At 36.3% G+C, this 144,179-nt stretch overlaps 4 protein-coding genes and 1 long non-coding RNA gene across 19 annotated transcripts; 3 read left to right on the top strand and 2 right to left on the bottom strand.

Annotated features, from left to right (window-relative positions):
* The first annotated feature begins 34,528 nt into the window (after positions 1 to 34,528).
* Positions 34,529 to 71,996, top strand: LOC131162444 (uncharacterized). 12 transcript variants are annotated; one of them, XM_058118916.1, is made up of 14 exons: positions 34,529 to 34,703; positions 34,783 to 34,881; positions 34,957 to 35,011; positions 35,124 to 35,193; positions 35,425 to 35,507; positions 36,301 to 37,400; positions 42,814 to 42,993; positions 43,095 to 43,270; positions 47,786 to 47,899; positions 49,743 to 49,974; positions 69,183 to 69,318; positions 70,864 to 70,955; positions 71,051 to 71,174; positions 71,614 to 71,996. In XM_058118916.1, exons 2-14 carry the CDS (start codon positions 34,799 to 34,801, stop codon positions 71,680 to 71,682), a joined length of 2,514 nt encoding a protein of 837 aa, XP_057974899.1. In that variant the 5' UTR covers positions 34,529 to 34,703; positions 34,783 to 34,798; the 3' UTR covers positions 71,683 to 71,996. The 12 variants fall into 12 exon arrangements, 11 of the variants coding, with proteins under 11 accessions (XP_057974899.1, XP_057974905.1, XP_057974900.1 ...); XR_009138808.1 differs by having other exon boundaries at positions 34,529 to 34,881; positions 70,864 to 70,974; positions 71,589 to 71,654; XM_058118922.1 differs by lacking the exon at positions 47,786 to 47,899.
* On the top strand, positions 51,789 to 56,110 carry LOC131162445 (uncharacterized). Its single transcript, XR_009138809.1, has 3 exons — positions 51,789 to 55,677; positions 55,780 to 55,916; positions 56,035 to 56,110. It is a non-coding gene; the product is annotated as an uncharacterized LOC131162445 (long non-coding RNA).
* A 23,274-nt stretch (positions 71,997 to 95,270) lies between the features above and the next one.
* LOC131162790 (uncharacterized) lies at positions 95,271 to 95,987 on the bottom strand. Its single transcript, XM_058119389.1, has 2 exons — positions 95,843 to 95,987; positions 95,271 to 95,713 (listed from the first exon to the last, which is right to left on the bottom strand). Exons 1-2 carry the CDS (start codon positions 95,985 to 95,987, stop codon positions 95,271 to 95,273), a joined length of 588 nt encoding a protein of 195 aa, XP_057975372.1.
* Positions 95,988 to 99,007: 3,020 nt separating this feature from the next.
* LOC131161890 (uncharacterized) lies at positions 99,008 to 106,381 on the top strand. Of its 4 annotated transcripts, none has more exons than XM_058117908.1 (8): positions 99,008 to 99,497; positions 100,045 to 100,156; positions 100,287 to 100,361; positions 100,449 to 101,114; positions 102,540 to 102,894; positions 103,659 to 103,740; positions 104,714 to 104,968; positions 105,961 to 106,381. In XM_058117908.1, exons 1-7 carry the CDS (start codon positions 99,300 to 99,302, stop codon positions 104,918 to 104,920), a joined length of 1,695 nt encoding a protein of 564 aa, XP_057973891.1. In that variant the 5' UTR covers positions 99,008 to 99,299; the 3' UTR covers positions 104,921 to 104,968; positions 105,961 to 106,381. The 4 variants fall into 4 exon arrangements, with proteins under 4 accessions (XP_057973891.1, XP_057973890.1, XP_057973888.1 ...); XM_058117907.1 differs by having other exon boundaries at positions 99,066 to 99,497; positions 106,024 to 106,381; XM_058117905.1 differs by having other exon boundaries at positions 99,066 to 99,497; positions 105,745 to 106,381.
* Positions 106,382 to 110,386, bottom strand: LOC131161891 (triacylglycerol lipase OBL1-like). Its single transcript, XM_058117909.1, has 5 exons — positions 109,908 to 110,386; positions 109,496 to 109,701; positions 109,046 to 109,079; positions 106,878 to 107,488; positions 106,382 to 106,811 (listed from the first exon to the last, which is right to left on the bottom strand). Exons 1-5 carry the CDS (start codon positions 110,242 to 110,244, stop codon positions 106,566 to 106,568), a joined length of 1,434 nt encoding a protein of 477 aa, XP_057973892.1. The 5' UTR covers positions 110,245 to 110,386; the 3' UTR covers positions 106,382 to 106,565.
* Positions 110,387 to 144,179: the final 33,793 nt, after the last annotated feature.

The raw sequence follows: 144,179 nt of genomic DNA, 5'->3' as shown, positions 1-144,179 counted from the left end.
ACAAAATTCAGAGTCGCCTAAAACAACCTCTTGGTATCTTCTCGTCGACGAGCCTATACTGCCACGTCGTCGACGAACGCTTCCCATTTTACCATTTTATTTATTATTTAAAATACCATTATTCCTCGGATCATTATAGAGGATAATGAGGTGTATTTCTTTGGAGTAAAAATCAAAAAACACATGGTACGGAGCTAAGTCCAAGGGTCCTAAAATTTTTTCTTTGTAATTTATTAAAACACATGGTAATTTCTTTGTATCAATTTTTCCTTTCAATACCAATTACACAAACACAATACACTAGAATTTTTTTTTTCCCAATACCAATTGCACAGACGATTTACATATGCATGAAATAAATGGCAGGAAATACAATACCAAATTCAAATAAATCAACAAAAAAATCATAATAACCCTAACCTCAATATTGGGGGTTTCCAACAAATGCTTGCAATCAACAACGAATATGTTAAACACTTGAATCAAACTAATAGATTGTTCACAAAATCAATAACGTGAGCAAAAGTTGAGGAAGTTACATACCTCATCTTCCCTTTTTATAGATTATCCCCAACGTCAGACGTGCAACAGTCGGCGAGTCCTCTGCAACGGTAACCTACTCTCCCGTCCAATCACTCGGCCATCTTTGCCCTTTTCTAGGTCTTCTGCTCTACAAAGCCCCTCGCTGGTCTCTCTGCAATTCATTCTCGAGCAAAGGAAGGAGGAAATTCAAAATTCAAGCAAAACTCATTGGATGGTCCAGCGAGTTTTGCCACGCGTCCAATGATAGATGGACTAGCGAAACCCAATTCCGAAGCAAATCTCGCTGGATGGACCAACGAGATTTTCCATGCGTCCAACGTTGCATCACTTTCCCAAGCAAATCTCGTTGATTGATCCAGCGAGATTTGTTTAAATCTTGTTGCACCAAGCGGTGAGATTATGTTAGCATCAAACTGGGAATAATTTTCCCGAACAAAGTATTACTTAATATATTATTACATATTAATAATAAACCGGGAAAAAACTCATTGCCTATCCATGAGCTTGTGTGTCTATTTCCTAAATTCTAAACATATTAAAAATGAATTTTCTGTTTATATGTGTAATATTATTGAATATAAGGTCAATTTGTCAAATATTTAAAATTTAGGAAACCGACACATGAATACATGGGCGAGAAAGCTTTTGTATAATTTACCCCTTTCAAAGAATAGGATTAATTTGTCATATGTTTAACATTTAAAGCATATGCACATTGACTCATGTAGAGCGGGTTGTTGTCTATTTTCTTCCTTTCAAAGGAGTAGATGCTCACTTGTTGTGATATGGATAGGATAACTAGGATTCCAAGCAGAATAAAAATGTAACAAGCAAATGAAATACAATCAGAAAATGATAAATAATAAAAACAACAACAAGATTTATGTGGTTCGGCAAAACCTAAATCCACGGAAGCAATGATACAAAAATTTCACTAAGAAAATCTCAAAAATACACAATATACTTCTTAAATGATCACACACACTGTCAATACACGCCCAGAATGACATATATAATAGTCTCTCGAAGGTTTCCCTCCAATTACCCAACCAACCCAACGTTCAAAATTTAAAATTTAAAAACTTCTCGTTGCCCAGGCGCACTCATTGATGAGTACAGGGGATTTGTCGACGATCCAAAGAAGGACACTCATCGATGAGAGCAGGGCATTCGTCGAAGAGTTCATTTTCTACTCTCGGCATCTTTAGAACTCTGAGATTTTTCTGCTCTCGAGATCTACTCATTGACGAGCACAGGGCACTCGTCGACAAGTCCCTGCTATGCTGCCCCTTTATGTTTTTGTTCCCTTTTTGTTTATAAAATCCAAAGTATAAGAGTCGCATCATAAACAAAAATCTCTACCTTGGCAATTATACGTCCCTTAGGAGAATCCCGAAAAACATGTTAAACTACTCCAACTTGAACTTGAAATGCTTGGTTGGGTTTGTCTCCCTTCTATCAATTTGAGACATAGAGTAAGTTCAAGCAATGCTTGAACTTTTCAAAAGTAACTGATTTCGTCATAATATCTGCTGCATTTTTAGACGTGTGAACTTTTTCTAACACAAACTCACCCGAAGCAATCAATTCCCAAACCCTGTGGAACCTCACATCAATGTGCTTGGATCTAGCATGGTATATCTGATTCTTTGCCAAGTAAATGACACTCTGACTATCACAATGTAACACCACTCCATCTTCCTGTAACCCCAACTCTCTGACTAAATCGATAAGCCATAAGGCTTTCTTTGTAGCTTCGGCAACTACCATATATTCCGCCTCAGTCATGGATAATGCTACTAGAAGCTGTACCATGGATCTCCAACATACCGGTCCTCCTATAAAGGTAAATACATATCCCATTGTAAACCTTATGTCATCCATATCTCCATCATAATCAGCATCTACAAATCCCATAACTAAAGGACAACCTTGTTGCTTGCCGAACATGATGTTATATCTCAATGTACCCTATAAGTATTTGAGTATCCATTTGAAGGCTTCCCAATGCTATCTTCCTAGATTAGAGAGAAACTTACTTACCACGCTCACAGCATGAGCCAAATCTAACCTCCTACACACCATGGCATACATTAAACTCCCCACAACACTAGCATAGGGGACCTTTGACATGTCCAAGATTTCCTCATCCGTACTTGGGCAACCTGTAATAGACAACTTAAAATGATTCGCTAAAGGAGTACACACCAATTTTGCATCAGTCATGCTAAACCTATCGAACACTTTATGCACATAACTGCCCTGAGATAGCCATAATTTCCTTGTAGTTCTGTCATGGCGAATCTCCATCCCAAGTATTTTCTTGGCCGAGCCAAGATCCTTCATGACAAATTCCTTATACAACTGGTCCTTTAATTAATTCACCTCAGTTAAATCTTTTGCAGCTATCAACATGTCATCAACATACAATAACAAGAAAATAAGAGAACCATCCTCAAGCTTGTTCACATATATGCAACAGTCATACTCAGACCTTTTGTAGCCAATTTTGATCATGTAATAATCAAACCATTTATACCATTGCCTTGGAGACTATTTCAACCCATAAAGAGATTTCTTTAACCTGCAAACTAAATTTTCTTTTTGGTTCAATGAATCCCTCCGGTTATACCATGTAGATTTGTTTCTCTAAGTCACCGTGAAGAAATGTCATCTTCACATCCATTTGTTCCAAATGAAAATCATAATGGGCTGCCAACCCCAACACAATTCTGGTAGAAGTATGTCAGATCACTGGAGAAAAGATCTCATCATAATTTATCCCCTTCTTCTATTAGTATCCTTTTGCCACCAACTATGCCTTGAATTTCTCTCCTTTTTTTTTTTCTTGAAATTGCCTCCTTCTTCCTATATACCCATTTGCAGCCTATCAGTCTCTTCCCATGTGGAAGCTCCACCAATTCCCAAGTTTGGTTTTTATGTAGTGATTTTATCTCCTTAATCATCGCACTCATCAACCTATCTTTCTTCTGGTCGTGCATTACCTCTTGAAATGTAGTTGGATCGTTGCAACTAGTAAGGAAAGCATAAAATACTAACTCTTCAAATCCATACCTTGGTGGAGGTCTAATAGTGTGTCTGGATCTTTGTATAGGAATATCGTTGGTTTGCTGGTTTCCCGAATTATAGCTCCCTATAACCATAGGACCATGATCATTGTCGTTGCCCTAAGCTTCCAACTCCACCTGCACAACATGTTCATCACTGCCCCAACTTTTTGGCTCCTATTTTTTATCATCACACTATTAAGTACGCTTCACCATAACCTTCTCATCAAAGACTACATCCCTGTTGATCACCACCTTGTTTGCCACTGAGTTCCATAGCTTGTACCCCTTTACACCAGCTGGATATCTCAAAAAAATGCAACAACAAACTTTGGGTCAAGCTTAGACCTCTCCTCACTAGATGCGTGAACCAAGGTTGGACATTCGAATACCTTCAATCTGGAGTAGTCTACTACATTATTCGTCCAAACCTCTTCTGCCACTTTACCCTCTAATGATGCCCTTGGTGATCGGTTTATTAGAAAACAAGTCATACTCACTGTCTCGGCCTAGAAGTTCTTCGATAGCCCTGCATTTAATCTGAGACACCGAGCCTTTTCAAAAATAGTCCGGTTCATCAGTACTGCCACACCATTTTACAAAGGTTTTCGACGAATTGTAAAGTGTCTCTTGATGCCCTGCTCCACACAAAACTCCATAAATCGAGAATCAGCATACTCGGTCCCATTATCCGACCTTAAGTATTTGATTCTCCTCACTTTCAAGTTTTCCACTTCAACCTTCCAAATCTTAAACTTGAATAATGTATCTGATTTGTGACGTATGAAGTAAACCCATACCTTTTGTGAGTAATCATAAATAAAACTCACATAATACACATGTCCACCCTTTGATGCAACTCTAACCGAGCCCCAAACATTTGAGTGCACATAATCAAGAATACTTTTTGTCTTTGTGTATAACTGATATGAACTTTGCCTTATTCTATTTTCCAAGAACACAAATCCTGAAAAATTCCAGGTGACATGATTTCAAGCCCTTCAAAAGTTTCCTCTTGTGTAGTTCATTTATGTCGTGTTCCCCTATATGCCCAAGACGCATATGCCACAAGACGGTCTCATCTGATTCAGTATCTATGGCTGCAGCTCCACCTACAATGGTAGTTCCCTGCAATGTGTAGATATTCCCATCTAGTTTCTGCCATTTCATTACAGTTAGATTACCTTTCCATACCGTCAGAAATCCACCTTTGGACTTGTAATTAAAGCCATTACAATCCAAAGCACCGAGTGATATCAAGCTCTTCCTTAACTCTGGTATATGTCTTACATTACACAACGTTCTTACAACACCATCAAATAATTTTATCTTTACATTTCCTATGCCAATAATCTTGTAAGAAGCATCATTACCCATAAGAACTGATCTAGAATTCACTAACCTATAAGTGTTGAATCACTCCTTATTCGGAGTCATGTGATAAGAACATATCGAGTCAAGTATCCAAGAGTCCATTAGATTATCCGAACCCGCTGAAACTGATAAAACATCACCATCACTACACGCTAAACCTTCTTCTTGAATAACATTCACAAATTTTGAAGTACCCTTATGTTTCTCATAATTTTCCTTCTTCCAATTCAGACATTCCGATTTCATATGCCCCTTTGTACCGCATTTATAACACTAGATTTCTTTCTTCTTATTGGATTGATTTTGAAATTTCTAACTTGATCCATGTTTGGATTTTCCTTTACCTCGCTCATTATTACCCTTTACCACAAGTCCTTCTTCTTCATCACATATTTTCAATATTTGATAAAAATTTAGTAAAACACTTGTTACCTCTTCAAGATCAAGAGTTCCTTTTCCCCATGTAAGAGTGGTCACAAGATTTTCATAGGTATGAGTCGAGGGCAAAGAGTTTAACAACATTAAAGCTTTGTCATCCTCATCAAACTTAACATCAACTTTCGTCAAATCACTAATAATTTGATTGAAGGCATTAATATGTTAATCTAAGTTTGATCTTTCAACCATCTTAAGCCAATACAAACGTTGCTTAAGAAAAAGTTTATTATTAAGAGATTTTGACATGTACTGGCTCTCTAACTTTTGTCATATAGCCGCTGGAGAATCCTCCTCCATCACCCAATAAAGTACTTCATCGGCCAAACACAAGCGTATTGTGGAAGTGGCCTTTGCTTACAATTCTCCCCTATGTTGCTTCATCCATTCCATCTGGTTCAACACCAAGTAATGCCTTTTCCATTCATTGTTGCATAAGAATGTCCTTCACTCTCCTTTTCCATTAACCAAATTTCCCGATTCCATCAAATTTGATGATGTCAAATCTTGTAAAAGACGATCCCGATGTCATAACAACAATCACTCTGATACCAATTTGTTGTGATATGAATAGGATAACTAGGATGCACAGTGGAATAAAAATGAAACAAGCAAATGAAACACAACCCAAAAATGGAAAACAACAATAACAACAACAAGATTTACGTGGTTCAGTAAAGCCTACATCCATAGAAGTAATGGAACAAGAATTTTACTAAGGAAATCTCAAAAATACACAATACACATCTCAAATGATCACACACACTATCAATACATGCCTAGAATGACATATATAACAGTCTCTTGGAGGTTTCCCTCCAATTACCCAACCACCCCAACGTTCAAAATTCAAAATTTAAAAACTGCTCGTAGCCCAGGCACACTCGTCGATGAGTACAGGGGATTCGTTGACGATTTAGAGGACTCGTCAACGAGAACAGGGCATTCGTCAACGAACCCATTTTTTGCTCTCAGTATCTCCAAAACTCTAAGATTTTTCTACTCTCACGATCTACTCGTTGACGAGCATAGGACACTCATTGACAAGTCTCTGCTATGCTACTCCTTTATGTTTTTCTTCCTTCTTTGTTTATGAAATCCAAAGTATAAGAGCCACATCATAAACAACATCACTTGCAATTGTATGCTACAAACATGTCGTATTTTCTAATGTACATACATATAAAAAATTACATTTAAAATTTAAATAATTGCGATTATTACTCTTTGTTGTGCCCTTAAATTTATTATTAATATTTTCATTTACTAGTCAATTACTTTGTTTTGTAATTGGATATTTGTATTTGTTATATACAAATGTCAAATTTTTTTATTTTAAGAACAACGCATGTAACTTAACTATTTTTTGAAGGAATTATTTGCATTCTCCAATTGTATCAAATGTTATATTATTCTTTTTTTTAAATGATAGTGTCTAAGACCTTTCGAAAACTCGACTAATCCACTAGGACAATGGATTTGCCCTCTACTCTTCTTCACTTAAATACCAAAATATTGCCTCAAATGGAAAGTCGTAACCCTTAAGACTTAAACCCTAATATTTTAACTAGGAAACTTTTGAATTTAACATCTAAACCATCTTAAAGGGGACAAATGTTATACCATTTTTGTCACACGCAAAAAAACAAACTTGTTATTTATCTTTATCTTTGTTTATCTAGTACAAAACGGAAAATATAATGAAGATGTCATCAAAGTGGAGTGCAAAGGCCTTGTTTTGAAAAAAATTAACAAAAATGCTCGTAGTATGCATCGGGACATAGGTGTTCAATATAAGAAAATTGTATGAATAAATCATTAATATTGAATAAGTAAATGGAAAATAAAAGGTGAATTTATATTTGAGTGATAAGTAGTGGAACATTTTCAAAAGTTGTAGAGTAATTTTATCCTTGCATAAATGAAATGTCAATGTAAAAGTTGGGAAGGTGAACTTTAGTTAAAAGTTTAAACATTTAGTCCATAATTATTTGTATAATGTAGTGTATCATTGCCCAGCCACAATCGCTTTCTGTCTTGAGTTGCTCATTCAAGTTGTTGGAGATTTCATGAAAGAGATAGAGAGAGAGAGAGAGAGAGAGAGAGAGAGAGAGAGAGAGCCAAAAAATAATTTTGGATAATTGAAGAAGCACAAGGGACAAGCCAAAAAGCAAGGTATGCATTGAACATATTACATTTGTTTTCAAAATAGTTACAACACAAACAATAGTCATTAGTTGTAATGACCTGCTTAATTTACTACAATATAATCAACCACATTAAATACCCTGATACCATTAACTTATAATATAACAAAGTCAACTCGAACCCATAGGTAACGGGGACACACTTGTTGTACACAGCGGACACCTACGCAGCAGTAAATATAAATTTCATCCACCCAACCATAAAATACAATACCAGAGCTACTTACATTCCACTGTATTATTGTAGATGTATATATACAATCCTCAAATACACCAAAAGATAAAACTAGGATCTTACATCAAAAACCTACTAACCCTAGTTCAAAACTCACCCTTGTAGCAGGGTAGAACAACTGCCTCAACGGCGTGGAGCTCAGTCCGCCTGTCTTTCTAGGTTCCCTGAAATGGTTTAGAGTTAGGGTGAGATACCTCTCAATAAGGAAAATAAACTAAATAAAATTGTGTGGCAACATAAATATTTTCATGCTATAATAGGTATACAGTACATATCACATGCTTGAAAACATTGATAATATCATAACTGAATAAACATACAATTCCATAGTTATACTAAATCATACTGTATTTCAATGTCCATAAAATCATCTGCTATAACTAGTAGTACTGAATTTTACCCCGGATGAATAGCTAGCTGGTGTCATGTATTACTCCCATAACGGGTTGTGCAACCCAAAGGCGAGACCCGACAATGGCTGGCTGACTATTGCCAGGTCAAAAATGTCTATAAGTATGATAAACCCGCCACACCTTGGTCCAGACTGCCAAGTGGATGTCTACAACTTTACACTGAAAGTCACATGGACTATTCATCTCTCACCCCTTCTACTGGTAAGGGTAGTTAGCACAAGTCTAAACTGAACTAAGCTGTATAGCTACGATACCGTGCTCCTGAAAATTGATCTGAACTATTATCCTGGCTTTGATAACATATAGTACATGATCATATATTGTTTTAATGTAAATAGATTGATAGCATTTTCTAAATTTTGTCATAGCAAAAATAATCACGGCCTTGCACTGGATAACATACATAAATGCGGCCTTGCACCGGCTATCAATCACGGCCTTGCACCGAACATATCATAGATACTGAACTGAGCATATGTACTGTTTATCATATATTTTGAAACCATAATTTCCTGTATTATCCATGTTATTCCTTAAAATAACTATAAACATGTTTTTTTTTGTAAATCTGACTTAACATAATATAATATACATGAAATAATATTCATGCCACATAAACTGAATCAAATCATGAATTATGTTCAGAAATCACATTTCTTGACATTTTACACTTAAAAATATATTCCTGTGCACCAGTAGTATTTTCCCAAATATACTCATATATAATACATACTTTCTGAAAATTAATTTGCTATTAAATAATAATAATTTTCATGGAAAATTACTACTTTAGTTTACTCCCTTACTTAACTACTGGAAGCCCCTAAAACAACTAGTTTTGCACCCGTAGGGTTCCCCGCTCAACACCTTGAAAACAACATTGCCCCAAACAAAACTTCAGTATTTCTTCAAATGCTACCTTTTTTACAATTGTAGAAATGTCAAATACTCAATAAAAAGCCTTACCCTAAACCTGGGATGGAGTCCAAGTTACCTCATCAACGATCTACTCCAGTAAACTTGAAGAGAACTTCCCCAGGAGTAGTGTGGCGGCTTCAGATCGTCAATCCAGCAAAGAACGGACCCAAAATCTTAGAGAGAAGGAAGGAGAACTGAAGAGGAGAGAGAAACTTCGTTCTGCATGCCAGTTCTACGCTGAAACTCGAGTTTAGGGCTATTTATACACCTGTGCTCGTCGACGAGACACGTCGCCTCGTCGGTGAGGCCACGAAGAGAGTTCGTCGACAAACGCTTATTCCTCGTCTACGAAATTCATAACTGAAAATAGCCCCTTCGTAACTTCTCATCAATAAGACGTGTCTCCGTTGACGATCCCATCGAGCATGTTCATCGATGAACGGAGACTATTGAATTCCAAATTACAATTTCCTTTTTCTCTCCTTCTCCTATTATTTAAATAATATAATTCACCAGGTCTTTACATTCTCCCCTCCTTATAAAAATTTCGTCCTCAAAATTTACTATTCATATGGTTCACCATCCCCTAAAGACAAATAGTCTACTTATTTTATTGCGTACCCTCACTTGTAGCAGAGGAATACCGTGGTTACATTCACAGTTCTGGGAGATTACATATATAAAATAAAAGTCTCCCAAAACTAAAATACTACTTACTAACTAAGCTACTACATGTACTAACTAACCTGCAAAAGAAACATTTCATAACCGCTTACACTTTTCTGATTATAACTGAATCTCACTAAATAAATGCGGATATTTCTACCTTATCTGTTCCTTGAGCTCCCAAGAAGCTTCTTCTATTGCGTGATTTCTCCACAGGACTTTTACTAGAGGAATCTTCTTATTACGTAATTCCTTTCTTTTCCTGTTTAGAATTTGTATTGGTACCTCCTCATAAACTAGTAACTCATTGAACTCTAATTTTACCATAACTGATTACGTGAGAAGGGTCCAGGACGTATTTCCTCAACATGGAGACATGGAATACGTCCATATCTTGGACAACACAGGTGGTAAAACTAGCCTGTAGGCAATCGACCCTACCTTTTCTAGAATCTCGAACGGGCCAATGAACCTAGGGCTAAGTTTACCTTTCCTTACAAATCTCCTAACCTCTTTTAATGGAACTATTTTCAAAAACACATGATCACCGATATCAAACTTCAATTTCCTGCGATGGTTATCGGCGTTACTCTTCTGTCGGCTCTGAGCTGCACTGATTCTATCTCTAATGAGCTGAACCTTATCATATGCTTGCTATACTAACTTTGGTCCCACAACTCGCCGTTCTCCCATTTCATCCCAATATAGAGGAGTACAACACTTTCTACCATAGAGCGTCTCAAACGGTGTCATGCCAATGCTGGTCTGACAACTGTTATTATATGCAAATTCCACCAGCCTCATAAATTAAGTCCAACTACCCCCAAAATATAGCACGCATGCTCGCAGCATATCTTCTATTATTTGAATCATCCTCTCAGTCTGCCCATCTGACTGAGGATGGAACGTCATGCTAAAAGATAACTAAGGCCCTAGAACTTCCTACAAGCTCCTCCAAAATAGTGACGTGAATCGCGGGTCTCGATCTGACACTATAGACACTGACACACCATGAGAATGGACTATCTCCTGAATATAAATCTCTGCTAGTCTGTTAATGGAGTAGCTTATCTTGATGGGAAGGAAATGGGCGGTATTGGTCAAACGATCTATAATCACCCAGATTGCATTCTAGCCATGCAATGCGGACGGCAGCCCTGAAACAAAATCCGAAGATATGTGATCCAATTTCCACTCTGGGATAAAAAGTGGCTACAATTGGCCTGTCAACCTCTGGTGCTTAACCTTTACCTACCAGCACGTCAAACATTGTGCTACATACTCAACTATCTCCTTCTTCATACAACTCCATCAATAAGACTCTCGCAGATCCCTATACATTTTCGTGCGCCAGGATGAACTATGCATAAAGACCTGTGAGCCTCTTCAAGGATGGTCCTTCTGATATCAGCATCAATAGGAACATATAATCTAGAACAAAACTGCAAAGCCCCATCATCTGTAATACAAAACTCCTCTCACTGACCACCCTGCACTCTAACCATTACCTCTGCTAATTCTTGATCCTCTTTCTGAGTAGCTTTAATCATTTCCTGCAGAGTAGGTTGTACCACTAAATTGGCGATACATACCTGAGGATCACTCTTGACCAATTCTATGCCGAGTCTTTCCAAATTTATCAGGATCGAATTCTAAATCTCCATAGTTGCCAACACTGGTCCTAGAGACTTCCGGCTCAGCGCATCAGCTACCACGTTTGCTTTCCCTAGGTGGTAACTGATAGTGTAGTCAAAATCTTTAATAAGATCCAACCCCCTTCTCTGCCTCATGTTTAGTTCCTTTTGAGTGAAAAATTACTTTAAACTCTTATGGTCGGAGAAGATTTCGCATCGCTCGCCATATAGGTAATGCCTCCAAATCTTCAATGCATGTACTATTGTAACCAATTCAAGATCTTGGGTAGGGTAGTTCTTTTCATATTCTTTCAACTATATGAAAGCATAAGCTACAACCCTACCATGCTGTATTAATACACAATTGAGCCCTTTCAAGGACGCATCATTGTAGATAACATAACCCTTACCCCCTGATGGGATGATCAACATCGGTGTCGTGACAAGCCTTTACTTCAATTCCTGGAAGCTCTGGTCATAGTTGTCGTCTCATTCAAATCTGACGTTCTTCCTAGTCAGTTGCGTCAGAGGCTTTGATAACACTGAGAATCTTTCAACAAAATAACGGTAATAACCAGCCAACCCCAAGAAACTCCTGATCTCCTGGACGTTTCTCGGTCTAGCCCAATTCACTATCGCATCAATTTTACTAGGATCCACAAAAATTTCATCCCCTAAGATAACATGCCCCAAAAACGCAACCTTCTCGAGCCATAATTCACATTTGTTGAACTAGGCGTACAACTTCTTTTCTTTGAACATCTGTAAGACTTGCCTCAAATGTGTCTCATGCTCCTCATAGCTCCTCGAATAGATCATTATGTCATCAATAAAAACAACAACAAACTGGTCTAAATATTGGTAGAGGATTCTATTCATCAAATCCATGAATATTGCAGGAGCATTTGTCATATCAAAAAACATAACTAGAAACTCATAATGCCCATACCTAGTTCTAAAGGTTGTCTTCGATGCATCTTCTGCCTTTACCTTTACTTGATGATAACCTGATTTGAGGTCAATCTTAGAATAAACCTGTGTACCTTGGAGCTAATCAAATAAATCGTCTATATGAGGTAGAAGATACTTATTCTTGATTGTCACTTTATTAATTTCCCTATGATCTATACAAATTCTCATGGTCCCGTCTTTCTTCTTTACAAATAATATCGTAGCTCCCCACGGAGAAACATTGGGTCGTATAAAACCCTTATCAAGCAAATCTTGCAACTGATTCTTTAATTCTACCAACTCTATGGGCGCCATTCGGAAAGGTGCCTTAGAGATCGGCGCTGTACTTGGAAGTAGATCAATAGGAAAATCTACCTCACGATCAGGTGGCAAGCTTGGTAGTTCATCTGGAAAAACATCTGTAAACTCCTTTACCATTGGCGTACTAGTGAGCTTAAACTTATTCCCTGACATTTCCTTCACAAAGGCCACGAATCCCTAACAACCACTTAGGAGCAGTCTCCTCGCCTAAATAGCTGAAACTAACTGAGGCGGGGATTGCACTCGCAACCCTATGAATCTGAATTTTAGTTTTCCTGGAGGTCTGAATATTACTTCTCTTGAACGACAGTCTATACTGGCAAAGTTAGCTACTAGCCAATCCCTATCGAATATTACATCGAACTCGTGCATGCCCAGAACTATCAAATCAACAAGCAAGATTTTCCCCTGAATATCCACTAGATGGCCTAGGAGCACCCTACTACACCTCACTACTAACCCAATCAATGTAGATACTAACAGTTCGGTATCTAATAATTGCATTTCTGCCCCATATAATCTAATGCAGTCCATAGACATGAACGAGTGCGTGGCTCCTAAATCAAACAATACAACAACTTTAAATGAAAATATGTTAACCATACCTATCACCACGTCACTGAATGTCTCAGCATCACCCGGCGTCATGGCAAAAACCCTTGCTGGAGTTGTATTCCTTGGCTAACCTCCATGAGGCGCTTGATAGCCTCCCCAAGTAGGTCTAGGAGCGGGAGCAACACCAATCTAAGCCTGGCAATCTCTCATCATGTGCCCTGACTCCCCACATCAGTAGCAAATACCTCGCCCAACACGACACTCACCCGGGTGTCTCTTCCCACAAATCAGACAAGCTGGAAAAGACCGCATACCCTAAAACTCACGATTTCCTGATTCCTGCCTCCAATCCCTGTAGTAGCCACCTCTCTTCCAAGAACCTTAACTGAACCCCTGTTGGAAACCAGAAGGCATGGATCTCTTCCTCTATCTCTGCTCCTCAACCTCAAAACGCTCCCCGGCTTCTGCTATAGCTGCTTTGTCTACCAGCTTGGCAAAATCTTGCAATTTCAGTATCGACACTTGCTTATATAATTCTCTCCTTAGACCCCTTTCAAATTATCTTGCCTTCTTCGTTTTGTCTGGAATAATGTACGGAGCGAAGCGAGATATCTCAATAAACCTCGCCGCATACTGTTGCATTGTCAACTATCCTTGCTTCAAGTTCAAGATCTCCTCTATCTTGGCTTCTCTAGACAAGGCTGGAAAGTATCTATTGAAAAATACTTCCTTAAACTGATCCCATGTCATCTCTATAGGCACTTTCCTCTGCTTCTCCAAGAGTTTCACTATCGTCCACCATTCTCGGCCTCTTCTATTAATTTATACATAGCAAATAACACCCTCTGCCCTTCAGTACACTTCAGCACTGCGAACACTTTTTCAATCTCCTGCATCCAGTTTTCAGCGACTGCATGATTAGTTCCTTCTAAGAAAGTCGAAGGATTCATCTTAACAAACTTCTCAATCGAACTACTATGACCTGCAGACAGCCCACCCTGCACTTTGGAGTTTCTAACAATTTCAGCCATGACTTGCTGAGCCACGCTACGTAGTACTGCGTCTGAGTCGCCACTAGCTGCACCTGAGGGCACAGCACCCTCATTTCCACTAGCATGGGCGCTACTAGCTCCAGGGTCCATCCTGAAAAGACAATAAACTTAGCTTAGGACTTTATTACCATAACATATCCCACACAAATCATCTAATTAGTATATCATACCCTTAACTGATTTCTTATCTCTGTTCTAAATTCAAGGTTCAATCCTGCAACCTAGATACTCAACCCGTCAATAGTTTACTATGGCTTTCCTAAAATTGTCACCCCAGGAAAGACACACAAACCATCACGGAAGTCCTGCATCTAAACTACAAAACAAGACCTTAAATTCCTTTATCCTATACCATGGTACCGCTGCATTCTACAGTCTACAAAACCTAGCATCCTAGGCTTTGATACCAAACTGTAATGACTTGCTTAATTTACTACAATATAATCAACCACATTAAATATTCTGATACCATTAACTTATAACATAACAAAGTCAACCCGAACCCATGGGTAACGAGGACACACCTATTGTACACAGTGGACACCTACGCAACAGTAAATATAAATTTCATCCACCCAACCATAAAATACAAAACCAGAGCTACTTACTTTCCACTATATGTAGATGTATATATACAATCCTCAAATACACCAAAAGATAGAACTAGGATCTTACATCAAAAACCTACTAACCCTAGTTCAAAACTCACCCTTCTAGTAGGGTAGAACAACTGCCTCAATGGCACGGAGCTCGGCCCACCTGTCTTTATGAGTTCCCTGAAATGGTTTAGAGTTAGGGTGAGACACCTCTCAGTAAGGGAAATAAACTAAATATAGTTGTGTGACAACATGAATATTTGCGTGCTATAATAGGTATACAGTACATATGTCACGCCCCGAACCCACATATGGGTCCTAAGTGTGAAAATAGTAACCAAACCTATCTCTATATCAATTAAACATACATGATACAATATTGGAAGACGGTCCGACCCCATGGGGTATGCGGAAGCCCTAAAAGAAAACATACATATACACATTCGTACTCATCAGATACACAGCAGAAGTTATTCAGTCTATTCATATAACATACCATACCAGAGTCTATACAACACTAGGATATACGTTCCCATAATTACAAAACAAACTATAAGAGTCTACAAAAACCATCACGACAACTTGGTTACAAAACTCATAGCTAGTCAAGCACTAACTGTAGCGAAACAACACCCCCGCTTCCGGATGTTAGTTTCGACTACACGAAGGACCTGAAAACATTTGTATATACATTCGGGGTAAGACACCTCTTAGTAAGGAAGAAAGCAGGTTATATCAGTGTGTGGCATATTAGTGTTATTTTACGTAAAACATAACACCATACAATATAATATAGTTTCGAAACATTTCCATACAGTTCCAGTATTTTTACAAATCCATTCTAGTACATACAATACCCAAACATACTGTCAGTGTCCTCACACTCAAGTAATAGAAACCCTGTGATAACTGAAGCCTCACAACAAGCGCCGTTTGTCAATACGACGGTGTTCTCACCACCCATCGGTGACAGTCGGAAACCAACTGCTGATATTCACACCCACGAATATATAGTCTGACAAAGACTCTCCTCGCATTGTCCTTAACGTGTACCATGGCATGGCGAACGTACGGTAATTAGCTGCCACACTAGCTGTTTCACACAGCGTACAATATTTGTTGCCACGACTGAATTTCACAAAATCAAGGTCAAATTTTGGAAATATAGTGTTCCTCTACTCACCAGCGTACGATATTAGCCGCCAATAGCTGTTTTAAACAAAAATACCTGGAACACACTTTACAAATACAACCATACATCCACACTTATTTGGTATAAACTGTTTTAAACAAATTTTTTCCATCTTTTGTTTTCCAATCAAGCATACAGTTTTATACAAATATGAATACAGTCACCTCAATAATACAATTTAAATACAACATACCATTTTCCAAACAAAGTAGAGATGATACCCAATATTCCTGATTTTTCCAAAAACAGTAACCCGAAAATCCCTCATTTTACCTGATAGATTTTCCCAAATAAGTAGTCAAAACATACATACGATCATAACCTACAAGTTTACCGATCTCGATTTAAAAAATAAGCTAATATAAACAGAATCCCCTTACCTTAACCCGAAATTGAACCACAAACTCTATGGCTCTCACACTACGACCCAAGACACACCAAAACCTAAACACGCAGAACAAACCATACTTCTTTCAATTCGTACACTACACATATTTCGAAACAGAAATGGAAACCGAGCCTTACCTCGATTTTGGACCAAAACTCAAAATCGCTCGAAACATGATTTTGATCCTCTATTTGAGAAGAGAATCTTGCCCTGATCTACGCGGTAATGTCATATTTACGAATCAGCCGACAAACGGCGAAGAAATTTAGAGAGAGAGAGTGGTCTACAAGTTCTAAAGAGAGAGGGAGAGGATTTTTTAGATTACTTAGCTTGGAAGTAAGGAAACTGATATTTATAACCCCTTTGACTCGATCGCCCTCATCGAGGAATGGAGTCCTCGTCAACGAGGCCATATAGGTAGCTCGTCGACGAGATAATGGCCTCGTCGACGAACCTGATATTACCGGTTTCCCAAAATCCCTTGGCTTCTCCTCGTCAACGAGCCCCTGAATTTCGTTGACAAGTAGCACATAAACTTCATCGATGAACTCTGCTTAAATACCACTTTACCCTTTTTTATATAATTAATCCATACATCACGGTTTGGGTTCTTACAATGTCCCCTCCTTACAAAAATTTTGTCCTCGAAATTTGCAATCTCTCATTACGAACTCATTTATACTATTGAATACATACACACTCTAAGAAGAACTGGTGGTCATTTATATGCAGCTCCGTCACAATACATACATTCCCTCACTTATGGCGGAGGAATACCGTGGTTACATACATACATGGCCTCGGGAGCTCACAATACAACAGGACTATCCCAAAGACTAACCACACAACACTAACACGATAACAGAGTACTACATACCTACATACATACATACATACATACCCATACTAACCCTGCTATCTAACTACTACTCAAAAAAATTGCGGATACTTCCAGCGTATTTCCACTTCTAATTCCCAAGAACCTTCTTCAACCGCATGATTCCGCCACAAAACTTTCACTAACGGTATCTTCTTGTACCCAACTTCCTAAACTTTTTGGTCCAAATCTAATTGGTACTTCTCATATGCAACGCATCCCCAAGTGCCAGGACTTCTCATCCTAATAACATATCGAAACGGATCATGGCACTTACCCCAGAGAGAATGCCTCAACATGGATACGTGAATTAATCATGGAGGTCTTGAAGAGCGCAAGGGGTAGTGCATCCAAGTAGGGGGCCACACACCGAATCCCATCTCGTTCTAGATCTCGAATGTCCCCGCTACGCATCGGGCGTCACGTCCATTCTTCTTGAATCTCATCACGGTCAGTTCATCAAAGCGATTTCTCAGAAATATCTTACCCCCCACCTCGAACTTTAATTCACAGTGGCGAACAATTCTGCCGTATTCTCTTTTTTGTCAACTTTGAGCCGATTTGGAAGCCTATCACTCGAAGTCAAAAACCCACCTTCGCAGACGCCTGCTGTACAAGTTCAGGTCCTACCACCTGACGTTCACTGCAATTTCATCACATATAAAGGAGATTGACACACCCTCCGACCATATAAAGAGCCTCGACGGTGTCATCCCGATACTAGCCTGGCAGTTTATTGTTGTAGCAACTCCACTAGTGCGCAGAAACTAAATCCAACTACCACGAAGTCTCATACGTAAGCTCGTACCATAAGTCGTCCAAGATCTGATAGTGTCCCTCTTCGACTGTCCATCAATCTGGGGGTGGAACGTTGTACTGAAAGTAAACTTTGTCCTCAGTGCTTCTACCAAGCTCTTCCAAAATCAAAAAGTAAATCTCAGGTCTCGATCTGAAACAATGGACACTGGTACCCCATGCATTCTTACTATCTTATGCACATAGAAATCTACTAGCCTACTTAAAGGGTAGCTAACCTTCATCGGAACAAAGTGAGCAGATTTCATCAACCTGTCCACAATTACCCAGATAACATTTTGCCCATCAAGCGCTGGCAGTAATCCAGTAACAAAGTCCATGGAAATGTGCTCCCATTTTCACACCGGAATAACTAAGGGCTGTAACGGCCCTGTCGGCCTCTGATGCTCAGCTTTCACCTGCTGACACGTCAGACACTGCTCCACGAACTAGGCAATATCCCGTCATACCACTCTCTATTAGGAGACTCGCGCAATCCCGATACATCTTCGTGCTACCCGATGTACCGGTGTTCGCAAGGAATGTGCAGCTCCTCCATATTGGCGTCCTTCTGATCTCGGTTTGTCATGTGGGAACACACACTGCCTGGAGTATCCCCAAAACCTCAACACAGCACCGTCTCTCAAAGATTTAAAATCCGCAGCCAATCCCTACGGTACTTTTCCACAGTCTCACCACTCCGCACCCTAGCCGCGTGGCTTAAATTACGCTCAAGACAAAGTCACGATGGATCGCCAAACTACAATGAAACCTGATGATCACCACCACACCAACTCTTACTACGCCAGGCTGTTCCAGATCGCTTCTGATATGATTGTCGAGCTATACTGCAAGACACTGCCACGCATGCTCTGACTTCCAGCTCAACCGCGTCCAGCTACCACATTAGCTTTCCCCGGGTGAAACTGATTGTGCATCGTAGTCTTGATCAACTCCGTCCCCACCTTTGCCTTCATATCACTCCTCGACGAAAAAGTACGTGAGACGTTTGTGGTAGTGAAAATCTCAACTCTGAACACCGTACAGTAGTGTCCGCAATCTTCCACGCGATAAACTACAAGCGGCCCAATTAGATCATGCGTAGGGTAATTCTTCTCGTATTCCTTAAGTTTTCGAGAAGCATAAGCAATTACCTTACCCTGTTGCATAAGCACAGATCCCAAACCTTTTAGAGACGCGTCGCTATAAATCACAAAACTGTCCTTACCCAAAGGAATGGTCAAGATCGGAGTAGTAACCAGTCGCTGTTTTAGCTCCTGGAAACACTGCTCACAATCCTCGGTCTAATCAAACTTCACACCCTTCCTGGTCAATTGTGTCAGAGGCCCAGACAACTTAGAGAAACCTTCCACAAACTGACGATAATAACTCGCCAGTCCAAGAAAACTTCGAACATCCTGCGCACTCTTCGGTCTCGTCCAATCAACCACAACTTCAATCTTGCTAGGATTAATTGAGATACCGCCCTTAGACACCATATGGTAATTCAACTAGAACTCACACTTCTTCAGCTTGGCATACAACTTCCTCTCTCGTAGAATCTGTAGCACCAACCTCAGATGATTTTCATGCTCTTCCGGATTTCTCAAGTAAACTAAAATGTCATCAATAAATACCACTACGAACTGGTCCAGGTACTCATGGAAAACCCTGTTCATCTCATCATCCACACGAACATATCGGAGCATTCGTTCAATCCCAAACGTGGCAGGCTAAGAACTCGTAAGTGGGCCATATCTAATTTCGGAAAGTAGTCTTCAAACATCCTAGAGTCGAACCCCTCACCTGATGATGCCCTGACCGTAGCGAGTTTTGAAAGACTTGGCATTCCCTGCAGCTGATCAAAGAGATCATCAATACGAGGGCAATGGGTAATGGGTCTCATAGTCACTTTGTTAATGCTCATGTAATCAAGCCCATATGCATCGACTCGTCTTTCTTCTTCAGCAAATACAACTAGAGCTCCAAGGGTGATCACTAGGTCAGATTAAAACCGGGGTCCTGGTATTTCTCACTGCTCTGTCCTCCCGAAGTTTTGTGGAGCCATTCGGTAATGAAGCTTAGAGATTGGTGTCCAATTGTACCATTGCAAGCACTCTATCGCAAACTCCCACCCTTCACGATCTGAGGTATAACTGGGAAATCTTTCGAACACACATCCCCCCCCCCTGGAAACTCATTGACCACATCGAATAGTCTCGAGCCTCAACTCCTTTCATTTCGGGTTCCTTCACACAAGGTAGGTACCCTTGACATCTGTCCAAGAGTAGCCTCCTCACCTGTAATGCTGATAGAATCTATGGCATCGAACGTACACACGATCCTATGAACTCATACTCCTGCTTCCCAGGAGGTCTAAACACTACTACCTTCCTACGACAATCAATCACCGCGTAACTAAAGAATAGCCAATCCATCACCAGTATAACGTCGAAACCAAACATGTCGTATAACATAAGATTCGCCAATAGTACCGCCTTCCCTGACTTAATCACTGACAGCTTCCTAAATCTTTACTAAAGATCGTCACACTTTCCCATGGCATGCCACGGACAACCTCTCATCCATCCTCGGGTTTCAAAACCCCACAAAACTTCAACAAAACTAGTAAGATGTAAACGAATGGGTTGCTCCCAAATCAAATAAACTAACACTTTATTCAAAAGCAGTTAACTGGTACCCTGTCACCAACTTCTCAGCGTGTTCCTCATCTGCAAGGATGATAGTGAATAGACCTTCACTGGAGCTGTGGTCATGGTAAGTTCCCCAAGGCATTTGATAACCCCCACACTTCGTAACCTTTGTGGGCAGGCGTAATTCTCCCCCTCGTGCTTGACAGCTCCGTGATTGTGGCCTGGCTGCCCAGAAAAAAAAAAAAAAAAAAAAAAAAAAAAGAAAAAAAAAAAAAAAAAAAACAAAAAAAAAAAAAAGAAAAAAAAAAAAAAAAAGTAAAAACAGTTGTGCATTTACCCCAAAACGACTTACATTCACCATCTGCCGATTTACGGCACTTTGCGCACGTTCAGAGGATAGATCCCCCTGAAAAATTCTGCCACTCGGTGTTCTGCCAATAACCTGAACTGTAGTTCTTTTTCTTCTTCCACTGTCCCTGCCGAGGACCAGTCTGAGACCCAGAAGATATTCAGGCTTATAGGAAGGATATTTATGAATTAATGTATGCTTTTGGAAAATCTTATGTTTGAACTGAGTAAATCCTAGAAGCAGATTTAATATTATATCTTTTTAGGGAAAAATCTTTCCCTAGATGTTTGGTATAAGATATAGTGTAAACACTCACCGTCAGTGTGACTGAGACGGGTCGAATATTTTACAGTATGATATACAGACTAGATTTTTTATGATTATACGAACAAGTACATTTATTTGATAATGATTTTTAAAATGATATAAACATACGAAAATACGATATTATATTTATATTATGAACAATCATCCGGCTATAGTGCCGTGAACAAGTTCAGTTGACCCCCAGTGCCCCATACATGCCTCGGGAGCTCACAATACCACAGGACTATCCCAAAGACAACCACACACACTAACACTATAACATAGTACTACATCCTACATACATTACGATACATACATACCCAACCAACCCTGCTCATCTAACACGACTCAAAAATTGCGGATACTTCCAGCGTATTTCCACTTCTAATTCCCAAGAACCTTCTTCAACCGCATGATTCCGCCACAAAACTTTCACTAACGGTATCTTGTTGGTACGCAACTTCTAAACTTTTTGGTCCAGAATCTAAATTGGTACTTCCTCATATGCCAAAGCATCCCCAAGTGCCAAGGACTCGTAAGTAATAACATACGACGGATCAGGCACGTACCTCCTCAACATGGATACGTGAAATACATCATGGGTTCTTGAGAGCGCAAGGGGTAGTGCAATCCAGTAGGCCACCGAACCCACTCGTTCTAGAATCTCGAATGGTCCGATACGCATCGGGCTCAGCTTTCCATTCTTCTTGAATCTCATCACTCATTTCATCAAAGCGATTCTCAGAAATATCTTACCCCCCACCTCGAACTTTAATTCACAGTGGCGAACATCTGCGTAGCTCTTTTGTCAACTGTGAGCCGATTTAATCCTATCTCGAATCAAACCCACCTTCTCAGACGCCTGCTGTACAAGTTCAGGTCCTAACACCTGACGTTCACCAATTTCATCACAATATAAAGGAGATTGACACCTCCGACCATATAAAGCCTCGAACGGTGTCATCCCGATACTAGCCTGGAAGTTATTGTTGTAGGCAAACTCCACTAGTGGCAGAAACTAAATCCAACTACCACCGAAGTCTAATACGTAAGCTCGTAACATATCGTCCAAGATCTGTATTGTCCTTTTTGACTGTCCATCAATCTGGGGGTGGAACGTTGTACTGAAAGTAAACTTTGTCCTCAGTGCTTCCACCAAGCTCTTCCAAAATCGAGAAGTAAACCTCAGGTCTCGATCTGAAACAATGGACACTGGTACCCCATGCATTCTTACTATCTTATGCACATACAAATCTGCTAGCCTACTCAAAGGGTAGCTAACCTTTCATCGGACCAAGTGAGTAGATTCATCACCTTTCCATAATTACCCAGATACATTCTGCCCATCAAGCGCTGGCAGTAATCCAGTAACAAAGTCCATGGAAATGTGCTCCCATTTTCACACCGGAATAACTAAGGGCTGTAACGGCCCTGTCGGCCTCTGATGCTCAGCTTTCACCTGCTGACACGTCAGACACTGCTCCACGAACTAGGCAATATCCCTCTTCATACCACTCCACTAGGAGGACTCGCGCAAATCCCGATACATCTTCGTGCTACCCGGATGTACCGTATACAAGGAATGATGCGCCTCCTCCAGATTCGTCCTTCTGATCTCGTTGTCATTTGGAACACACTGCCTGGTCCCAAACCTCAACACACCTCTCTTAAAGATGTTAAAATCCGCAGCCAATCCCTACTGTACTTTTTCCACAGTCTCAACCAACTCCGCATCCCTAGCCTGCGTGGCTTTAATACGCTCAAACAAAGTCAGATGGATCGCCAAACTAGCAATGAAAGCCTGATGATCACCAACCACCAACTCTACGCCAAGGCTTTCCAGATCTCTTCTGATATGATGTTGAGCTATAACTGCAGACACTGCCGCATGCTCTGACTTCCAGCTCAACGCGTCAGCTACCACATTAGCTTTCCCCGGGTGATAACTGATCGTGCAATCGTAGTCCTTGATCAACTCCAGTCACCACCTTTGCCTCATATTCAACTCCTTCTACGTGAAAAAGTACGTGAGACTTTTGTGGTTAGTGAAAATCTCACGCTGAACACCATACAGGTAGTGTCGCCAGATCTTCAACGCATAAACTACAGCGGCCAATTCCAGATCATGCGTAGGGTAATTCTTCTCGTATTCCTTAAGTTTTCGAGAAGTATAAGCAATTACCTTACCCTGTTGCATAAGCACAGATCCCAAACCTTTTAGAGATGCGTCGCTATAAATCACAAACTGTCCTTACCCACAGGAATGGTCAAGATCGTAGAGTACACCAGTCGCTGTTTTAGCTCCTGGAAACACTGCTCACAATCTCGTCTATCAAACTTCACACCCTTCCTTCCATTGTGTCAAGGGGGGAAGGGGAAAAAAGGGCCCAGACAACTTAGAGAAACCTTCCATAAACTAACGATAATAACTCGCCAGTCCAAGAAAACTTCGAACATCCTGCGCACTCTTCGGTCTCGTCCAATCAACCACAACTTCAATCTTGCTAGGATTAATTGAGATACCGCCCTTAAACACCATATGGTAATTCAACTAGAACTCACACTTCTTCAGCTTGGCATACACTTCCCTCTCTAGAACTGTAGCACCACCTCAGATGATTTTCATGCTCTTCCGGATTTCAAGTAAACTAAATGTCATCAATAAATAACACTACGAACTGGTCCGGTACTCATGGAACCTGTTTCATCAGATACCACGAACATTATCGGAGTCATTCGTCCGCCGCAAAAGGCATATATAACTCGTATTGACCCACCCCCCCCCCACCCGCCATATCTAGTTCGGAAAGTAGTCTTCACAACATCCTCAGATCGAACCCTCACCTGATGATACCCTGACCGTAGGTCGATTTTTGAAAAGACTTGCATTCCCTGCAGCTGATCAAAGAGATCATCAATACGAGGCAATGGGTAATGGTTCTTCATAGTCACCTTGTTAATCTCATGGTAATCAATGCACATATGCATCGACTCGTCTTTCTTCTTCACAAATAAAACTAGAGCTCCCAAGGGTGATACACTAGGTCAGATAAAACCTTGGTCCAGTAATTCTTGCAACTGCTTCTTCAACTCCTGAAGTTTTGTTGGGGCCATTCGGTATGAAGCTTTAGAGATTGGTGCCTTGCCTGGCAGCAACTCTATCGCAAACTCCACCTCACGATCTGGAGGTAAACTGGGTAAATCTTCCGGAAACACATCTGGAAACTCATTGACCACTCGAATATCCTCGAGCCTCAACTCCTTTCATGGCGGTTCCTTCACACAAGGTAGGTACCCTTGACATCTGTCCAAGAGTAGCCTCCTCACCTGTAATGCTGATAGAATCTATGGCATCGAACGTACACACGATCCCATGAACTCATACTCCTGCTTCCCAGTAGGTCTAAACACTACTACCTTCCTACGACAATTAATCACTGCGTAACTAAAGAATAGCCAATCCATCACCAGTATAACGTCAAAACCAAACATGTCGTATAACACAAGATTCGCCAATAGTAGCCTTCCCTGAATTATCACTGGACAGCTTCCTAACATCTTACTACAGATCGTCACACTCCCAGTCGGCATAGCCACGGACAACCTCTCATCCATCACTCGGGTTTCAACCCCACAAAACTTCACAAAACTAGTAGATATAAACGAATGGGTTGCTTCCAAATCAAATAAAACATCAACTTTATTCAAAAGCAGTAGCATGGTACCTGTCACCACCTTCCCAGCGTGTTCCGCATCTACTGAAGTAAGTGAATATACCTTCACTGGAGCTGTGGTTGCCTGGTAGTTTCCCCGAGGCATTTGATAACCCCCACAATTCTAGCTTTGTGCAGGCGTATCTCTCCTCGGTGCTTGACAACTCCATGATATAGGGCCCGGCTTGCCACAGTTGTAGCATTTACCCCAAAATGACTTACATTCACCATCGTGCGATTTACGGCACTTGGCGCACGGTGCAGAGGATAGATCCCCCTGAAAATTCTGCCCCTCGGTGTTCTGCCAATAACCTGAACTGTAGTTCTTTTTCTTCTTCCACTATCCCTGCCGAGGACCAGTCTGAGACCCAGAAGATATTCAGGCTTATAGGAAGATTTTATGATTATGTAGCTTTTTGGAAAATCTTATGTTTGAACTGAGTAAATCCTAGAAGCAAATTTAATATTATTTCTTTTTAGGAAAAATATGTTTTCCCTAGATAGTTGGTATATATATAGTGTAACACTCATTCGTGTGACATGAGTATGAATATTTTACAGTATGTATATACAGACTAGATTATTTTATGATTATACAGAACAAGTACAATTTGATAATGATTTTTAAAAATGATATAAACAGTACGAAAAATACGATATTATACTGTATATTATGACAATTCAGTCGGTCTAGTGCCGTGACAGTTCAGTTGACCCAGTGCCATGACATTTTAGCCAGCCCAATGCCGTGATAGTTCAACCGACCCAGTGTCATGATAGTGATTAGTTATGATATAACAGTTTTATTCAAAAATTATGTTATGATAGATTTTACGCAGAAATATAAAAATGAGTTATGTTACAATTATATTATGAAATGTATTATATGATAACAGGACCTTGATGGATTAGTTTAGATTCAGAAGACGGTACCGTAGCTATTATGTCATAATAGTGCCACCACACGTCTTAGATAGATCGAGTGTTGGTGATTGGATAGTTGATTGAGCCCAGAGAAGAGTAGTGTGCGCCCCTGGCAGTCCAAACCAGGCTGGGCAAGCTAATCGTACTTACAGACGAGTCAGTTTTGACTTAGCGTGGTAGGCCAACCATTGCTAGGTCCCGCCTATGAGCTGCACAACCCAATGATATAGGAGTAATACATGATATCAGTTAGTTATCCATTTAGGGAAAAAAATTTAGTATTATACAGATATAACAGATGATTTACATGTATATAGAAATTTATTATGACATAGTATGCTTATGTTGAGAAATTGAATATGATTTTACCAGACTTATATAAGTATAAGTACAGATTTACCTGATTTATTGGATACAATTAATTATGTTACAGTTAATTATGTACAGTATATACTTATAACACAATAGAACTCATGTTGTTACACACTGATGATAATTTATCTCGACTTACTGAGAAGTGTCTCATCCAGGAATTCAAACATTTTAGGAAATCCAGAGAGGCGAGCGGAGCGAGCTCCGAGGTAGAGGAGGTTTTGGTACTATCATAGTTTCAGGGCAAGTGTTTGAGTTGGGAGATATGTTTTGTGTAATCCCTAGGATTTTTAGGGACGTACATGTATATTTATGGAGATAGTAGAACTGTGGTATTGTATATGAGGTCCAGGGACACTATGTTTCCCGCTGCATAGAAAATATGTATTTATGGACAGGTATATCCTCGGTACCCCACGTTGGGTCCGAGTTGACTTTGTGGATATTACTATTAGTATCAGAGCTTTTTATATTTTTGGCAATATAATTTTTGGGTCGCTACAATTTGACTATTAGGTAATCACATCTCCATGGTCTAACAACAATATTAAACTGCCACATGATCAAAATGGCAAAAAGAAGCTTAAAAAATGGAAACCCATAAAGTAGGGATGTCCATTGTTTCAATTCTCTATGCCTTAAGTTTTCCTTATATGTTGCTAAAAATGCATAAAATAGCATATTTAAAATGTAATGATCATACATAGATCCGTGCATATATGAGAACATAAATTTAAGTGTATTTATAGAGGGGAAATGAGAATATTGCATTAAAAGTGGACGTACCTAAGGTAGCGTTTTTTGGAAGGTGATTCATCAAAAAATAAGCTTTCTTTAAACCAAAGTTGGTGGGTGAGTCTGATGGTTAAGTTTAAGATTCATTGTTAATTGAAGATAATGTGTCCATGATTGTACTAAGTAGAATAGGTTCTTTGTGATTGGTTGTGAGTCCATCATTATCAAACACATTTATAACTTTAAAGCTTAGGTTTTGTGTTTCAAAAGTTTTTGAATTGACAACAATATGAAAGACACGTGTTTGACCAATGATTTGTGCAACCAATGTTGAGACAACTACTTGCTCTGTTTTTGGCTTTATTGTGACTTGAAGGGCAGCAATATCAACCAACTATTCAACTTGCCTCCTAAAGCTTATGAAATTTGTCATCCCAGTGTTATCCTCACCTATTGTGTTCATTTTGTACCCTTTGTTAAAAATAAGAAAGAAAAAATAGATATTGTGTATTGTTTTTGAAAATTAATCACAACAACTAAGTAGATTTTAATCAATGTGTAAAAAGTATATTATGGAATAGGATTATGATCATGAAGTTTGCATTATTGGCACCATAACTTTGGAGCAAAGTATTACAAAGTCTTTCTACAATTGGAGCAAGCTTTGTAAAACCACCTGATTGATACATCAATGTCCTTAATTTAGCTTGACATGTGTAGTTAATGTGATACCTTGTGGAAGAAAGGCTTTAAAAGGATTATATGTTACTACCTATATCAACTAGGTGCACCTTTCTTTTCGGGAGCCTTCCCATAAGAACTCCATGGTTAAACGTGCTTGGTTTGGAGTAATCTTGGGATGGGTGACCTTCTTGGAAGTTTTCTTAGGAAGTGTGTGAGTGAGGACAAAACACGATGAAAATGAGACGTGTTGGTTTGTGAGGCCAATCAATAGTCCGATAAGGCCTACCCCCTGTTGTCTGATCCAGGTGGAGGAGGAGAGACGCAATACTTCCTGGTAGACCTAGGTTAGGGCGCTACAAAATGGTATCAGAGCAATTACTCAGCCGGAAGTGTGATGAGATTCACATCACCTGAGTTTGGAAATGTGGGTTCGCAACGAGGACGTTGCATTCAGTAAGTGGGGGAGAATGTGATACTCTGTGGAAGAAAGGCTTAAAAAGGACTATATGTTACTACCTATATCAACAAGGTGCACCTTTCTTTTTGGGAGCTTTCCCATAAGAACTCCACGGTTAAGCGTGTTTGGCTTGGAGTAATCTTGGGATGGGTGACTTTCTGGGAAGTTTTCTTAAGAAGTGTGTGAGTGAGGACAAAACACACTGAAAAAGACACGTGTTGGTCTATGGGGCCAGTCACTAGTCCAATAATGCCCGTCCCCCTATTGTCTAATCTAGGTGGAAGAGGTGAGATGCAGTGCTCCCTGGTAGACCCAGGTTGGGGCGTTACAAAATGGTATTAGAGTTATTACCTAATTGGAAGTGTGATGAGATTCACATCGCCGAAGTTTGGAAATGTGGGTTCACAACGAGGACATTGCATTCTATAAGTGTGGGAGAATGTGATGTCCTGTGGAAGAAAGACTTAAAAAGGATTAGATATTACTACCCATATCAATAAGGTGCACTTTTCTTTTTGGGAGCCTTCCCATAAGAACCCCACGGTTAAACATGCTTGACTTGGAGTAATCTTATGATGGGTGACCTTTTGGGAAATTTTCTCAATAAGTGTGTGAATGAGGACAAAACACACTGAAAATGACACGTGTTGGTCTGTGGGGTCAGTAATTAATCCGATAAGGCCTGCCCTTTTGTTGTCTGGTCCAGGTGTGGGAGGAGAGATGTAGTGCTCCTTGGCAGACCCAGGTTGGGGCGTTACAGTTAATGCCCTACAATCAAATTTTAATCATATTTTATAATTGCTTATATTGTAATGAACAATAGTGTTGTAGAATTTACCGCATCATGAATAGTGGTAACATCTAACAATTTAGCTATTGTTTTCCTATTCTTTGTGCTTTCTTTTGTTAGATTTTATTGCTATTGTATGGTCAGGACTTTCAACTGATGTTCACATTCAACCCTAATAAAAAGAGAATGCATTTTAGTGCTTAATTTGTAATTTAGTAGATGTTTTTTTTTTTCATTTTGAAGGTTTAGATTTGGCAAAAATAAATTTAATTACCTTGCCAAAAAATCAACAACACATAGAATTTTAAAATTGACATAAATTTTGGTTGCAGGTGTGCTATAAATTACACTTGTCCTGAAAAATATGAATTTAGGATGGATTCTTTGTCAATTTAATATGCATAATATATTAGTTGTAAAAAAACTTACAATAAATGTAAGTAAGAAGGATATTATTAAATAGGATTAAGTTACATCTATTTAAACCTGCATATCAAAGTATGTCTTCACTTTTATTCGAGTGCTTTTTCCATAAGATATTGATCATCCAAATAGAAGGCAAAATTACCACAAAGAGTGATAGTCAATTTTCTTTACGAATAAAGTGAAATATTTAGAAGAAAAGAAAATAAGTAAATATTATTTGAGAAATAAAGGAATTAATGTATTTGTATATATTTAAACAATAATTTTGAGGTTACCTTGAATCATTGATTTGCAAATTTATTTTTCTTATTTCTCGACCACTAACAAACGCAATTGCCAAAGGGCGCATTGTAGCTAATAGGCCAATAACATTTTTATATGCAACAATAAAAAAGAGTTAAAAAACTATATAATGAAAACATAACTAACAATTTAAATTTTTTCTATTTGTTAGTATATACCATATATATAAGATATTGTTCTTATATTTTTATTTCAACAATATCTTGGAAGCTTGCAAAGTTAAAGCCATGAAGTGGTAATGAGTCATTTGCTTCCTAAATTTGAAACACCAATGTATGAGGAAAAAATAGTAGCATCAAATCATTCAACATAGCTTGATACTTCTCTTTACTTGGGATAACCTTGAACTTTGAGACCATATAAAATTTTCTTTTAATCAAATGAGGTCTAAGTAATTAGCATGGTGTCTTCATACCAAAGCATGCATAGAATTGCCCTATAATAGATGTATATAGAATAATGAATCATATTTGATGTAATTAAATCAAAAAAATTGAAATAAAATGTAATTAATAAAAAAAACTGTAGAGAACCTTCTAATCAGCAATGATGAAATCTAAGCTAATAAACTCATTATCTTTCAAAGGAATTGTTGTTATCATATATTCTAGAGATTGTGATTTTGATTCGGGCACCTTCACTTTCAGTAGACAAATCTAATAACAATGTTGATTCCATTTGTTTGCTATTGTGGGCACGGGTGAATATGCATGAAATGAAGTAAAACTATTAATAAATTAATAATGAACGAGAAGAAGCATAGCTTTGGAGAAAGAAATGAAAGATTATAAATAATTACGAATAAACAATTAGCATATAACCTGCGGCAAATTTTCAAAGATTTCTTTGAACACAATATTTTTTGTATAGCTAAGTAATTCTCCATGTTCTTTGCCAAGGAAAATCTTTAGACCGTTTTGACTCGTGACTCTAGATATTACTATGTAAAGATGCCTATGGCTGAATACTAGTTTTGGGAGTATAATCCAACTTCCTTTAGAGTTTGTCATTGATTTCTATTAATTGTCATTGCATAATAAAGTCTAATAGGTAATTGTCGTCTTTTAATAAAGAAAGGTAATTTTGAATCTTTTAATTCTTGGAATTAAAAGTTGCTTACCAATATTACTTCTGTTACTAATTTTTGCCCTGATGATCTTGATACCTATTTTGATTATAATTAATCTCGTACCATTGCAAACCCCTGAAGTTTGATGTTTCTTAATAACATTATATGAGCACCAACCTTTAAACTCAAATTATGGTTTGGGATACGATTAAATTTCAATGAATTTAGGAATTCAATTGGATACATAATGTCCTCATAAAGAAAATGTCTCCTAATGCTTTGCAAATGGAATCATAACTAAAGAAAGTTTTCTCTTCAGTTGGGACAAGGGAGAGTGCATAATCATTAATCATATCTACAACTTCACTTGTTGGAGTTACAATTGCTCCATCCTTTAGGTACAAACTATCATTAAATTGAAGGAGGAAATGATCATAAACAATGGATATCGTCCTATTTATTGGATCTTCATCAATGTTAATTAATAAATCATATAGAATCTTTTATCCAAGTTGCCTCATCTTCTCCTTTACATTTATTGGCCTCAACATCACCGTTTCCAACATCTAATACCCATTTACTAAATGTTTTAATTTCATCGAGGGATTCAATGATTAATGTTGAATTTAATAGTCCCGTGTTTGTCTTTAGAATAAATATTTGACAATAATCCCATAATTTTGATTTACATAGGACATTACAAGACATTCTACCACCAAATGATCAAAGAATCAACAATGGTTTCCATTCTATTTTCAAATGGAAAAATTGGCAAAAATCTCCCCGAAAAAAGTTGTAATTCACCCGAAAAAAGTGTTGATTCTTTGATCATTTGGTGGTAGAATGTCTTGTAGTGTCCCATCAAGAGTCTCAACATAATGTCTATGCATCATTGGAGCTTCATCCCAAACTATTAAAGCTGGTTTTTTGCAATAATTTTACAATTTGACTCCCCTTTTTTTTATGTCATAAGTTGTATATTAATTAATATCGAAAGGTATTTTAAATCTAGAGTACGTTGTTCTTCCTCCTGGAAGTAGAAGTGATGTTATGCCTGAGGGAGGACGCAATAGTCAAGACAATTTTCTTCTCAGAACGAATCCAAAAAATAATTGTTTTCTATAAATATGTTTTACCAGTTCCTCTATGTCCATACATGAAAAAAAAAATTGTCCTTTTTCCTTATTTACTGATTCTGACACTGCATTATAAAAAAAAGGACAGGAGATTAGTAGGAGGTGTGCGGATAATGCAGGAGCTTTGATTTTTTTTATTTTTTTCCGCATAGTGTTTACAATGACTTTGATACTATAAATAAAAAGTGAAATAAAGAGAACCAATAGTATTTTTATTGCAATAACTGAAACGTAAACACTAAGTGCATAAGGAGGATACTAGGTGCGGTATTTAAACAAGTTTACAAGATATAGTTAAACAATAAAGGAGATATTATAAATTCCATGAAATTTGAGATAAAATATGCGTTGTTGACATATATGCTCCTTCAAAATTTTTGAATCAATAGGCTCTGATTTGTTAGCATATATGATTCTTAAAAAATATAATTTTGATCTTTGACGCTCCTTAGACTTTAATTTGATGATTTGTCTCAAATCTTTGACATTTAAATCTGCAGTGGATAAAACCGTCGACGGTTTGATGAAACCGTCGATAGTTTGATGAAACAGTTGATATTTTCCTTTTGAATCAAATCGTTGACAGTCGACGGTTTCTTTCTGAATTTGTTTTTGCCTAAAACCGTCGATGTAACCGTCGACGACATCACTCTCATTAAGTGTGTTGAGCCATGATGTATTGCTAACATGCAACAGACCTCTTTTTTGGAATTCAATTGCATATATAGCAGGATTCATTATGTTTATTTAAGACCTATGGCTAGAATAGCTTCCTCTTAAGAGACAAACTCAATAACTTTTTCAAAGTGTTCATTCTTCATGAGGTCGTCCATTAAATGTTGTAAATTAATTTTGAAAACTCTGCTTTCAAAATGTGGTATATCTTTCTTTTTTTTTGCGTCCACTTATCAAGTTCAAGGCAATTTTGATTTCTAACCATTTAACATTGTAAGTTAAAGTTAAAAAAAAAAGGTTAGGATAGTCGTGGTATCTACCATTGCATTTCAATAATTTTGAATCATGTATTGAGCGCTTGCTGTAATGCTTGAGGGCAAAATTATATGTTTTCTTATAGCCGCACCGTGTGCATCTCCTTTTGTGACAAAATCTCTTATACCAATAAGCAATTCATATCCTAGCTTCTTTTGATTTTTTCTAGTCCATTAATATCTCATTGCTTCAATACTAGTGAAAGCATCAACTACAAACTGTTGGAAAAGCCTCCCACCTTTGATCACTGTTTGTCCTTCACATTCACGGCGTTGGATTCTATAAACATAAAATTCTCTCATAGTTAAGCAATGTATTTTTGTCCGCCTTTGATGAACACTATCTCGGTAAGGTATATCAATTATGTACCCATTTTTGCCATAAGGAAATAATCTTGGGTATTGCATTGCCAAGAGTGCAATTCACTAATACACTTTAATCCTTAAATCACGTGCTCAACAATTATAGCATGCCCACTATAAAATTCATTTGTATCACCTACTATTGACTTTGCAATCTTTGAACATTTAAGGGGTGACGTAAGTCAAAGTCATTCCCTTGTCCAATCACACTGGAATAAAACTTAATTCTAAGAATCTATCCTTTGTCATTATAAAAGTTTTAACAATTTTATTTTCACAGTTAAACATTTCAAATGAGTGATTGACAGATGGACCTATCAATTATTGAAGAACTTTCATCATGAACAAAAATTTGCATTCAATTCAAGACTTCATTCTTAATATCATAAATATAAAGTAGTGCAAATTTTGGACATTCATTTGGTGTAGGTAACAATGAACCAATCTTATGTTGATTTTTTTCGCTCAACCTAAATACATAGGGACCTAAGTGATTTATTTATTTCAGTGTCAATTTTACTCATTATTGATGTGAACTGAAACATTGAATTATAAAAGCGAATATTCTTTGTAGTTACTCCGTTGCCTCAATAATCTAATAAAGAAGCTAAAAAATTAGCCGAACATGGTAAAGAAGACAACCTAATTTTTCCTTCTCTGCAACACATTAAGAATATTGGAGCAACTCTTGTTATAGACTTTCTAATATTTTTTAATACTTTCATAAACTAATTTGATTAATAATATTATTTAAATATAAATTAATATGATAATATAAATATACATTAAAAATAAGATTATTTTTAATCAAAAATTGATATTTATTTTTTTATTAATAAAAATACTTAGATGTTAATTAAAAATAATAATTAACATAATTTTTATTAAAAATATTATATTTTATAAAAGGAGGTCCCATTTTAAAAATTTGACAGGAGTTCCTTTTATTTTTAGTTTTTTACCGAAGCCGAGGAGGTCAGCGTCCTTCACAATTTTCAATTGCGTAAATATGAAACTTGGTAAAGTGTAACCCACCAATTTTCCTCCTCCTTCGTTTTTGAATCCGGTCTGGGGGAGGAAACCGAAGGGCACACTCGAACGGCGACTGCTCCTCGATCCTCCATCCTCTGCGACGCGCACAGAGAACAGCAGTAGTCGTCTTCTTGCGGCCTCACCGCTGCTGGTGATATGGAAGCAGAAAAAGCAAATTAAGGTAGAGTCTCATTGGAGTGTCACCCTAATCCTGAAAATCTCTTCATACTTCGTTCTTGGCTTCTTCGAAAAATTTTCAGCTTTTGAGAGAATCACATGGATGCCATCCATCTCCAAAGTGCAGCCCCGGCTATCAGAGCTCTCGGCTCACTCTTCAAGCTGACCGAAGTCTTTCTCTGGTACTGCGGCACACCTCCCCTCTCTCTCCCGCTCGCTTGAAATTTCGTACAGTTATTGACTTGTTTCCTTGGCAGGGACGATGGTTCAACTCAGACTCAACGAGGGTCGTCTGTTCTTCCTCAGCATATTGTAAGTTATAGTTGTTTGTATCGTGTCATCTCCTCCTCCCACCCGGAAAAGAATTGTCTGCATTCTGACATTATATGTTTTTATTTATTCTTATTTTTACCCCTAAATGCAGAGATTTTCTTATGAGGACGACGGAGACGATGATGAAGATATTAGCTCGAACTTCCCATCTACCGCTGGTGGTAAGTGTTTCAGTTTTCAGTCATTTTTCGCACATTATTTAGCTTGTATAATCTTCTTGGGCAGGCTGTCTTATGAATCTCGTCCGCTGTAGACATTGGGGTCATTGAAATTAGTTGGGAAATTTGGGATTGTTTAAATTTAATTCAATTAAATGCCCATCGCATACTCTGCAATTTACTTGATTTTTTATACAACAAATTTACTGTCTAAATTTCTTTTTGCCCTTGCAGACCACAATCCATCAGAAGACCTGGAACTCACCAGACAGATGAGTGCCTTGGGGCTCCCTATTTCATTCAACACAAACAAGGAGGTAAATTTGCGTTTGTTGTCATGTAATTTTCTTTGCAGCTATGCATTATCCAAGGTTTTGCAATACCCTGTAGTTGTACACTGTAATAAGCACTTCTCTAATTTGTTAGTTTTATTTAGTGTTTTTTTTTTTCAAACTTTTTTTTGGTTAAAGTATTTCCTATCAATAGCACTCTTTGACAGATATAATGCTGGATAATGGATCCATATGGCTAGAAGGGTTGGGTTATGGCAGTAAATGTTGGGATTAAGGAATGATTGAGCTGAGTTAAATAGCCTAACTATATATACATGAGCTAGAAAGGGGGTTCATTAATGATATATACATGGAGGACTTTTGTTGTTATGTGCAATAGCTGAATGTTGAGATGAGATGCCTGAAGAACAGCACTCAGAAATCATTACCTACTAGCTAAAAATGGGACCATGTGCCATGTGGATGTTAAAGATATATGACATAATTTAGAATGGAATCATTACAAAATAAAATTTAATTCCTTCCATAAAATTATGTCAAAAATCTGAACGAGTATTTTATTTTTTCAAGGCCCTCAAAAAATAAATCTAATATTTTCATTATGAATTGCATGGAAAAAGCAAATTCAAATGCTATGCAAACCGTGCTGGAATGATTTCATTTTAACACAAGACTAAACATTCTGTCTTCATATCATACCCAATCTTCATTGTTGTCTCCTTTGTTGTTACCATCGTCGTTCTTATTATTATTATTATTATTTTAAATTATTTTTTGTTATATTTATGATGTTGACATTATAGTGATTATATTGCAGAAGAGGAATGGAGTGATTAAAGGGAAAAGAAAGAGTATACAACTGAAGCATTTAGATAATCATAAAGATGGAGTGCTAGAATTTTCCGAAGTGAGTGAGGGAGAGGTTGCACCTCCTACAGTTTTTCATGATAAATCTAGCAATTCTTTATGTTGCATGCCATTGATGGGCCAAAGTAAATCATCTTACTCTGATGTTGCAATGGATGTTAGTGAATCTCAATGCCTTTTTGATGAAGGAGACTATTCAGAAGGCTTGATTGCGAGTATCACTTGTGCTGCACGTGAGGAACAGAATCATGAGGGGATTTTGGATGTTGTTCAAGATGGTGACTCTGTCTTTTTATACAGCGATGGTGTATCAAAGGATGATATCGAAGTTGTGGCAAGTCCATTTGATTGTGATGTTGGAACTTCCACCACAAGCTCCTCGACAGATGTTGGAAGTGACCATATTAAAAAAGGCTTAGGTGGAAAAGTATTGGAATGTGAGTGTTTGGAAGGTTTTTCTGTGGCTCACAATGATAGAGAAGTTCAGAAGGTTAGCAGTGGTATCTGCACTGAGCGGTCACAGTTTCTTGATTCGGCTTCATATTCCTACTCTCTAGAAATGTCCGACCACAATGAAATTGGAAACTCTAACTGCAATGTTGAATTTGGAGTTTGGAGGGCTTATTGGGACTCCTACTATATGAGAAGCTACTTTTATAATATTGAAACACAGGAGTCTACATGGCTCCCACCTCCAGGTATGGAGCATTTGGCTTTTTGTGAGACTGCTAATGAGTCAAGTGAAATGATCGTTGATGTGGCTGAAATGGATGTTACAACTTTGGGTTCCTGTCATGACATTAATTCTTGTAATTTGCAAGACAAAACAAAGCTACCAGAATCTAGGAATGGTAATAGATTATCTGGTGAGCTACCCAATGAGGTTTCAGAAGGGATTGACCTTGCTTTGGACAAATTTGTGTCTGGTGTGACTATACCTACTGTTGGTAGCAAATTTTATCATTACGATGATATCTATGAGATCAGTAAATGCTGTGATAATGAACTTGCGTTATCTTCATTGTTAGACACCCACAAGCATATTGGCAGGTATTTTATCTTTCATCTTTCTAGAAGTGGAGAAGAATTGAAATAGTATTTCTTATTATTTTAAAATAAGGTACAATCTGAATGTCTTATAGTCTATAAGGATGATCTAAAAGGAAAGAATAACAAAAGGAAAGAATGACAATTGCTAACAAATCTACTAGAATATCTCCTAAGAATATTTACATAATTACATAAATTTCTCCTATAATCTAGGAGAGTTGTCTGGATAAATTTGGAAACTTTCCAACACTCCCCTTCAAGCTAGTTTAAAGATGTTTTCCATAGGCAGTTTGCCGTTCAAATTTTCAAATTGCTTCTTTGTAGTCCTTTTGTAAGTATATCTGCTACTTGTTCAATAGTAGAGATATAGGGTAAGCAAATCAGTCCACTGTGCAACTTCTCCTTTATAAAATGCTTGTCGACCTCAACATGTTTTGTTCTATCATGAAGCATTGGATTGTGAGCAATGGCTATGGCAGATTTGCCATTTCAATATTGTCTCATAGGTAGTGGATTAGTGACTTTCAATTCTCCCAATAATTTTTTAATTCACAACACTAAACAAATTCCATGAGCAATTGCTCTAAATTCTGCCTTTGCACTACTCCTAGCTACTACATTTTGTTTTTTGCTTCGCCATATAACCAAATTGTCACCAACAAAATAACCAGAAGTTGATCTTCTATCGGTCATACTCCTAGCCCAATCTACATCTGTGTATACATTAACTTGTAGATGTCTATGGTCTTCAAACAATAGACCTTTTCCTGGAGTTCCCTTTAAATATCTCAGGATTCTATAAACTGCATCAAAGTGGTCAGGCCCTAGTGAGTGCATGAATTGGCTTACCATACTGACAGCAAAGGCTATGTTAGGACATGTATGTGATAGATAAAGTAGCCTTCCAACCAATCTTTGGTATTGGTCTCTATTGGTTACTTCTTCAGGCATGGCAGGTTGTAGTTTAAGATTAGATTCTATAGGTGTCTCAGGTCCTTTAGACCCTAGTAAACCTGTTTCTCCAAGCAAGTTGAGCACATATTTTCTCTGTGAAACAAAAATACCTTTTCTTGACCTTGCAAATTCCATAATTAGAAAATACTTCAAATCACCCAATTCTTTAATCTCAAATTCATTAGCAAGCATCTTTTTTAATTTCTCAAGTTTCTTGCTGTCATTACCTGTCAAAATAATATTGTCAACAGAGACAAAGACAATTAGAATAGCAACCTTCCCTTCACTTGAGTGCTTATAGAACATGGTGTGATCAACTTGACCTTGGCTGTAACCATGACCCTTTACAGCCTTCCCAGAGCGTTCAAACCAAGCTCTCGGAGATTGCTTGAGCCCATACAATGATTTTTTCAATTTACACACCTTATCTCTACCAAAATTACCTTCAAAACCTGGTGGTAATTCCATAAACGCTTCATCCTCAAGATCTCCATTTAAAAAAGCATTCTTTACGTCCAACTGGTGCAAGGGCCACTTAGAATGTACAGCTAAGGAGAGTAACACTCGGATTGAGTTTATCTTGGTCACTGGAGCAAAAGTTTCTTGATAGTCAATTCCGTATGTTTGTGTAAACCCTTTTGCAATGAGTCTCGCCTTATATCTCTCTATATTGCCATCAACCTTGCATTTAACTGTAAACACCCACTTGCAACCTACAATTTTCTTTTCCTTTGGTAAATCAACAATTTCCCAAGTACTGTTGTTTTGTAGTGCATTCATCTCTTCAAGAACTACTAACTTTCAGTTCGGATGATCTATAGCTTCCTGAATGGTCCTTGGAACAAATAGGTGAGAAATATTGGATGTAAGGCCTTATGATTATGAGAGAGTCTATGGTAAGATAAATATTTGGCAATGGGGTGTGTGGTACAGGTTCTAACTCCTTTCCTAATGGCTATAGGTACATCAAGGTCAATAGATTGATCAACTAGAAGTGTAGTAGAAGAATTACTTAGGATTTCCAAATGACCAGTTTTTGGAGGTGATGATTGATTCTGCTTTGAAATTGTGGGATGATCCTTAGTATTAGAATGATACCTGCCTCTAGTATAAACACGGAGCTCAGAAAAGGGATTATTCTGTAGCAATTCTCCCCTTGTTTGTGATTCCCTTATGCTTTGTATAGGCAGATTGGTATTTCCATTTTTTTCACTTTTTAAAATTTCAGTTCCTTGAATGTTTTGTAGAGGGATGTCAATGTCAAGGAAAACATTGGGCATTGGTATAATAGTTTTCCAAAACTGATCTTCACGACTCTCTTTCTCCCCCTGAAGATAAGTTTGGTTAAAGTAAGACTGATTTTCAACAAAAACGACATCCATACTGATGTGAATTTTTTTGTTTGTTTTTGGATTTAAACATTTGTACCCTCTCTTATTGGGAGCATATCCAAGAAACACACTTTTTTCAGCCCTATGATCAAGTTTAGATCTAAGATGAGCTGGAATATGAACAAAAACAGTGCATCCAAATACTTTTAGAGGCAGATAAGAAATTATCCTATTATCAGGAAAAGATTTTTTAGGCATGCCAAAGGAGTGATATACTGTAGCACATGGGTAGGCATTCTATTAATAAGGTAATAAGCAGTTAGAATAGCATCCCCCACAAATATTTTGGAATATGGATAGAAAATATTATAGTTTGTGCAACCTCAAGTAAATGATGATTTTTTCTTTCAGCGATGCCATTTTATTGTGGGGTGTCACGACACGTGGATTTATGTTGAATCCCTCTTTCTTTCAAAAAATTTCCCAAAACTTGGTTGAAATATTCTATACCATTATCCATACGAAGTATGCTTATTTTTGTGATTGATTTTCGATCATACTATAAAAATTCTTGAATAAATTTCAACTTTAGATTTTCCATTCATCAAATATACCCAACAAATCTGAGTATGATCATCTATAAAAGTCACAAACCATTTTTTTCCCAGACAAGGTTGTTACCTTAGAGGGACCCCAAACATAACTGTGAATCAAATAAAAAGGTTTTGATGCACTTTAGCCTTTTGAATTATAAGGAATTTGATGACTTTTTGATAAATGACAAACATCACAATGAAGAGAAGTACAATCCAAATTTTTAAAATGACTAGGCAACAAATATTTTAAATAAGAAAAACTAGGATGCCCTAATCTAAGCTGCTAAAGCATTATTTGATCTCGCTTATGGATTGAACTAGTACTACCACTCAAGCCCGAGCTTGTTTATTGCTAAATTGGGTATCATCAAAATAATGAAGGCCATAGATCATCCTAGCACTACCAACAATCGCCCCGAGTTTTGGTCCTGAAATTCATAGTGAGAATCAAAGAATATGATACGACAATTAGAATCATGGAATAATCTACTAACAGACTGAAGATTGCAAGTAAGTTTAGGAACATGAAGGACATATTTTAATTCTATTTTCCTAGAAATTCTAATTGAACCTACTTTTGCAATGGATGAAAGACTCCCATCTGCAATCCTCACCTTTTTATTACCCGGACAAGGATGATAAGATTGAAATAATTGAGATACATTGGTCGTATGGTCGGATGCACTTGAATCAATAATCCATGGTACAAAGGCTGAAGAACTGGAATAGGCACTCGACATATTACCAGTTTGGGCCAAGGAACTAATAAAGTATCAGATGCTGGATTGGATTTCAGCAGTTGAAGAAGTTGATCCATTTGCTAGAACATTGGTATGGGCTTCATTTTCTAGGAATCACTTGGTTGTTTCTAGGTCTAGGTTTGTTGCTCTTCCAATTTGCTGGTTTTCCATATAGTTTCCAGCAGGTTTCTCGAGTATGGCGTGGCTTATTACACTGGTCGTATGGTCGGATGCACTTGAATCAATAATCCATGGTGCAAAGGCTAAAGAACTGGAATAGGCACTCGACATTTTACCAGTTTGGGCCAAGGAACCAATAAAAGTATCAGATGTTGGATTGGATTTCAGCAGTTGAAGAAGTTGATGAACTTAGAACATTGTTATGGGCTTCATTTTCTAGGAATCACTTGGTTGTTTCCAGGTCTAGGTTTGTTGCTCTTCCAATTTGCTGGTTTTCCATGTAGTTTCTTGCAGGTTTCTCGAGCATGGCGGGGCTTATTACAATAGTCGCGCCATACTCGAGATTTTTGATTGGAATATGACCGCTGTACAGAGGCATTAGCAGCAGCCAAAATAGTAGCAGCAACCAAAGCCGAGTTCTCCACTGTTCCATCAACCCCTTTTTTCTTTAGCAAAACATTCCGATGACAATCTTCACGTCTCACTTCGGAAAATACCTCTCCGATTGGAGGCAGAGCCGAGGCGTTCTACCAAGAATCCTCCCCCTGACTTCATCAAACTCATCATTGAGTTCAGCCAATAATTTAAAAATTCTTGCATTTTCCACCATCTTCTTGTTGTAGTTGCAATCATTAGGGCTCTTCCATTCATAATCATTGAATAGATTCAAGTCCTCCCACAGTCCCTTAAGGACATTAAAATACTTTAGTCACACTGTCTTCCCCTTGTTGGGTTTTGCCAATTTTTTGCTGCAATTCATAAATCTGAGATTAATTTCCAAAGTTAGAATACATCTGACTAACATTATCCCAGAGTTCTTTTGCAATAGGATAACACATGTAATTAGCACTAATATCTTTATCCATTGCATTCGCAAGCCAAGCCATAATCATGGAATTTCAGCATCCCATATAGCATATGATGGATCTGCTCTGTCAGGGGCCTTGGTTTCACCAGTAAGGTACCCAATCTTACCTCTCCTGCAGATATATATTCGAACTGACTGAGAGCATCTCAAGAAGTTGGCTTCATTGAGACAAATATTTGTGATTAGGACTGAATGGGGTTCGGTATGGGCTACTTTGGTTTCAGTTTTGGTGTTGACCACAGGTCCAGGTCTGGCCATTGTGGAAGTTTTGGAAATTTCAAACATAATGGAGGCTGAACAGGGTTAAGGCAATAAGGCCTAGGTTTTAGAGGCTATGACTACCAAGAGGAAAAGAAAACTAGGTTCTGATACCATCTAGAAGTGGAGAAGACTTGAAATAGTATTTCTTATTATTTTAAAATAAGGTACAATCTGAATATCTTATAGACTACAAGGATAATCTAAAAGGAAAGAATAATAAAGGAAAGAATAACAAAAGGAAAGAATGACAATTGCTAACAAATCTCCTAGAATATCTCCTAAGAATATATCCTAGAATATCTCCTAAGAATATTTTCATGATTACAGAAATTTCTCCTATAATCAAGGAGAGTTGATTGGATAAATTTGGAAACTTTCCAACAATCTTTCTTTTGTTTGATATTCATTTAACTGTATAATGCTTTATATTATAATGTTATTATTCTGTGATCGTGAATCTTCTATTTCTATTGACTTTGGCAGTCAGGAAAGCAAAATTATGCCACTAGATTGCAGTAATGATTTGCAACTCACACCTACATGTCCAACCAATAGATTGGATTGTTTTGGCCATATAGATAAATTTGGTGGGATGGTCTCTTGTGAGAAAACTTATGAAGGTTGTGACAATGATGTGGTTTTCGAAGCATCGGATGCTGGCAGGTAGAATATTGTTACATGACCTTGTTAAGTTCTGTAACTGATGTTCCTACTATGAGAAGATGTCATCCGCTTGAGCGCCTAACATCTGTTTTCTGTTGCAGCTTGTCCAACACAGTTGCTAAACTAGTATCTGAGGATGACTTGAATTCTAACATGCATCTGGATTTAACTTCTGCCGCAGATAAGTTAGATTTCCAGTATAATCCTGTTGCTGTAAAGCAGAAAAAGAAAGTGAGAAGAAAGCGGCAACAAAAGAGACTATCCAGCAAAAGCCGAGGTTAATGGCTTAGTCATGCCTTTTGTCTTTCTGTGTGTTTAGTGTTTTCCATTATTAACTTTACTTACATATATAGGCTCTAAAAATATTTTCATAATTGATTACATTTTTTTGGGGATTAATTGCATTGAGGGTGTTGTATTTATGCGCTAGTTTGGTCAGTATTGGTAAAAATTTAAAATTGAGTAGTTCAAATCCTTTAATTATGTTAAAGGCGCCTTTTCTTTCACTTGAGGGTTACTTTTATTTTATGTTCAAATATCTTTTCACATGAAGTTTTCTTGGAGATTGTTGACGTTAGATAATCTTTGGACCCGTTTCTTAAAAGGCTAAATATGTTAAATTAGGTCACATGGCTTCTATCAATTATACTCCTATGGGCTCTTGATTTCGGAAGACAATCTTAAAGATCTTTCCAAAAGTCTATGAGAATGTTTATGTGAAGGTTAGAGAAGGAAAAACTTCTTTTTGGTTTTTTAAGTGGTTGAGCAGTGATTGTTCTTGCACGGTCCAGCATCCTGAGTTTAAGATTCAAGATTGCTGGGAATTGGAGAATTGGGATACTGCTATGTTGAAATATTTGGTAGGGGTCCCTAAAACGGATGAGATTTTGTTGTCGTCTATAAAGTACAAATTGGGGCCTGATGTGTTTATTTGGAAGCCTTCCATAGATGGAAAATTTTCAACTGCCTCGGCTTGGGAGGTGATAAGAATTAAAGGGGAGCAGTAACCATGGATGGAGTGGGTCTGGCATAAACTTCTACCTAAGAGAGTATCGATGTGTATGTGGAAAGCCATGTTCCAATGTCTTCTTGTAGATGAGAGAGTGAGGAAACTGGGAGTTGATATGGTCTCTTGTTGCAACTGCTGCATGGAAAAAAAGGAGGAATCTCTCAATCATGTTCTGAGTACGGGTTCCATCGCAAGTATGGTTTGGAAGAGAGCAGCGTTTGTCTTGGGAATTCTAAACTTTGATGATGAACCTTGGAGGGTAAAAATTAGTAGATGGTTCAGATTGGCCAAAAAATCAACCCAAAAAGGTACGATCATCGGTTTGTTACTTACTATAATTTCTTGGAGACTTTGGATCAAATGTTGTAAAGCCCGCGTCGAAGATAGGTATGAGTCGGGGAATGCAGTCTGGTTATTGATGAGGTCTTGACTTGCTAAAATTGTAGAAGGCGTGAAGGGTTCTCAGCCTTCTATTGATAAGAATTTATTGGAAGAGTTCCAAGTGAAAATGATAACTTTGAAGGTTAGAATTCCTCGAAAAGTAGTCTGGGAAAAGCCTCCTAGGTTGGTTGAAGCTAAATATTGACGACTTTTGTAGAGGAAATCTGGGTTCTTGTGGTGGTGGTGGTAACATTCGCGATTCATTAGGTAATAATAAGACCGCTTTCTTTGAAAAATTTGAGTCAGGTACTAATATGGAGTGGAGTTATAAGCTCTTACTAGTGGTTGTCGGCTCTGTAAAGAGTTGGGATATCAGAATATTTATATTGAAAGCGACTCGGAATTGGTGGTGGGTTGGTTCACATCTGGAATTTGCTCTTCCTGGTACTTATGAGATTTTTGGGAATTGTTAGAGGAGGAGCTACAAGGCCTTTAGTTCTCTATAAAGCACCATTTTAGAGGAGGTAATCAGGTGGCGTATTACTTGGCTCGTCAAGGCGAGGGAGGCAATACGAGGAGATATTTTGTAGGTGATGTGCTGCCGAGTAAAATGAGAGTTCTAATTCGTATGGATAAGATGAGTATTAGAAACCTTCGTTTTTTAATTGTCATCATTTGGTTCTCCTATCCTCAAGTTTTTGTTTTGCAGGTAATTGACATTAGTTTGCAGGTCCTTTGTTTTTGTTTGTGTTTGTTTTGTTTTGATTCATATGGTTTTGTTTAGTTTGATTTAGTTGGTTATTCGTACGGGTTTCGTTAGGCTTGTGTTGGGTTTGTGGCATAAGATGGTTTTGCTAGTTTATTTGTAAATCCCTTGTGGCATGTTTGTAACCACGGTTTTCCTCCGCCATAAGTGAGGGCAATTGATAAATTTGGGGTGTTTTTTTTTTTTTTTAAAAAGAAAATAAAAATTTAATCACTTTACTCAGAGTACATTTTCTTTAATCAAATAGTTATATTTCCCCCTTTCGCCACTGTCTGTATGATGTATTGAGGTTCTTCTCACTGGACTGACTACCAAGATTCTTTCTCACATGAGCCTTTTACTCGTGGAATCAATTCTGATGGTTTAAAGATCTGGACCTGTGACCAACCTTGTGAAGCCACTGGGTTGGTTGGACAGATCAAACCGGCAGGTCAAACTGGTTGTCAAACTAGTGATATTGGTATTATATATAAAATCAAAGATCCTGCTTGTATTTATTTTTGAGTCAATTAAAGCCAAAAACAATTAATATTAACTCCTATGATGGTATTTGTACTACTCTTCCGGTTTTCCTATTATTTCTAAGGTATTGTTGAAACTTATATTTGTTATAGTAATGTTATTATTAGCAATTGTACAAATATTAAACAGTAGTTAGAAGAACTGTTTAAATCAATTAAAAGTTGACTTAAGGATAAATGAGCTAGTAATATGAATTGTTTGCGTGTATGTATGTTTTTTAGGTTTTTATATTAAACAGTATGTTAGGTTAATGAATTATTTGTTCAGTAAAGGTTCCGAGCTCATGAATGGGGGTAGGTGTAGCACCCTACACCTGCTCTCAAGATGTCTTGGGTTTGTGTCTCCTTGGTGACACTACTTATGCATTTTTTGGTGGGGCCAGGCAGACCGAGCTGGTCCACTGGGTCCAGCCAAGTCAGACTGAGTTGCCTGATTTTGGGCGGGTTGACCCTGGTTTGCTACTGGCCCTGTTCTCTGGCATACCTGGACTGTAAACTGACCGGTCCTGGATTTTTTGTCAGGCGGGCGTGGTAAACTGTCCCAATACCCATCAACTCTTGGCTTCCTAATGAAGCCTGAAATGTAACCCGCTGTACACAATTACTGCTGCCATCTATTCTAGAATTCTAGTTTTTAATGATGAAGCTATGAAAGGCAGTTCATAATCATCTAGACTAAAATATGTACAAATGCAGGTTATTGGATGTGGATGGGCAGCAGTGTCGCATACAAGTAATTGGACGTAGTAGATGTTGCCAAGAGAGGAGAACTGGGCACTCCTTAGGAGCTTAAGTGTCAAGTGGCATAAAGATGCTGATGGTTTTAGACAGAGGAGTTTTGGTTTAGAGAGAGAAGGTCTCTAATGAGAAATGAGGGCCAAAAGCTGAAAAATCCACCAAATGAGCGAGAGGGTTGGAGTTTATAATGCTAATTAGGGTTATGGCTATTATCCAATGAGCGAGGATCATGGCTGTGTACGAGATTTCTGCCAATTGGAAACTATAATTTGAGTATTTCAATGGTATAATGACACGTGGCTATAAAGAAAAATGAGAAAATGCCCTGTGGCATGGGTAACACTTGAATTAACTACGGAAGGGTCAAGGAGCGTGGGCCACCCTTAATGAATCCTGTTTCAAGCTTGTCAAGCCAAATCTCTCTATAATGCCTCAGAACCTGAGATTGATCAGGAGACCCACCGTGTGTCTCATGATCAATCTTGAGCACGTGCTAAGGGTCTGGCCTTGCAAAAATTATGAGATCAAAAGTTAGTGAAGTAAGCAGATAATGCGTGATTGCAGACCATTATTAATATTATAACTAGACTAAGGTAAAAAGAGGTATTTACAATATGTTTGTCATCCATCCTGCCTGACGAAATTGAGTCCGCCTTTGGAGGTGAAAGTCAATATTACATGGTTCAGAATTCTGTACCATTTGCTTAGAGATTGGAGTTATTTTGAGTATATGTAAACTGTTCGGTTGAATAGTGAACGCCATTAATGGTGTGAACTTGTTATGTCAAACATTTGGATAAGTTAGCTGATATTTGTTGTTGTTCTTTCAGATATCAGCCAATGCAAACAAGCTGTACTTCACAATTTCTGTCACATTCTCTTTGATTTATTGTGCATACACTTTGCTACATTGTTTGCATTGTGGGCACTTGAATATCATTTATGGCATGAATATTGAGCTTTTCATGATGTAAAAGATCTTGTGGAAATCTTTTGCTCTATTGTTTTGATGTTGATAAATGGGCAATATTTATCTTGAGACTTCTGTTTTTTTTTTGGGTGGGTGAAATGTTCTTCTTCTTCTTCTTCTTATTTTTTTTTTTTTTGGGGGGGGGGGGGGGGGTGTGTGTGTGTGTGTGTGTGTGAAGGGATGTGCTGTTTTATCTTTGGGTTTCAGGTTCCCTTTTCTCATCTAGGCTCCATGCCAATGCTCTTTATCACTTTAGAATTCAAACTCTTAAAAATATCATTAAAGTTTTCACATGCTTTCAAAGAATTGAACCATGTTGCAATATTTTTGGTTGGTTCTTGTGTATATGGAGGGTATTTTTTTTTCCTTTTTATGTAGGGAGTTCTTTCCCACTTTGCATGCTTCAGGACTAGGTCATTTAGCTTTTGGTTGCTTGCTGCTGGGAGGAAAACAGAAAAGAAGTTATCCACTGTTGGACATTAATCAACTGGAGAATGAAAGTATGATTTCATCGACAAAAGGTTAAATTGCGAGCATTGTGTTTCCTGCTGTAATGATGCATAAAAGCACTGTATGTTTCTTGGCCTCTTCTTGAGGGGAGAAAGTTCCTCTACTTTTCCAATTCATTACTTAAGTATACATATTTATTTATTTATTTATTAATAAAATATGAAGATATATTAAGTGTGAGAGAAATTGCGACTTATGCGAGGATGCAGAATCCTCAAAAACACACAAACAGAAAAGCAAAGTTAAAAAAAAAACAAATTTAAGTAGAAAACTCCTCTTTAGGCCCTTTCCATCATAATCCACTGAACACTTCAAAGTTGCTAATTCTCTTTGATCCTTCTCCACATTAGTTTTGCTATCATCAAGCTGAATTTTGTTTCCTCCACAATGTAAACCCAGTTTATCCATCAAAAGCTGATCTTGATTATCCTTTCCAGAAATCTCCTCTACAGGGGTGGGAAAAATTCCATCACTACCCATTTGCTTTTTATGCATGCCATCATTTTAAAAAAAATACCCCTCACAATCCTTCCATTGGAGGTGGCATACATTAAATCCTGGAGAAGATCAAATGAGTCAGAAGCATAGCCATGTTCCTGAGTCTCAAGTCTTGTCCAATACAAAACCCCATCACTTTCAAAATCCCTAATGCCTTCACTGTCATTGTCTGCAACATCCGCCCACTTCTGTTTTTTTTCTTGCAAATGCTAACCCTCTTGCCAGTAACTCTCTTCTGAACAATTGGCTTCCACTATACCAACATTGAATTGGCAATGCCTTTGTGCAACTCTCTCTCTCTCTCTCTCACACACACACACACACACATGAGCGCAGACAGACACACATGAGCACACGCATGTGCACACACACATACAGAGGATATGGTACACTTCAAATTTTCTGAAGAATGCAATGTGCAACTAACTATTGAAAGAAATGTTTAAAAAACTTATGCAGAGTTCAAATTAGCATAATTTCATTATGGCCGGAGGCAAACATTCCAAAATTTTCGCTAGGGCTTAGTTAATTTGTCAGTTCCCAATGTCTATCTGTAGGTCAGCCTTTGTTTTGTGACTGTCCTCACTTGCTGTTGTCTATTTTAGTCTCACACTGATTTTTGTTATTGACAGGCAGAGAGAGATTTTTTAGTCAATTTACCTGGAGACAACTCTCTGATTCTGCATATGGATGAAACATGCTGTAATAAAAAGGGAGAAAGAAATCATAACTTTCCTATCTCATTGGTATATACATGTCAACTGGTTTATCAAATTGGATGAGGTTCCTATTTCATGTATCCCTTTAGAGTTCATGCTTCGAGCTGACAATAAGGCAGTGAAGAAGAGGGTATTTACTGATCATTTTGTTTACTTGCCAACTTGAGATGGCTCCTTGACTCCCTTCTCTATTGAACTTTTTTCCGAGTGAAATTTAATGGTAAATTTAAGTGGCTTATGATTCTGACTTGTGATTGGTGGTAATGCCAATTCAATGTTGGTAAATGGATTTGTAGTATATTTCTTCTGTAAGTTAAGCAACTTGGAAGTACTTTTATCTTAGGTTGTATTTGTTTCTTATATGGTTAAATATTGTAGTTGAGTTCAGAATTTTGTGGAATATCTCCATTTTAACATGCACATGTCTCTTGAACAGTCAAACCTGATGAAAATGGGTCGGAGTTGCTCATTTTCTTGATGTACCGTATTTGAGCAGATATTTTTTCTTTGTTATCAGGTTACTTGTGTGAATTAATGAATGTTCTTCATGTTGTTTTATTGCCATTGAATTTCTGCTAAGATGTTGTGGAAGTGGTTAAATTTCTGCTCCATTTTGATAAGTCTATCCCTTCTGCAGAACTTCTGTCATTGGTGACATGGGATGAGGTTCCTGCCAATATCAGCAAATATTGGCACCAAAGGTATCTTCTATTTTCTAGATTTGACGATGGCATTAAAATGGACGAAGAAGGATGGTTTTCTGTCACTCCGGAGCCTATAGCAAGGCATCATGCAGTCCGTTGTGGCAGTGGCATCATACTTGACTCTTTCACTGGTGTTGGTGGGAATGCAATCCAATTTGCACTGAGGTAAGCACCATCTCACTCCATTTCGTGATTGTACTACCACCCCCCTGCCCTCTACAACACACATGCACAACATGCCTGCTTGTTGCACATATCTCAGGGGTAAACCTGATGGATTTTACATTGTCATGTGAGTCAATTCACTTCGAAGGGAATGGAATTGTGGATATTGTGTTTAAGCTTGGATATCCACAGGCCAGAAACTATTGTTGCTGAATGATCCTTGCTAACTATAATCGGAATACAGGATCTCTCTCTTTCTTGAAGATGTGATTTCTATATCTGGAGGATCAATGGTTTAAAATCTGCTCAAATTAATTCAAAGATGTGGGTGAACAGCATCAGTATTTTCAAACACCAAGCAGTCTGGGTGGTGAATATCTGCCCATTCAAAGTCCTATTAAACTGCAGCAATTGCAAAATGGCCAAGAACCAAAGTCTTGACAGGACACAACAAAATTGTTTCTGTATAGATAGATATATCAAATAAGGTGGTGGTTGACCTCAAAAAAGCTCTTGTTGACAGCTACAGAGAGGGATGGTGTCCAATGGAGGTGTAATCAGTTTGGTTCGGTTCGGTTCAGTTATGGGCCAAAATGAAAACCGAAACGAACCATGCGGTTTTTGAACTTCCAGAACCGAAACCAAACTGACTTTATCATCCCGCGGAGAACCGAACAATGGTGGTTCGGTTACAGTTTTTTCAGTTTTATCCGATTTTCTCAGTTGCTTGAGAGTTGAGATTTGAGAGGACAGGGGAGGGAGGCAGAGCCGTAGAGGCAGCCAGCCATTGACGGCAGTGGTGCAGAACAGCTGCGCTGCCTGACGTCGACTTTGACTCTTCGAGTGTCTGAGAGACTGAGACTGAGAGTAGGGGTGTAATCGGTTCGGTTCGGTTATGGGTCAAACTGAAAATCGAACTGAAAATTTCGGTCTTGGAACATTCCGAACCAAAGACGAAACCGAAACCGAACCGAATGTGTTATCCCATGGAGAACCAAACATTTGGCTGTTCGGTTTCGGTTTTTTTGGTTTTTAACCAATTTTCAAAGGTAGTGGTGCAGCACAGCTGCGCTGCCTGCGCAGAGGGCAGAGGTGAGGCGAGAAGACTGAGAGAGTTTGAGAGAGAGGCAGATCGGCTTCGCAGAGAGACAGAGTCTGAGAGATGGAGAGAGACTGAGAATCTGAGAGACGGAGAGAGACCAAACCGATTAGTCCTCTGCACAGCAGCTGCCACCGACCTCCTGCATTTTCCGCAATTTCTTCTAGCTGTAGCCCCCCTCTGCGATGCCCCTTCGCTGTCCCATCTTTTCCTGCTCCTTCAAGCCTTGGGCTCTCCTTTCCTCCCTCATTTTGTAATTTTGGAAATTCTTTTCTTTGTAGTAATTTTCTAGGCTTCTCGGGGATTGTATACCGACAGTCTCTTCCCAGGGATTGTGTCCCGGAAATCTGCGGAAGACATAAGCAGTGAGACCTACTTGTAGTGGACATCACCGAAATGTCTAGAATTTTCCTTTTTGTTAATCCTTTACATCTACGATCTGTTTGGTTGCGGAGAAATGTAGGAGTGAAATCTGAAGACTGAAATGAAAGAGTATGAAACATTGAAACCCTAGTCCCCATTTCAGCCTAAATTTATATATATTAAGTAATTATATTGATTTATATATATATATTTATTTAAGTCGGTTTTTTGATTTTTTCGGTTCGGTTATATTTTGAAACCCAAACCCAGAATATAACTTTTTAAAAACTGAAACCGAAACCAGAAACCGAAAAACTAAACCTGTGGTTTTAAATAACGGCCGTTACGTAACGTAACGGCTGATATGTAACGGAAATCGGAGGCTCCGAAACCGATACGGGCCGATAATGCGGTTCGGAAAAAATTAACAAACGTAACGGCCGTTACGGAGACGTAGCGGCACATAACGGCCGATGCCCCAGTGTTACACATCGTAACGGTTCGTTACGGACCGTTACATGGCCGACAGCTCGCAGATTCCTTGAAGGCTTTCTGCTGCAGGCAGCAGTGCTGCTTTCCTCCTCTCCCTAGTCCCCACACCCATCTGCCATTCAAAGGGTAAAATAGAAACTAAAAAACTGACCTTGAAAATTTGTTGGCCGAAGCAATAAGAAGGCTTCACTTCTTCGAAGCCTGAGAGTGAGCACACCGAGCAGATCTACTCATCTTCGCACTTTGTAGCCTTCCAGGACTCGGGAATTGCAAACTTGCAATTGCAGCAACTTGGCGAGTCACCGGCGACAGGTCTGCAGCAGCTTCGCCGCCTCTGCGAGTCGCCGATAGCCCGTCGGCACCTTCCTCCGCCAGTTGTCGCAGTCGCTACCAGCCAGCCTCTCGATTTCAGCTTTGGAGCTTGGAGTCATCGCTGCCGATTGTGCTTCGCAGCCTTCGCTCCTTCGAGGCTCCTCCGACTCTCCGAGTTTCCTCCCCTCTCTCGGTCTCACTCGACTCCCCAGCGTATGAGACACTCAACACTAAACGCCCACAGCACTTATCTTATCATTATGTTTTTTTTTTTTTAAATTATATTTTGTTGTAAAATATGTTTGTTAAATTGAATTAAAAAAATAAGTAATTTAAAAGAGTAAAAAATTAGAAATCATTAATAATTATGTAAAATAAAATTTTCTTAATTTATAAATATTTTAATTGTCTTATATTTTTTGAAAGATAATTATGAAAATCTAATTCCATAACATAGCAAGAAATTATTAATAGTAAATAATTAATATTTTTTAAGGTTAGTAAATAATTAATATTTACCAATAATAATTGAAGCCTTTTTTATAATAATATTTGAAAATCCACTACTGCATTCACCATCGGTAAACAAAGCATTAAAATTATGTATGTACACAAGACATCCATGTGATGGCATTTTATATTATCTAGGCTTAATTGAGCTCTATTTTTCACCATTCTTAAAGAATTCCAAGGAATACTCTGCACAATTATTATAATATTTAGTCTTAGGATTTGCCAAACTTATAGAAATAAAATTAATTCATGGCACCAATTGGCTAACATACTATTTATGTCAGCAGGACAAAGTGGTCATTTTGATAAAGAAGATATCATATTCACTCCCATCTATTGAAAAAATATTAAATAATATTCATATTATAAAAGAAAAAAAAATTAAATAACATCTGTCACCCATTTTATGTTACATGTGTATCTACTTGCCATTTCTTGAGTAGGGTGACCCTATTTATTAATATTTTTTAATTTTTAAAACATCATTTTGACCTTAAATTTAAAATTAGGTAAAATAAATGTTTACATCTATTTTTTGTTTTTAGTTATCAAATAAAGTAAAAATTGATAACTTAATAAAAAAAAAATTTAACCTAATAGTTAATACATTACTAAATCTGATTTTTACTAATTACTACCGGAATTTGTAGAAAAATTTTATTTTAATCCATATACTGAGAAAATGCTTAAAAAGTTAAATAGTCAATTTGTAATGTATGGATTTCTATTAATGATGCTGTGATGTATATGAAAGTAGAGCAAAAGTTTTTTTTACCTTTAAAATTACAATGTTAATTTCTTATAGTTATAAATGAAAATAAAATCAAATTATAAAAAATAATGAAAATATCTTTTTAACGATAAAGGAATATATTTTTTTTGTAATAAAATATCTAATATTTTATAATTTTGTTTATTTAAATATAAAAATAATAAACATTACTTATTATTTTTAATCAAATATTATATTTTATTTTTACATAATAAGTATTTAAAATTAGGACTATTTAGTACTTATTATTTAATATTTACTAAATTACTAATTATATTATTCCTGTCATTGTAGAAGGGTTATAACTTTGTATTTTCTTTATGTTTTGTGTAGAGATCATCAAATTAAGTTTATCAATATGTCACGTGATAGAGGAAATGAAAACTTACCTAGTGAGGATATTGGATGGCATTTTGGTACTGCGGTGGATGGTAATAGACATGTTATTATGTGTAAGTTATGTGGGAAGATAATCAAAGGGGGCATTACACGCTTGAAACAACACTTGGCACATAAAAAGGGTCAAGTAGCTGGATGCTCAAATGTGACCACACAAGTAAGATAACAAATGATGAAACATCTACAACAGTATGCTACGAAGAAAAGAGATAAATAAAAAAGGTAAGAAGAAGCAGAAGCCCAAATTAGAGGAGATTTTGAGAATTTGAGCGATAAAGAAGACTTGGAAGAAGAAAGTATGAGATTTGCTTGATAAGAAAGCATACGATCACAACAACAATGGGAAGAGAGATAAAGATTTCGAGTAAGAACAATTGGAAGGGGTAATATTTATGAAGAGGGAGGTGACTCTGGCAGTGGTGCTATCAGTGATTTCAATAGAGTAGGAGCTCGATCTTATAGTGGTCGAGAAGCTGGAAGTAGTGGACGACAATGGATCAATCGTGATGCCCCTGAAGCTAGACTAAAGGCAATGGATCCTATTTTAGAAAGAAGTAAGAGTGCGAAATAACCAAAAATCAACACAAAGTTACTGAAAGGTTTAAGAAGTAAATTAGGAAAAGCAGTTGGAAAATTCCTAATTTATAATCGGATTCCAGCGAATGTAGCTGACTCTCCATTCATGCAGCCTATGCTTGATATTGCTGCGGAGGTTGGAAAGGTGGTGAAGGGTCCATCACCCTATGAGATATCTGAAATTTATTTGGAGCAAGAGTATCAAGAAATGAAAAATTATATAGCTTCTTTTGCTGGAATTTGGAAGGAGAGAGGTGTAACACTTATGTGTGATGGTTGGTCAGGACCAACTAGAAAATACATTATAAACTTTTTAGTTTATTGCGATAGAGGCACCATGTTTCATAAATTAGTTGATGCCTCTGATGTGTCAAGCAGAACAGCTGAATATTATTTCAGGTAATTTTCTAATTTTAATTGTATATGCAAATAGTATTATGGACTTGCATGTCTTTAATTAAATAGTAGTAATTATTGAATCTATAATTTCATTTCAGATTAATGGACGAGGTGGTTGAAGAAATTGGAGAGGAGAATGTTGTCCAAGTAGTGACTGATAATGAAGCTGCAATGAAGGCAGACGGAAAATTATTAATGCAGAAGAGGCCCAATCTCTATTGGACAGCATGTGTAGCTCATTGCATAGACCTTATTCTTGAAGATATTGGTAAGAAAAGTAACGTGAAGAAGGTCTTAGAAGATGCAAGAACAATAACCTCATTTATTTACAACCACACATGGACAGTGAATTTCATGAAGAAATTCACAAATAATAAAGAGTTACTTCGCCCTGCCATTACTCGATTTGTCACAAATTTCATTGTTTTGGAGACTATTGTCAGGCATAAACAAGCACTAAGGGAAATGTTTACATCTGATGTTTGGAAAAACTCAAGGTTTGGAATAGCAAAATCAGGCCCAGCATATGATTCAAAGAAAATTATCTTAGGCAAAGAGTTTTGCTAAAAGGCCTCTGATATAATTAAAGTGCAAGAACCCTTGGTAAAAGTTCTTAAATTAGTTGATGGTGATGAAAAACCAACTATGGGCTTCATATACGAGGCAATTGATAGGGCGAAGTTGGCCATTCAAAAAGATTGTTGGTTTTACAAAGACTATTGGAAAATTATTGACAACCGGTGGAGTTTTCAGTTGCACCAAGATTTGCACGCTGCTGGTAAGTGTAAATCAAATACAATTTCTTATTATTTTAACTTTTAAATTATGCATAGTTGCATTAGAAAACTATTGATTAATATGTTTCTAAATTTAATTGTAGGGCATTTTTTGAACCCACAATTTCTTTATGGTGTCCCACCCTCTCCTGAAGTTGCTAGAGAAGTCATGGATGGAGTTAAAAAAGTGATAACCAAGTTGGTACCTGATATAGATACTCAAATTCGGGCTATTAATTAAGTAAGTATTGATTCCATTAAATTGAATAATGAATTGTTCTAGTATTCTGTAATACTTTCAAAAATAATTATTAATACATTTAATTAATTAATTATATTTCACAATCATCCTTTTTTAGTTGTTGCTATATCGAGATAGGCAGGAGACTTTTGGAAGCCCGTTGGTTCAAAGGGCAGTGAAACAAACAAATCCTGGTAAATATGGCTATATAGCTAAATAATAGAGAATGACTCTATTTTCTCTCTTTATGTTCAAATTTGACTTTTGAAATATACGCTATACTAACATAAAACTCTTTTTAATTATTCATGCAGCTGAATGGTGGATTCATTATGACTTGTGTGCTCCTGAGCTCCAAAGAGTAGCAATTAGAGTTTTTAGCCAGACCACATCAGCTTCGAACTGTGAGCGTAATTGGAGCACCTTTAGCCTCATCCATACGAAAACAAGAAATAGATTAAAGTACATGAGACTACAAAAACTTGTTTTCGTACATTACAACATGAGGTTAAAGTTAAGACGTACAATGAGAAGAAGTCATTGAGAAATTGAAGAGGGTTTCAATCCTATCAATTTGGACTACATTTTCGAAGAAGATGATCCTTTAAGTCAATGATTAGAGGAGAGAGACACCACTACTTGACGGTTAGGACAATTCAAATTGGTTAAATGAAGAAGTTGGTGCTACTACAGAAGGAGGTGATCAACTACCAATAAATGCGCATGATGATTCAAGTTCAAGCCCTGAACGTACACAAAGTGATGACAATCTTGGTTTGAGCCCACCAAGTGATGATGATGGTAATAGTTGTGCTGGAGCTGGGGTTGGGGGGGGGGGGTGGCAATGGTGGTGGTGGAGGTGGTGGTGTAAAATATAATTATGGATATGACACAGGAACATCATTTGCAAGGGATATATATCTTTCTGATCCTTATGGATTACATGACATGCCTGAAAATTATGACTTGGGTATTCCTCCAGGGAACCAATCTTCACAACCAAGGAGAAGGAGTGCTCGTGGTGACCCTAGTGATTCTACTGAAGATTCATATGGTGTGGTTCGTAGTTTTGGCGATTTTGGTTTAGATGGTTCATCATCACAATCATATGGATCTCATCCAGATTCCACATTATGCATCTCGTGACTCACATTTTTATCCTAGTGGATCAGGAATCTCAGGATCTAGTGAGTCTTCTTCTACACACTACCCAGAGCCAGTCCCTGCCCCAACTTATAGACATTATTCAGGAGAATTTTCATCACCAGTACATTTTCAAGAGTAACAACGAAATGACGCAAACTTGGGTTTATTCAACTATGTATTTTCACAAGGATTGGGAGATAATTCCCATCCCAATCTCAAGATACAGATGCAAATTATGAAGACCCTCCACGTCATTCTTTTTGGTGGTGACATGTGTTATGTTATAAATTTGTAATATTGTATTAATGTATTTTCACTATTTATTGATATTTGATATTAATCACTTTTTAAATTCATGTATGTGTAATGTGTATATTGAATATTGAGTCTATTGAGTATTGATTCATTTTTAGTAACTTTATGACTTTAATTAATTGATTCTTACATTTCTACATCTTTTTACTCATTAAAATAATGTAAACTATAAAAAAATATGATTTTTTTTGTAAACAGCGCACTAAAATTAATATAAAAATCATAATGCCTATTAAAAAGCATTTGTGGGTTGAATGAAAGCTTTCAAAATTCATTAAAAATCATGTATTAATGGATTTCATGGTTATTTTTCAATTTTGGCATGGTTGTGCATGCGTGAAAAAAATTCATGACCGTTACGCCCGCTTCCCGTTACGTAACACCCACGTCTCCCGCTACCTGTGACACCTGCGACCGTTACGCGACGTTACCCGCGACCGCGATTTCGAACCATGACTGAACCGTTTGTGATTTCGGTAATTTTTGTACACCCCTAACTGAGAGACTGAGATTCCGAGATGGACTGACAGAGAGAGACTAAGAGTCCGAGAGAGAGGCAGTCAGGCAGAGTTGCAGAGAGCACTCAGATTCAGAGCTGTGTGAGTCTACTGAAAGTGAAACACTAGCCCCCGACGACTCCGCAGCCCAAATTTAAATATTTAAGTATTATGTAATTATATTAATTTATATATATATTTAATTTAACTAGGTTTTTCGGGTTTTTCGGTTCGATTATGTTTTGAAACTGAAACCGAAAATTTATAATTTCAAAAACCGACACCGAAACCGAATACCAAAAAACCGAACTGCTTGTGGTTTCAATCCGGTTTTCGGTAATTTTTGTACACCCCTAGTGTCCAGTAAAGGATAGGCACTGGGTGGAGAGCAATTGGGGCTGAATGACGGGTGAAGGTTTTTAACTTGACCAGCTCACTATTTCTGTTAATGTTTCAGTCAATGAAGGAAGCAATGAAGGAAGCAAAACTCATCTTGAGCAGGTGCTAGCAGTATGAAGGAAGTGATGGTACTAGACTCTTGGCACCCTGTAGCTGGAACACACAAAGAAGTTCTCAAGCTGAAAGAGAGATCTGGGTTCTCTTACTGGGGTTTCTGATCCCACCTTTGGGACATCTTCATGAAGGTTGGAGAGTTGTGTGGAGGTTTTGTTAGGATGCAATCTTAAGCAGGACAGAGTCAGATGGGCAGTGTGCTAGACTGAAAGTTAAACAGACCTATTTGGGTGGAGGGTGAGATTAGTTTGAGGGAATGGATCTACACAATCCCAATTTGGCCAGAGGCAAGTCAACCCTCCCGGTCAAGATTGGGGCCATTGGAATGCAGCATGAGACGAAAAAGCAGTTGGGCTCAATTTCTAGTTTGAGCAATGTAATGGTCTTGGTCCATCTCCTTGAGGTATTGACTGCTATTGCCTAACCTTATGGTTTTTGCCCCTAGAAACAATTGCTTTACAAGGTTGAGACACCATAATTTTAAAACCCAGACTGGACTGGAAGGTCTGAATGGGGTCTGTTAAAACTTGATATACTTTGTTGGCCCACAACCAAACAGCTTAAGATTTTAGGTAAATTGGTAATCTAACATGGTGTCAAATCTGGTTATCAGGAAATCCTGGGTTCTAGTCTTGTTGCCTGCATTTACTGTGCAGTGTTTAAAAAAATTATTGTGTTCCCTATAATGAGTGCTATTTATCGTGTGTTTATCTCTTCACGGGCTGTCGGGCTGCATGTGTGGGGAAGTGTTAAAACATGATATACATTATTGGCCTATAACCTAACAGTTTAACCTTTTAGGTAAAGTGGTAATCTAACAAGTTCAATTGGGACCAATCACTTAACTGGTCTGGTCAGTTCCCCAGAACCTAAAATGGTGTGAACTGGTGTGACCCCAGCTGATCCAGTCACAATCAGCTTGAACAGGTTAGTTGCGGGTCAACCCAGTTCCTAAAACCTTAGTCATTACCTTTAAAAAAAAATTAGATTTAGAACTTGCAGCCAACATAACTTGAACACAAGACCTCATATAATCCAATCCATGCCCTCATCATTGTGCTAAATCTGGTGGTTGTTGTTTTGTTTTCCAGTAAGCACTAAATATACTAGTAATTAATATACATACAAAGTTATAAACTCACACCAAATAAAGTAGCTTTATTAATTAAATCAGTCTCTTCTTTTAAAATTTGCTTCAAAATTTGATGGACTCCAATAATTAATATACATACTCTCATGCACACACCAAATTAATTTAATTTAGTACTTTTACCTTTCCATTGTTTCAAAATTTGTTTGACTGCGAAATTAATATACATACAAACTCACACCCAAATAAAGTAACATATTAATCGAATCAAATATTATTTTCTCTTCCTACTATTTTTTTTAAGGAGGCATTTGTTTCATTTGAATGGCCTTTGAATAGAGGCTATGTTTGAATTGATTAGACATCAGAGCATTTGGTGACAACTTTGAATTTTCTTAAAATTCCTTTGATAGAACCATACAAGGAAACATGTCTGATTCAAGTTAGGTCTCTTTTCCAATTTTATCCCTTATAAAAATGAGAATGACCAAAATCTCAATGCCAAAGTGATTAAAACTAAAATAATAATATTTTTTTTTACAACAATAAATTATATTATTTTTATTTATAAATATTAATTAAATGTATGACTAGGAAATATTATTATGTTAAATTATATACTTTAGGTTGTGTCATTGTTTAATAATTCTATCAAATATTTATGCTCCTAAGCATTAAGAAGGTTATTAAAAAACAACATATATACATATATTAGATACCAAATAGTTAAAATAATTCAAATTTTAGATTCAGTGACCAGTTCAAGTTCAATTTAGAATTTGTTCAAAAAATCTGATTTAAATTTTGTTTTCAGTGCTTAACACTTAATTTTACCAAACACTCCCTTAATAATAATAAAATTAGGATTTTTTTTATAAAAAAAAATAATTTTATCTAGAATGCCTTAGTTGTTATTTTTGAGTCTAAATAGTAAATACTAATAAATGTTTATGGTCACCATTTTTATAATATTATTGTTGCAATGCACACACACACACACACACACACACACACTAGTAGGGACCCTGTGCTATGCATGGGATAAATTCATAAATATGTTTAAAATAGTTATTAATTTATAGCTCTTGTTTCAAAAACTAAAAATTTCTAGCTTTGCGTTAACATGAAATTTAAATGTCACTAACCATATGCTTTTGAAATTTCATCTATGTATTCCCTATATTTAATTGGGACATTTCACATATTTTTTTAACCTGTGAAAAAATCCATACATCTAATTCAAAACAAACATTTTATATAAATTACAAAAAAAATTGTGTAAATAAAAAGGCAGTCGAATCAAAGCTTGTTTTGTTCTGTCCAACCTGACATAGGAGAAGAATAGACATTCTGGTAAAATTTAATATATATTCCTTACCATAAATCAATTAAAAGAGTTTTGTTATTATTCACTTTATAATGATAACGAATTCTCTTTTCCTTATAAGTTTTAATATAATATATTAGAATGCAGGAAGTTCCAAATCATTATTTAATTTTATTGGACACAGGAATAACTAAAAAGATGGCTGTACCAAAGCATGAAGAAGGCAATCACAAAAGTTCACAATCGCATTACAACTCTGCAAAACTTGCCTCCATTCTAGCATGCTATCAAGAAATGAAAAATACAATTTTCATTACTTCTCAACAGTGAACAGTACAGTAATTATATATACAAATACCTAGGGACAAAGCAGTAATTTACTGAACCTAAATACAAACTAATATAACAGAAAATAAGAACAGAAAAACAATAAAACTTATGACTCCCCCTCAAGATGGACTATATATATTCACTAGTCCCATCTTGCCAATAAAATGATTAAATTGATACAACCCGAGAGCCTTGGTTAGAGTATCTGCGATCTGATAATTTGTTTTTACATGAAATTGCTTGATAACTCCATCTTGCAATTCTCCCTTACAATGTGACAATCCAATTCGATATGTTTAGTCCTTTCATGATACACTGGATTGGAAGAAATATGAATCGCAGCTTAACTATCGCAATACATCAAAGACGGATGATGAGACGTAATACCAAAATCGGAAAGCAAATTTTTCAACCAAATAACTTCACAAACAGCAGCTGCCATAGCCCTATATTCTGATTCAGCTGAAGTTCTGGGAATAGTATGTTGTTTCTTGGACTTCCAACTAATCAAATTATCACCCAGAAAAACCGCAAAACCAGTAACATGTCTCTAGTGTCTGGACAAGATGCCCAATCAGAATCTGTATAAACTTTCAGCTGAAAACTATCTGAAACAGCAGAGAAAAACAAACCCAATCTCACTGTATCTTTGATATATTGCACTACTCTATGAGCTGCAGCCATATGAGGTGTTCTAGGTTTACTCATAAATTGACTTAACCTTTGAACAGAAAAAGTAATCTCTGGCCTTGTTATAGTCAAGTATATCAACCTTCCAACTAACTGTCTATATTGAGGGGGATCTTCTAGTTCATCACCATCACTAGAATTAAGAGCCATATTCTGATTCATTGGTGTATTAGCTGGTTTACAGCCAAGCAAGCCACAATCCTCAATAATTTCTAATGAATACTTCCTTTGACACAAGTGAATCCCTTTAGAAGGCCTAGCAGCTTCGAGTCCCAAGAAATATTTCAAAAGACCTAAAACTTTCAACTTAAAATGAGTATTCAAATAAGTTTTCAAAGAATCCATAGCATTAATATCATTGCTAGCAATTAAAATATCATCAACATATACTAAAAGCATGATGATAGATGCTCCTTCAATCTTAGAGAAAAGGGAATAATCTGATTTTGATTGAGTAAAACCAGCAGCTGTCAAAGTAGTAGAAAATTTAGCAAACCATTGTCGTGAGGCTTGTTTTAAACCATGCAATGACTTTTTAAGCTTACAAACCATATTAGTCTCCCCCTTGCTGTCAAAACTAGGTGGCAATGCCATATAAACCTCTTCATGAAGGTCACCATGCAGAAAAACATTATTCACATCCATTTGAATAATGTGCCAGTTCTTGATAGCAGCAATGGAAAGAAAAAGATGAACTGTTGTAAGTTTGGCTACAGGACTAAAGGTCTCATGATAATCAAAACCCTCTAATTGAGTGTACGCTTTAGCAACCAGGCGAGCCTTACATCTCTCAACACTGCCATCTGAATTTAACTTCAGTTTATAGACCCATCTACAGCCTACAGGATGTTTGCCAGCAGGTAAAGGAACTAAGTCCCATGTATGATTTTGTTCCAAGGCTAAAATTTCCTCTTGCATAGCAGTCCTCCATTCAGGATAAGAAATGGCTTGAGAAAAAATCTTTGGCTCAAAAAGAATAGAAGTGGCTAGAACAAAATGCTTATGAGAAGCAGATAATTTCTCATAAGAAAGATAAGAATTGAGAGGATGAGAAGTTTTATGAAAAGAGAGCCCAGCATCCTGTGAATGAGAGGAATCAGGAAAATGTAACATGGCCTGTTGACAGTGATAAGACTGAAGATATGTTGGAGGATGCCTTACACGAGTTGATCTTCTAGGAGGATCAACCTGAGGAAGGGAAGCTGAATGTAAAACTGAATTAGATGTAGATGAAGTAGCAGGAAAGTCAGAAGCTGGAGCAGATGAAGAAGCAGAAAATTCAGAATCTGGAGCTATTGTGGGTAAAGAAACAGAAGAAAAATATGGAGAAAAAGAAATATCTGAAGAAGGAAAAGACATGGAGGAAGACTTGTCAAAAGGAAACACATTTTCATGAAATACCACATCTCTAGAAATGTAGCAAACCTGAGTTTCTAAATTTAATTATTTATAGCCTTTAACACCAGAGGGATATCCAAGAAAAACTGATTTCACAGCTCTAGGAGAGAACTTGGTTTGATTATGAGAAAGTGTAGAACCCAAACACAAGCATCCAAATACTCTTAGATGAGAATAAGAAGGAGGCTTATTATATAAGAGTTCAAAAGGACTCTTATTAAGAAGAACAGGACTTGGAGTTCTGTTAATGAGGTAAACAACTGTAAGAACATTGTCCCCCCAAAAACATATAGGAACCTTATCATGAAAAATCAAAGATCGTGCCACATTAAAAATATGTTGGTGTTTTCTTTCCACAATAGAATTTTGTTGTGGAGTAGCAACACAACTCAACTGATGAAGGACCCCTTTGGAAGCAAAGAATGATTTTAAAGCAAATTCAGGTCCATTATCAGACTTGACAATCCTAATTTTTGTAGAAAATTGTGTTTCTATATGAACAAAAAAAGATTGTAACAAAGTACCAGCTTCTGATTTTAATATCATCAAAAAAATCCAAGTAGCTCTAGAAAAATCATCCACTATAGAAAGAAAATACCTAAATTCTTCCTTTGTAGGAATTGACATAGGTCCCCATATATCACAATGAACTAAATGAAAAGGAATAGTAGATTCATTATTGCTAACAGGAAAGGGCAATCGTTTTTGTTTAGCAATAGGACACGTAGTACATGTGACATATTCAAAAGACAAATGAGGAATATGTTGATTCAAAAGCTGTAACCTAGAAAAACAAGGATGTCCTAATCTAAAATGCCACAAGGCTTCATTTGACTGAGCAGAAACACAAGTAATAGAAGATTTATTGTGCAAAGCAGAAGAGAAGTTTGAAGAAGTCAATCTATACAGGCCATCTTGCAATTCACCAGTCCCAATCATCTTCCAAGTTTCCACGTCCTGCAGAAAACACTTGTCAGCTTGAACAATTAAGCGACAATTTAAAGTAGAAGTAATCTTGCTGACTGAAATCAAATTGAAAGAAAAAGTAGGAACACAAAGCTAATTTTTCAGGAGAATAGTAGGACTGAGAACAATGTCACCAATATGTGTGACATTAGCACAAGTACCATTTGGTAATTTTACTGAATATGACACTGATGTTGGTGGATTAGTATATAAACTTGGAGAATGAACCATGTGATTTGAACCACCACTGTCAATTATCCAAGTATATGGAGTCAAAGAATGTGCAGCAAGACAAAATTAAGTGATATTACCTGAAAAATTTGGTAGCAAAGCCATATTGGTTGAAGGAATAGGAGTGGAGGATGATTGTGGCTTGAGGAGAGCCAGCATATGTTGATACTGATCTGTAGTAAGAGATGACTTATCATCAGCAACAGAAGCTTGTTGAACTGAATTTACAAAAGCAGATCCAGCCTTGGTTCTGTCTTTAAACTTATAGTTAGGAGGATAACCATGCAACTTGTAACACTTATCAACAATATGTCCAGCAATGCCACAATGACTACAAAGTAATCTTGAACGAGCATTTACTTTAAAATTCTTAAAAGAAGTCTCAGATTTTGTTGCTAAGGCAATTGATTCAACAAAAACAGAAGCATTGCGATGACTAATGCCTCGTTGTCTCTCTTCTTGTATAACAAGGGAAAAAGCCTTATCAATAGAAGGCAACGGATTCATCATCAAAATTCATTTTTGAGTTTGTTTTCTTTGACATTTTAGTATGTATTGCTTTAATGACTAACATTCAAATTAAACAACTTTTTCTCATTAAAATTACATATTTGCATGTTATATGTTCATTCGATTTTATTTTACTTTATTTATTTATTTATTTTTACACCTACCTTGGAGAGAAAAATAAGTTCTATTGCTATGCAGTTTTGTTCTTGTTTAATATATGAACATTCTATGTTTTATATTTCTTTATGCCTATAGTTTCTTAGTTCAAACTTTTATTATAATCAATAAAGTAGTGAAAAGAAGCAAATGCATGCATCTTCTCCCCAATAGCAACTAAAGCAACGAAGATCACTCCAATGCTTGCAGTATATCCTATATTTAAATTGATTAAAACTTACTAAAAATCATTTAAAGCATAAGTATTGAGGATTTTGGGATCAAAATATGTTCTTAACAAGTTTGCTAATGCAAAAAATGAATTCATGGGTGTGGCATTTTTCACCTGTTATGTAATGCCTGCAATGGCTACAACTTTTGGCACCACTGCTGTCGCTATTATGTAGACAGCAACCTTTTTTTTTCCCCCCCTTTTAAAACCATGCTTACAATGTTTGGAAGACAAGGGCACTATATTTAGAAAACTAAATAAGCTGCAATGCTTCTAAACAGTAATACCCCTAGAATCTATATTCAGCTTGTCTTGTTTGCGCGTGTCATCATCGTCCCTTAGAAAGAATTCAACCTCGAATTTTAAAGATCTGAAGGATGAAGAACCTAGATTGGGATGGCTTGAAGGAGAGCAATTCCATGTGATGTATTCAAACAAAATGAGCGTATGATGAAAAAGGAATTGGATATTCAAAGTGGCAGATGGAATCATGAATTCAGCTGGTTGGAGCTTGGGCTCTAATTTTAGGGCATCTATTATTTCCTGCTATGCTTGTCCAATCTCAATGGTAGCTTCTTCAAATGCCTTTTTTTTCTGGACTGCCTATGGGCTGCAAGGAAGGCCTCTTCTAATTCACGATGTTTAGGATCAAAGAATGGTATGGCGGTGTGAAGCATAGAATGAAGTTTGTTCAGTCTCATTCTGGCATCAAACTTGTCTAATGCTTAGGTGAAAGGTTACCACCATTCTTTTGGTATGCTGTCTGACTGGTATGGTTACCAGTTACCACCATTTTTTTTTTTTTGGTCTGCTGACTGATATGGTCCAGTCTGGCCTCAGTGAACAGGTTTTGCTTTGGCATGTTTCAGTTTTACTGAACCTTTTCTGCTGACTTCGCTGAACCAGCTGGGCTGGGTCTTTTAAGCTTCCTCATCTTCAATCAAAACCAAAATGGGTAGGGCCATGTGTGAAGCTGACTTGGCGACATTCGAGGAGGGGTGCTGTTCTAGATTCCTTGACAATGACAGGCCACGGCGGTGACAACTGACCTGCTGGAGGCACTAGTGTTGAGGATAAGGATGTATCAGTGATCATGTGGGTTGCTAGCTTGTGAGAACCATCAGTACTGAGACTCAATAATAGAATTGATGAAGTGATTTGATTTGACGAAGTGTTGACATTCGGATTGTCATCATTGCGCCATGCGGTGACATGCAGTAATATGCGTTGGCATGCGTTGACATGTGTCACGGTCCGCCTATTTTCACACCCTTGTGAAGGGCCGTGCGGCTTTATCTAAAGCACTCTTGTTTAACTAGTCAGCCTATCATTTACCAACATTCATCCACAAAGCACTTTCATTAACATTCATTCAGATAGCAGCGGAAACAGTAATCAATTCCTGAAAGCCGTGGTAAGCAAGTAGTAAACATTGAAGCAAACGTAATTCATTAACAAATCCTCCGTTGACTTGGTGTACTTAGCGAGGGAGGCAAGTGGGCTAAGCACGTTGACAATTGCTAGTGAGTTTTACAATGACTGATGAACACTCACCCTCCCCTAAAGAGGTTTTTATGTAATTATCATCCTGGCATTAGGAAATATCAAAGTGACCGAGGAGTCATACTGCCTTATTTGGCTTACAAAGACTCTACTAGTAGAAAATAACCCTACACTAGTATTTACATGATGGAAACCCATCTCAAGCACACGAGATAAGTGGTCACAGGCAAGCATAATGCCTTAAACAAGCTTAGCTCGTGACAACATGCGTTGATGTGCTATGTGCAGTGTCGACATTTGGATTGTCATCGTTGGGCATAGTGCACGGTGCAATTTGGTGATGAAAGGAGCCTAAATTAACAGTGTTTGTGTGGATTATGGGGCAAACTGTGATGACCAATGGGCCAAAGTGGACAATACCTCTCCGAATTTGGGTTGAGGCTATGGTTTGAAAACCTGGACTGAACTGCTAGTCAATCCGCGTCAACTGGAATCGGCCACTTGGCTAGTCCAGTCAACTCACTAGAACAAGAAATCTTGTGGACCGGGATTATCTCAGAAAAACTAGGCCGAATGTGTTGGAACAGTTCTGAACCTAGGTTGAAGGAGGGTCAACCTGGTCCTTTGCTTTTAAAAAAATATAATGCTTTGATGAAAGTGCAGGGCACCGACTTGAGTCCTGGACACATGGGAAGAAAATTAGAACCAATTTTAGGCCTACATTCCTTAGCTAATAAATTCATCTTATATTCTTGCAAAAAGATTGAAAAAAGAATAATAATAAAATAGACAGACTAAGACAACAATACACAAGCTTCAAAGAATATTTTTTTAGACAAAAAAATAAAATAATAAATTATACAGAATGTTCTATGAAAATAAGAAAGTAGTTCAAATTTTATTAAAGGTGCTGCTAGTGACTGTTTTTGGCTTTTGTTGGACCAATGTATGTGATTTTAATTAACATCTTTATAATATTTATATGTAATAGTGTAATATTATTTTTATTAATATTGTTACATGTAACATTGCATGTACATATATATACACGTGTTGTATGTTATATCATGCTGACTTCACCGGTGCAGGTTTTAAAATAATGACTGAGACCTTTGCACATAGCTTTTGAAATTGGTGAGAACTCTGTAGATTTCTTGAATGATCTGTGGCGCGTGAAATTGAATGTATCTCTTAAACACAAGCTCCCTGGTCTTCTAGGATTGGCTGCAGGTAAGGATGTCCTTATGAGAAGCTGCTATTTATGCGAGGAGAACCATATCAAATGTGTTTGCCCTTGAGAAATTTTGGGTGGAAGAATTCTTCTCTCTTTTGAGAATTCTGGAAACTAGTGGAGTGAAACGAAGGGCGAAGGCAGAATCAGATGGATACATGTTAGAGAAGGGATATTTTCTCTCAAAGCTCTGTGCTCTTTTATGAGTGAAAAAGGTGAAGCAGGGACAGCAAACTTCCCTTGGAGAGCCATATGGAAAAGTAAGGTTCCCAAGTATTTTGCTTTGCAGAGGAAGCATCGTGGGACAGGATTCTTACTGTTTACAACTTGATGAAAAGGGATTCTGCCGAGCTAACAAATACTACATGTGTAACAGGAACAGATGGTCAATCACCTTCCCTTGCACTGCAAATAGGTGAAGGTGCTGTGGGGCTTACAATGTTTTTCTGGGTTTACAGTGGGTAACAGCAGAAAAAGTTGAGCAGGAATTGAAGGCTTGGAGATGAGCAGACTGCTGGGTAAAAGATGAAGAGCCATTCTTTCCCAGTGGTCTGGATTACCCAGTGGAAAAGCAATTTCAGAGCCTTCAAAACCCAAAGGGGAGTGTATTCCCTGGGAAGACTAAAAGGCAGATGCTTTTTAGTCTTCCATTTATCAACTAGGAGTTTTTTCCTGTAATTGCTTCAACTCCTTCGTGGACTTTGTAGGGAGCCCATTCTTGTGGTTTGACTACTGGTTGATTTTATCTGATTCAGGATGACTCCATCAAGTCAACTTGAAGTCCCCTTCACTCTCTTTGAATTTAATTCAATTTAATTACTCTCGACTCCCCCCCCCCCCCCAAACCAACAAAAATGAGGAAAAAGTAAAAGGGGGAAAGAAAAAGGGAAAAAACTATAACAGGACATGCTACAGTGTAGTGCGTGGATGTGTATCACCCACGCCACCACATTTGATCATATATTGATACAAGAAAAAATGACTTATTCTACATTTCATGAATCATTCACCTTGCATGTGGTACTTGTTTGTTCTAGATTATATTTGTTAAACATACTTCCTTTTGCCCGTGCAATTTCAATGATCTCAATTCCAATATCGGCATTTGATTTGTATTGTTTGCTATTTCAGAAGCAAGCATGTTATTGCGATTGATATTGACCCAAAGAAGATTGGTTATGCTGGTCATAATGCAGCCATCTATGAAGTTGCCGACTGCATAGATTTCATAAATGGGGACTATTTCCCTTTAGCGCCAAAATTGAAGGTATGAACAGTGTCTTGTTTCAGATGGGCACAATTAAGCATTATAATCGTAATATGGAGTCCGGGAAAAAAAATCTGGACCGTAGTTGTCAAATCATACAATTCTCAATTCGAGCAGGTATGAACACTGTATTGTTTGACATGGACACAATTAAGCATTATAATTGTAAGATGGGATTACAAAGAAAACATCTGAACCATAGTTGTCAAATCATACAATTCTCAATTTGAATTGTACAGTTGATTCAATTCACTAGCCTATCAATTTGAATCTAGTTGGTGCATTGAAACAAGCAAGAATTGACTATGAATCTTGCTTGCAATTCACAATTCTATAAGTATTCACATCTGACCTATCCTATAAATCGAATTGGTTATGAACTAAATCCGACAATTTTAAAATCCAAAATTCACTCTTTTTAGTGCAAAAAATCTTGAAATTTTTTTCAAGGGCCTCTAGAATCAAGATGAACAAAATCTTTCCACTTTTATCTTTCTTGAATTGTTTTCAAAATTTTGGCTTCCTAAAATTTTTCTGGAGTTTGACAATCCCATATATCTCTGGTTTAACATTTTGACATTTCAACAATGAGCTTTTTTAACTTTTTCAACTTTGTAATAAATAGTATACTTCATTTGTATTATGTACAATGGGGCAAGTGATAAAAAAAAGTTCGACAATTCCATAAAGTTTCTATTTTAACATTTTGGCATTTCAGCGATGAGCTATGTTTACTTTTTCAACTTTATAATAAGTTAATAACTGGTATACTTCATACATGGATGTGTATGTATGTATATTGGGGCAAATGATCATTTAATTTTCATCAATATATTTCATTTTTAATGTACTTTGTTTAGGTATATGTTATTATCATACAATATATTTTTAGAATTTGCGTTGAATCTTATGATTTGATATTTCGATTTGATTCTGTATTCTTGATTCACAAAATTAAGATTTCAATTCACAAATCACAATTTGAATCCAATTTGACAACTATGGGTTGAGCAACTCTCAGAAAAAAAAAAAAAAAAAAAAAGGAGGGAAAAATTAGAGATTTGAATGCTATTCGTGATGCGCATGTATCATACTGGCACAGGAGTTGCAGTAGAGGAATTTTCTATTTTCAATTTGTCAAAAGTTAATTTGCTGCTTTGCAATGTGTTCTCAAGGATCAGCTTCCTTCCCCATTGCTTTTGACATAAAGGTCATGATGGGGGTTAACACCCTCTTAAACTTGAAGTGCATGTTCACGTGGACTCAACTAAGTCTTGATCCTTTATCTTCAATTTTATTTATTTGTTCTCTATTCCACTCTCTGTAGGGTGTATCCTCCATTAAATCCTTGACAATATATTATCCACTATATCCTTGTCAATTGTATCTTTCCCACTGCGTTATTCTGTGTTTTTTGCCTTTCTTGCTTGTCTTCAACTTTACTTTCGATTAATGTGAAAAACTGTGCATATTGGAATTTTTTTTTCTGTGCATTTTGAAAGTTTCCTTTGCTCTAATTTCTATATTTGCATATATTGCTGGCAGGCTGACACAGTCTTCTTGTCCCCACCTTGGGGAGGTCCTGATTATGCTAAACTAGCGACATATGATATCAAGATGCTTAAGCCACAGGATGGGTGTGTCTTAAATTTTCCTGTATGTAAACAATTTTCTTCCTCTTCTAAAGGTTTCCTTCTAACTCTATTCTTCTCTGATATTGTATTTATACTAGGCATTTTCTCTTCCACACTGCAAAGGACATAGCTTCCAAAATTGTTATGTTCCTCCCGAGAAATGTTGATATCAACCAGTTGGCGGAGTTGTCTCTATCTGTCCATCCTCCATGGTCACTAGAGGTATCCTCATGAATTTTCTTTACCAGCCTTATTTGTACGAGTTTCTCTTGCCCATTTAGATAGAGTAAATGACTGCCTTTTCCCCTCCCGGGTGCTATAATCTTTTAGAAGACACTAAGCCCCCATTTGGGATGTCGTAAAAATTAAGTATTTATTATGGAAGAACTTAGTTGAAGTACTTGTGTCAATAATGTATCAATTTTAAGACATGCATGATCATACGATATGTAATGGACTATGGTTCTCATCGAAATGGAGTTCATTTTGCTTTACGAATCATGTTTGATGTGCCCATTTCCACTGAACTTCTTATCTAATCTGGAGAAAGTCCAGTTTTTGTTTATAGATTTTTCTATTATTCCCATGCCGAGAACTCATTTGGTAATATGTGAAGGTAGTTAACATTTTAATTAGCAAGGAGAATTTTCCTTGTCCTCAGGTTGAGAAGAACTACTTGAACGGCAAGTTGAAGGCAATCACTGCATACTTCAGTAACACCTCAGTGTAGAAGACGAGACACCTTTACTACATGTATTGTGGGAGAGTAAGAGGACCGAGGCTGAGTTTTCGTGGATGCTGACGGGCTCTTGAAGGAAATTTACAAGTGGGGAGGTACCACTGCTCCATTTAATGTACAGTTTTGTAGGCAAATTTACGGATTGTCATGCGCTTAGAAGGTCATAATTGTTGTATTTATGTCGAATATATCGGTGCTACAAAAATCACTAGGAGTTCACATGGACGATGCCCAGCTAGGGTTGTTGAGATATGTGGGTGTTTGGGTTAACTTAATGTCAATATACAAGAAGACTGGTTAAATTGTGAGTGTTGGGCTAAAATCCAAATCCATTGTTTGGCTCTGCAACAGTGCTACAGTTGTGTTTGTGGGATAGAACTTTTTAGGCGTATCTTTTAGTATTTTGCTGCTCTGAATCTCTGATGGAAAAGGAAAGGTGCAGTTGGATCTCAGGGCCAGACAATGGGCTGCCGATGTATCCAAAGAGAAAGGGAAAAGGGTTTAGCAAAGGTGGTTGGGTGATAGGGATGGCATCAGCAAGCACAAATCTCGCAGGGGAAAACCAGTAGGATGGCTTTTGCTGGTGTGACCAGCAGAAGGATTTCGTGTTCAAACTATAAAAACCCTTGATAGGAAAAAGAAGCCAACCTATAACACTACGGGAAATAGTAAGAGATGAGAAATCGTGCAGTTTGTTCAACACGTGGTGGTGGGGGTGTCTTAAATTTTTCCCGTTTTAAGAATCTTTTACCTGTTTCATGAATCATAATCGAGTAGGCATAAGAAAAGTAATTTAAAATATACCTTATACCTTAAGACACTTTTATTTAGACAGTCAAATTTTGAAGTAATTAACTTTTTATTTTTTTCATTCTTATTGATCAAGTCTTTTATATAATGGAAAATTTATCAAGTTTGGTTGAGTGGTGAGTGTGACCAAGAAACCTTACTATAAAATTCTGCAAGTAACTCAATTCATCAAAAAGTCATAAATATGTGCATATGACAATTTCCTTCTGCTGAGGTGAATGTACCTTCATACTTTCCGTGACGATAGTCATTGTATTCCCAGTCTTCCAATGTATCATAAAATTTTTTTCGTCAACCATTATGGATAGGTGACTTTGATCATTATATCTTGCACAATAACTATGACCCTCGACTTTGGTAAATGTACTTGATACCTGTTAATGAACTGAAATTATTGATTAATTATTTATATATGTACATATGCATCTTACTTGATCATGAAGATCACACATGTACAGATCCAAAACTCCAACATTTTTCCACATGATCGAATGATCAGATTGAAAAACATATACCTTTTATTTCAATTAATATTCATTATACACATAACTAAACAAATAATTAATATGAATCACAAAGGTTTTATGTCCATTATCTAACATAATTCTTTCCATTAATCACATGATTGATATTTATTTAGATGAGACATAATGAGAAAGAATGTGAACTATTCAGTTATTTTCGTATCATAAATTGGTCTCACAATAATATTAAAATATTGCAATTATTTTCTATCATTTTCATTTTCAATAATGTGAACAAACAAAAATTGCAAAATATAGCAAAGCCCATTGATTTATATGCTTATTATGCATTTGGTTGCAAAAATAAGTTTTAGTCTTATAGTTCTGATACTATTTATTAGAAAATTTTGATTTTCAACTTATTTTATGAACACAATCAAGTATGAATAAGTAAAGTAATTTAAAATATATCTTATGACATGGCCATGGAGACCATCAAATTTTAAAACAATTAGCTCTTTTTTTTTTTTCCTTCTACTACTATAGATCAAGTCTTTGTTCTGCGAAAAACTACTTAATCTTCTCCCCTTACTCATTTTTATGTTTGACTTTGTGATGGAAATTTTACCGAACTTGGTTGAGTTATGAGAGTGACAAGGAGCCTTTAATATAGAACTTCGTACCTAACCCAATTCATCAAAGAGTCATAAATGTATAAATATGACATTTTCCTTCCTCCGGGGAATGTACCTTGATTAAATGTGTTACATTCCGGCCTTGACGATACATTAGCTTTTGGAAATTTTTTAAGATGTTAATATAATGTTTGAATCAATAATTTTATTTGAAAAAGGAAAGGAAAGGAAAGGAAAATAAAAAAAAAAATAAAAAAGTAAAAAAAAATCAAAATCTCATCATATATTTTCCTTTATATCAAAATTTATTCATAATTAAATTTTTGGGTACAAGAAACTCACCTATTCTGTCCCTATGGTTTGGCAAAAAGATAAGAACCGTCCTTAAGGTTTCAAAAATTCTATTGATCTCCCTCGAGACTTTAAAAATGCCATATATCTCCCTAAAATTTGTCAAAAAGACTCAAGCGTGCCCTCAAAAGACTTGTTTTTTTTTACAAAATATAAGAACAAGTTTGGATCTTTTTGACAAATCTTAGCGGTGGTTTTTGAAATTCTCGAAACCTTAAGGGAGATCCTTACAATTTTTGAAACCCTAGGGGAAGTCTCTAATATTATATGGAAAACTAAAATTTTGTTAATTGATCCGTTATATATTTTATATTTTTATTTTCTTTCTTATTTTTCTCGATAACCAAATAAAAAAAGTAGATTCTTAAAGTAAATTTATTTTTTACATTCTTCTGTCCTTGATAGTTCTAAAACCCTCCTATAGTTGGGGATCTTAAGTTTCGATTCGAGTGGATTTAGATAAATTTCAATACAACTTCATAATATATTTTATTTAAATTCAATACAAATTCAAATCCAATACCTTTCCAAACATGGGATAAATGCTTTTTTTTTTTACAAGTATCTTTAATTGTTTAAACAATAATACAAGACTTCTAAATCCCTAAATCCAAGCCCTTATTTGGCTAATAAAGAAATTTATTTTCCATTTGGAAGCTAGAAGTTCAAACCGTAAATTTAAATTTGTCTAAATTTAAATAAAATATAATATAAAATTTTATTAACGTTTTTTTACATCCACCCAAATTCAAATTCAATGCTTAAAATTCACAATTCCCAACATAAGTTCATAAGTTTGATTGTGAATATAATCTAGTTTAATTTTATTAGCCTGTCATCTTTGAATTTTAATTTTGGCAGTCCAAAAAAATAGTTATTTTATTTTTTTCGCAACATTGAGCTTAAACTCCTATCCACCATTCCAAACCGTAGACTTTGAAATTGTTTAAAATTAAATAAAACGTGTATAAAATAATATCAAATTGTGTTAAATTTAAAAATACAAAATTCATATTTTCTCAAGTGGGACCCACCTGAGGTTTCGTGGTGGTATTGACGGTTGGCCTGGCTAGGGTTGTCAGTTTTTAATTATCATCAATATAGAGTCGGTGAGAGCAGAGCATTCACTGCTCTGCCTTCCAGCCAGCACCAGGGCAGAGCCAGGCCTCTCTCTGACAGACACGTGTCCATGTCTACATTTTGAAGTTTGCCTCCCAGATATTCACTCAAGTGGTATTAAAGTACAAATATTAATTAAAATTTATTTCATATAAATATCAATACTCCTAAGACACACTTTAAACATTGTCTAATTAATAAATTAATCACATTTTTTGATTAATATTTGTAATTAATATTCTAATATTTATAATTGAAAAAGTAACTAAAATTTTTGTTAATTAATAGTTGTTTAAATATTTTCTCTTAAATTTTAATTAATTTCTAATTAAAATTTTAATGAAACTTTATAATTAATATTTTTAATTAACATTATATATATATAATTCTAATTAAAATTATTTATGTTTGTACTAATTTAATATTTTCACTTTTTGTTTACTATTAGTTTATTATTTTAAATCTAATAATGTAGCATTATTATATTATATTATATTATATTATATTATAGAGGTATATAGTTTAAAAATAAAAATTTTGAGAATAATTGGGTCCAAACAGTTTCTACAAAACTTACTCACCAAAGGGGTGAGAATATGATTGTACTATGGGAATACTTACTTGTGAATATGTCTGTCATGTTTGATTCTTGCCTAGAGGCAAGAAAATTAATATTAATTATGCATAAAATTAAAATTTTTATTTATTAATTTAAAATATATTTTATTTTTCTTTCTTTCTTTCATAATTAGATATGAAAAAATAGATTCTTTATTTTATTTTCTTTTTCCAAACTTTTTTAAGTTTTAGGATGGAATTAATTAGGCTAAATTAATTGAAACTTTTTCCCATTTTCAAAATTTTAAAATAATTATAAAATTTTCGACTGAATTTTTTATTTTTTTTAGTTTTCTAAGATTTACATTGAAGAGTTAAATGATAAAGAGTTTATCTAATTATTACAAAACATTTTTTTTTAATTTTTAATTTTTAGATTTTAAATTAATTACAAAAAAAGGTAACTTATTTTAAATTTTTTTAAAATTATGTAAGCTGGTATTTTGGATAATGGATTTTGAAATTTGGATAGGCTACCTCTTATTGTGTGATTTATGCCTAGTAGATCTTTAATAGAAAAAAAAAATTCAAAATTGTGGGGAGATTGTCTATGGTGCTAGTTAATGATCATAAGATTAAAATATACATAGTTATCATATGTAGAATTTCTATAATTTATAATGCAAAATACATAAAAAATAAATATTTAAAAAGTAAAAATATTTAAGCTTATCTTATTTCACATTCAAAGGAATAACATGAATTTTTTTATAAATAATTTTTTTTTTGTAAATTATTAAACTTTTGTAAGTTTTCAATTTAAAGAAAATTATATCTTGCTCGGAATAGGGGGTGTAAGTAAGTCAAACATACTTGTCATCTACTCAGACCAAACTCATCCCTTAACTCGATTCGATTCGATTTCACTTAAATTTGAATTGAGTTTAAGTTACTCAAATATTTTATAAGTCGAGTTTAAGTTTAATAATAATACTTGAATCGATTTTCGAGCCTAATTGAGTTTTTTTAATTTATTAATTTTTATATTATATATATATCATGTAATATATATTTTATGAATATATTTAACATTATATGTATATCATATATATTTATATATGTAATTAATGTTAATTTATAATAAAGTTGAGTCGGTTCGAGTTTTATGAACTTAAAATCGAGTCGATTCAAATTTAACAATTATGAAATCAAACGATTTCGAGTCAAATTTTGAGCTTAATATTTTCAAGTCAAGTCGAGTTTCAATATTTTATTGTATCGACTCGACTTGAGTTGAATACACCCTAAATTCAGAGATTGTCCATCATAATAATAAAACGATCATAATATTTCATGACTTAAAATATTTATAGTGGAAATAAAGAATTTCTATTAATTTATAAAATAAAATAATTAAAGAATAAGTATTATAAAATTTTATGCAAGAATATTTATTCTTGTTTTATTCCATAGTCAAAGAACCAACATGAACTTTTTGTAAATGATTTTTTCATATATTATTATATATTTTTTGTGTTTTTTATTTTATTTGCAGTTTATTTCCTTTAATAAACCAAACTAGTTTGAGAATATTTAAATAGTAATATTTTAAAATACGTTGATAGGATTTGTTTGTGAGAGCTTAATTTATTTGTTTACTTCCCCTGTGAAGCATGTGGGTGACCCATTTTTATATAACTGGTTTGACCCGGATGGAGTCCAGGCTGTACACATGGCAAACCAAAGCATATCAATAAAAATGAAATTAATTCAACCTCACAAAAATTAAAAATACACGAATTTAATATATATTTATTTTACTCTCCTATGGTCCATTTGGAACTTAAAAAATATTCAAAAAAATAAAAATAAAAGTAGGAAGAATTTCATATTTTTAATGTTTGGCTATCAAGAAAAGTGAGAAAGAAAATAAAAAAATATACCAAATCAATAAACAAAATTTTAACTTTACACATCCTTAATATTTATTTTTTAAAATTTTTAATCATATCAGAATAATTTTTAATTTTAAATGGTATTTGAAATAAATAGAAAATATAGTGGAAAATAAATTTTTTTTTCCTTCCCTTTTTTTAAGTAAAATTTTTTATCAAAACCGACCCTTATTGTTACATAAATCTGTAACACTATGGATTTGTGATGAAAACGTTTTCGTACTACAAGTAAACTTTTATAATCGTTTCATCTTTGTTGCACTTAATTGAAATAAACATTTAAGTATATAAAAAATAAATCCTTAAAATTATGTAATTATTTCATAAAAATATAAATTAAAATTGTTATTCACAATTCAGGTCAATGCATAGTAAATTAAAATTTTTATTTTAAATGTTATATGAGTATCATATATATTCATATTTTAATTATTATAAAGTTATTATGTAGCACCGACATTTCATAGACGTTAATAAGTATAACAGTTAAATATTAGGTGCATTAGTCACTGGCTCAAAAAAACATGCCCATAAAGGTAAATTTACAAATGATGTTAAAAAAATATGACTAATAAATTTTATGACATGCAAATTTAATTAACGAGAAAATATAATTTATAGCAATTATTTATCATTAGTAACAAATAGTTGGTAAATATGTATTTTGTACTTGTCGCTGTTTTTTAGATGATATTTCACTTAAAAGGTTGGTAAGTTACACACTTAATAGTAAGCTACACAGTAGATAATGTGCACGTTCAACAAAATTGTTAATAAATAAAAGTACAACAAATAAATAATTAAAGTTTGACAAAGGAAATTAAGACTTTTTTTACAAACTTTTACTAATCTTAGCACTTCTATTAAAATAATAAAGACATTATATGCGTAAACCCAAAAGTCAAAATTCACTAGAAAAGATGTTTGTGTAAAATAAACAACCGTAAACTTAAAATATTATTTTCTAAAAAATATAAAATCAAATTACAGATAAAATAAATGATGATTATTATAAGCACAAGATAAATATTTTTTTAATGGTAGTTTATGTGATGATCCAAAAATTTTACTATTTTTTTTTATATACATGAAACTCTAGTACCATATATAAACCACCTGACCCCTAAGTGGGTTATCGGGTACGACTGTCCATAAGTTATATTACAATACAGTGGAAACATAATATATATACATCACATATACAATACATACCAGAGTACTAAACCATCATAATATAAAAGTATCTCTCTCCCAAAACCACCTATATAACCTAAGGTACACACACATATCTATACACGGATAAAGTAGTGGTGTCTCACCGACATTAACTTCAATCCCCAAAATCACTAATCCTGCTCGAGGCTCTCTAAGCTTGTCTTTTTGGATTTCCTGAAATGTTAAAATATTAAGGAGTGAGACACCTTCTAGTAAGATGGAATAAATTATTGTCAGTGTGACAACATGAGTTTAAATGATTTAAAACACATTCATTTAATAAATAGTTTAACTGAGAAATCATGAAATATGTACTCATATCCATATATATACATTTGCAATTGTATACTTTTCTAAAAAATATGTATGTGCTCAATATGTTTTCTTGGGTTTGAAACCCAACATGTTTATAAACGTAATTTCATCATGTTTGTAATGAGGAACCAACCTGAGTGGATAACCATATATCATCATCATGTAATCACTTCACATGACCGGGTTGTGTGGCCCGAAGGCGGGACTTAGTAATGATGGGGCCACCAGGTTAAGTCAAAATAATTCTCATTTGTAGTACGAATGGCCCACCGCAGCTTGGTCCGGACTCAAGGGCGGTCAACATCTTTCTACATGCCCAATCGACTTCTAATACCAACACTCTCCCCGAGAAGTGTGGTTGCGCTGACTCATTTTCTAACAACGGTACCGTGCTCTCAATTATATCACTAGTCCATTAGGGTTCTCATTTCCACAATAATCTTAATATAAAAAATATCTTGTCTGTATAAATCACATTTCTCAGTAACAAAATATCGTGTCTGTATTTTCAATAATTCCATAAGCCAGTATAAATCACATTCTGTCATAAAATATTCCCACATATTAAATGTAAAATCATATTCTATCATTTCACAATATCTGCCAGTATAAATCACATCTCATCATAAAATTTTCCCACATGTTAAATAATACATGGTAACAATACCAATACTCATGCCACACAAATTTTAAATAACATTTCATAAATTAGTGATTGCTAAGATAAATATACCAAATTCCAAAACCAGTATTTTTCAATATCGGATACGTTAGAAAATCTTTTACAATATTATCATTTTCTCATGCTTAAAATTAATTAACCGATTCCCAAAATGCTTGACATAATTTATTCCACTTACCTGATTCCTAGAGAAAAGCCTGCATGGATCCTAAAATAGTGCCTGCGGCATTCGCACAAAATCCTGTATCCATATATCCTAATTTAATCAACTTAATCCTAAGATAAATACCATTTTAACATTTCTTAGGTTCACACATTCCCAATAACTGATTAAACTTTAAAACATCTTACTTACCATAATTTTGGAGTGGTACCTAGAAAACCTAAATCACAAAACCGCTCCAGTTAAAATGATGAGGATCGAACCTAGGACCTTGTTGTAGTGTCCGATCATCAATTCGGGGAAGATTTGAGGAAGAAAATGAAGAGAGAGAGAAGGAGATGGCCGCAACTAGAGAGAGAGAGTATGAGAGAGGAGAGAAAATTTTAAACACAAATGAACTAAGTCACACACACACACACACACACACACACACACACACACACACACACACATATATATATATATATTAGTGGCTGCCAGACGAAATAGTCGATGGTTTGACTTTTTAACCAAACAATTTTTACTATTTTGCCCTTACCTGGCTGCAGTAAATTAAAACCGTCAACAATTTTTTGAGCTCATCCAAAACCGTCGACAGTTTGGCCTATGCTAAACCAAATTCTCATTTTTCTTACTTATTATTATTATTATTATTATTATTATTATTATTATTATTATTATTATTATTACTATTACTATTATTTTCGAGTCTCTACATCCTCCCCTCCTTATAAAAATTTTATCCTCGAAATTTGTTAGTCACCACTTATATCATCAATTGAAAAACAAACCATTGAATCTTTATTAATTACTCTCACCTATGGCGGAGGAATACCATGGTCACAATTTAAAGGTCATGGGAGATTACAATCAATCACATAAAAAGAAAACTCTCCCAAAACCCTCCATAACTTAGAACCAAAAACACTAACTTTTAACCAACTACCCTACACTGTACACGAAAAAAGTCAAAATTAATTATTTACCTTTACCTTTATCAGTTCAACGCTGGTTCCCGCTGAACAGGTGTAGATATATCTGATGCATTTTCTCCTTTAACTCCTATGAAGTTTCCTCAACTGTGTGATTGTGTTAGAGTACTTTTAACAAAGGGATCTTTTTTGTGTGTAATTCCTATTCCTTTCGGTCTAGAATTAGAACGAGCACCTCTTCATATAACAGGGTATCTTTGAGTTCTACTGATTCATAACTGATCACGTGTGAAGGATCTGAAACGTATTTCCTCAACATAGATACATTGAATACGTCATGGATCCTATATAGTGTTGGAGGTAATGCTAACTTGTAGGCAACTAGACCAACTCTTTCCAATATCTCAAATGGTCCAACATACCTGAAAACTAAGGTGTAGTCCCAAAAAGGGGGTGAATTGAGTTTTAAAAGTTTCTTTTAACTCTTTTTATGGATTCATAACTTATTGTAAGTTAAGTATTCAAACAAGGATGATTTGAATTACAATATAAGCTAAAAATCAATATTCACTTTTAAAACTTTAAGAAAAAGTAAATTGATCTTGCAGCAGTGTCAATTAACACACAACCAAAGATTTTGATTCAATCAACACAAACCAATAATTCAAAATATCATACTCTCATGTAATGACTCAAAGAATAATGGTATTTAAATAATAAAAGAAAGGAAAATGGAAACAGGAATAGAAGGAGGTAGCCGAAGCGTTCGTTGACGATGTTGCATTTTGGATGGGATAATCCCAAGAAATTCTCCAGGTCTCTTTAACGAACACAGGGGTTTCGTCGACGAGGGTTCTTCAAGACCTCGTCGATGAAGTTCCGTCTCGTTGACGAGAAGATACTGAGAGAGGATTTCGGAAGTCTGAAATTCATCGACGAGGGTTGAGGTTCGTCAACGAGTCTTCTTCTTGACCTCGTCGACGAGATGACGTGGCTCGTCCTTCAGTTTCTCCTCCTTCTCTCTAAGTTTTTGGGCTGGATTTTCGCTAGTTCGACGATCTGAAGCCACCACGAAGCTCTTGGGAAAGTTCTCTACAAATCTGTTGGAGCGGATCGTCAGTGGGACTGAGTTGGAAACATCCCAAATCGAGGGTAAGGCTTTCTACTCAGTATTTGCCTATTTGATAGTTGTAGAAAATGTTGTAAACGTAGAAATACTGAACTTTAGTTCTGGGGAATGTTGTTTTCAGGGTGTTGAACAGGGAACCCTGCGAGTGTAGGAGTGTTTGATTTAGGGGCTTTTTAGGACTCAAGTAAAGGGATAAACTAAGATAGTCTTTTATGAAAACTATGTATATTATTACAACATTTGACTTTAGGAAAATAAATATATTTATATATGTTTTATACTTGGGAAATACTACTAAAAATGATGGTATGTTAAATATATGAAATACTGTTTTTTGGGAATATGATAAAGATATGAGCTTTTATAATGGAAAATCGGCAAACGGGCTGAGATTTTTATATGATTTGCTGGCGTACGGGCCGTGCTATGTATATGATTTTCTGGCGTACGGGTCGAGCTATGGAAATGATTTGCCAATGTACGGGCTGTGCTATGGATATGATTTGCCAGCGTACGAGCCAAGCTATGGTAAAATGTGAAATACCGGTGTACGGGCCAATGATTTTCATGATATATGTATAAATGCAAAATGATATGATTGATTTGATAATTAATAATATGAAATATCTATGTATCACAGTTTCAGTATATGTTATATGATATCAGAATCTGGTTGGCTTGGTTTAGGTTAGCACTTGCACGGTATCGTTGCTATGTGTCCATGGTCATCATGATCATGATATTTGTGTTAACGCCGCTGCACGAAGTGGTGTGAGATTGGATGGTCGATGTGGTTTAAGAAGTGTATGAGTGCCCTGGTGTATGGACCAGGTCTGGAAGACCCATCAGACTTACAGACTGAACTCTTGACTTGGCAGTGGTCGGCCAACCATTGTTAGGTCCAGCCTTCGGGCCACACAACCCAGTCATGTGGGGGTAATACATGACAACAGCTAGCTAACCTACCAGGATTGTTTTCTTATTATGTTATACGTGATGAATTATATTTATGAAAATCATGTATGTTCTGCAATGATTTGAAAATATATGTTTCCCAGATATGTTACAGAAAGTTATGTTGATATGTTTATGTATGATTTTATATAGAACAGGGAAATACTCATGTTGCCACACACTAGTGTTCGTTTATTTCCCTTACTGAAAGGTGTCTCACATCGAATTTCATAAATATTTGAGGAGCCCCTGATAGGAGAGCGGGTAAAGCCCCGCTGATCTAGTTTGATTATTTCTTTCAAAAGGGTAAGTGTTTTGATAGGGTCGGATGTATTTTTGTGGGATGGACCTAAGATATCTTTTGAGTTGTGTATTGTGTGCATATAAATACAGTGGTTGTAGTAACTCTGGATTGTGATGTATGGTATAATGAGATGTATATGATTGTATGTTTCCTGCTGCTTAGGCTTCCGTTATATGTTCTGATGTATCCCTGGTACCCACAGGTTTAGGTGGATTATGATCTACTAAGTTTTGTGATATTGATTTTATTATATTATGGAAAAAAATATGAAAATTAAGCAGGTCGTCCCATATCAGCTTTTGAATAATTCAATCAATCAATCAAAACACAAGATACTTAACCAATTGTAAGAGTTGCAACACTTCCTTGATTCAACATTTGCAAAAACTCAGCTTAGAGTTTTAAATAATGTCCTATATGAATGAACATTGGTGTTCTTCTTTTAACCAAGATTTCTGCAAACGATTAATCAACGTACTCCCTTTAAGGTTTCCACAAAACATTAATCAACGTACTTTCTTAAATTAAAAATTTTCTCAATCTCAAACTTTCAACTTCCTGCATTTGAACACACAACCACACAATTTTTAAATGCAAAAAAATTAAAGAGAAAGGGTAGAGAGTGAGACTGAGTTTTTACGAGATTTGGCTTATCCCCAGCCTACGTCCTCACCATAGGCAAGACCACCTTAGGATTCCACTATAGCGTTCCTTTAAAGGCGGAACAAACCGTTACAATCCCTTCTTCAATTAGGATAGAGCCCCCTCTCCAAGCGATACCCCACGCTTGGTACAACGATTCAAACAACCTTGAACCGTCAAAAACTATAAGTGAGATTAGGAATAGCTTCCCAAGAGGGGGGGTGAATTGGACTTTTAAAAAATTTCTTTTAATTCCTTTTTAGAATTCTTAAACTTATTTTATTTCTTTTAACCAATTTGTGACTTGTTTGTTTAATTTGTTAAGCACTCAAGAACTTAGTTTCTTATTTAATCCTTAACCATACAAATATCCAATCATTCAACCAAACCAATCAACTACAATTAGAAAGCAAACAACCAAGTCAATACACAACACTTATGAATATAAAAACCCAAGATGGTTGTTTGTTTATATTAGCCAAATTTGAACCAAGCCTTGTATAAATGAATTTGCTTCTTCAATATGATGTGCAATATAAAATCCAATCACTCTTTCCAATATTTAGAATTCAGATAAACTCTTAGTTAATTTCTTTTTGGGATGTTTAACCAAGTAACGTACTCCCGTATGGTTTCCGTAAGATATGGTTTAACCAATGTACTCCCTTTCGGTTTCCGCAACCCAAATCAAAATAAAATTTTAAGTTTACTTGATTCCCAAATATACATAGTATATATGATTTTCAATTTAAACCATCTACGCAATTTAAATATGTACTGAAAATAAAGAGTAGAGAAAGAGAGAGTGAGACGGAGATTTTTACGAGGTTCGGTTTATACCCAGCCTACGTCCTCGCCTTTGGTAAACCACCAAAGGATTCACTAAACCTGTTCCTTTAACGGGCGGAACAAACCTTTATAACACTCCTTGGTTAAGGCTAGAGCCCTCCTTCTCCAAACGATATCCCCTCGTCTAGTCACTCCTTAACTAGACTAGAGCCCGCCTCTCTAAGCAATATTCCCTTGCTTAGCCAACGATCCAAACAACCCTTGGAATCTTCAATCTACAAGATAAAGATCAAATAGATGCGTACAAAGAACTTGCCCTTTAAAGAGCTGGTTAGTACACCAATTACAGCACAACTAATATACTTCAAAGTAAATCACAATATGGAAATTAACTTGAAGTTCAAGGAAGTATATCACCAATTAATTCTTTCAATGATTGAAAGATTTAGAATTTGTAGCACTATTCTGGTGGAATAAGATCATCTAAAACTCAGTTGAATTCGTGCACAATATGTGAGCTTGAGAGCAAGAGAGAGCCTTAAGAATTTGAGAGCAATTTAAGAGAGACTTTGAATTTTTTCAGAATTTGAATTCTTGGTTGTGTTGATTCAATGATCTTTGAGGCTTATTTATAGACTTTAAAAAGTGTATAACTTGATCCCCAAGTGGCTTGAAGAATTCCCCAAGTTTCCATAAGTTTTGAGCCACAAACAACCTTATTTAAAAATTTGACCGTTATGAGAAAATTCAAAACAGGCGTGTGGCAGATGATTGTCCATTTTGGGCAGTCATCTATCCAGTTACATTAAAGGGGCAGTAGGGTGTTAGTCGTCTGTCCAAACACGCACAGACGTCTCATTTTGCTTTGGCAGTCGACTGTCCAATTCTTGACAGTCGTCTGTCAAGCTGTCAACTTTGAGTACCCTTCAGTCGTTTGATCATAACTTTTTTTGTGTAACTCCAAATTTAACGTTCTTGATGTCAAATGAAATCTAAGAGAAAATCATAAAACTTTAATGTTGAACACATTTTGAAATAAGGATGTTTTGATGGAGAAACATCAATGCAGATGTAGAAAAATTGACAACATTTGAGAAATCATCTTTTTGGTGCTTTTTATTCCAAAACTGATTCTAACCTTTTTGAAACAATTTTTGACCTTATAAAAATATTTTCCAAGTATGTTAAAAGGTATCTAGGTCCAATAAATTTACCTAAGAGTTTCATGCATCCATATTGAAATTCTTTGAAGTACTTACATGAAATTTTCTAGACTTTTTCAATTCTTGAATTCCTTGATGCCTTTATACTTGTTTCATCTTTCTTTGAGCTTTCCATGTTGATCACTTGAGCTTTCATTCTCTGAAGCTATTTCTTTAATATCAATGCTCTCATGATCTTCATGCTTTAAACTTTAAATCCATGCTTCAAGCTTGATATAATCATCCTTATCTGAGGTACAAGCTCTCATGAACTCTTTAACCTTGCATTCTTCATTTAGTCCTGAAAATACATCACTTAACATAACATGTTAAGATCCACTTGTTTGTTAGCATCAAAATAAGATGTTAAGCCTTATAAGGCCAGCAATAAGAGAAACAAGAAACAATTTGGTGTACACTGACACTCTTAAAAGAGTTGATTAGTATAATTGAAATCTATATACTTCAAATCAAAATCACAATATAGAAAAATGAAGCTCAAGTATATATATCACTGGGGTTCTTTCTTAGGTTGAATAACTCAATAAAAATGCAAAGACTCGTGAGCTTTTCTCAGCAAAATTGCAGCAAGTAATTCAACAAGAGTATAAGCAAACTAACTTTAAAAAGTAGAAAGAATTTGATTGATTTGTTGCTTGTAGGTTGTTGGTGTATTTGATCCTTGGGTTTAATCATGTATTTATAGAGTTTAAAGAGTTTTTTTTGTGTTGCCCAAGTTGCTTGGAGTATTCCTTAAGTTTTCTCAAAGTTTGGTGCCCAGGAAATCACTTTTGAAAACTTTTATTAGCTGTTAAAATTTGAATTTCGAAGGGTCAAGCGCTTGAGCTCAAGGGGTCAGTTGTATGGACTTTAAATTTTAGTCAATTTTGGAAGACGGTACAGGGTCAGGCGCCTGGACTCATAGGATTAGTCGCCTGAAGTTGTTCTGTCAGTTGTTCAGTCGCCTGAACAGATAAGGTCAGTTGCCTGACAGTTTCGACCACCCTTCAGTATTTTAGTAATAACTTTCTCTATACATTTCAAAATTAGATGTTATTGGTATCAACAGAAATTTAAGAGAAAATCCCACAACTTTAATGTTAAACACTTTTTAAGATAGAGAAAACATCTCATCAATGCGGATATAGAAAATAATAATAGAATTTGGAAAATCCTGTTTTGATATTTTTCATTCCAAAAATAATTTTAACCATTTTGAAATAACTTTTGACCTTATAAAAATATTTTCTAAGTATTTTAAAAGGTATCAGGTCAAAGTAATTAACTGTTAGAATTTGTGTATTCCCAAGAGGGGGGTGAATTGGAATTTTAAACTTTTCTCCTAGATTGAACTAGATGTTAGCAAAATATTACAACCTAGGGTCTTTCTATGTAGTTCCAAATATGCCGATAAATATAATATACAGAAATTAAAATCAAGCGCAACATTCACATTATAACATATACGTGCAGTAAATATAAAGTGCGGAAATATAAACAAGCACACGATATGTTATCGGGGTTCGGCTAATTGTGCCTATGTCCCCGCCTCTAACTCGCAAGCCCTAGAATTCCACTAATAGCTCACTTAAGGGTGGAGCGGTACTGATTACAACCAGGTCAATTAGCACAAGGCTGACCTCAACCTTAACTAGGTCAATTAGCGGGACTGACCTCAACCTACACGCCTTAACAGGATGACGCACCTAGCTTTCCTAACCGGGTCTAAGCCAATCCGGGACTATTCCAGGGCTAGTCTCCCTCTTCAGACCCGTGCCTGGAAATACAACAGTATTTGCAATCAAATAATATCGGTACAGTGATTATGCTTTCAAGTAAAGTAGATGTGTACCCAACTACGCGCAATTACATACACCACAATATGATTTAATATGTAAGCTCAGTGTGGTCCAATATTTCAACTCTCAAAATATTTGCTATCAATGTTATGAGTACGTGAGAGTGTCAACCAGTATGATCTTTGTATCACAATATGTGCTCAATCTAATAGTTCACACAAAGATACTAGCCAAACAATATATATGTATATTTTAATCAGCAAATTTTCTCAATTGTATGATGCTCTAGTAATGTATATATTTGGTTTGTAAAAGTATATTCGATCTTTGTATTCAGCAAAAGATATGTAAGTTTATGAATATTGCAGCAAAGATTAATATCACAAATACAAATATCTTTTCACAAATATATCAATAAAAATCACACAGGATATTTGAGTATGTTTTGAAAATGATACAAATACAAGCTTCCTAAGATATTGCAACACAAATGCAATACTCAAAAGCTTAAGCAAGTCTTCTTAGGATAGGCTTATTAGAAAAAGCCCCCTAAGAACACTTAGGTTTAGCTCTCATAAAAAATCAAATCAATCAATCAAGAGCGGGAGAGCAAACCTATTTAGACTAATACTCAATTAACTTACAGAGGGTTTAATCAGTATAAGAAGGTAAGTATGAGTGTGGGAGGCTAAAAAATGAGTATTATAGGTTTTTAGATTTTCAAAGAATTCTCCCTAATCAAAGCTGCTAATCTCGTGCTAATTTTCCCAAATGAAGGGGTATATATAGACACCCTATGAAATATAATCGTTGGGGACCTATTGGGAATTATTAGGAAAGTTTTAAATCATTTTCAAATAATTAACCCTATTTAAAAAATTAACCACGGTAAAAAATTCATGGCAACTCGAGAGGTTCGGTTGACCAGAAACCTTTTTAGTCGACCGAAGTACATATGGTTCGGTCGACCGGGCCATTTTTGAACTAGGGACTCAGGGCCGAACGAGTATGTCCGAGGCTATTTTTCTATTTCTCCGAGGTTCGATCGACTAGGCCATTTTGAATTGAATAGTTCGGTCAACCAGACCGTTGGGATTTCTCCCGAAGACCCTCGGTAAACCAAGTAGTTGGTATTCAATTTTGGCTCGATCGACCAGGTGGTCAAATTATTGACCTCAGGAGGATTCGGTCGACCAGGGGATTTGAACTACAATGGTTCGGTCGACCGGGACATTGGTCAACTATTGACCCAGACCGGTTTCGATTGACCGAGGTAGAATGAACTACCTTGACTAGTCGACCGAAAGTACACCAAGTGTGCATTTCGGTCCTGTTTTGATTCACAAACACAATTTTCAATGTGCTTAACATATATGAGCATGAGTGAGTGTCCTAGGGTCATTTTTTAGGTCCTTTGGAAGACACCGAAAATATCCCTAAGGTCACTTTAGGCTATACTTGGTTTGAGCTTACGTAATAGATCATGCATGTGATGTGTGTGAGCTTATTACAAACCAAAGACCCTAATTACTATTACAGACCCTTTACAAAAACGATTTATAATACAACATGAGAAATTGGGTCTTTAATTGAAATTTGGTCTTCAAGCTTTACTCGTTCCATAAGCATTATGATTTGACAATTTAAGTTCCTGCACATAACTTCAAATATCCATTAGATACAATGAGTATTTGTCATAATCAAAACTGGGCGTGACCTATAAGGTCAACATTAACCTAAGAGCTTCATGTGTAGCGCCCTGACCCTCTAGGTGGGCCCAAAGTGCCACTAAACATACATCTCTCTGATACCATACATATACAACCTGCCTAAACAAGGGAAAAACGGGTGTTCCATACTGTTCTGAATAAACATGCATAGCAGAAATACATACATCATCTAATACTTACCAGAGTTTCTAACTGTTTCCCATATATATCTATACATAACTGAAAACATAATGTGCTATATATTACAATCCCCAAAAGAGACAGACATTGTCTAATATCTCACCAGCTCTGATAAAGGCTGTCTATTGTCCAAACTTAGCCCGATAGGACGTTAGGCCTGACCCCTCGAAGGACCTGAAACAGCATTTGTATGTTAGGGTGAGACACCTCTTAGTAAGATGGATTATATTATTGTTAGTGTGTGGTTAACATGAGATTTCGTGTGTACATATACTGCTAACATTTAAATACATTTAATTGATATTCTAAAATCTGTATTGCTCTGTAAATCTAAAAATACATACTGCTGGCTCAATAAAACCCTTTATGTAGTAAATATGCCCATATATGCCTAGAAGATACAATCTGATCTGTAGGACTAGCGTCGTCACGCCATCACATACACGTGCGACATGCTTCCCCCCATGACGTGTTGTACGGCCCGAAGGCTGGACCTAGCAAATAACTGGCCAACTAATGCTAAGTCAAACATAAAGTAGTATAATGGTGCCTACTCACTCTATACCCGAAGGCTGAGTCATCTAGAATTACTACATTGGATGGAGCCCCGAAATTCCTACATCGGGGAGTACTTTACCCAGGCCACCAATTGTCTTTCCCATCTACACTCTATCTGAGATGTGTAGTTGCACCCCTACATACATATAGCTACAGTACCGTGCTCTTACGATAAGAACATAATAACAGGGCTCTACTGTCATATATGGCAATTCACATCTTATAAAACTGTAATCATAATTTGTTTCATAAAACCGTATGTAACATAAGTTGTACATAATTCTGTGAAAACATCTGCTAGATAATGACTTGATAAAAATCGGCGTATCATATCTGTCATAACTGGCTCGCTAAAAATCGGCATTTCATAAACTCGGCATTTAGCCCTCACATCTCATCTCTTGGCATATATCCATAATATTTCATATCTCGACTTATAGCCGTTACATTTCAGTATTACACAAAACTTGCTCATTTAATGCCAATTAAAATTATACTCATGCCACACAATTTTCATCTGGTAACTCATAAATAAATCATCTGCTTGAGAAAGTAAATACTGTTACTAAAACTGGGGTATGAATATCTCCAGGTTGTTATTTTACTAAACATAGATATATGGCTAAATACTGGAAAAATGGAGATAATCAATTGTACCATCATTGGTTGGTTTTAAAACAAGTCTATGGTTTGAAATAACAATTTCCCAACTGGTAAAAAGATTCATAAAGATCAAGACTATACTTTAAAAATATCATACTTAAATTTAAAAGGTTGGTTTTGAAAATAAAGTCGGTTAACCGAACCCTAGGCCCGGAAACCTAAAAAAGCCATAACTGTTTATCTAAAAACCGTTTTAACATTTCATTCCATTAGAACTTATAAATATAGTTGACATAATATAATTCCCTTACCTATTCCCGAAAAATGATCCGAGATGCTTGAAAATTGAACCCTAACTTTTTCCTGAGATCAAGAATCCACTCCGCTAGACTTGTAGATATTCGCTCCCTAATCCTCGTGGTAATTTCCGATCGTCAAAACGGGCAACGATCGGCAAAATATCAAAGAGAGAGAGTGTGTGGGAGTTGGTGTGTGTGTGTGTGTGTGTGAGAGAGAGAGAGAGAGAGAGAGAGAGAGAGAGAGAGAGAGAGATTTCCATTTCTTAATGAAGAAGCAATTGAAAATCTATTTATAGACCCTTGACTCGATCAGCTTCGTTGACGAATTGGCGCCTTCATCAACGAAATATAGAAGGTTGTTCGTCGACGATCCCTAAGCCTGATATTTTCGGTCGTTTTGGACTCTTCGTCGATACACTAAATTTTGGCGATGAACCATATAGGGCATTCGTCGATGAGAACATGGACTTCGTTGATGAAGCCATCCATATTGAAATTGCTTGAAGTACTTACATAAAGATTTCTTAAGACTTTGACATTCTGAGCACTTAAGTCTTCATGCTTTTCCATCTCTTGTGTCTATCTTGACTTCCAACTTCAATTCACTTCAAGCTTCATCAAATCATCTTTGAATCCATGATTTAATAGTATAAGCGTTATGAGATCTTCTTTCTTTGAAGTATAAGCTTTCGATAATCCTTGTGTGCACTTGATCTTATATTCACATACTTGATTCCTGAAATATCATCACTTAACCAAATATGTTAAGTTCCTTTTATTTGTTATCATCAAAATAAGATTTTATGCCTTATAAGGCCAACAATACCTAGGGCTTAGCTTATCATTTTTCCCAAATCTCAATCTCTTACTCCAAACTCCAACTCTCTCCAGCGAGGGTCTGCATAGCTTTTCTGTCGACTCTGAGCTGCTTTGATTCTATCCAGAATGAGTTTGATTTTCTCATAAGTCTGCTGAATAATCTCTGGTCCCAAAATCTACTATTCACCAATTTCATCCCAATATAACAGGGATCGACACCTCCGACCATACAACGCCTCATACGGTGTCATCCCAATACTGGCCTAGTAGCTGTTGTTATAAGCAAACTCAACTAGTGGCATATATTGGATCCAACTACCACCAAATTCCAATACACAGACTCGTAGCATATCTTCCAATATTTGTATAGTCCTCTCTGTCTGTCCATTAGTCTAAGGATGAAATGCTATACTGAATGTCAGTTGAGAACCCAAGGCTTTTTGTAAACTCTTCCAGAATTGAGATGTGAACCATGGGTTCGGATTAGAAATGATGGACATTGGTATTCCATGCAGTCTAACTATTTCCTTTATGTATATCTTCGCCAATTTAGTCATGGAGTAGTTAACTCCGATGGGAAGAAAATGGGTAGTCTTCATTAATCGATCAAAGACTACCCAAATGGCATCTTGTCCATGAAGTGTCGGCGATAACCCTAAAACGAAGTCCATAGAAATATGCTCCCATTTTCATTCGGGAATGTAAAGTGGTTGCAAAGGTCCTGTCGGTCTTTGATGTTTAGCTTTTACCTGCTGGTATATCAAACATTGCTCTATGTGTTCAGCAATTTCTCTCTTCATATTGTTCCACCCGAAGGAAACCCGCAAATTCCTGTACATTTTCATGCTTCCTAGATGTACCGTATACAGGGAACGATGCGCCACTACCAAGATAGTCCTTTTGATTTCCACATCATCGGGTACACACAACCTGCTACAAAACCTCAAAGCTCCGTCATTTGAAATATTGAAATCGGCTCCTTGTCCACTTTGTACTTTATCCACAATCTTTACCAACTCCACATCTTTCATCTGAGCATCCTTAATTCTTTCCTGTAAAGTGGGTTGAATTACCAAATTGGTGATGAATGCTTGGTGATCTCCCTCTGTCATATCCACACTAGTTTTTCCAAATCTATTCGGATCTGATATTGTGCCACCACTGCTGGTACTGAGGCACTTCTTGACTTTCGGCTCAAGGTATCAGCTACCACTTTAGCCTTTCTTGGGTGGTAACTGATGGTACAGTCGTAATCTTTGATCAGTTCGAGCCACCTTCTCTGCCTTATATTTAGTTCTTTCTACATGAAAAAATACTTTAAACTTTTGTGATCTGTAAATATCTCATACTTCCCACCATACAAATAATGTCTCCAAATCTTCAATGCATATACTACTGCTACTAATTCTAGGTCATGTGTAGGGTAATTCTTCTCATACTCCTTGAGCTGTCGAGAAGCATACGCTACAAATTTCCCATGTTGCATTAGCACACATCCGAGCCCTTTCTGAGACGTATCACTATAAATTACAAAACCCCCTTCTCCCGAAGGGATTATTAGTACCGGTGCAGTTATCAGTATGCTTTAATTCCCAGAAGCTCTATTCGCACTCTTCTGTCCATTCATATTTTACATTCTTTTTAGTCAATTTTTTCAAAGGGCCTGACAGTTTAGAAAATCCCTCCACAAATTGGCGGTAGTACCCTGCTAATCCCAAGAAACTTCTAATCTCATGGACATTTTTCGGTCTCACCCAGTCCACTACTACCTTTATCTTGCTCAGATCCACAAAAATACCACCCCTGGATATCACGTGCCCGAGGAATGTGACCTGTTCCAACCAAAATTCACTTCTTAAATTTGGTATACAACTTCCTTTCTCTCAACACCTGAAGAACTATTCTCAAGTAATCCTCGTGCTCTTCGGGACTCCTTGATTACACCAGAATGTCGTCAATAAATACCACAACGAATTGTTCCATATACAGGTGAAAGACCCTATTCATCAGATCCATGAAAGCAGTAGGAGCATTTGTCAGTCTGAACGACATAACCAAAAACTTATAATGGCCATATTGAGTTCGGAACGTTGTCTTCGGAACATCCCCTGCCTTGACCTTCACTTGATGGTACCCGGATCAGAGATCAATCTTAGAGAAAACCCGTGTTCCCTAGAGCTGGTCAAACAAATCATTAATACGAGGAAGATGATACTTATTCTTAATCATCACTTTATTTATTTCCCTGTAATCTATACACATTCTCATCGACCTGTCTTTCTTTTTCACAAAAAGCACCGGTGCTTCCCAGGGTGACATATTGGGCCTAATAAATCCTCTATCCTGCAAATCTTGCAACTGTTCTTTTAATTCTTTTAATTTCATCGGAGTCATTTTGTACGAAGCCTTAGAGATCGACGTCGTACCTGGAAGTAAATCAATGGAAAATTCAATTTCACGATCAGAGGTAATCCAGGTAACTCCTCTGGGAAGACATCTGAAAATTCCCTCACTACTGGAATATCTGCAAGTTTAAATTCTCCCCCTAGTATTTCCATTGCACAAGCTATATACCCCTGGCATTCATCCAAGGGTAGCCTCTTTACTTGAATAGCTGACACTAACCGTGGTGAGGAGCGCACACACGACCTCACAAATCTATACTCCTACTCCCAAGGAGGTATGAATACCATATTTTTTTATGACAATCAATACTGACATAGTTAGCGACTAGCCAGTCCATTCCCAGAATTATGTCAAACCCATGTATATCGAGAGCTAATAAATTAGCAGGCAATGACCTCCCCTAAATACTGATGGGACAATCCCTAAGTATTCTCCTACACACCACTATGACTTATGTCGGTGTAGCCACTGATAAACTGACATCCAATGACTAAGCTTCTATTCCCTATATTTTGACGAATTCTCTGGCTATGAATGAATGAGTCGCCCTTGAGTTAAACAAAATAACACCTTTATATGAAAGAATAAAAATGGTACCTGTCACCACATCACCTGCCACCTCTGCGTCTCTCGGTGTTAATGCATATACCTGCGCCGGGGCGGTGTTCCTCTGCTGCTCGCTGCGGGGTGCTTGCTTGTTCCCTCAATATGGTCTAGGAGCAGGCATATTGTTCAGCTGCACACGGCAGTCCCGTGCCACATGGCTGGGTCTATTACATCGATAAAAGACCACTGCTCTTGCCCGGTATTCCCCTGAATTTCTCTTGTAGCATCGATAATAGACCACATGGCTAGATTGCCCTGAGGAACTCGGTGTCCCTCCACCTACCGATGGCCCACATCGTATCTCCTCCATTGCCTTTGACTCATACTCTCCTTAAATCCAAGGGGCGTGGGCCTCTTCCTCTAACTCTGTCCCCCTTTACCCCTTTGCCCATTTGTCTCTACTACGATGGTTTTATCCACCAGCTCCAAAAAATCCTGTATCTGCAAAACTGCCACTTGCTCATAGATTGCTTGTCTCAACCCTCTCTCGAACCTCTGCGCCTTTCTGAAATCATCAGGAATCATAAATGGGGCAAAACGGGATAATTCCACAAACTTAGCGGCGTACTGTGGCATTGTCAAATGACCCTGAATCAGATTCAAAAATTCCTCCATCTTAGCATCTCTGATGGAGGTGAGGAAGTAGCAGTCGTAAAAGATTTCTTTAAAGTGTCCCCAGGTTAGTGCTACAAGTACCAGTCTCTGCTCCTCTAGGAGCTTCACCGCTGACCACCATTGCTCAGCCTCTCCTATCAGCTTAAATGTTGCATACTGAACTTTTTGTTCGTCAGTGCAATGCAGTACTGTCAGAATCTTTTCAATCTATTGCATCCAATTCTCTGCCAAAATCGGATCGACACTTCCTGGAAAAACAAGGGGATTCATCCGGGTGAACTGCTCTATCGTGCAGCTTTGGTCTACTGGCATACAACCTTGCTCTATGGAACTCTGTGCTATCTCAGCGATAACCTGATGAGCTACGCTACACAATACAACATCTGAATCACTACCTCCCATACTGGAGGGTCCTGCATCGCTACTACCTTTGGCATTTGCATTACTACTCCTGAGGTCCATCCTGAAAATAAAATAGGATAATCTCAGAATCCTAAGATCATAACACAATCAATGCATTTATCTAACCTAGAAACCATAGAATATTCTCTTCAAACACTCAACTTAACATCCATGATCCCAATTCCAAATCCAATCTTGCTACTCAGAAGCAAAAACCAACAATAGTTTACTATGACTTTCCTAAAACTGTCGTTTCAGGAAAATCACTGAAATGACCACGAAATTCTGTCTCCAAGCTGCGAGAGCAAACCTCAAAATCCTATCTTATCCTCCAATAACATCTTAATAGAATCCTGATCTACCTATTTCCTACTCTCATCAAAATCCATTCCTATACTCTGGTATTTCTATCTGCTGAAGTCTATAGAACCTAGCAACCTAGGCTCTGATACCAAACTGTAACGACCCGAAAATTTTACTATTTTTTTATATGCATAAAACTCTGATACCATATATAAACCACCCGACCCTCAAGAGGGTTATCGAGTACGATTGTCCATAAGTTATATTACAATACAGGGGAAGCATAATATACATTCACCCCATATACAATACATACCAGAGTATTAAACCATCATAATACAAAAGTATCTTTCTCCCAAAACCACCTATATAACCCAAGCTACACACACATATCTATACACAGATAAAGTAGCGGTGTCTCACCAACACTAACTTCAATCCCCAAAATCAATAACCCTGCCCGGGGCTCTCTAAGCTCATCTCTCTGGATTTCCTGACATGTTAAAATATTAAGGAGTGAGATACCTCCCCGTAAGATGGAATAAATTATTGTCAGTGTGTGGCAACATGAATTTGAATGATTCAAAACACGTTCATTTAATAAATAATTTAACTAAGAAATCATGAAATCTGTACTTTTCTAAAAAATATGTATGTGCTCAATACGTTTTCTTGGGTTTGAAACGCAACATGTTTGTAAACGTAGTTTCATCATGTCTGCAATAAGAAACCAACCAGAGTGGATAACCATATATCATCGTCATGTAATCACCTCACATGACCGGGTTGTGCGGTCCGAAGGCGAGGCTTAGCAAAGGTGGGCCCACCAGGCTAAGTCAAAATAATTCTCGTCTGTAGTACGATTGGCCCACTGCAGCCTATTCCGGACCCAGGGGTGGTCAACATCTTTCTGTAGGCCTAATCGACTTCCAATACCAACACTCTCCCCGAGAAGTGTGGTTACACCGATTCATTTTCTAGCAATGGTATCGTGCTCTCAATTATAACATTGGTCCATCAAGGTTTTCATTTCCACAATTTTCACAAGAATCTCAATATAAAAAATATCTTGTCTATATAAATCACATTTCTCAGTAACAAAATATCGTGTCTGTATTTTCTATAGTTCCCATAAGCTAATATAAATCACATTCTGTCATAAAATATTCCTACATATTAAATATAAAATCATATTCTATCATTTCACAATATTTGCCAATATAAATAACATTTCATCATAAAATTTTCCCACATGTTAAATACACGGTAACAATACCAATACTCATGCCACACAAATTTTAAATAACATTTCATAAATTAGTGATTGCTAAGATAAATATACAAAATTCCAATATTGAATACGTTAGAAAACCCTTTACAATATTATCATTTTCTCATGCCTAAAATTAATCAACTAATTCCCAAAATCCCTAACATAATTTATTCCACTTACCTGATTCATGGAGAAAAGCCTGCATGGATCCTAGAACAGTGCCTGCGGCGTTCGCACAAAATCCTTTATCCATATATCCTAATTTAATCAACTCAACTCTAGGATAGATACCATTTTAATATTTCTTAGGCCCACACATTCCTAATAACTGATTAAACTTTAAAACATCTTACTTGCCCTAATTTTGGAGTGGTGCCTAGAAAGCTTAAATCACAAAACTGCTTCGGTTAAAATGATGAGGGTCAAACCTAGGACTTCGTGGTAGTATCCGATCGTCAATTCGGGGAAGATTTGAGGAAGAAAATGAAGAGAGAGAAGATGACCGTAACTAGAGAGAGAGTATGAGAGAGGAGAGAAAATTTTAAATTCAAATGAACTAAGTCACATATATATATGTGGTTGTTAGAAGAAATCGTCGACGGTTTGACTTTTTAGCCAAACCATTTTTACTATTTCACCCTTACTTGGATGTGACAAATCAAAACCGTCGACGATTTTCTAAACTCATCCAAAATCGTCGACGGTTTGGCTTGTGCCAAACCAAATTCTCTTTTTTCTTACTTAATTTTATTATTATTATTATTTTCCGAATCTCTACAGTTTTTTATTTGAATAAAAATATTTGTCTTTTTTGAGATTTGATAAAAAGAGTGAGACCTCTTTTGAAATTTTAAAAATATCACAAACTTTTTGCCAAAAAGGCACAAATCTCTTTTTAAGAAACTTATTTTTTTTAATAAAATACAAAAAAAGATTTGAGTCTATTTTGGCAAACATCATGCAAGGTTCATGAACTTATTGAAATATTAGGAGAAGTTTCAGAAAATATCTCAAGAAAAATTATTGCCCTTTTATCAAATTTCACGAAAAGTCCGTGTCCTTTTTACATTTCTTTAAAAAAAAGTAGTTTAGACTCTAAACACGAAATTTATGCATTAAATTTAAAAAAATTATTTAAAAAATTAAAATAAATGATTATATAAGATGTATATTAAGAAAACTTTGACATAAATAGAATAAATTTTAATCTTATCACTTTTCATATAAAGCAATGACTAGACTCAATAAATTAATACCAATAACTTCAAAAAAAAAAAATCAAAGCTTTTTAAAAAAAACGTGGCCTTAAAAAAATATATCCAAACATAAAATTCAAACAAAGCAAAAAGAACAAGAAAAAAGGTGAAAGGTAGCAAAATGTTCTTATTGTTCAAGTCATCATACGTGGCAGATAGAATCCCGGGAGATCATCCGAGGGCCCTACGGTCATTTAACATGTCCCGGTCAAATTCATGGTCAAATCGGTCAAGAGACTCAAAACGGTGAAAGACGCAGCGTTAAAAGAAGGGAAGCTCCTCCGGCGTGCTTGATTAAGGCAGGCAGTCCTCATTACCCATGATTATTTTGACCTAAAAGCCCCAAATTCTTGTCCTTTCTTTTCCTTTTTACCCTTCTTGAGTTTTATTAATGATGATTAGCGACACTAATCAGTGATTATCACTTAAAAACCACCCTCTGTCGCCCGCCATAAGCTCTTCTTCAGTGACGAGTTGATGTATTGGCTCGATCTCTCTCTCTGTTTCCCAGCGAGCTAGTGTGATGAGAAGCGTTTGAAAATGCCGGAGCCGGGGTTTCAAGATCAGAACCTTTCGTTGAGATCGAGTCTCAGGCCTCGCGATGCTAGTCCCGACTCTGTGATTTTCACTCTGGAATCCAATTTCAGCGTGTTCTCCTCCGCTTCTGCCAGCGTTGACCGCTGTTCCTTTGCTTCCGACGGTCACGATCAAGACTCTCTCGTCTCTGAAATCTCCCAGGTAATTCCGCAGCTTGCCATTCCTGATTTCCTCAAAATCATTTGCGATTTTAGGTCTGAAAAGCTTGAAACTGATTGCATGTGCGGTGAGCAGAGAGTTGAGTGAACGGATTTTTGTTGTCTTAGTTGAGTTGCATTTTTTGGCTGAATGCCTGATCAATCGGCATGTGTTTCTTTCACCAGCTATTATCGACTGGCATGTCGGTGTTTGATTTTTAATCTTGTTTCCTTGCTTAGATGATTTGCGCTCAATGCGCAGGCAACAATGTTAGCAATTTAGCATTATATTTTTCCTTTTTTTTCTCTGCTTCTCTAGAATGGTATCTCAGATCAAGGTGTTCTATTTACGGCCTCTTGCTTTATTATTTTGTTCTAAAAAAGGATTGAGTAGTGGAAAATTTTCAGGAATAAAATGATGCAACGGCGATCGATTTGATTTTAGGTTCCGAACAGGCAATACTGTTTTTCGATTGCATCAAATCTAGTTTGTAAATTTCAACTTTCAGTGTCGTCGACTTCGTAAGGTTAAAATCTATGATTTTATCCAGCATTTGGCAGGACATGATGTCTGTGAGAGTTCGAGTGGTCCAGATCTAGATCCAAACAAGTCTACAGTACACAAGAGCAGTCGCCTGACCAGAAAAGCCGAAAAAACAAAAGGTACCCCTGCAAGATTAGGGCCTTTGAATATATATATAAAGAAAAGCATAAGGCCCTAACAGATTTTAAATTTCGTTCACTCACTCATCCACTCACTGTTTACTTCAATTATACGCTGGTCAAAAACAAGGCTACGGAGGAGAAACAGAGGACGAAGCGTATCCCCAAGATTCAGCTAGAAGCTCCTTCTCTCAAGCTATCAAAGGTACAAACAATTCAAATCCAACTAATCCATAACTTAGTTTTGATTCAACCCATTCGAAACCCTAACAATACACATTCCATTAATCAGAATGCCGGGAACGAAGATCCAGATCTGAAGCAGTATCGAAGAAACCAGACAGGCGAAGACCTGCTTCGCTAGATCTGAACAATGCTACAACCTCTTCGCCTAGACTGGGAGTCATGAAGAAAAGCTCAGTTTCATCTCGACATCCCGGTACTTTTCCGAGCCCCGGCACGCCGAACTATCGGCACAACAGTGTCGGAGTTCAAAAAGGTTGGAGTTCGGAGCGAGTTCCGTCGCACACGCATACGAACCGGAGGCAGGTGTCTGCGGCTCTGTTGCCGTTCAATAACGGGAGGACCTTGCCGTCCAAGTGGGAAGATGCCGAGAGGTGGATCTTCAGCCCGGTATCGGGAGATGGTGGCATCAGGCCGGCCTTGCCTCCGCCGCATAGAAGGCCCAAGGCGAAGAGTGGGCCTCTTGGGCCGCCAGGGATTGCTTACTATTCGCTGTACTCACCGGTGGTGTCGATGTTTGAGGGAGGTAATGTTGGAAATTTCATGCCGAGCTCGCCGTTTTCTGCTGGGGTGATGACGGCGGATGGATTGGCGGTGCCATTTGACGGCCGTGGCGTAGCGGTTTCGGCTCAAACAGAGCCTTGCATGGCTCGTTCAGCGAGCGTGCACGGGTGTACTGAAGTGCTAGGCCAGTCATCCTTGCTTGATTCTCTAGGTATGGACTTTTCTCCTTTTGAGCTAGTTTTTTTTAGCCATAACCTAATTTTTTATGCTCAACTTGCATACAATCAAAGCCATGATCATGTAAATATTATAATTTCCGTGAAATTATGAAGACGGTACAGCGGAACCCACAATTGGTCGTTTGCTGTCAGCTTTTATTTTGATTAATAATGAATAATGGGAGCAACTTGTCCTATTATTTGAAAATTACAGTAAGGTTATCTATGGGTAAATTATCAAAATATTAGTGAAGAATGAAGGTAAATTACCATATTAATGTTGGCCGATCTATATTTGGGTTCAGCTTCCGCCATAATATCTCTGTTACATTATTACTTGGCAGCTTTTATTTTGATTAATGATGAATAATGGGAGTAATTTGTCCTATCATTTTTTTTTCTCTAGTAGTTAAATTACCAAAATATTAGTGAAGAATGAAGGTAAATTACCATATTAATGTTGGCCGAACTATATTTGGGCTCAGCTTCCACCATAACATCTCTGTTACATTATTACTTGGCAGCTTTTCTGTGGCGAAGAGATGGCATTTAGCACAAAGTAGCATTTAAATTATTTAGCAGTAAAAATTTACCAATTTCCTTCTTACAGGAGATGATTTATTTCAAAACGAATGGTGGTGTGCTGCTTGCGTCTAGCAGTCAATTTCCAGGAGCCATTTGGTTCCCAGCTTAGAAAATTGAACAATTTGTATATGCTATGAAATGGGGTTATGTATAAAGGTTCTCAAAATGGGCCTCCCAGTTCTGTTTAGAAGTACAAACAGGATGTTGTATAGTTTATGAGTGGATGAATTTAGATATAAATTTTCATGTCTTTTGTGCGTTTTATGGTATTTGGTAGTCAGGACTAGTTTTTGGGTAGCTATGGATAGGAAGGTGAAAATCTGGAAAATATTTGCAGTTATTTATAAAGTTGTCAGTTCAATAATTTATCCATCACTTAAAAAGTTTATTTAAATTATGAATATATGGAAGAAATATACTTATAAAAATGAAGATTGAAACCGTCGGTGCTTCCTTTTATTAGTAGTTGAGATTTGTAAACTTAATGAATAATACAATTTTACATGCCTTTTTTGTTGCGCCAGATTCATCTCGGTGATACTTTCTGGAGTAATTTTTATGCTTATGAATATGGATATAAGGTGCAGAATTTTTATGCATAGTATACGGCAAACTTGTTTATGTACTTTTTTTTTAATATTATATTTTTCTTGTTGCACCTAAAGATGAGTTAAAAGTATGTTGATACAGGTTCTCGAAATGTCCAAATGAGACGAAAAATTAATACATGATGTCAGTTTTTTATGATACTAAGCTTGGATATATTGTAATTGTGAAAGATTGTTGGATTCTATATATATGTATATTAATATCATCTTGAACCAAATTCCCAGATGAGAATCTTGATAGCATTAAGGATGCAGCTACCAACATTTCATTTTCTGTGTCAAGAAGGGATATGGCAACCCAAATGAGCCCCGAGTCTAGCACCCACTCATCTCCCAAAAGGAGGCCTTCTTTCACTCCTACTCTCTCCGTCACACCTATTCCAGAGGGTGCTCATTCATCTAGATTGGAAGTCAGGGATGTGCAGGTAGATGAACGTGTTACTGTGACAAGGTGGTCGAAGAAGCATAAAGGTCGAATTCCTGGGAAAAGCTCTGAGAATGTTGATGACTGGAAAAAGAAGGCTGTGGGTGCCCAATCTTCAACTTGGGAACTTTCGGAGACAGCAAAGAGCATTTCAAAGTATGTGCACTTAATTGCTTCATTCATGTTTTTCCCTCTTTTTTTTATAGGTATTTTCAGGAGTATGTTCAACAGGATATGGAGGGTAGCTCTGGAAGTGATTAGTGAAAATTTTGGTGAAATGAAACGCTTCTATCTCAGAAGCATGATTCTCTAAGTTTAACTCTTCCGTTGATGTTAGATGGCCTTGTACATCAGAATGCAGACCAACCATAAATTCTGTCTCGTATTTATAGTCTTTAATTCAGAATATTTCCATCTCAAGGAGTCTGCTCTGTCTCATCTATTAGAACTCAAAATCAAAATTTCCAAAAAAATATTGTGATTAGCAAAATGCTTCTCAAGTAACCATTTCTCTGAACTTCTTCTGCTCTTGTGGATGTGAGTCTTGTACGAGTTGCAAAGATTCCTCCTGACTGCTTGATTTTTGGAGCCACTAAACCCTGTCCTAATATTTTAAGTCAAAAGCCTTGTGCGCTTTTTCATGGGTAATATATGTTCTCACTGGTGTTGACATTAGGATTTGTTCAAGCCCAAAATGTGTGTAAAAAGTATTGAATAACATGCAAAATGAAAATCCCACCTATCCAAACCCTGTCTGCAGTGTTGTAACCCTAAAATATAGATGCTTTCAGGAGAGTGATATTGTCCTGACTGGCTGCTAGAAATGCCATTTGATTTAGCTCAATATATGTGAGTAATTACTATTGAATTGCATGCATGTGAAATTAAAGCTGATACTAATATGGACCTTATTTTTTCAGGGTAAAAAGGGAGGAAGCCAAGATCACTGCATGGGAGAACCTACAGAAAGCAAAAGCAGAGGCAGCCATTCGAAAACTAGAGGTATTTTTCCCACTTATTGTTTAAATTTGAAGTTTCCTTAGTTACTAGAGTCTGAATCAATGTCAACTAGAATGTGGAATATTCCCATTCCACGAATGGGAATGGGATTGTGGTACAGCTCATGCTCTAAAATGGTGGAACATGTGGGGTATGCTTAAATAGATATATTGGTGAAAAAAAGTGTAATGTCACTAATCTAGAGGAGATTTTCTGCTGTGAAATATATATTAATTATGACAAATAAAATTAAAGTGCAAAATTCCCTATTTTTAACTAGTAAGAAGTTATGTAAAAAATATTGAATTAAAATTTTGAATTGTTAGATTTTGTGGTCTAGAATGAAAATATACCATGTTTTGGAAAGTTTGTACCAATATGTGGTTCGCTAGGGTGGTAGTGTTTTCTGGTTACTATGGTTTGAATGACTCTAGCGTGTTAATGGGGGAAGTGAAAAAGCATTATAAAATTCCAGATTATCTTATGACCAGCATAACATGCATGGTTGGAATGTGACTGATTAGTTCAAAATGCTGCAGAAAATGCATATATTTTTGCCTACTAGAAGAAAATTAATGAAATTTATTTTTAGCATGTGTGAATTCGTATTTATGGATATAGTTTATACGGGAACTAAACATGCAGGAATATGGACCTAGTTTTTCTTTTTTAATCATCAATTTTTTGATGTGCTCTGGTCAGTGCTCCTTCCTACTATGAACCCACTTGGACTGGGTTCATCATTATTATTGCATTCATTAAAAAAGGAATTAAAAACAAAGAACTTTCTTAGATTGTGGCATTATGGAGTGTAAATGTTGCATGTTCAAATATTGTTACCAGGATTATAGAACGATAAGATGCTGGTGTTTTCTGGTAATTTTGCACGGTGCAATATTGCTTCCTTGTTTCATAAAATGGGGGCACAAGCATTTGATAATGCTGTCCTGATTGACTGAGAACATATGAATAACAGATGAAATTGGAAAAGAAGCGATCATCCTCGATGGATAAAATTATGAACAAGCTGAGATCAGCTCAGAAGAAAGCTCAAGAAATGAGGAGCTCAGTGTTAGTCAACCAGGCCCATCAAGTTGTCAAGACTTCCCATAAGGCTTTATCATTCCGTAGGACACGTCACATGGGTTCACTGAGTGGCTGCTTTACCTGCCATGCTTTCTAATACCTCATCCAATCTTCTGTTCTCCGGTTTCTCGGCCTTTAACAATAGGTAACAACCTTTTCTGTACATCATCTTTGTTTTTAAGTTTCAAATTCTTTCAATAATTTTTATTTAGGAAATAATGGTTGATCTTGTTTAATGTGGCTAACAATGGTGGAAGAGAGGGGACTGGGGGATGGTTCTGGTAGGCGTTGGAGAGGTGCCGAGGGTGCTCAAGAAAAATTTCTAGCTGCCGTAGTGGCTAAATTTTTGTAAAGAAATTACTGAAAATTGTACTAAAGCTAGACTGTTTTGAAGATTTTTTTTTTTATAGTGATTTTCAAGTTCAAATTTTAATGTTTTTTTAATCAAGCTTTGGTTTTCAAGAAAAACTGCAGTCAGAAAACCAACATTACTGTAATTTTTTTTTTTTTTTAATGTTATCAGCTCACTTTTCTTTTAGTTAAACTAAATTCATTTTATTTATTTAAACATTATTTTTCATCCCTTGATTAAAATGCAAACAGGCTAATCTTGGGCTCTTAAGGGAAATGAAGAGTGGAAAAATATTCAGGGTAAGGGAAAAAGAGAAAAAATTATTTGTGAGCAATGTAGTGTGGTGTGTGCTGCCCAGTTTAGGGGGTCTCTCTCCCTGCCAGCCCCCCGCATATAAGCTTTCTGTAATTTCTTTTATTTTACTTTTTAAATCTTTAGCTTCTCAGTTAAATTTGAAATATGTTATATGAAAATGTTGATTCCTTGCAGTATACACAATGCGTTACATCTGACAATTTGAATGTGTTACCCATTAGCTATTAATAACAATTTGAATGTGTTACAATTAGCTACTACTAGCTATTCAGTACAGCAAGCTCTGTGCAATACGCCAATTATGAAGACATAGTTGTTCATCATTGGTATAATTATATGCTGCCTGGTCAGAACTCATGTTATCTTGTCGGAATTCATGTTATCTAGTCATAACTCAATTCAACATCCAATCGGCAACAAGCTTTTTTAATTTGTTCATGGTTTTGTTTGTTTCTACATGGCATCCAAAGCCTGTCCATGCGATCTATAAATGTATTTTGGTGCCAACAAAAGGTGTATTTGCCATGGAGCAGAAGATGGTTATTCAGTAAAAAATCCGAAAAGAGTGCAAAGCAGATGACTGAATGCATTACAGCACTGGGAACGTACCGTTTTGACACTAAGTGGCAAGAAATGATGCGCCAATGGCCCATACACATTTCAAGATGTGGGAGGGATTTTGATTGCAGCGTCAGCCTCTCAGGTACTCACGGTGTTCAAAAGAAGATAAATAGAAAAGGATTTGTCTAAATAATGAATGTATGTATATGTACCTATATCAAACTTCAGCATCATCTCTACTTGTGGTTGCCCCCTCTTGAATGGGATTACAGTAAATTCATTTGAGTTGGCTTTATATTTAATGGAAGATATTTGTAGGATGGATCTCAATTCTCAAGCACACCCTTTGCATTTAAATTACTGGTCTTATTTTTTTCTCAGTGAAAATTAGTTCAATTGCTGTCTACAGTCTCTGTGTTACAATCTATAGCTGTTCTATATATAGAAGAATCACCACTTCATTAATTTCTTCCTGTCTAATGAAGGGTTATCGACTCCTTGAATGAATTGATCCCTAGAGCGTGCTAGGCAAATATCCTAATCGCGTAGAGTTAACATAATCTTGAGGAGAATGAGCTGACAATCCCGGAATAAACAGGCCAATCACTCTGAACAATCTGAGAAACCATCCCTCTTTGTAGTCTGGACCCTCCATGTAAGGGATAATGAAACTCCTACTAAGCTCCCAAAGTGCGTTCAAGCTCTTCGGAATTGCCCACCACATGGAGAAGTAGTTTTTGTCCGGCTCCTCCCCTACAATCTGAGTTCCAAGGACAATCAAACAACAGAGAGAGAGAGAGCTATAACACTTAAATTTATTAACTACCTTTCCTTGATAGCAGCTGTTGTAGTAGAGGCACTCTCCGAAGTGCTTGTAGAAAAGAGCTTTGCCATCATAAGGCAGCCTGGGCACCATGTCATTGCAGTAAACGTACCTGAAGTACCTCACGTTATGCCCTCTAAACTTCTCCTCCATGAACAACCCAAACTGCTCGTCTCCCGCCCTCGGCTGCCCAAACGTGTACACCCCTTCCAACCTCTCCAGCATTTCTCTCTCCTCGTGCAAAACCAGAATCCCTGCAAACAGAAGTGCCAGCGCTCCGCCCAAGCTGTGCCCCGTCACTACGAATCTTGCCCTCTCTTCCTTCTCCATAGTTTCCCTCAGCTTCTGTCTGATGGCGTAATAGGCATAAGCTCGTTCCCCTTCTTGGGCAATCTCCTTTGGCCAACCCCTCCCCTTTTGCATGCCGAGGGCTTTCATGAAGCCAGCGTGCATTTTGCCGACACCCTCCAGCTCCAACCACGAGACATCGGCATCCACCTGCCAATCATCTGCGTCGAAAGGGCTAGTGCCTCTAAATGCCACCACGATGAGCTCAGGATCAGCTTTGGTGTCCTTGAACATGAAGGCTTGTGTTGATAGTTTTTCCTGATAATCTGCTCTCAAATATTGTTATGCTAAATGATACATAGGTTACGTTTGGTATGCAAAAATAATAGGCATTTTGAATAATAAATAGAATAAAACTTGTATAAAAATAATTCTTTGAAAAATTCACTCATATAGAATATTAAATATTATGTTACTCCATGGAATAGAAACATGCTTTCGTGACTCAGCGCCAAAGGCCCTTGCAACAATTAATAATGTATAGGCAAACAACATGCCAGCTGGCCAATAATGAAGGGCATAAAAAACCCCAGTTCAGGTGGTAGGGCAAATTCTTAGTGTGCCACTTGACGGTCAGCAATAATTGTCTCTTGGGTTCGATAGGTTTCTAAAATTTACCTTCTCTATGGAGTTGTGGGGTCAGCTTTACGGGACGTGGGATTAGTCACGGAGCGTAAAACGCACGTGGACACCCGGCGATATTCCAAAAAAAATAAAAAATAAAAATGAAGGGCATAAATGTGGATGGGTTGTAACATAAGAATGTATAGGTGGGCTGAAAGCTAAGGTTGAGCCCCATAGTGATAGGCTGAACCTTAGAGGCCAATCACATGTTAATATATATATATATATTGCAAACTTTTTCAGGATGGAAATGCATTTTCTATCATAAAATAAATATTAGAATTAAATTGAGACTTTTAATGACAACTAATAATTTTATATGATATGAACTTAAAATTCTAATTTTTCTCTAGATTTTTAATGTATATAAAAGATTTGTGTTAGTTGTAATTATGGGTTGAATTGTGACTTATGATTCTATTTCATTACAAATTGTGGAGTGAGATTTATTTTGGGAGTTTGAAGATTGTGTCTTAAACTTGATCGTCTAAATTTATACAAAATAAACACAAAATTAAGATGGGGATGCACTACTCCCATTCTAGTTAAATTAATCTTCCAAGAAAAAAATGTATACTACATAATGCGAAAAAAGGAAACATTAAATGATTGAACATATTTTAAAATTAGTTCATCATTTCAATGTTTCGTCTATGCCAGCTAAAACTAAAAATAAAGGTCCATATAGAGGTTGCTAGGTTCATAATTATAGTTTTATGTCTCATAATTTTGAGTACTATGAGTTTACAAAAAGAAAATGAGCTATTCAAAGGCTTTTGTGCTTTCTCGTGGATCTCTTTGATGCTTAACCTGATAAATAGTTTTATGTCTCATAACTTTGAGTACCTTGCTTGAGACATAATTTCAATTAGCACGCTAGAGTAGGATAAACTTTCAAGGCAACGATTAAGCTCATTAGCCCTAATTAAGTCAAATATTGTTTGTCTTAGAAGTAGGAAACATTGTAACATGGCTAGAGCTTGAAATTTGGAATTTTTGTATTGGAAATTAAGTTCTAAGCTAAGTAGGATGAAGAGGTTTGAGTTTGGCACAGGGAATTGGATTATCCACATTTGTGTGTTCCAAATATTTCACCAGACCAAAAGTCATACGGGCTTGACAAAAACAAGTCTCTCTCCACCAGACTTAATTAATGATACCTAAGTCGTGACTTCTGAGGATGTGTGTTGAATTCTTACCATTCCAGAAGTTGTAGGAACCCAAGAATGTCATCTGCACATGCACAAAGAATATATGAATTTTTTCAAAAAAAAAAAATATTCAACATTCTTTTGAATTAACAAATGCACCATTTTAGCTAATTAATTTTTTGATTTATAGTTAAGTGCCGATTATAACTTCTTAATGTCACTTATGATTTGATCAAGGGTATTTCAAAGCTACGCTCTTCTATTATTTTCGTACAATGATATATTAACTATGAATTCAACTATTTTTATCACATTAACATTTAGGATTTGTTTGGATTAAAATTTTTAAAAAATAAAACACTAATGATGTGTGAAAAAAAATTATTATTTTTTCACTTACATAAAATTTTCCTTGACAACCAAAAAGTAAAGTCTTTTGTGTTTTTTTTTCTTAATTTCCTAAAAAAATTAATTAATGTGTATCATGAATGACTATACCTCCCAATGATCTGTGACTACGGTGCGGATGAAGGCCTCATTCTCGTATGACAACTTTGCAGCCATGACGGCCAAGGAAGCTTCATACCTCATTCTGTCACCATGATCATACCACCTGATTCGCCGGTCTAATTCTACTCGCTCGTCAAGATTTCCGATCACCGACGAGAATGTTGCAGACCCTCTATCTGGTATCACCACCTTCCCTACACACATGTTACAATTTGAATCAGACGCATGAGAGATGAAATACTTCTCGTTATTTGTATCATAGAATATTTCAAAAACATTCTTTCCATCCATTGGACCCAAAAAATAATAAAAAAAAAAAAAGAGAGCGCAGGAAACAGAAATTATTGAAGCAAAGAAGATCAGTGATGATGGGTATATATATATATTTTGTATGGGAAACCTCTTAAGATATTGAGCAAGAGTTTGGGGAGGGTGCCGCCATTGCTTGACAAGAGATTGAGCCAGAGCTCGAGCAGGGACCCTATCTGGGCCATGGGCTTCTTGCACAATTGAAGGACTTTCTGTGCTAGAATGGAGACGAAGATGAGCCATCTCCCCCAGAAATCTTCAAGAACCAGCTTCTTCTTCTCCGGCGAGCAATCTATGAACCCTCTTCCTTCCCCATCAGCACCGGAGCACAGCAAGCGAAGGAGATCCAAAATGGTTGCTTCTTCTGGGTTCACCACCAGATAGCCACTGCAGAAATCTCCCATCTCACCTCCCTCCTCCATAGCCATACCAGCTCCTTGAAATAGAATTATAAGCAATATGTAACAGAAAGAATATGAAGTTGAAGATGAAGATGAAGATGGCGAGGGAGCCTGATGATGATCAGTACTCTACTACTACCTACCTATCTATCTATCTATATATATATATATATATATTACATCTTTTCTTTTGCGTACGGCTATGTTGACTTGTGCTTAAATATAGAGTTAAAATTAAATTTGAACTGCGTGCTTGCCCCAGAAACATAATTATGAGTTATGCTAATTAAATTATATTATCAATTAACGGTGCTGAGTGGCTTAATTTTGATATTAAATAAAGTTATTGTCTCAACACTTTTTGCTTAGTGTGAGATTTAGTGGTATAGGTGAATTGGGCCTTGATAGAATTTTTAGGTTTGATTTTACAGAAAAATATCCTAAAATTATTTGGGGGTTTGTTCGGCTCACCCCAAATTAAACCTAACAAAACATCATAAAAAGAGAAGATTAATTTAGGAAGTCTCAATCTCCCTTGTCGCAAAAAGTATATCCATCGAATGGTGGTTGCCACTAATACTCCCACTAAGGAGAGATCAAAGCATGAGGACAGTTTTCCTTTAATGGATAATAACCAGTTAATTGTTTATGGCAAGCTAGTGTCAAAGAAATGAGTGTGTACAAGTCGTAATAATTACTCAAAAGAGAGTGGGGAGTTATTGCGGGTGCACTCCTAAAATGGGTCATTAGCAATTGCTCATGATTTATATGTATACAAAGTGGGTAAGTAAGTAGTTGCTTAAAAGGGATGGGTGGAGAAAATAGTAGAAAGAGACAACGAAGAAAATTATAGAAAGTTGTGCGCATGGTTTAATCAATTGGGTGCTTATTTATTATGATTAGGGTTTTGGATTTATATTAATTATGCGTGTGTATTTTACAATCTCCAATATGAGGTGTTTTTAAGTTAATGTGTCATTTTGTCTTGTTTTCCTTTTCATTATGTTTCGCTTTTATTTGTTTGTAGTTTGTTTTATTAGAATTACGGTTTTCCTCCGCCATAAGTGAGTAGTTTTTTTAATAAAGAATGAAGGTGTTGTCCTCTTTATCAAAAGAATAAAAAAAAAAGTATTTCTAAGCTCGGATTTTGATCTAGTGATTAATTATTGTCTGGCTTATTTATGGAGCCTATAGTTTGATCCTCCTAAATTCCACTCCTTCCAAATTTTAGGATCATGGGATAGGGGTAGGGGAGGGGCATCCTTGTACAATTTTTTTTTTAGGAAATTAATGAGTGACTTGTGGATCATAATTATTATTATTTTTTTTTTCAGATAACCTAGGGTTTCCAGGTATCATTGCGTCACATTAGATATTATAGTGGGACACCAATCCAAGGGAGTGAAAGTTGCTCGCTTTTTGACGCACATCGGTAATTCACCGATAGGGAAAATCGAATCCGTGACTTATGAATAATTGTTTTATGAGTTATAAAATTTTGACAAAAAGATACTAAAGAACAAACAAGTTTTTGTATAATTAGTTTTTATTTTTTAAAATATAATATGCTTATGTAATTTGTGTTATATTTCTTTCTACTTTTTATCTTATTTTATTTTCAAGACATAAACTCCATGGTAGGTAAATTAATTAATATAAACCTTATTTTGAACTATAATATATTCAAAAAAGACTTTTTTAAAAAAAAAAAATCACAAATCACCTAATAATTATAACAATAAAGCGTAAATTGAAAAAATTATAATCTATTCTATTTTAATAAGAAATTTAATAGGACAATAATTCAATAACTTGACAAGATGGGCCATCATGATCATCAATTATTTTAAGTTAACTCATCATTCCAAGTACAGTAATATGGCGTGCTCACGTAATTCACAAGTTACCAAGTGCCTTCTATATATACAGCGTTTGGTTTTTAAATATTAGTGCACTCTAAGCCTATGTTTCTCCTCTGAAGTCTTTTCAAATTGATTTTGACATTCTTTATCTTATATATATATATATATATATATATATAAAATTTACATAGTAACTCCAGTTGTTAACGAGTCCTGATGCGATACAAAATCTATAGATCAGCGTCGTTTGCTCTTAAGTCTCACTGATTAGGATAAAGTCCGAATGCGGACATGATTTCTGTGCGTTAGTTTCATATTTGGCCAATCAAACCCTTGGAACATATTTTTATTATCATACACATTTCGCGCTGGCCTACAAAAAACTTTCATTATTTATGATTTTTCGTTCACTCACATAGGGAATTTTTGAAAATTATTGTTTAAGGAGCTACAATAGAAAGTTATTTGAGAAAGAAGACCTAAAATTAAAATTAAAATTATATTTTCAATGAGTGATGAGTGATGAGTCATGAGGCGTGGGGTTTGCTTTCCTGGAAGCAACCCTTGATTGGATTGATGGATAATTTAAACTGCTTTTCCGTGGAGTACAAATTATGGTTTTTAGTTTTCCATCCTTGTCCAAGCTTTACAAATTTTCCTCCTTCCACTCCAAAAAAAAAAAAGAAAAAAAGAAAAAAAAATAAACATATATAAAAAAGAAAAAGGGAAAAGACACTAATTTTTCTAGAGGTAGGATTGATAGAAAATCACAGCAAAAAAAAGATTTCAAAAATGTTAAGAATTTTTTTCTAAGATTTCAAAAATTATAGGAACATTCCTTGAAGTTTGTCAAAAAAATTTATTTTATAAAAATAAAAATTTTAAGGGAGGTCTGGGATATTTTTAAAATTTCAAGACAAGTCAATAAAATTTTAAAATCTCTGAAGATATCAATGTCTTTTACCCAAATAAAAATTTAAAATATTTTAATTAGATGATAAAAAATTACCTATAAAATCTAAAAAAATATTTGGCATATATATATATCACGATTCCTGATCACGACCTCCTGAAAAGAGACAATTAAGCAAGGCTTGGAGGACCCAGAATGTACTCCGGGGGATCTCTCCGATGCTTAAGTCAAGGATTGACTTGAGATATTTTTTATACAACAGTAAAGTAGAGTTTAGAATGAGATATTTTAACCTCTTCTTTGATTCCCTATTTATAGTGAAGGAGTTTGACCCGAGGGTGATACATCATTTATTGGTGAGTTATGACGTGGGTGTGAATTGCTCCTGTTATTACCCCATTGGTGTGGATCGCTTTGTCCATTATAAGGCGGACGTCAATTGCTCCGGCCTAGCGGTTGATTTGGGTGGTAACTTCCCTCATTAATGCTGCGCTCTGGTATGCTCTAGGTAGGTGATATATTTTGGCTATATCAGTTGTCCCCCCTTTAGTTTTGAATTTTGAAAGTCGTTTCTAAAGTTTGAAAGTTGTTCTTGTTAGGCTTTGTGGAGCCTAGTTGTGTCTGATCCCGGATGATGACCTGATTTGAAATAATGTTGCGTGTTTATTTTATTTTATTTTATTTCATTTTATTTTATTATTTTTTTTACCCTGTTCGTTGCCTCTTTATCTACAGCTTGCCGAGCCAGGTTTGGGGCACCCTTTGGCTTACCCAAGCCAATCCAACTACGCTTTTGGCTTTGCTGAGCAGTTCTCCGTTGGGCCTTTGTGCTGAGTAGCTTTTCATAGGGGCATTTTTACCGAGCAGTTCATCATTGGACATTTTTTCCAAGCAGCTCATCGTGGGGCATTTGTGCCGAGTAGTTCATCGCGGGGCATTTGCGTCGAGTCGCTCATCATGGGGCATTTGTGTCGAGCAGCTTTTCGTGGGCATTTGTGCCGAGCAGCTCTTCATGAGACATTTGTGTCGAGCAACTCTTCATGAGACATTTGTGCTGAGCAGCTCTTCGTGGGGTATTTGTGTCGAGCAGCTCTTTTGGGTCAGTCTTCTTTGCTTAATGAGTTGTGCTAATCTTTTGGGCATCTTTGGATCTCATGAGTGTTGCTCATCAATTAGGCCGGTCTTCTTTGCATAATGAGCCGTGCTCATCTTTTGGGCATCTTCTAGCCTCATGAGTGTTACTCATCAGTTGGGCTGATATCCTTTGCCTCATGAGCCGTGCTCATCTTTTGGGCATCTACAGGCCTCATGAGCATTACTCATCAGTTGGGCCGGTCTTCTTTGCCTAATGAGCCGTGCTCATCTTTTAGGCAACTTCTGGCCTTATAAGCATTGCTCATCAGTTGGGCCGGTCTTCTTTGCCTAATGAGTTGTGCTCATCTTCTGAGCATCTTTAGGCCTCATGAGTGTTGCTCATCGGTTGGACCGTCTTCAGGCCTCAATTGAGCTAATTTTTCTTTGCCTAATGAGCTGTTCCGTGCATCTCTTCTCCCGCAGGGCCTTGAAATGTGTAGCAACACTGTCTTCTCCAACAGAAATACCAGCATCATGTTTTGAAGATGTTAAAGTGTGATAATCATACTGGATTTGAAACAGACTTATTACAAACCATGGACAGCTTGCCTTGTCAAATAAGATTGGATTTGGTAGGAGGCTTGACAAGCATTCTTGTATCAGAAGAATGGTTTTGTTCTCACAAACTAACTTGATCAAAGGAACCTCTCTAGGAAGACGCTCCCTATGGGCCGATTCCACGCTCACTGAATTTTGATTTCGTGGACTATGGGACGCAAATCCTGCAAGTCTGTGAACCTCACAAAGAAGGTATTGCTTTTATCAATGCATCTCTTGTGAGTATGGTTTTGATAGTTGAGGTTAATCAAGGGAGAATCGCCAAATCCATCCGTTCAATTCTCGAGACTCCATTTTTGCGACCTCTAATGCTATGATCAAGATCCTGTTTTTCCACTCCTACCTAGGGTTTTTTCCCTTCCTCGTTCTCTTTGCTGTTCTAAGGTTTTGAAAAAGGCAGCAACAAAAATTTTTCAATCTAAAAATTGCGAGCTCCCGGACCCCAAATCGATATGAACAAACGGGTGATTTTTTGATTTCAAAATTTAAGATTTAGCGTTTAATGGTGCTGGATGCTCTTTGCGTCATCCAATGAGGGGTGGATGATTCATTTGAGTTCTAGTTCTAGTTTTTTTTGATGGAGATAAAGTGTAAGTTGTCTTCCAACGGTGAGGATGACGGTGTTTTCTCCATCTCAGATATCCTGGGTAACGTGGAATTATTGAATTTGATTTTGTTTTATATTTTGATGGGTTTTGATGCCAAGATGGTTGTTCAATCCAAGAGGTATTTACAATTTTGATTTCGTAGGGGTTAAAGCTGTGTGTACGATGATTGTGTGTGCACCATGTGTTTGACCATTTGCGGCTTTAAGTTTTGTAGATGTTTCAGTTTCTTTTCTAGTTGGATTTCATGTCCGATTGGTTGTTGCACCAATTTTATGGTTGTTCTCTCTTTGTTTCCGATCGAAGGCTATTCCTAGTTGGATTTTTTGGACATGGGGTTGTAGACTTGGAAGTGACTCATGCTCATGGTAGATTGAAGTTTGAGATTAAGATTTGCGAGATGTCTACTGTTGACGACGGTGATTTTGTTACTATTTGTTTTGATTATGGTGTGGATTTTTTAGTTGATTGGGCTCCAGGTGCTCGACAGAATGTCACTAAGGAGCTCGGTTTTGCTGTTTGGGATTTAGTAGATTGTAGTTGCTACAAAGGTGCAATTTCAGTGTGCGTTGCAATTTCAATTCAAATTTCCAATTGCAATTTCAAATTCACTGTTCAGAGCACTGTTCAGCACACATGAATGTGCAAGAGTCATTATTTCCAACCCCATGGTGCATTCGCCCAACCGATTTGAATTTCAAAGCTTGACTTTGTTTATTTGACTAGCAGTGTAGTTGTCATGACCCCACTATGCATTTGGGGCATAGGTCATTGTTCAATCAATTAAATAACTTGAACATTCTATTAATTATTATTAGCTACCAAGGCAGTGCTCTTCAAGCATTGAAACTGTGACATCTATTTGTTTTTTTTTTTTAAAGAATTATTATTGTATGATGGAGAAAAAATCATACCTTGAGAATAGGCACGTTGGCTACATAAATCTTGCACATAGAAACATGAATTGTAGTCGGATTCGCATAATATCCAGAATTTCCCAATATCACAAGTTGGGTCCCGGTTATTCGTCTGTCAATTTTCTTACTTGGCTTTCTCAACGCGGGCAAAACGCCATTGATGTGCTTGAACATGATAAACCCGTACCCTTTACTTTTCCTGGTCACCGTAGGTGGAGAAGAGATTGTAGAGGTTCTTGATGGTAGTGTCCCATCCAAGGCCGTGAATGAAGAGCTAGCGCTGGGTAGGGTCCTGATCGGCGATGGATCAGACGGTGTCGAGTACGTCTAGGTGTTGGATGGCAGCATTTTAGACGATCTCAATCGAGCCAATGCATCGACCTTCAATTATTTGATGTAGTCATGATCAAGAATTGAAAGAGAAAACCTCTCAATAAGTTCCCACAGACGGTGCCAACTATTGTAGTAAAAAATAGAACGACCTTCACGATCCCTGATCACAACTACCTGAAAAGAGATAAATAAGTAAGACTTGGAGGACCCGGAGTGTACTTCGGGGAATCTCTCCGATGCCTTAGTCAGGTATTGACTTGAGAGGTTTTTTATGTAATAGTAAAGTAGAGTTTAGAATGAGATACCTTAGCCTCTTCTACGAGTCCCTATTTATAGTGAAGGAGTTTGACCCGAGGGTGATACACCATTTATTAGTGAGTTATGGTGTGGGCATGATCGCTCCTGTTATTACCTTGTTGGCGTGGATCGCTTTGGCCATTATAAGGCAGGCGTCAATTGCTCCGGCGTGGCGGTTGACTTGGGCGGTAACTCCCCTCATTAATGCTGCGCTCTGGTCTCCTCTAAGTAGGTAATATATTTTGGGTATATATATATAAATCAAGTAGGAAATGCGTGTTGATTTTGCATTAGACTCGGAGGTTTGCAAGAGTATATACTAAGATGTGAGTGCCTTGGGAAGACTCAATTAATTGTTTTTTTCATTCTAAGGGCATGAAACTCCAAGTCTAGTTTGAATGTTACGGCCTCCAATTTTTTTGTTTTTGTTTTTGTTTTTTTTTGAGTGAGAGATGTTGGGGGGGGGGGGGGGTTGATTCTTAGCAAATAGTCTATTACTTTTTTTTTTTGTTGGTAAAAATGTTCTTGACCACATGGTTAATAAGTACTTAACCAATCAACTTGAGGTACCCTAACTTAGTAACATGATTGATATAATATGACTAACTTGAATTCCTTCTCTTCTCTTGTAGAAGCACCTTAAATTTGGTGATTAATGTCGTCTAAATGTGATTGAACTAACTCTTTAGAGATGTGTCTTTTTTAATGTAGCTGACATGTGACCGACTTGACTTTCCCCCTAGGCCAAGGGAGGTCCTTTGATCACGTAATTGGTACAAAACTAATGTTTTTAAATTAGAAGACGTCTTTTGCCATGTGGTTAATATGTGATTGACTTGACTTGTTCAAACTTGATGTTCATTCTCAACCGACAATAATTAATAGAAATATTGGTAGTTATATATAATTTTTTTTCTTTTAATATTTCATAACCCAAGATATCTAAGCCTCTTTCGGATCCAACTAGTCTTGTTGGAGCAAAGCAGCTCTTTTTAGCTCCTATCTCCCTTCAATTATGAATGAAATTTAATCTATCAAATGGTCTATTAAATAAAAATTTTATATCAAATAGGAAGTTTTGAAAATAGAATAAATACTTCAAAATATTATGAGCAGAAAAGAGAGATTGAAAATTGCCTCTCTCTCTCTCTCTCTCTCTCTTTTTTCTTTCAATTAATAGTATGGATAATTATTGTTAATAAATATTTTTTTAAAATATACAAGTACAACTAGAACATATATAATATCTAAATTATAATATATATATATTAAAAATTTAATGATAAAATTAATAAAATTGACATCAAAATCTTAAATTTATTTTTATTTTTAATCTTCCTTTGTGTATTTAAGTTTTTTTTTTTTTTTTTAACTCAAAAAAAATTCTAGTGGATAACTTTACTCTTGAATTTGTTGAAATTCTGCTATTATTAAATTCTTATCTTACATTTAAATTTTAAAATTGAAAAATAATATTATTAATAAAACCTATAAAAAGAAGCTCATCACATGTATTAGTATGAACTGCATACACATATTTATCTGTGTGCGTGTCTTGAATTTTCTCTTATAATATATGCGAAAGAAATTAATAATGAAAATTGGTTGATCTAAATTAATTTTGACCCAATTGTAACAGTGAACTATTCACATGAAATAAAAAACGCAAAAGATCTGCATTACTTTTATTATGAAATAAGAAAATAAAAAATAAAAATAAATTAAAGGATGTCATTTTATGTTGGAGAATACAGATTGATGATTAATCACTAGTTAAATTTAAAGAAAAATGAAAATATTCACAACTACATCAGGAAAGTTTCCTTAAAAAACAACCATGAAAATCACTTTATGTAAAATCAAATATTCTAAAATTCTATATCGGGGGTTCAATTTTAGGCAGATACACTCATGCAACCAGCGATACTTGTGAATGGTGAGAGTTTATTTTGTGAGTTAGCGGGGATCGTGAATGGTGATAGTTCACTCTGTGAGCTAGTAGGGACTATGGATGGTAATGGAAATGTATTCTGGGGGTCGGGTTGGTCGAACGTCCAACTGATGTACGGAAGCTGTATCCGCATACGGACTTTGCCTTGATCAGCGAGACCTAGGGGCGAAGGACGCTGATCCATAGATTTAGTGCCGCACTAGGGGATCTGAAGGGCTCATTAGTGGTTGGAGTTCCTATGTAATAAAAAAAAAATTCTAAACTTCTAAAAAAATAGAGATCAAAATTTTAAAACAAAAGAGATCACACGAGTAAATGAGAAATTGTAAAAGGTCTTGGATTTAATTCTTCAAGAAATGCTTCTTGATTATTTAGTGCTATTTATGGTAGATGCAAGCAGTTAACCTTGAATTCGGTAAGTAAGTAATGGTCCAAAGGGCCGTAATTATACACAAGAGAGAGAGATTACAATAATAAATAGATATAAGTCATATTCCAATTCATAATCAAAATAATTGATGCAAATTAATTTCTAGTTATATTATTATTATTATTATTATTATTATTATTATAGAGAAAATTTATACAGAGCTTGTTAGGAACCTGTGAGCATCCAGATCAAAGTGACACCAAAATTTTAACGTGATTCAGTCAATAACGACCTATGTCCACGAAGCACACACCAAATATTCACTATCGCCGAAAAAATTATAACTCTCACACACACTCTCTCTCTCTCTTCCTCACTGCTCTCTCTGAGCTTCTCTGTGCTCTCTCTGCACTATATTTTACATCTTCCACAACCCTTTATTTATAGGGCTTGGAATTTAAATCACAATTAAGATAAAATTAATCATGAATGGAAGTTACAATGGAGAGGTTTAATGGTGGATAAATACACCGCGTTTCTGACTTAGCTCCTAGCTTGCAACGCGTCTCCAGCTGTGTCTCCTGGCTGTCTTCTGGCTCCAGCTTTAACAATATCCCACTTAGAGACAGAGACGCTTCCTCAACCAGTATCATGAATGAATGATGTGCTCAAAATATGTCTTCAGGCATGAAGACCAACTGAAGTTGAACACAACTTCAGCTTCTCTGTAGTCACCACCTTAATTAACATATATGCTGGATTTCTGATACCTTGGATTTTTTCAAGTATCAACAGACCGTCGTCTATCAGAGATATGACGAAGTAGTAATGCAATCCAATATGCTTAGTTCTGGAATGAAATGCTGAGTTCTTCGCCAGATGTATCGCACTCTGACTGTCACTGTACAAAACATTCATTTCCTACTTTAATCCAAGCTCTGTTAACAAACCCTGAAGTCAAATCATCTCTTTACTGGCTTCTGTCACTGCTACATATTCAGCTTCTGTAGTGGATAAAACAACAATTTTCTATATCTGTGACATCCAACTAACAGCTGTTGAGCCAACAATGAATATGTACCTGGTGGTGCTTCTGTGATGATCAATCTCACATGCAAAATCAGCATCTACGAATCCTCAGATTTTCAGATCACTTTTTCCAAAACATAGGCACTTATCAATAGTGCCACGAAGATATCTCAAAATCCACTTTATTGCTTCCCAGTGTGTCTTCCCTATATTTGACATATACCTGCTGACAGCTCCCACTGCTTGGCCTATATTTGGTCTGGTACCAACCATAGCATACATTAGACTTCCAACGACTGAGGCATATGGAACCTTAGTCATGAAGTCTTTCTCTTCATCTGTCTAGGGACACTGATTCTTTGAGAGTCCCAAATGACCTGCCAATGGTGTATTTACAACCTTGGCGTTGCTCATGTTGAACCTCTGTAAAACACGGCTGATGTACTCTGACTGAGATAACTGCAACGTGCCTTGTTGCTTATCTCTAGAGATCCGTATCCCAAGAATCTGTTTTGCAGGACCCAAGTCTCTCACATCAAATTCCTCTAACAGTTGCTTCTTTAACTTCCTGATCTCTTCTATATTTGATCCTGCGACTAGCATATCATCGACATATAACAGTAGAATAATATAACTAGTACGATACCTTTTGAAGTAGCAGCAGTGGTCGGCATTGCATTTCTGAAAATTGTTCCTCTGCATACAGCTGTTGAATTTCTTGTACCACTGTCTAGGAGCTTGTTTGAGACCATACAAACTCTTTTTTGATTTGCATATAAGATTCTCTTTGCCTTTTTCTGAAAAACCTTCTGGATGTTGCATATAGATTTCCTCATCAAGATCACTGTGAAGAAATGTTATCTTCACGTCTAACTGTTCAAGATGTAAATCCTTTGAGGCAACAATACTCAGAACAGATCTAATGGTTGTCAGCTTCACAACTAGTGCAAAAATGTCGGTGTAGTCAATTCCTTCCTTATGTTCGAAGCTTTTAACTACCAACTGAGCCTTGTATCTCTTGGAGCTGTCATGCTCCTCTTTGATTCTATAAACTCATTTGTTGTGAAGAGCTTTCTTACCATTGGGCAACTTAGCTAGTTCCCATGTTTTGTTGGAGTTAAGAGACTTCATCTCGTCTTTCATTGCAAGCTCCCACTTGCTCGCATCTCCTGTTTGACATGCTTCAACATAGCATTCAGGTTCTCCTATATCTATAAAAAGTAAATAATCAATATACCTTCTATTTGGTATATGGGACCGAGTAGATCTCCTAAGCTCCGGTGCTGGAGTAGGAGACGATGGTGCGACGATTTGCTCCACTGGTTCCTCCACCTGAGGATTCTGGGTATTTTGCTGATGTGTCCCAATACATTCTGAGAGGACCAGTTCTAGTCCTTTCTTCTTTGGGGCATAGTTGTTTATCTGGAAACTAACCCTCTTTTGTTTCCTGACTATACAATCCTCACACATGTCAATCTACATTGACTGTAGACCACTCAATTTTTCTTTTGAGTGCATCACCCTGAGTCCCTTCTCGCTCATGTTACCAAGTCGTTGGTGCCAAATGTTGCTATCGTCATTTCTTGCAACAACTGAAATAGACATGGAGGCATTGGAGGTTAGAAAAAGTGTTCCAATTTTCTTACCTCATGCAATCGTTAGTACACCCTTTGAAACTTTCCATTCATCGCCAATGAATTTTGTCATGTATCCCTCATTTGTCAGCTGACCAACTGAGATCAAATTCTTTCTCAGGTATGGAATATACCTGACATCCTTTAGCTTCCATATTGACCCATTTATATTGATATTCATAACTCCCTTGCCGGTTATGTCGCAAGGTTGATCGTTGCCAAGGCACACCTTTCCAAAATTACCTGGTCTCCTCTAGGCAATCTCTGCAGCATGTGTCATGAAATGAGACTCCGGAGTCCAAGACCTAAGACTCCTACTTGCTTTCCAAAGAGCAGATCAACATCTCATCATTCTCGGAAGCAATATTTGCTTCTATCTTTGCCCTCGTCTCAAATTCTTTCTTCTAACTCCTGCACTGGTTCTTGTAATGACCAGTCTTTCCACAGTTTCAACACTCAATAACTTTTGTGCTCTGGGAACTTGTGTCTTGAGTACCTTTGGCATTTCTGGATTTAGACCACCTGGGCCTAGATTTGTCGCGGTTGTTTGATCGTCCATGCCTATTTCCTCTACCTCGACTCTCCATTTCAAGGCTGAACTCGAAGTGGAGCCATGGTTCGACTACATTCTTATTTCCTCCATCAAAATCATGCCGACGACTTCATCGTATACAAGCTTCGATTTTCCAGCAGAGCTACTGATAATAGTGACGACACCATTCCAGCTTTCAAGTAACTGACTGAGAATCAATAGAGCCCGAATTTCATTATCAAACATTATCCCGACTAAGGCGAGTTGATCAAATAACTCATTGAAGTTATTCAAATGCCTGTTGAAACTCTCACCTACAGACATGTTCATCGTAAATAGTCTTTTAATGAGATGTACCTTGTTTGCGACTGAAGGCTGATCGTATATATTAAAGAGCGCATCCATCAGAGACTTGATGAATGTTATATGCTTGATATTGAATGCCACAGATTTCGACAACGTCATTCTGATGGCTTCGAGGGATTTTCTATCAAGCAACTCCCACTTGTCCTCATTCATGGATGTTGGCTTACCCTTCAACAGTAAGTGTAATTCCTTCCCAAACAAATAATCTTCTATCTGCATCTTCCAAAAACCAAAATTGTTTCCGTTGAACATTTCGATTTTTGAGCTCTTTTCATTTGACATCTTGATTTGCTGATGTAGAGATAGAATTAGCTCAAATGGATAGCGCAGTTGGATCCGGAACATTCGAAAAGCTAAAAATGGTTCAAGTTGCTCGAAAAAAGGACCCAAAACAACTTTGAAAAGCTCAGTCAAAGTTTGGTCAAACCTGGTCAAACTTGGTCAAACATGCTGACATGGCACTTGCTAATGTGGCAAGGGTGGGCCCACTGATGACGTGGCAGCTAACATGGAAGGGGAGGGGCCCACCTACTGACGTGGCACCTCTGGCTGACGTGGTGCTGAGGCGGAGGGTCAGACCCGAGTCAGGAACTGGATCTTGGGTTGTTCTGGTATGAGTCAGATTTCGGGTCGGGTTGGGTTTCTTCTAGGTCAGGTCGAGGCGGATTGGGCAAGGAAGACGCGTGCAACGAGTGCAGTGTGTGAGGGACTGGTCACCGACGTATGGTGAAGCGTCTTGCTCCGTCGGGGGGCTTGATGGTGTGTGAGCCATCGTTTGAGCTCCGTTGGAGCTCCGACTGGCACCCTTCTCTTCGTCTCAGTGAGATGAATGCAATGGTGGCCTCAAAGCGCATTTTTGATCAATTGGACAGAGCTCTGATTTTGGGATCACTTCCGATCTGGCTTTTCTGCTCCAACCGGGCTCTGATACCACTTGTTAGGAGCCTATGAGCATCCAAATCAAAGTGACACCAAAATTTTAACATGGTTTGGTCAATAACGACCTACGTCCACAGAGCACACACCAAATATTCACTATCGCCAGAAAAATTACAACTCTCACACACACACACACACACTCTCTCTCTCTTCCTCACTTCTTCCTCTCTGCTCTCTCTGAGCTTCTCTGTGCTCTCTCTGCACTATATTTTACATCTTCCACAGCCCTCTATTTATAGGGCTTGGAATTTAAATCACAATTAAGATAAAATTAATCATGAATGGAAGTTACAATGGAGAGGTTTAATGGTGGATAAATACACCGCGTTTCTAACTCAACCCCTAGCTTGCAACGCGTCTCTAGCTGTGTCTCCTGGCTGTCTTCTGGCTCCAGCTCTAACAGAGTTTGAGCTATATCAATATGTCATCTCTATGCACCTTATGAGATAATGGTTGTCTTCTATAATAGTTGCCTAGGCATGTTCCAAATAAGATGAATAACTTAATTCATGTTGCTACAAGAACTACAATGATAGGTTATCTAGGTGACACATATGACAAGTGTCGCTTGGACATATGGTAGTTGCCCATGCAAGATAAACTATTAATCTTCAAATCATTTATGGAATCACAATGAAGATTGCCCATCCATTTGAAGGTTGTCCATTCACCAGGTGAGACGAACAATTAATCGTCAATTCAGGCGATAGAGGTTGCCCACTAATCAGGTAGATGATGCCTTATTATTAGCGATAAGACAAGCAATTGTTAACATTAGAGTTACTTATAATAATTGTAGACACCCCATTTTTTCTGGCCTTTATATTGCAAAATCTTGGGCTTTTGTTCTTTTTATTTCTTCTTTTTATTTAATTTTGGTGTCATTTAAGATCTTTAACTAGGCGTAGTCTCTCTTTGTAAATCACTCATCCTTACCATCCAGATCTAAGTATTCACGCATTAGGAAAATTTTACAATAATCTATTGTCATTTATAAAGACACGACATAGAAAAAAAATAAAATAAAATAAAACAAAATACAAAAAACAAAAAGAAAAAAACAGCCTCAGCCATCCTTGGAGCTCCATTGGGCCAGCCTTCCAAAATTCCTGCACATATATTCAAGCTCAAGTTAGTTGTAGCCTAACAAGAAGCCTAATTTGGGCTTATTGTGAGATTAGGGCCCACTGTGGGTCTGTGGCAATTTTAAAAGTCTAGGTAGACTTATTTTGGGTTTTGAGGCCTATGGTGGGCCTAGGTTGGTCTAAATGCCTAGCCTAGGGGGAAGCTGATTCAAAAAATAAAAAATAGATGAATAAATAAATAATAACAAATAAATAAACAAATAGCAATAGGGGGGAGTAGCCTATCCTAACCTAGCTCCTTATGTGATTCCCTTGCAAGAAGGCATTAATTTTGCTTACGTAACCCTCCTCTATAGCCATAAAACTTAGTAGACTCTCTAGAGTCCAATTTCCTTTTTTGGCCCTTATCACCCCTTAAGAAAATGAGGGGCCAATCAAGATCCTTCTCACCCTTTTCCTTGCTTATAAATATAGAAGGGTCAAAAAATGAGTAGAGAGGATAGAAGTTGGAAGCCCCTAATAAAGCAAGAGAGAAACAGAGAGCGAGAATAGAGATGTTGAAGAAAAGAAAGGTAGAGTTGGAGGAATTGAAGAGAAGAACTAGAGAGGGAAAAATTTGACGCAAGAAGGCTTAATTGATAGAGAAGAAACAAAGAGAAGAAAGAAGCTGAGCAGGGGCCAAGATGAAAGGAAGTTGGGTTCAGAGGTCAACGAGTAGAGATATATATTGAAGAAGAAGTTAAAGGAGGTAACTACCCCATACCCTATTTCTCTCAATTTTGTATATTTGGTTTTGTGTTTGATTAAGTTGGCAGAATATTCAAAATTTGTTCTCAAAATGTTTTAAATATTGTTGGGGTTTATGTTTGTTTAAACCCAAAACTAGAACCTGGAGTACCCCCCTAGTTAGAAATCAAAACCCTAATCCTCAATCTCCAATTGAACCCCCAGAGTGTGAATGAAATTTTAAAAAATAGAAATAAAAATAAAAAACCCTTCAAAAGCCCCAAATAGACTCGAAAAGCCTTACGAAAATTTGGGTGAAAGGTAGAGTTGGAGGAATTGAAGAGAAGAACTAGAGAAGGAAAAATCTAAAGAAAGAAGGATTAATTGATAGAGAAGAAACAAAGAGAATGAAGAAGCTGAGCAGGGGCTAAGCTGAAAGGAAGTTGGGTTCAAAGCTCAGCGAGTAGAGATATATAATGAAGAAGAAGTTAAAGGAGGTAACTACCCCATACCCTATTTCTCTCAATTTTGTATATTTGGTTGTGTGTTTGATTAAGTTGGCAGAACATTCAAAATTTGTTTTCAAAATGTTTTAAATATTGCCTAGAGTCCCCCCCCCCCCAGCTAGAGCTCAAAACCCTAATCCTCAATCTCCAATTGAACCCCCATAGTGTGAATGAAATTTTAAAAAATAGAAATAAAAATTAAAAACCATTCAAAAGCCCCAAATAGACTCAAAAGCCTTAAGAAAATTTGGGTCACCTTGACTCGAATACCCTAAAGGACCCAAATATCGAGGTTAACTTGACTTGAATGCTCGGGGTTAGATTACACATGACTTGGGTTAATAGACCCTGACCCAAGTCAAACCCAGCCTGAATACCAGGGTCGGTAGGACCAAAGTACTTGAGTCAACCCAAGTTCTTGCTCGAGTTAGCTAACCCAACCACCTGTTGACCTGGTCAACTAACCCAAAAACCTAGACCCATTCACCCTAAACCTGACTCAACCGCTCATGTGACAACTCGAAAAATTTCATTCAATTTCTTTGATACCACTTGTAATAAATATTTTCATACAACGGAAGACCTTAAATACACATTACCAGAGTACTAATTATCCCAATATAACAATATCGTTTCCTATACCACAATTTACATATCCCTAAAAGAATAGACTGAATATATCAAAAACATAATTTAATAAAATATCTATTTTAAATAAAACCTTCTATCCCACCCATGCTTCCATTGCGCTACTCTGATTACTGCTATCCTTCACATGACATTTGAAAATATTAAGTAATGATGGGGGTGAGACACCTCTTAGTAAGATGGAATAAATTAGTGCCAGTGTGTGGCAATGAGTTTATATAAACGTATGAATCATCTCTTAATTACTTAAATGAAATAACAATTTAAACTATACTCATACCCAAACAATTTCATATCACATATTATTTTTCAGTTCATAACCCGGCTTAAAAGACCCATACATATAAATTACCAAATACATGATATGTACACATATAAATCATTTCCTAAGATTGAGGCGTTTCATACCGCCGTCCCCCAATTAGCCGTAATATTAGGTTCACAGTTCGGCTCAAAAGCTCTCTCTATATATATAAACCACAAGTTACATATTCTACACACATATTAAACATTTACTGTAGGATTGTGGTGTTTTGTGTTGCCGTCCCTCAATTAGTTATTCATACAAACATTTACCATAATTAAGCTGTTTCGTACTGCCATCCCCCAATCAATCGTTAATATTCGGTTCATAGTTCGACTCAAAAGCTCCCTATATATAAAAATCACAAGTTACATATTCTACACACATATCAAACATTTACTATATAATTGAGGCATTTCATGCTGCCATCCCTCAATAAGCTATTCATACAAACATTTACCATGATCGAGGTGTTTTGTACCACTGTCCCCCAATCAGCCGTTAATATTTGGTTCAAAGCTCTCTCTCTCTCTCTCTCTCTCTCTCTCTATATATATATATATATATATATATATATATATAAACCACAAGTTACATATTCTACACACATATTAAACATTTACTGTAGGATGCCGTCATCCCTTAATTAGTTATTCATACAAACATTTACCATGATTGAGGTGTCTCGTATCGCCGTCCCCCAATCAGCCATTAATATTTGGTTCACAGTTTGGCTCAAAAGCTCTCTCTCTATATATAAACCACAAGTTACATATTCTACACACATATCAAACATTTACTGTATAATTGAGGCGTTTCGTGTTGCCGTCCCTCAATCAGCTCTTCATACAAACATTTACCATGATTGAGGCGTTTCGTACCACCGTCTCTTAATCAACTATTCATAACAACCATTTATTGTATGATTGAGGCGTTTCGTGCCGCTGTCCCCCAAACCAGCCATTCATACCATCACTTTAACACACACCAGTATGTTTTGGTGAGCGTTTTTGTCGTGTAGTTTTATTCGCAAGTTTCAGTTATCCTAAGCGTGATTTGTGTGTTATCGTTAATGTTAAATATAGGTTTCATGGTTTAAGATTATATGTTTCATGTTTTAAAATTTGTCTAATTTATGTTACAAAATTTGCGAGTAAGGTGAGGGTTTCTAAATGTATTCGTAAGTGGTTGAAGTACAATGTCCAATCATTCACATGAATACAACATACTATCATATTATAGCTCTGTATGTAAAGACATTGTCATTCATAACAAACTACTATATCTATCCAACGTTCCCTGAGTTCGGTATATAACATACTTTATCCTATATCATCACAAAATGTTCTATCAGGCTTACTTATGCTATAGCATAGTTATTTCTCATGCCCCACAATTTAGATGTTAATTCATATTATAACTTATGCACCATCATATCATCATTATTCTACTTTAATTTCATGCCACACAATTTAAGTAGTAATTCATAATATAGAAATTTGCTTGGGATAACTATATTTTTCTGTTGAAAATAATGGTATAACAAACTCTAGGGTTTTACTCAACCTCATAATACTTGTTTCTCAAAAATATACCTCTAACAATAATTATTCAAAATTCCTATATACCTAACCATTCAGAAAATCATGAAAAACATTTATGTACTTAAAATCTCAGTTTTAAACAGTTAAATTTCGAAAAACAAGCTAACCTAATTTATTCTCCTTACCTGATTACTAAAAATGTTTTTGCAAGGATCTTAAATCGACATTTGCAGCGTTCGGAGCACAAAATCCTGTAATCATATATTTTAATTTAATTAACTAAATTTTGATATAATTACTATCCTAACATTCCAAAAATTTAATATAATCAAATCTCTGCAGTTTAATTTAATTCCAACATATTCCCAAAAATCTAATTTAATCAAATACCTGCAATTTAACTTAATTTCAAAATGTTTCCAAAAATATAATTTAATCAAATCCCTATAGATTAACTTAATTCAAAAATATTCCCAAAAATATAATTTAATCAAATACTACAATTTAATCAATTAATTTTTCTGAAAATAACTGACATAATTTATTATCTTTATCTTATCCCACAAGTGGTGCCTACGACGTCCCAATGACAAATCCACTCCGATTAAAATGTTTGTGACAGAAATTGGAACCCAAGGATATTTTCCGTTCTTCAATTGACGCATGATTCGCTGAAAAAAATTGAGGAGAGAGAAAGAACTTGTGGAGAGAGAAAGAGAGAGAAATTGAATCTGAGAGAGAGCTATGGGGGAGGCAGCGCTGGAATGTTAAATTGAAATTGGAGATTCTTTGAAGCTTCAGGATGATAATTATATATATATATATATATATATATATATATATATATTCCAATAAGTTTTTTTATTAACATTATAATACTATTTATTTTATTTTTTATTTAATTAATATAATATAATATAATATAATATAATAATAATAATATTATTATTATTATTTTTGGATCAGTTCCATGCATATTATTTTTTGGGGTGTTACATTCTCTCTTCATAAAAATTTCGTCATCAAAATTTGCTGAATATAACCCTAAATAAAACTCCTTCTCTTACCACCAAGAACTCTATAGACAAGTTTTAGTGTTACAATACATGTCCTTAAATCAATTCATTCCCAACTCCTGCTTCCAACTCATCTCATGAGCAAGTTTCTAACTCCTGAAGTATCACAATCTTAGTTCTTAAAATTATTTTATCATATTTAAAGTGAACATATTCCTACTAAGTACTCACAATAAAAGCATACTTAGTTTTGCGTCTTGCCAACTAAACAAGGTCTTGCATCTAGAATGTAACTATCAACTTTAATAAAGAGTGCTCAAATAGTACATTAGACTTCATAGTAGGAAATCTTATTAGTAATACCATGACAACCAAGAATCCAATAATTCATGGCATATTTGTTAAGCCTAATTCCCCAATACCCTTATGATCGCTTTTAAAACCCTTGCACCACAGAACTCCACAAGGAAACCACAGCGACAATCTTGTCCTACAATAAAAACAAAGGTGAGTATCAATCTTGAAAAACTCTTGTATTATCCATGAAGACAATAGGAAACTCATCATCATAGGCGGCACTCAAACTTAATTTATTATTGTCCTATGCTAAGATATTATATTCCTGCGTGCATACACGCCTATAGACCCAAACCCAAGTTAAATAAAATTTAATTCACAACCTAATATAGACGTTGGCATTTATTTATACACACATATATCTTTGACTCTACTATTCCTTGAAATACATTACCTTACTAAAGATTTTGGAAACCTTTGGTACGAAAATATAATTGTAAGGCAAAGAAACTTTCTAACATGCGGCAGTGAAACAGGATCATTATCCAATAACTTTAATTCTTTATTACAATCCCTTAAAACTAATGTATGCGGGCCTTCATAGACTTATGCTTGGAAGATAAGGAAACTGAATTAAGCAAACCAATTAAAAAAAATATTAATTTCCTAAATAACCTAAAATCTTGCTTCCTAAGCAATAGTATCCTAGAATTCTGAAGATTTGCCTCCAACGAAATCACCATAAATAAATAACCGAATATACCATTGACATTAGGAAGTTAATAATAATCTCTTGGTAACAAACTGCATTATTTTTCCATTATCAGAAAGAATTCAACCACAAATTGTAAAAATGCAAAAATGAAGAACGAAGACCACAAATAACTTGAAGGAGACCACAACTATTTTTCTTTTCAACTAACTCAACATGTTGTGGGTTGAACCCTAAATGCAGTGGCTCAGCAATTTCAGTAGCAACTTCCTCAACAAACTTTTCTCAATGGTTGACCTCTTTTTGAATGAACCCAAGAGGAAGACTTCTCTTCTAACTAACACTACTCCAACACAAAGAACGATACCCATTCAGAACCACAAAAAATTCAACATTACCCCCCATTGTTCACCAAATCTGAACAACTGGATATGACCTTCTTCCAACCTCGGGACGACCGTTTGGAATTTGAACCACAACTACACTCGTCTTTTCCAAACCCACAATCACCAATAACTCTTGCAAGAACCTTTGCTACTCATTTGTAAATCTAACTCTATAAGCTTACCATTACAATTTCCTTTGGTCCCCATCCAAGTCTTTATCTTGCTAACTTTTTTGTAATGAGTACTTTTCTTCAATTTTCAAAAGCGAAGGCAAACATTCCCAAATCCATCTAATCATCAAATAAGGAAATTTAACTCCATTAATTGCAAATCTGGATTTTCTCCTCCAAACAAACAAAACATCCTATCCAAACTTTTCCACTTGCAAATTAAAGGGTTCTCTTTCAATCTTACACTATTCTGTGGAAGTTTCGCTTCCATACTATATATGTGCGCTCGTTTATTTGAATTCTAATTCCATACATTAAAGAACTTTGTTGATTTCCAACTAAATTTTTCCTTAACTCATCAACCTGATATACTAGATTATCTTATTAAATAAATGCAAGAATTGTAACTTCCAAATCTGAGATGACTGGCCCGATTGATCATGAGACGAGTCTTAAGACATCTTATGTATCATAGTCTCTTTTACATGTTGATATTCTCTTGGGTATTGCACACATTTCTATGGGCTAATAATATAATTTCTTATTGTAGGATTTTCTCTCACTCACCTGAACTAATTATTATCCATATCATTTGGTGTGTGTCCTCATTTAATTTACATTTATAAGATTCTTGTTTTTTTTTCTTAAACAAATTTAAAAGATCTTTAATCTTTGAAATTCTAATTTCACTGGACACTTGACCCATGGGCTGTAAAAATATCTTCTATTCCTCTTTTGCTATAACAAAATCTACATTTACTTCCGTCACATTTTTATGGCAGCTTGGAATTGAATTTGACCCTCTACTCTCCTTAGAAAGTGATCTAAGGACTCATGGCTGACTTATGGAAAGATTGAATATTTTCTTTAAGTACAAGAAATACGAGAGGGAATAACATACACCAAAGAACTATAACTTTTCATAAAACCTTAGGATAATTAGTATCCACAAGGACTTCACCATTAAAGATCCCCTGGGATTTCTAAGCACCTAAATCCGAGGATAACCACTAACATTCTTTTAGTTGCTCTCAGATCCACGCACACTAAACCATGAAGAAACCATAGAGAGTAAGGAGTATACCCTAATGTGCAAAGGTGCGTACATTCCAAAAATGCACAAACTTCTATTTCATATATTCTAGTATTGCAAATGGTAGCTCATTCCTTACAGTGATTATTTACACAAGGCAATATCATAGTGCAACATTCCAGAAGAAAAATGTCAATGGTTTGTGTTAGTTGTCTTAGCTAGGAGTATATAGTCTAGAGGGGGGGCAGGTGAATAGACTCTTTTCGTGGAATGAGTATTTCTCTAAAAAATAAAATATTTGGAAAGATTGCAAGCAATTATATCACAATATACACAAAATAAATCACGCACAAGATAAAATAAAGAGTGAAGGGTAGAGAAAATAAACACTGGAGATTTAATGTGGTTCGACACCAAGCCTACGTTCATGACTTAGTTCTAAACTAAGGATTCCACAATCCACTATGAGTACTCCTACACTGGTGGAGCAAGCTTTACAACTAGGATACTAAACCCAACACTCAGGAACAAATCTTGGCCGCGCTCATTAAGAGCCTTCACTTCGGTTCACAACAAACCTTCACCAAACGACTCACAAAGAACATTGCAAGTAACCTTACAAGAAGATGGAAATACAACACAATGCTCCTCAAATGAGCAAATATAAATTACAACCCAAACCTCACACTATTCTCTCAAGAATTGAATCAAACACAATAAGTGAGTAAGAAAGAATGAGCACATGTAATGAAGAACTAATATGCAATGTGCTAAGTTTTGTATAAAATGATGTTTTTCACTAAGAATGATCAAAGACCTTCAAAACCATGTTAATACAAGTCTAATAGCTTGTATTTATAGCCCAAGAGCCAAAGGAGTCGTTAACAATACGTCAGGGGGAAGAAAAAATATTTTAATTGGTAAACTAGCTGTTTTCTGCCTGTTAGCATCATTCTGCCAATTGAACTCATTGACCAGTCCCCTGCACTCGTTGACTAGTCACACACTGTCACTCGTCGAAGAATCCCTTGATGAGTGCCTTGAATCATAAAATTATATTAGCATAAAAGTTGTGGAATTTTGTCTTAACTTTCCAGTGACACCAATATCATTCTTTTTGGACTTTTCCAGCAAAAGATATGATCCAAATACCAAAAGGTGTTTAGGACTCAAGGCTGCACTACGTTAGTGACAATTGCTTTATTTTTCTTTGTAAAAAAAACCTTTTAATGAATTAAAACATTCTTGGACAAAATTATATGAAATATATTAAGTCTAATAGAGTTTAATACTTGTCCAAATAAGTTTCTTACTTAAATATAAGATATCTTGATTAACGAAAACATATTTGAAGCTTGTTTGATATCTTATATGTTTAGTATGTCCTTTTATAAATATACTTGACTTTCTTTGAACCTTTAGGACATAAAACTTGTTTTAACACAATCGGGACTAAGTATAAAAATGTTCTTAAGATTGGGATGTTAAAGTTTGTACATTTGAAAACATATTTGAATTTAGGATTCATTTGACAAACTCTTAAGTTTAACTTTGAAAACCACGAAAGTTGAGTTTGTGATTTTAGTGCAATACTATAAACTCATGTGTCCTAGTATGCATGTGCATTGCTCACTCTTGCTCATAAATCATGCAAGAAACAAAATGCAATAGTCACAACAAGTTCTTACAACACACATAACCCTTATTACAAATAATTCAAAAATATTCTTCCTTTGGTTGTGCTTGGGTCATTTCTGAGTATGTGTCCATTTGATCTTCCTACTCGACGTCAACTTGGTCTGATCTTTGCCTTTGATCTTAATACTTCACGTAATTGCCACTGGACCTGTACTAAACATGATATGCAAAGATGAAAAACACTAGAAACCACATATACATTAATATCATCAAAACACATAAACCATGATAGTTTAGCCACCAAGGCTAACAGTTTTCCGTGACTTTTCTAGAACTTCTAGCTGTTCCAGAAGAATCATAGAAAAACCTCGATGAATTTCTGCTTTTGGTTGCGAGACAAAACTCCAAAATTCCAATTGCTTGCTATATTTTACTCTGCTATGCATCCTATATCCAATCGCTTTTACCACACCTAGTCTACCCATTCCTATCCTCATCCTACTTCATACCTATACTTTGATAATAATCATCCCTAGAGCCTACAAAATCTGTATCCTAAGCTTTGATACCAACTGTGACGACCCGAAAAATTTCGTTCAATTTCTCTGATACCACTTGAAATAAATATTTTCATACAACGGAAGACCTCCAATACACAATACCAGAGTTCTAATTATCCCAATATAACAATATAATTTCCTATATCACAATTTACATATCCCTAAAAGAATAAATTGAATATATCAAAAACATAATTTAATTAAATATCTATTCTAAATAAAACCTTCTATCCCACTCACGCTTCCACTACTCTACTCTGATTATTGCTATCCTCCACATGACATCTGAAAATATTTAAGTAATGATGGGGTGAGACACCTTTCAATAAGATGGAATAAATTAGTGCAAGTGTGTGGCAATGAGTTTATATACACGTAATCATCTCTTAATTACTTAAATAAAATAACAATTTAAACTATACTCATACCCATACAATTTTATATCACATATTATTTTTCAGTTCATAACTCGGCTTAAAAGCCCCATACATATAAATCTTTTGCTAAGATTGAGGCATTTCGTATCACCATCCCCCAATCAGTCGTTAATATTCAGTTCACAGTTTGGTCTAAAGCGCGCTCTCTCTCTCTCTCTCTCTCTCTCTCTCTCTATATATATATATATATATATATATATATATATATATAAATCACAAGTTACATATTCTACACACATATTAAAAATTTACTGTAGGATTGAGGCATTTCGTGCCGCCACCCCTCAATCAACTATTTATACAAACATTTACCATGATTGAGGCGTTTCGTACCGCTGTACCCCAATCAGCCGTTAATATTCGGTTCACAGTTCGACTCAAAAGCTCTCTATATATAAAAACCACAAGTTACATATTTTACACACATGTAAAACATTTACTGTATGATTGAGGCGTTTCTTGCCGCCGTCCATTGATCAGCTATTCATACAAACATTTACCATGATTGAGGCGTTTCATACCGCCATCCCCCAATCAGCTGTTACTATATATAAAGCTTTTGAGTTACATGTTCTACAAACATATTAAACATTTACTGTAGGATTGAGGCATTTCGTGCCGCCATCCCTCAATCAACTATTCATACAATCATTTACCATGATTGAGGCGTTTCGTATCTCCGTCCCCCAATCAGCCGTTAATATTCGGTTCACAGTTCGGCTCAAAACCTCATTATATATAAAAACCACAAGTTACATATTCTACACATATATCAAACATTTATTGTATGATCAAGGCGCTTTGTGCCGCCATCCCTTAATCAGCTATTCATACAAACATTGACCATGATTGAGACGTTTCGTACCACCGTCCCTCAATTAGCTATTCATAACAACCATTTACTGTATGATTGGGGCGTTTCATGTTGCCATCCCTCAATCAGCTATTCATACTATACCCTCGCTGAGTTTGAGGTGTTTCGTGCTGCCGTCCCCTAAACTAGCCATTCATATCATCACTCTAACACACACCAGTATGTTTCGGTGAGCGTTGTCGTCGTGTAGTTTTATTCGCAAGTTTCAGTTATCCTAAGCGTGATTTGTGTCTTATCGTTAATGTTAAATATAGGTTTCATGGTTTAAGATTATATGTTTCATGTTTTATAATTTGTCTGATTTATGTTATACAATTTGTGAGTAAGGTGAGGGTTTCTAAATGTGTTCGTTAGTGGTAAGTACAATGTCCAATCATTCACATGAATACAACATACTATCATATTATAACTCTGTATGTACTGTCATTCATAACAAACTACCATATTTATCCAACGTTCCCTGAGTTTAGTATATAACATACTTTGTCCTATATCATCACAAAATGTTCTATCAGACTTACTTATGCTGTAGCACAGTTATTTCTCATGCCCCACAATTTAGATGTTAATTCATATTATAACTTATGCACCATCATATCATTATTGTTCTGTTTTAATTTCATGCCACACAATTTAAGTAGTACTTTATAATATAAAAATCTGCTTGGGATAACTATATTTTTTTGTTGAAAATAATGGTATAACAAAACTCTAGGGTTTTACTCAACCTCAGAATACCTGTTTCCCAAAAATATACCTATAACAATAATTATCCAAAATTCCTATACACCTAACCATTCAGAAAATCACGCAAAACATTTCTGTACTTAAAATTTCAGTTTTAAACGGTTAAATTTCAGAAAACAAGTTGATCTAATTTATTCCCCTTACTTGATTACTGAAAATGTTCCTGCAAGAATCCTAAACCGATGTCTACAACGTTTGAAGCACAAAATCCTGTAATCATATATTTTAATTTAATTAACTAAATTCCGGAATAATTACTATCCTAACATCCTAGAAATTTAATATAATCAAATCCCTGCAGTTTAATTTAATTCCAACATATTGGCAAAAATCCAATTTAATCAAATTCCTGCAATTTAACTTAATTCCAAAATATTCCAAAAAACATAATTTAATCAAATCCCTGCAGATTAACTTAATTTCAAAATGTTCCTAAAAATATAATTTAATCAAATACTACAATTTAATCAGTTAATTTTTTTGAAAATAACTGACATAATTTATTCCTCTTACCTTATCCCACGAGTGGTGCCTACGACGTCTCAACGACGAATCCGCTCCGATTAAAATGTTCATGGTAGAAATTAGAACTCAGAGATATTTTCCTTTTTTCAATCGACGCATTATTCGTTGAAGAAATTGAGGAGAGAGAAGGAACTTGTGGAGAGAGGAAGAGAGAGAACTTGAATTTGAGAGAGAGCCATAGGGGGGGGGGGCTGGAATGTTGAATTGAAATTGGAGATTCCTGAAGCTTCAAAAGAAGTTTGAGGATGCTAATTATATATATCTTTATTCCAATAAGTTTTTTTTATTAACATTATAATACTATTCATTTTATTTTTTTTATAATACTATTTTTTTTTTTTGGATCACTTTCATGCATTGTATTTTCAAAGGTGTTACAGCTCAAGCCCCATTGACTCCAACCAGAAACTTATCCTTGGCCTAACTTAAACCTAAACTAAGCTCAAACCAAAACTTTAGCCCCAAGCCTATAAAACAAATCCCAAAACCAAACCCAACTGGGCCTAACTTAGACCCAAACCCTAAAAACCTAGCCGAAAACTCAACCTAAACCTAAGCCCAAACCTATACCGCCCAACCTAGACCTAAGCCCAATCCAAGACCCAGAACCAAACCTAGATCTATGCCCAATCCTAGACCTAAGCCCAATCCAAGACCTAGGCCTAACCTAACCTAGCCCAACCCTGAGGCCCATCCGTGACCTAGCATAACCTACCTTGACCAAACCTAGACCTAAACCCAAACCTAGACTAGGCCCAAACCTAGACCATGCCCAAACCTACACCTAAATTAAAGCCCATAACCCAAGCCCAATTGGGTCTGGGCCAACCTAATTTAACCCAACCAATCTAACCTAACCTTAATCCAACCAACCTAACCTAACCTTGAACCAACCAACCTAGCTAACCTAACCCTAACCCAACCAACCTAGTCTAAACCAAACTCAAACCCAAAACCCTAGGTTAATTTCAACCTAACCCTAGTCCAACCTGAACCCAACATCCCTGTTTGGATCGTGGGAAAACCCAAGAAACATAAAAAAAAGTCCAAGAAAACAAGAAAAAGGAAATGCGGGATAGGGTGAATTTAATTGAGGCCTCGGATCCTAGTTGGATTTGGCATGGAGAGGAAATGCAAAATGACTTGAGCTCTCTGCCTTCATTTTAAGCTTATTTAACCTGTAAAAGAGACAAGAAAGAGAGAGGGGTCAAGGATTGGGATAAATCAAAAAGAAGAGAAGAGATTGAGAGACCATAGAGTAAGAGAAAGAAAGAAAGAGATAGAGAGAGGGTTGAGGGGTTACCTAGGGAGGAGTGTTGCCATGTGATGGCTACTAGGCAACCACAGATGGTGGCGGCGGCTATAACGACCCAAAAATTACACCATTTTTTTTCATATAAAATATAAATTACTCTGATACCCCTGTAATACCTGCTATAACATCCCAGGCCCCAGATGGGCACTAAGGTATTCCTGTATACAAATTGACACACCTATGTAGCGGAAAACATAAAGTCATATACCCATATTTCCAATACCAGAATTCAATGTTTCCAAACCATATATACATATTTCCACATCACTCCAGTATCATCTGCTTAAAAATATAATCCCCTGAATATACTTACCCTATAAACGGGGAAAAATAAAATATCTCTCTATCTGTAAGTCTGATCTGTTCACCTAACTAGATCACCTGAAAAATGTTAAACCATTGGGATGAGACAACGTTCAGTAAGAGGAAATATGCTATTACTAGTATGTGGTGACTAAATTTCATAAATGTTATAATGATAATATTTGAAACTATATAAGTTGGTAAATCAATATACGGTATAACTCGCATTTATCATAGTTTAAAGTATAATTGTAATATCTGAGTTTTTTACTTTTTCATACTTCTAGTATCATACTATATCGCTGATATTATGTAAATTTGTATACATATACATAACTGAGACTTTACCTTGGAAAATTGTATGTCATGATTTAATCCTTCATGACAGGATTGTATAGCCCGTAGGCGGGACTTAATCCTGGTTGGCCTACTAAGTAAGTCAACTATAACTCTACCAATCCTTAGTTTGGCCAAATTGTGTCCTCTCCTAGGCATGGAACTGGTAATTACCTCGTCAAACTGGCCTCCTCAACCCAGAATACTGGGGAGACTGCAATCTCTCCATAGGCACGGTTGACGGAATCCACATACTATCTGAGATATGTGGTTGCACTCTGATTTGAAAATAGCAACGGTACCATGCTCTGCTAACTGAACAAAACTTGATTCATTAAGGTCTGATACTGTATATACTATTTCTATAGATATCCTACTGTTTTCATCATGATTCCAAAATAACCACAACACTATAAATTTGATCTGAAAATACTATAATATCTGACTGCATTAACTATAATATTTGACTGAATAATCTGTAATGTCTGAGTGTTATGTTTTTGGAAAACATGGCATTCTGTAATTACTGTAAAATACTTGTCTGTATAATATCTGTAAATAACTATCTGGTAAATGTATATCTGTCTGTATATATACATTGTAAATCATGATATTTGTAGCTGCGTAAATACTGTGCTAATATGCTATAAGCTTATGCCTCACGATTTAAATAAATAAATTCACATGCTCTAAAATCTGTATTCTCTACTAAACATATATATATATATATATATATATATATATATATTTATATATTATAACCTGAATAATAATAATTTCATAAAACATATAATTTTCACTGGTAATCATATTAAAATTCCTAGCATAGCATATTTCCCTTACCTAACTGGTTGGGAGGCTCGCCTCCAACTTAATCCTCACGCTCAAGGCATACTATTCCCAAAATCCTGAAATAGTACACATATGCATATTTCCAATAAATCAACTATATTTCCCCGAACCTACATTGTTGTAAATTTTCTAAATTATAATTTACCTGGGCTCCTGAAAATATTCATTAGGGTCCCTAACCTATGTCTGCAGGGTCCCAAAAACACCCTATTCCTGAAAATATAATATCCTAATTTATATCACAAAACTCCAGTATATTCCCATATTACTCAAAGTTTAAACTTAATTAAGCCTAATAAAACTGAAAATACCAAAAAAATCTACTTACCCTGATCTTGGGATGATGCCTAAGTTGGCCAAACCAACAATCTGTTTCGGCAGACTTATAGAGAATCTTCCCAAGATCAATGTGGCAGCTTCTAATCATTGAAATGGGGGGAATCAAGGCGAGAATCGTAGAGAGAAGGAGAGAGAACTGAGTTAGAGAGAGAAAGAAAAGAGAGAAATGATTTTCTCTCATTGAAACCCGATTTTCTACAATTTATAGACCTTTTGCCACGTGGCCTCGTCGACGAGCCACGTCACCTTGTTGACGAGCCACGTCACCTCGTCGGCGAGTTCAAGAAGGAAGTTAGTCGACGAGCTCCTAACCCTTGTCGACGAGTTTCAGGCCCCGAAAATAGTCCCTTAATAAACTCTCGTCGATGAGACACGCGTCCATGTCAACGAGCCCAAGAAGGCTTTTCGTCGACAAACGCTTCGTATTCGTTGATGAGGCCTTGTTGCGTCCCCCTTTAAAATTCTTTTCTCTCTCTTTTCTTTATTATTTAATTCCAATAATTACCTGGGTTATTACAGCGGCAGTGTAGGAGTAGGGTGTGTGTGTGTGTGTGTGTGTGTGAGAGAGAGAGAGAGAGAGAGAGAGAGAGAGAGAGAGAGAGAGAGAGAGAGAGAGAGAAAGAGAAGAAGAAGAAGAAGAAGAAGAAGAAGAAGAAGAAGAAGAAGAACACTTGAAAGAGAGGAAAGAGAAAAGTAAAAAAAAGAAAAGGAAAGAAAATTTTAAAATATCAATTAAAAAAATTTTGCTATAGTGGGCCACTTGTCACCTTCTTGATGGGTGACACATGACACATTTTGGATTGTGTCTGCTAGGTGACGTCACCCTATGATGTGGTGCAACCTCAGTTGTTCATGTTGTAATTTCTATAGACGGCTAGATCGCTGTCGCTTTAGCAATTTGTGCCTTTTGAATCCAACTAGTGGTGTAGTGCCATGTTGTGGTAATGTCATGATAATGTCACCTTGCCATGTGTTATTCTCCGTCATTTCTAAAAGAAATTAGAATTGGGTTGTTCCCTGGCTGCCATGTGTCACCCTAGATGGATGACACGTGGTAGAGTCTTAATCTCTCTCTCTCTCTCTCTCTCTCTCTCTCTCTCTCTCTCTCTCTCTCTCTCCGTCCCTTGACTGGCTCAACTTTGTTTGACTCAGGTTAACCCGGGTCCTTCCCGTTGACCTAATCAAAGTAATTGACCTAGTTTAACCACCTAAACCACCCTCCTTTTTCTTTTATTTTAAAATAATATTTTTATTCATGTTTAAATCATTAAAAATATTAAAAAAAAATTGATAAAAATTGTAAAAAAATCACAAAAAATAAAGAAAATATTCCTTGAATCTTTTTTTTTTTGGCTTAGAGGGTCCAAAAAAATTAAAAATAATTAAAAAAAAAAATAACATTGAAGTAAATTACTTTAATCTAAAAAAAGTACAGAAAAATCTTAAAAAAATTTATAAAATTGTATAAAAATTTATAAAAATTAGGGATTGTTTTGTAATCATTTTTTATTAAGTTTGATGCATTTGCTTGGTCATTGGGCACGTTTAATGTCTATATGCATCATATTTTGTATGTGTTTGCATGTGTGACTCTGATAAAACAAAGGACAAAAAGGTGCTTCAAATTTCGCCTATATCAATTTTAAGTGGGATTTATCTAGTAAGATCTCCTCCCTAGGAGGTTTTAATAGATATTCCTAAATTGCACCTGATTTTGAATTTTTTTTTTTTTGTAAATTTCAATGTTTATTTGATTGTTTAGGAGTCAAATAAGGATCATCTTATTCAATATGAGATAATCCATAGTTAATTAGGTACAATTGGTAGAATGATTGCATAGAGGGTGCTAATGCCTTCCCCTCGAATAACTTTACTCCCAAACCTAGCTTTGGCAAAAGTAAATCAAAACTACTAATTCCTTAGCCTTAGGATTAGCCCAAAGACCAATCAACAAGTAGTAATTAGGTGAACTAATCATATCTTGGTAAATAACAGGTTAGTGGTGATTCCATCGAACCTTTAATAAGACCATATCTCTCACCCCTCGCCATTTCGAATCCTCTGGGACGTTGCAAAAATAATTAAGCTATTAATACCTAGAAATAGTCTTAATTTATGGCTAGACCTTTAGATTATTTGAATTTATGACTTGTAACTGTATCTAATTTTTTTGTACAATTTTGGATAAATTGTAACTCAAAATTGATTTGAATAGGGTATAAATATGTGATTAGTGTTAGTTGTAATGGACATTCAACACATTCAACTTAATTCATGAAATGTGACAAACAATTATTGTTTTGGCCTTTGCGCCACTTTACCCCTCTATATCTCTCTCTTATTACCTCTACTTCTGATGGGGATCAACATGCCTTGTGTATCCCTTTTATTGATATGATGACACGTGGACGACCTCCCGATGTCCACTCCTTTGTCGACATGGTGACACGTGGACGACCTTTCGATGTCAACTATTGTTTATATTTGTTTTGCAGGAACACATGAGATTAATTGAAGATCATACTTGGAGACCATCTAACTATTTGGATGGAAGACTTTGTTATTATTATGTTGACCGTACAAAATTGCTTGGATATGTTATTACAAGACTATTAGGTGCTTGAAGACTATATTTAAAGTCCCAAGTAAAGTATTGAAGTAAAGTCCAACTTAAGACCAATGTGGGCCCCACATGACTTCATGGGTCCCACATAGATTGGTTGTTCGAAGACTACTTGGGGACCTTTAGTGCATGAAGACCCCAATTCATATGCTAAAGCAAGTTCGAGTCCGAGATTCATGTGGGCCCCACATGGCTCCAATGGGCCCCACACAATTTTGGCATTCCTTTTGGAATATGTTTAAATTTCAAATTTTAATAGTAATAATGTAAGACAACTAAAATTGACTTGTGTGCTTATGAGTTGGAGTTCCTTGTTTTTTAGTAAGTATTAATTGTTTTTAGTTAATAGTTGTTGAAACTTGTTGTTGAAAGTTGTTGAGAGTTGAGCATTTAATGCTTTGTCTCCCACACTATGCCTATAAATAGCCTTCTTATTGTAGAACAAGATAGGAAGTTGAAGTTGAATATAGAAGAAACATTTATTTGCTTGAGCTTGTAAAGCTTGTCCCTCTCCTTGTGAGTGAGTAGTGTGAGGCTACAACGTTCTCTCTAGAGATCAAGTGGTGAGAGACCATTAAACTATCCAACGACTCCATCAACCCCTCCCCCATCTAATACTCTCACGGCCCCTATCAACACCACACGACTAGTACCTTCATACACCCATACGACGATCATCATCTACACTTCATTGTTGCGTTCATCTTGTGATTCAAAACTTGTACAAAGGACCTACGGTGTGACCTAACTATGTGTGGAACAACATCAAGTCATCCAAATCAATCCCTTGCTAACTTCAGTACTTGTGTTTGAATCCTTTGCTCTATCTTGTGAACCCTTGTTAGTAGATTAAAATCACATCTTTGAATAACCCATTTGATCCATAGATTGCAATATTGGTACTTGCTAGTTAAAATCAGTTGTATGAATATTAGATTTCCAATATAGAACTTTTATTCTTGAATATTTGAAATAACAACTTTTCAGCATATAACTTGATTACTTTGTGAAAGAACCAATTGGGACTTAATTGCTGGACAAGTCATACACCTTTTCAAAATCCTTGAACATATGAAATAAAACATGATTTATTGTGTTTATGTTCGGACAATTAAATTCGTAAGTTAAAGTATTTAAGTGTATGTGCTTGTGTGAGTGTTGAATCGTAGGACATAAGTCGATCATTCTCATCCTACATCATCTTGGTATCAGAGCCAAGTTCAAATTAGGCGAACCCTCTAAGTCCCAACATCTTCATTTTCCATCTACTGAATTGATGTGTGATTTTCATTATCAAAACCTTCTCGTGTTAAAAAACATTAAGCAAAAAAGCTATGGGAAATTGTCTTAACTTTCTTTTGACACCAAAATCACCTTATTTGAAGTTTTGTAACAAGAGTTATGCCCTAAATACTGAAGGGTGTTCGTTGGTGAAAATCCCTTAGCAGCTCTCAGGTTTTCATAAAAACGAGCAACGATTTTTGCCCAAAATAGCCCACCTATACTCTGAATTTTGGGTATTTGGGCCTTAGTTATGTTAGGTTTA

This window comes from Malania oleifera, chromosome 8 (genome assembly GCF_029873635.1).
Source record: "Malania oleifera isolate guangnan ecotype guangnan chromosome 8, ASM2987363v1, whole genome shotgun sequence".
NCBI classification, from domain to species: Eukaryota; Viridiplantae; Streptophyta; class Magnoliopsida; order Santalales; family Ximeniaceae; genus Malania; species Malania oleifera.
This window is presented reverse-complemented; position numbering and strand designations above follow the sequence as displayed.

Bases quoted from the DNA above. Each gene is read 5' to 3' on its own strand.
- LOC131161890 (XM_058117908.1), top strand. From the start codon at position 99,300: ATGCCGGAGCCGGGGTTTCAAGATCAGAACCTTTCGTTGAGATCGAGT. The intron at 100,157-100,286 runs GTACCCCTGCAA...GTCAAAAACAAG, and splicing joins AAAAGCCGAAAAAACAAAAG to GCTACGGAGGAGAAACAGAG. The intron at 101,115-102,539 runs GTATGGACTTTT...CCAAATTCCCAG, and splicing joins ATCCTTGCTTGATTCTCTAG to ATGAGAATCTTGATAGCATT.
- LOC131161891 (XM_058117909.1), bottom strand. From the start codon at position 110,244: ATGGCTATGGAGGAGGGAGGTGAGATGGGAGATTTCTGCAGTGGCTAT. The intron at 109,702-109,907 runs GTTTCCCATACA...ACATGTGTGTAG, and splicing joins CTTGCTCAATATCTTAAGAG to GGAAGGTGGTGATACCAGAT. The intron at 109,080-109,495 runs GTATAGTCATTC...GTGCATGTGCAG, and splicing joins TAGTCACAGATCATTGGGAG to ATGACATTCTTGGGTTCCTA.
- LOC131162790 (XM_058119389.1), bottom strand. From the start codon at position 95,987: ATGGACCTCAGGAGTAGTAATGCAAATGCCAAAGGTAGTAGCGATGCA. The intron at 95,714-95,842 runs GTTGTATGCCAG...AGATTCTGACAG, and splicing joins ACAGAGTTCCATAGAGCAAG to TACTGCATTGCACTGACGAA.
- LOC131162444 (XM_058118916.1), top strand. From the start codon at position 34,799: ATGGATGCCATCCATCTCCAAAGTGCAGCCCCGGCTATCAGAGCTCTC. The intron at 37,401-42,813 runs GTATTTTATCTT...TGACTTTGGCAG, and splicing joins ACCCACAAGCATATTGGCAG to TCAGGAAAGCAAAATTATGC. The intron at 43,271-47,785 runs GTTAATGGCTTA...TGCATGCTTCAG, and splicing joins ACTATCCAGCAAAAGCCGAG to GACTAGGTCATTTAGCTTTT.